This window comes from Physella acuta, unplaced genomic scaffold (assembly GCF_028476545.2).
Source record: "Physella acuta isolate Inbredline_101_S28 unplaced genomic scaffold, ASM2847654v3 ptg000328l, whole genome shotgun sequence".
Lineage (NCBI taxonomy): Eukaryota > Metazoa > Mollusca > Gastropoda > Physidae > Physella > Physella acuta.
Genome location: NW_026731847.1, coordinates 186,744 through 330,922, shown reverse-complemented (window position 1 = coordinate 330,922; position 144,179 = coordinate 186,744). Strand labels below are relative to the sequence as shown.

General features: G+C 37.9%; 4 protein-coding genes and 2 non-coding genes across 8 annotated transcripts in view; 4 read left to right on the top strand and 2 right to left on the bottom strand.

Moving 5' to 3' along the window:
* Positions 1-34,942, bottom strand: part of LOC131940732 (LIM/homeobox protein Lhx9) — a 78,237-nt gene extending 43,295 nt beyond the window's left edge. The window contains exons 1-3 of the mRNA XM_059299501.1: positions 34,769-34,942; positions 26,249-26,463; positions 13,657-14,016 (exon numbers count right to left, since the gene is read on the bottom strand). Of these exons, the coding sequence (XP_059155484.1) occupies positions 13,657-14,016; positions 26,249-26,463; positions 34,769-34,903 (710 nt within the window). The 5' untranslated portion in view covers positions 34,904-34,942. The remainder of the gene's footprint in view (positions 1-13,656; positions 14,017-26,248; positions 26,464-34,768) is intronic.
* A 44,180-nt stretch (positions 34,943-79,122) lies between these two features.
* On the top strand, positions 79,123-91,347 carry LOC131940738 (DNA-directed RNA polymerase II subunit RPB1-like). The gene is made up of 3 exons (XM_059299509.1): positions 79,123-79,178; positions 90,015-90,306; positions 90,469-91,347. The coding sequence occupies exons 1-3, from the start codon at positions 79,123-79,125 to the stop codon at positions 91,345-91,347; spliced, it is 1,227 nt and encodes a 408-aa protein (XP_059155492.1).
* A 4,097-nt stretch (positions 91,348-95,444) lies between these two features.
* On the top strand, positions 95,445-95,517 carry Trnaa-agc (transfer RNA alanine (anticodon AGC)). The gene has a single exon. It is a non-coding gene; the product is annotated as a tRNA-Ala (tRNA).
* Positions 95,518-99,378: 3,861 nt separating this feature from the next.
* Trnaa-agc (transfer RNA alanine (anticodon AGC)) lies at positions 99,379-99,451 on the top strand. The gene has a single exon. It is a non-coding gene; the product is annotated as a tRNA-Ala (tRNA).
* Positions 99,452-110,879: 11,428 nt separating this feature from the next.
* On the top strand, positions 110,880-118,839 carry LOC131940739 (cilia- and flagella-associated protein 77). 3 transcript variants are annotated; one of them, XM_059299512.1, is made up of 7 exons: positions 110,880-111,079; positions 112,924-113,023; positions 113,961-114,207; positions 115,175-115,277; positions 115,986-116,009; positions 117,684-117,794; positions 118,379-118,839. In XM_059299512.1, exons 1-7 carry the CDS (start codon positions 110,984-110,986, stop codon positions 118,505-118,507), a joined length of 810 nt encoding a protein of 269 aa, XP_059155495.1. In that variant the 5' UTR covers positions 110,880-110,983; the 3' UTR covers positions 118,508-118,839. The 3 variants fall into 3 exon arrangements, with proteins under 3 accessions (XP_059155495.1, XP_059155493.1, XP_059155494.1); XM_059299510.1 differs by having other exon boundaries at positions 113,919-114,207; XM_059299511.1 differs by lacking the exon at positions 115,986-116,009 and having other exon boundaries at positions 113,919-114,207.
* A 4,232-nt stretch (positions 118,840-123,071) lies between these two features.
* LOC131940734 (rhomboid-related protein 2) lies at positions 123,072-135,679 on the bottom strand. The gene is made up of 9 exons (XM_059299503.1): positions 135,638-135,679; positions 134,802-134,963; positions 132,503-132,703; positions 131,008-131,156; positions 130,515-130,627; positions 125,829-125,929; positions 124,798-124,891; positions 124,246-124,344; positions 123,072-123,473 (listed from the first exon to the last, which is right to left on the bottom strand). Exons 3-9 carry the CDS (start codon positions 132,575-132,577, stop codon positions 123,316-123,318), a joined length of 789 nt encoding a protein of 262 aa, XP_059155486.1. The 5' UTR covers positions 132,578-132,703; positions 134,802-134,963; positions 135,638-135,679; the 3' UTR covers positions 123,072-123,315.
* Positions 135,680-144,179: the final 8,500 nt, after the last annotated feature.

Here is a 144,179-nt window from a genome sequence, read left to right as displayed (position 1 = left end):
ACGGAAAGTTATTGCTATGCGTGAGATTATATTAACTAGCGTATGACCCCCCCCCCCTCCACAAACTCCTACAAACGACCTAGACCTTTAAAAAATGACCCCGGCCCAGCGTCACAAATGACCTGAAGCCGGTCACGATCTTAGCACCATCTCGCACATCAAAGCCGGACAAGCGGCTCTATTAGCCGGACCCGCCCATGCGTGAAGCCGTCATACGTCCTTCAAACCCCGTCGGCCACGTCTTGATCAGAGCGCGGTGCTCAGCTGGGGGTGCCTTGGCCACAGAGAACCTGCTCAAACAAATCGTGTCGTGCACAGGGCTCTCTACCCCACCAGCGTGAAACACTAGGGGCTCTTTATCATGAAAGACAACCCTGCATCGTTCTATGCCCTTTCACGCTTTACCTCCCTTGTTAGCTCAGTCTCGGTCTTTAGTCATGTTATTGTTCACCTTACGCCGACTGAACTTGTTGTTATTTGACTGATTCTTTTTCGGTATTTACCATTTTTGGGCCCCAGGCTAAAAATTTGTTTTCAGGAATTTCCCGTTATCTAAATATACTTTAGGAGGTGAAAACCGGGGTGGGTGACAGAAAAAAAAACAGCCGTATGAAAGATTAGCATCGCTTGTGGAGGATTGTGAAAAGATGAAAGAGAATCGCGGGGAGTTTTTCTTTGCGGGTGGCTCTAATCCTAACACGGTGGTAATATTTCTGTTCTACCTCGACAATAGCGGGTGGTTTTCTTGTTAAAATTTATCTAGCTAATTAAACCCACAGTTGGTCAGTGCTGGTCAGTAGCGGTCAGCGCCGTACAGTATCTGCTTCCGGTGTTTTGTGTTCCTGCTTAGGGCGGCTACGCCTATGGAGCCGGTAAAGGAGAACGGTTACACCTAATGGAGCCGGCAAAAGGCCGGCTATACATATGGAGCCGGCAAAGAAGGTCGGCTACACCTACGGAGTTTGTGAAAGAGAAAGCGGTACCACTAAGAACAAGACGCCATTGGGGTTAAAGAAACTTGTTAATTTTAAGCCGGATGCCGGCTAATTTTGTGATAACATCGTCGCGATGTTTTTCAGTACCTGCTGGTCGCTAGGTCACGTGGACAAGGTCGATGGGTCCAGTACACGGTCAATACAATTAGCTGAAAATATATAATATGTTTTTGCGGCGCTACTTGAAATATCTACGTTGAGTTTCGGTTGGTACGGTCTCGCATGATTCAAGATTTGAAACTCCTTTTTCTATGATTTATGTCAATCATGCGTTATAGAGTCTATCTGGTTGTGTATACAAACTAGTTGTGTTTAAGCTTATATGTGGTACTTCCTTGGTCAAATCAACGATATATATATGAGGTACTTCCTTGGTCAAATCAACGAAACATACATGAGGTACTTTCATGGTCAATCAACGATACATAAAGGAGGTACTTCCTTCGTCAAATCAACGATATTAAATTCATTAGCCCTTATAAACACTTTCTTACATGGTTTGTGTAAATTTGTATATGGTATCAACAATACTGTATCCATTAGCTCTTTTGAACATTTTTACACGATAACGCAGCTAACAAAGCCTACCTTAAACCCGAAACTAAGCCCTAACAACGATACCTTAACCTTAATTTTCAATTCGGCCTAAACCTAAATCTAACCCTAGTAAATTCGTTTTTTCTTTATATTTGTCAAAGCATTTCCTCGTGTGTGTTTATTTTTTTCCCTGTCAGATAAGAATTACTTTTTTAAAAAACAATTAAAAGATAATTAGGGCTCTATTTTCATTTTTCTAGTTGTTTTTTTTTTTACAATAACGAACACATTATGTTTGCATTATATGTATGTGTTTATGAGTTTAGCACAGATTTACTTTACCGCGAATGATTTTCGAATTAAAATTAAAAAAAAAAACAGACAAAGCATTAGCTGGGTTTTTTCGCTATTCTCACTCCTATTGTGTTATGTCTATTTTAACGGCACCTGCTAAACCAAACACTGGAAACCAAAGAGAAAAAAAATGGCACCCGTTCCGCTTCGGTGAAGCTTTTGTCTCCACAGCCAAGCTAAGCCTCGATTTAAACAGAATTAAGTCTTTGCCAGTTTGGACGTTTGAGATTTTTTTTTTAAATCGGCTTAAAAAAATAAGTGTATGTGAAATCTTCTTAGTTGGTTTTTAGTAAGAATAGGGGATTATACTTCTAGAGTGTGTGTGGAAGGGGGGGGGGGGAGTTTTGTATAAAAGGCTACATTCTTATTGTATGCTATTTAAATGTGTTTTTAATTGTTTTCGTTTTTAATTAGATAAATGCTTTGGGTATAGCTTAGAAAATGTGTTGTTAATTGGGTGTAAATAATATCAATCAATATATTGAAATTGAAAATTAAAAGGGGATTAAAAATAAGTTTTCATAAAATATTAGTTTTAGATATTGATTTGATATTTTAAAATGTTAATGACCTAATGATATAATGAGGACAGACCGACTACATGGTGATGACCTACTACTATATGGTCTTCAGAATGACCTAATGATATAATGATGACAGACATGGTAATGACCTAATCACATATGGTCTTCAGAATGACCTAATGATATAATGAGGACAGACTGACCACATGGTAATGACCAACTACCATATGGTCTTCAGAATGACCTAAGGACCACACTATCGTGTTTACAAACGAGGTCGCGCGCGGAGGAAAGTGTAAACAGCGCTCGCGTGCGACGCATGTGCAGAGGGTGAGCCGGACAATGGAGCGCGCGATACTCACCCGCGCTCAAATCGGCACGCGCACGCCCATTCAATCACGCATCGATCCCCGCTCAGCACACCTTCAGACGACCAGCTCACACCTGCGGCTTCACGTGCAAAAAAAAACTGCTCACCAGTAACGTGTTTAAACGAAACATGTGAGTTTTCAACAAATCCGCTCACACGAGAAGAGTGGTGATGGGGGGGGGGGGAGGAATAAGAGAGGGGAGAGACGGGGTGAGAGAGAGTAAAAGAGAGAGAGAAATAAAGAAACTGGGGGAGGGGAGAAAGATGGTATGAGATAGTGAAAGAGAAAGAAAGACATAAATAAAGAGAGGGGGTAGGAAAGAGAGGTGATCTGGGAAAGTAGAAGAAAGAGAGAGAAAGAAAGATAGTGTGGAGGAAGGGGATGAGAGAGGTGTGTTGAAGATAAAAAGAAAGAATGAATGAGAGGGAGTGGAAGATATAGCAGGTAAAAGAGATGTGGATACATACAAGAGATCAAGAGAGAATGAAAGAGAGGGGAGATCGGTGAGAGAGTGTGAAAGAGAAGGAAACAGAGATATAATGGGAGTGATTTAAAGCGGTAGGAAGAGAAAGACAGAGGATAAACAGAGGGACTCAGAAGTACCATAGTATGGTGTTACTTTAAAAATGCTAAACCCTATCCCAAACCTGAACCGTAACTGAAACCTAAACTAAAACAATCACACTATGTTATCGTGAAGATTGTTTATCGTTAAAACATGTTAAAAATAAAAGAACTATGATCTAAATTTAACCTAGACGTTGCTTCAGCGTAGCAACGTAACTTAACTTTTAATTTAAACATAACTAGAAAAAGTTGATGCAATAACTAGACCAACAATGAAATTTATAATTGAAAGCGGTTAAAACTCAAAAAGCTACAACTAAGTGTACAGTTATATTTTCTTAATCTTAAACCTAACTAGAAACAGTTGACGCAAAAACTAGACCAACAATAAAATTTGAATTTCAAAGTGTAAAATTTCCAAAAGCTATAACAATGCGCGCCATTCTATTTTCTTTCTCCATCGTTAAGCATGTTTATTTTTATTCTACTTGTTGTTGTCTTTAATTTATATATTGGCCCTATTTATAGACCTATACAAAATCTGGAGGGATATTGAAATTCTTGTTACCGTCTGCTAGTCAATAAATCTATTCCCGCGATTCGAGTTCTGACAACAATGGCCACTAAAGTGTTTCCGGTATTATCTTGAGGTAGAACGCTTTTGTACCTGATCGCTTTATGCTGAGACGAGTTATTTTTTTTTATTAATCTCTGAACTAATATTAGACTGGTAATCTGTTGAAAAGATCAGGATCGAATCCCGGTTGAAAAGATCAGTATCGATTCCCCGATGCTTAACGTTGAGTGCAAGTCGGTGTGTGCGTGGCATTAGCGCGTCATCATCGGTCCTTGGACAAACCACGGCGCTCACTTTAGGGCCAAAGGGAAACAAATTTAGCTGAAGAAATACCGTAATTAACTCACTTACGCTCTGCGGTGCACTGATTAGCGCGTCAGACCAACTCGAGGCAGAGTGGGTTAAAACCGCTGAGACGCCGCGTGTACTTAAATCACTTTGGTACACGGCCCGAGGTTTTATTTGTCTACGGTGTTTGGGTCTACTTCCGAGTTCAATGTCTGAGCGCAAGTGGGCGTGTTGCTTTGTTAAACATGCCAGAGCTGGATCACTTGTGTTCAGATTTCCGGGCGATCTTTAATAGTCTTGTTTAGGTGAGCATCTTTTTGTAGTCTCCCCTTGAAGAGCATCTATTTGTTAAGTCCCCTGTCCGCCCGCTTCTGTGCTTGTTCAGGGCTATTAACAACGTCGCGTGCCACATATTGAAAAAAAAAATCCGATGCCAGGAATAAATACCACTTTTCTCGCGCTTTTAAACACGTTTAGAAAAAACCCATTCGTCCGAGGAATTAATAATCTAATCCCGATAACTCTATTCATGTCAAAAGCGTAAAATAGAGTATCGTCCCCTTTTTGTTTAAAATCAAGGTGTTTATTTTTTTTATTCGAATTTTTTTTTTTTAATTCTCGTGACAGTTGAATGAGCGGAAATTGATTAAAATCGCGCCATCGCAAACAGCGCGAAAGTGAGGCTACACCTGAGACTAGGAATAAACTTTCGGTCGTTGCCAGATTTTTTTATCCGGACAATCCATTTTTTTTTACACGGATATATAGATGGCATTGTGGTAGAATCATTTAGAATGTAAACTCATTTCTGTTAAGGAAAACGCGACTGCAGCTGAACATCTATATATATAATTCTCTTCTTCGAGCCGTTAGAAAACAAGCTGCAAACGCTCTCCCTACCTCCCCACCCCTACATGGTTTTAGTGAGCTGTGTTCACTCTAAATGTTTACAAGCAGAGCCAACGATTTTAAACGTAGGGGGGGGGGGGAGGAGGGGGGAGGGAAGGAAGGGGGGGGGGTTATGGTTCTTAACGAGCTACTTATAGTGTTTTAAAGAAATATTTTCAGTGTCAGCGTTGGTACTGTCGAATTCACAAATTATGAATTATTGAAAATTAGAAACAACTAAATAGCGGCGTATGTTATGCCGCGGGCCGGCTCGTACTTTATACTTAGAATATACGTGCTTAAAACACTCAGTATTCCCAAGAAAACCGCAATAGCAACAATAAAAAAAAAAAACATCAGAGATGCCAAATTGGCAGATCAAATTGTAATCAAAATCTCAATCTTGCACCTGGCCGCAGTACGAAGACGCACAATTACAGCAGAATATACGCGCTTCTCTATTACTGTTCCTACACTTTGTTTCAAAATAACTTCTAAATACCTCAACAACAGATGGAAACTTTTCATCCTCTGAAAGATCAAGCGCGCACACACACACACACACACTCATATATATATATATATATATATATATATATATATATATATATATATATATATATATATATATATATATATATATATATATGTAGGGCCTATATGTACAATGGCTACTATATATGTAGTGTTCCTCTTTAGGGAATACTCAAAAAAAAAACAGACCATAGATTTCTTTTTTACCTCTCATTGTCTCCACTACAGTATCAACCTACCCCATTTCTACCCCCCCCCCCCCCCAACCCTCACAAGCCCCACCCCTGACCCCACCAATGTCAGGCCATGATCAGCGACAGGCGAGGTAACGAGGGAGCCATATCGATCACCGATACGTTTCTTACCCCCGCGATCAATGGACGCACCGTAATTAGAGACGTGGGTTGGAGATCTAGATGCTCGTGAAATAAAGTTATGAGAACTTATAAAACAAGCGAAAAATTTACTTTCGTTTCGAAACCACGTCTTCAGCAGCAAGTACCTACTCAAACGAATTTAACATTTACAATAAAAATCAACACGTTTCTAAAAAACTATTATTCTTCGTGTGTTTTTAATTCAATTTTACAATTACAGTATTTCTTAATTATATAAATATAATTCCTTAACTGGATCATTTCTGCTTTATATAATCAACTTTCTTAATGATTTAATCTCTTGTTTCGAGACTGCCTTCTAAAAACAGTCAGTACTGTTTTATATTTTAGTCAGTTTTTCAGTTTTTACTTTTTCACTTGTCTAATAATAGCACTCAGTATCGTTTGTCACGCCATACGATAATTGATGCTGTAGCCTCAAATCTCTACGATTAGAATACCAATATTCCACGTTTTTTAACAAAAAAATGGTATCGATACCGTCGTGTATCTTTACAGACCAAGTTACAGTCCCTTCATCAAATCACTCCCCAACCAACCCCTCCACCCCCACACCCCCACACCCCCACATCTCTCCACGCAGTCACACCGGCTATTGTCAACGTCTGGCCCAATTAGTGGCTCCCCGCGCCAACATAACGAGCCATTTTTACATGGTCTCCCTCCCCTCTCCCCCATACCCTCGTGTCCGTACCCCCCCCCCCCCTCCTTAAGGTGCCCGACCCCTTAAGCCAAGCTTGGCCCTGTACTGAACGCTCGTTAAAACTTCGCTTCATTATTGGTCCAAACCCATGCTTATTTTTTCTCTCTCTCTCTACCTCTTTCACTCTCCCTCTCTCTAACTCTCTTTCCCTCCCTCTTTTTATCACCATCATCACTCCTCTCTGCCTCTCTTTCACTCTCCTCCCCTTTCCCTCTCCTTCTCTCGTTTTCTCACTCTCCGCACTCTTTCTCATTGCCTCTCTCTTTCATCCCTCTCCCGTTCTCTCATTCTAAATCTCTCTCTTGGTCCCTTTTCTATGTCCCACACAGCCACTTTGTTTTCTAACGCTATCTCTCCCTCACTAATTCAATCTGCACTTCCTTTTACCACCATAAACTAACTAAAAGAATCTAATTTGTAAAACAAAATTACCCTAGGGCTGCTCTATTTAATCTCTTTTTAGTTTGAGCTATGGGGCTTTATAAAAATATTTTGTTTATTTACTCTTACAAAAAAAAAAAACGCGCGTCGTAAAATTGCTCGCAAAAAAGTGCGCAAGGCCATTTTTGTTTTCTTAAATCGAGCATTTATAGACATTAACATAGAATGACCACATGTACATTGTGGCAAAATGAAACATTCTTACATGAAATAAAACTTTAGTGTATTAGTATAATTCGTTTGTATTTACGCATTTTTCTATTTGCGCAATTTTCCGTTGCGCAGTTTTCCGTTTGCGCATTTTTCTTGGAACCGACGAAGACATACGCCCGAAACTTTTGACGTGTTTGTTTCATTCCAGTACCTCCGCATCTCTCAAATATTTTCTTTACCCCATCGCGGTGTCTTTAAAAATAACTAACAGAGACTTAAAAATAAACAAAAACTTTGAGACGTAAAACAACCCGAAACGAAAGAATAAAATAAAAAAAGTACAGAAAGTTCACTTCTTTAAAAAAAAAAAACGTCACTGTGTACTCTCACGGCACTGGGGGTTTTTCAAGAGAATATTCTAGATGTTTGCCGACCACCAGCCACTCGCGTTACATCAGAAAACAAACAACCCCCCCACCCCTACCACGCCGGAGACACGCGTTCAAGTCCCATACAAACAGCGACTAAAAAAACCCACGGCAAATACGACAAGAAACAAATGATCAAAAACCCCGGAAATTGATTTCCTTTCTTTAATCTTTGGGTTCGATTCCAGATCCGTGTTGTTCCACCATCTTGCGGTCGCTGAGATGTTTGGTTCCATTTTTGCGGAAACTTAAAGCGGCATGAATTTTTTATTGCGCGCCGAGATTGCGTCGTGACGAGGTTGCGCTGTGTCGACGATTGCGCCCGGGTGAGATTGCGCTATAAGCAGATCGCAATGCGACAAGATTACAGAATCATGTAAGCTGATCGGTGATAGAAATCTAAAACAAAAACAAACACGTTTTACAGTCCATATCATGTAATAATTAGTTAATCGCGTAATTATTTTTTATCTCTACGTGACCAGATGAAAATCTGTTTTTGAATCTAGATTCTACGCTTAATATTTATTTATGCAAAAACATGTCTAATTCCTGCGTAGTATTTAACCTCGCCATAATTATGCTATTTTGTTATGGAGCTATATTCAATGTTTAATATTGTGTTTAATATTTATTTGCATTAAAATCATTTTTATTTACTTCCTAACTGTAAAGAATTATTTTTTTTTAAATCGAAAATTTAATTAAATATAATTACCTCTAACTCAGGGGCGTTCTACAGACTAGATCAAGGGGGCGAACTCATGACGCTTGGGTTAGTTGTTGTTAGCTCTACCATTCGACCACGCCATTGGAACGGGCACTAGCACTTCATAACTCATGCACAAGGACATTAATTAAGCAGATCCCTGATACCTTTCTGATCTCGTATTCTTCTCATGTCTCCCCCTCCTTCACTCTCTATTTCACCATGATACGTATTCCCTCTAAGTTGCCCGGGGTTGCGACCGCACACTAGTTTTGAATCTGCCGCGTAGTCATTTCGTAAAATACGTAAATCCCTGTATAAGTCTGTTAGAACACAGCCCACAGAAAATACACTTTGCACACTAGCTTTTCCCCCTTAGAGAAAACGTTGCCTGTGGCCACAACCTATTATCCACACCTCAACAGCCACACCTATCCCTACGTCCCGTCACCACTAACTTAAACACCCTCTAACCCTATCACCACTAAGGCTAACTTCAACATATAACCCACACCTCAACAGATACACCTATCTCTGTGCCCTACCACAACTAACTCAACACCCCCTAAAACCTATCCGCAACACCTCAAAATTCGCCACACCCCCGCCTTACTCCCTGTTATCAATAACATCATCCCTCCTCATCTATCATCGATACATCAACAACCATCAGTTCGTCACATCTTTCATCCAATCACCTTCCATCCCATCCACCATGTAGCAACAATAGGGTGGCGTGGCCAGGGTTTGTGGCTGGTCATTGTGTATCATGTGACATGCATGTTTCATCAGGTCTGGGAGGGGGGGGGGAGGGATACAATAAAAACTCTCTCAACGCTCATTGTTAGTTTTAACCTCAACTCAAACAGCCCGTACACATCATTAAAGACAACCAGGTTTTTTGCTGTTGTTTTTTTCGCAATTTTCGAAGTGTAAGGCAGGTTTTAGTAGCATAAGGTTTGACAAATGTATATTTGAAACTGCCGCGCTGTCATTTTGTTAAATAATCAGTGACAAACAGCTAACAAGTAAACAAGACTTGGGTACGAGTTTGGAAGACGTCTCTGAGTCATCTCAGCGCTAATGGGTATTTAGCTCACATTAGGGAAAACAGGAAGTCTAAGCATTGTGCTATACCACACTGTCCCTTCATATTTGTAACTGTCTTTAACTTGTACAGGTAACTAACACTATCTGTTTTATTAATAACTTTATATGTCGAGATCATTGAAACAGATGCGCTCTACTTTATCTGCCCCATGTTTCTCTGGGCATTAACATAAAAGGTAATGATAACAAACACACACACACACTCATATATATATATATATATATATATATATATATATATATATATATATATATAGGCCCTATATGTATGTATGTATATATATATATATGTTATATGATATATGATATACGTTATATATATATATATATATATATATATATATATATATATATATATATATATATATATATATATAAAACGTATATCATATATCATATAACATATATATATATATACATACATACATATAGGGCCTATATATATATATATATATATATATATATATATATATATATATATATATATATATATACGAGAAAAATGGCCCGTTGAGGAAGGATACACCGGGCGCTAGGCTGATAGTGCTGTCTCTTTTCTCTAAACTAAAACCACCACCCCCACACACACCCCCACCCCCCCACACACACCACCCCCCACCCCCACACACACCACCCCCCACCCACCCACACACCACCCCCACCCCCCACCCCACCCCCTCCCCCCCCCCCTCCCCCCCACCACCCCCCCTAAAAAACATGTCTACCGTCCCATTCAACGAAATATAATTATATACTTTTTCCAGTGTCCGCCCCCTCCCCGAAAATTCTACCCCCGCCCCCGAAAATTTCAAGTACCCTCACCCCTCTCCGTGGAGGAAAAAGTCTGAAAGAAACACTGGTGTCGCGCATAGCCACTACGCGAAGAATTGCATTAAAGAAATTGCAAGAAAACCACTTTTTAGATTAGACACATTAATTAGGCGGTAATTTTATTATAGAGTATCGATGAGGAAATTTCTTTTGAGTTGGGGAGAGGGGGGGGGGGCTCAGACGTTCTTACGCGGGGGTGGGGCTTCGCCCCTACCCGAAGAATTGTATGAAAGAAACTCTTCACGCAAACCACTTAGATTAGACCAAATTGCCTTTGTATTGAATGTTTACTCGATAATCAATGACGTCATATCAATGTGTGCACTATCCGGCTTGAGATTATTTTCTACTCTGTGCGCTAAATGTGTCGACGTCATACTTCGTTTTTCGAATTACTATGCATGTTTTTATTTTCCTTGTGTTTTCTCTAGAGCGTTCTTGTCAGACAGATAGATAGATAGATAGATAGATAGATAGATAGATAGATAGACAGACAGCGAAACTATTAGTATTAATATATATATATATATATATATATATATATATATATATATATATATATATATATATATATATATATGATCCGAAGCTGTGACTTGATGCCTTTTAAATATGGTCAGCAATGTAAACAACCCAGACGGCCTCACCAGGGGTCCTTTCATCAGAGGCAGATGGTGAAAGGCTTGTCTATGGCGGCTCCAAGGGGAGAGCATCCCAAAGGGGAAGCAACTCCAACTGACACGACGCCCAGTACGAGTGCTCGCGCCTGCGTGATGTCAGCAGCGATGACCAACGGTCAGTGACGGTGTTTAATAAACAAAAGCAGGAATGTGCGTGCTAATCGCATTTAGAACTGAAGGGAAAAGTTGTAATAGTCTATAACTCCGCAGCTAGTATCAAATTTATGGTCAGAATACAGGATAAATAAATACAGCTATCATTTGTTATTCTAGATTGGACATTTTGGCGAAATGTTTGATAACTAGCAGGGCTTCTTTTAGGTATTTTGCTCTGGGAGGGGGGAGGGGGCTTTTACTTTTTTGGGGAGGGGGAACTTATAATCTGCAGGGTGGGGGGGGGGGGGGGTAAGACGACTTACGAAAAAATAAATAAATAAATATATAAATTAAAAATAAATAAATAAATATATACATATATATATATATATATATATATATATATATATATATATATATATATATATATATATATATATATATATATATATATATATATATATATATATATATATATATATATTAAATATATATATATATATATATATATATATAATGCCACATCTAATTTAGATTGAAGATTCAATTGTTCAAGAAAGACTGCAACCAAAGTCATTGCCTAATTACGTGTTTACATTTCTCTTGTTCCCATACCAAAGTGTCTGACAATAGATAAAAAAAATAATAAAAGAATTGTCTGAAAGGTTGGAAAGGAAGGTAAAACACAAAAAGAAAAGGAAGCGTTGGATGGAGGCGGAAGCTGTAGGTTCGCGATTAATGAGCTTGTCACACCCCCCCCCCCCCCCACATCAATCAAATTAATCATGGTTATTTTTACTTTTACCGGGAATTCCCGTTTTCTGAACAATGCTCATCTATTGTTAGTGTATGTATGCGGTTTCCTGTTAGCCTTTTAAAAAAAGGATAATCTAGTAATTTAATGAGAGGGGCTATTGTGTTTTTGAAACAGGTGTGAGTTTCTTATGATTTGTCCAGGTAAACTCACAATCACAACAAATTAGTGAGGGGAAATTATTTAAAAATAATACACATTTTCAAAATTTGAGACGTTAATCTGACACTGTTCTTTAAGTGCAGTGTTTTTTTAGACACCAATTATATCATTCGTATGCTTTGACTAAATCTCCGTGGATCTCTAATTGGTCATCGAAGAAATTTAAAAAAACTTTTGATTCCACAGACTAGACATTCATAAAAGATAAAATGGTTGACTGTTTTGAACGCGTGCTTTTTGATACGCCATACAGTTTTATAATTGCGTCTGGGGGTTATTGCAAAATATGAATCATATTCTCCATGATAAAAGAACCGAGACAAACCAATTATTTTTCGATGATTTTTTTTTAAACTTCGCTCAAAGATGAATAGTGAATATGCTAGTTTTTTATTATATAAACAACGCAACTCCATTAAAATTATTAACAATGCTAATGGTTATTCAAGACTGATTTTTGCGTCCTGTTTTTTAAAAAGTAATATATATCTGTAAACTGGAAATATAAATGATGAAGAAAACAGGTTCCATTACAGACAAGTTAGACGCAGATTAACTGCAAGCGTAAGTCTGTAAACAGAAAGCAATCTTCAGGCGGGGAGTTACTTAAGAAACCTGAAATCTCAGGTTTATGACTAGGGTAGGGAGCGGGGAAGGTGTATTGTATACTTGCGGCAGGGGTGGGAAAGGCATAGAGTAGAGTTGTTGTTTTTTAAATTTACCCAAGGGTCTAGGAATTGATGAGGCAAGTCGATTATCTCCCTTATAACAGACTGTGGAGTTGGGAAGTCAAGGGCCATAAGCGCTGATATCTGGCGAATAGATCTGTTATAAGCACCCGACACGGTTCGGTGACCGAGGAATCGAAGTCGATTTTTTTTTATATAAATAACGGCAAAAAGGTTGGAAGGTGGGGTGGGGTGGGGTGGTTGAATCGCTGACAGTTTTGGCATCGTTAGGTGGAGTGGATGGTAACGGTATTGTCGTAACGTTTCCATGAATTACTCCCTCCCCCACCCCTCGGGGCACGAGATGTTCATAAGGGGGAAAGGGAGAGGGGGGGGGGCGAAGAGAAGCAGAGAAAATTTGTTTGCCTTGCGGTGGTATTGATGAGTTGCATGTATTGTTTACAGAAGGTACACAAACGAAAAGATAAAAAATGTGTTTATATATATATTTATATATATATATATATATATATATATATATATATATATATATATATATATATATATATATATATATATATATATATATATATATATATATATATATATATATATATATATATATATATATATATATATATATATATATATATATATATATGTGTGTGTGTGTGTGTGTGTGTGTGTATGTGCGTATATGTATGTGTGTGTGTAGAGTATTGTAAGTTGAACAATGGAATAAAGTTCCGTGGTATGTTTTCTGTTGTTTTATTTATGAGTGGGGGCATTATTGTCTGCAGACCGAATGTAGAGGACTTACCCATTTGCGAACATCCGTCCCCATCCGACATCGGGCTTTTCCGTTTTCGAGGGCGCCCTTTCTGTACGGCGCCGACGCCGTTGTAAAAAGGAATCGGCGGCCCTCCCCCTGGGCTATGCGCCCCGTGGGGTCCCATCCCCGGGCTCATACTAGGGAGATTGAACTCGCCCTGGAACATGAGTTCGTAGTCCATGCGGCAGTAGATGAGATTATCCTTGAGCCCGTACTGCTCGCCAGATTTCAGGGTCCGGTTGCAGGCGGTGCAGGCGAAGCAGGTCAGATGAAAGACCTGGTCCTTGGCCCTCATGATGAGCTCGTTGGCCGAGATGGGCATCTGGCAGCGAGCGCAGTTCTTGACGGCGAACCTCCTGGGAATAAGGGAAATAGTCAGGTTAAGGTTATGTTAGGATTAGGGGGTTTGAGGGAAGAGTTTTTTTCCAGGCATCTCTTTATGGAGTCTTCTCCCCACCCACTACGAAAATCGCCTACCATTCCCCACCCCCACCTGTACAAAATGGTGAGGGTTAGATATTGTATTGGTGAAAGTAGAAGTGAGATTTATGGTTAAGGTTTGGTTTTTGATACATGAGATTAAGTTTCTTGGTTTTATTTTTGTTTTTTAATTATTTTTTTTTTAAATTTAATTTCAATTTCAATTTTTATTTTTATTTACTAGACCAGCTAGAATAGGCAAATTAGCGGTTTTTTTTTTTTTTTAGTTTGAGGGTTTTAGTAATTTTAGAGTGTTAGGTTTTAGGTTACTGTAAGGTCTCAGACTTGTAGGTTAGTCGTTTAAGTATAAGGATAAAATTAATTCCCCTTTAACGGAGTTGTCCAGCCGAGTAAAAACTCAGTTAAACGTACACAATGTGTCATACACACCGGAAGTGAAGATGAGTCGTCACACCCACGTGATCAAACACATTCTCCGCTACCCTCACTGGCAGGAAGATTCAAGACAAACTTCAATTGTTGAGTAAATGTTGGTTTAGTCAATCAATTCTGGATCCCACACCACCACACCCACACACCCACACACCCACACACCCGCACCCCGCTCTTATCTTTACCGATTTTTTTTGTTTTAATTTTTTTTTCAAGAGTTCTTTGTCTATCTTGCAACATCGAATTCCATCAAAATGGAAAAGTGTTGTGATTTACTTTACAATTCCAAACACTTTGGATCAGTAAGACCAAGTAAAAGAATGCATCAAATGAAAAAAAATATTGATAAAATGCGATGTCATTTTTATCCCGTCGTGTCGGGGTGGGACAGTGATCGTACGATTTTTTAATTATTAAAAAAAACAGGAGAGGTAAGTGTTAATTACAGACATCGCTGGGAGTAGTCTCCCTTATAACTATCGTCTGCAGGTCGAAATTTTAAAATCAATAACTTCTCACGGAAGTCGCTCTAGAGTAATCGATACGAACAGGTAAGTCTAATTTTTGTTCGTGTTTGTTTGATTTTTTTTTCTTATATTGAGTTATGTTGTGTGATCTCACATGATACGGGAATCTAGGGGAGGTAATTCTGTTGGTATTTCCAAAGGAGAGACAACCCAGCGATAGTTTTAAGACAAAATCTAAAAAAACATGCGATATCGAACTTAACAGCCTAGGGTTAAAACCAGCGAGTCACAGGACTCGACGACAGATGGATATAAGGGTTTACATAACTTCGTGGCTTGCGATAGTGGCCAAAAACCTAACAAGTTTTCCAACATTAAAACTCAAATGTTACTTCAAAATAACAAAAACATTGTTTTTATATATACATATATATATATATATATATATATATATATATATATATATATATATATATATATATATATATATATATATTCATATAAATTTCACAAGAAAAACTAAGTTCCCAAGGTATTTCCTCACTTGCTCCGCGAACCAAATCCGACGAGTTATGCTCCACTCCCACCCCCACCCCCCTCCCCGCCAGACGAGCTCCCCTCCGCACCCCCTGACGAGTTTGGCACCCCCACTTCCCAAGGCCCGGCGTTAATCCTCGCCTCCTTCCCAAAATACACAAACACGGAGGGTGTCCCACTGCTCTTTCGATCACCTCCGTCTTAGTTCCCCACGTGCTGTAACGTTAACACGCGCATGCTCAATCCAGATGTCTGCAGTTTTACGTTCCGTGCCCAGAGTACCTCCACTTCAGATCAGAAATTTTAGAAAAAAAAATGTTTACGCAAACTTAGTATCCGATCTGAATGTTATATTTTTTTATTTTATTTTATTTTTTATTTTTTATTTTTTTTTTATTTTTTTTGCGATTTAATTTTTAAAAGGAACAGTTCTTATATTTTATAATAATTAAGTAATTAAGGATAAAATAAGTGGAGAAAATTATTACAGCCGTACTAGTATCCCCTGTCCCGTTCATAGACGGGAAAATCTGCTAGTATTCATGTGTTTTGAAACTCGGCCTCCCCGGCTCGTCTATGGGTTTATAAGAGCTGCCGCGAAGTTGGTGGGACGGGGGAAAATCGTTTACGAATGCGTGTGCGAAATTCATTTTCAAATCAGTCACGGCTCATGAGCACGGATTTGAGAGGGATCTTCAAATGTTTTGCCTCGGTCTAGAGTGCGACGGCCGATACTGAAACGTCACTTGGCTGTGGGTTGTTTTTTTGTTATTGATTTTATTTTCTGCATTTTTATTCCGTCGATTTCACGGGGGAAAGCGCTAAGCGGGATTCGGTAACGCGCCTTATTTGTTAGAAAATATAAAAACACAAGATGCTGAAAGACTTCTAAAAGAGCTATTTTGTTTAACGTTCTTCTAATTTCTAGCGTATTCACACTAGAGAATAAACACTTGCTTTATTTAAGCTATTTCTGTTTGTCATTTTTCCTTAGTTTCTTTATAATCGAAATCTTCAAATACCTATCAGTCTACAATATATACAGCATTAGACTTGTTAACTTCACTTAAATTTATACGGAGTTGTATAGAGACTTCTACACACAAAATAAATAAAAATAAAGACGACTCTCTTAAGAATGAAATACATGATACAAAGTTTAAAAACAAGTGGTCGAGTCGGTAAAGCCCATGGTTGTTAAACCGAAAAGTCTCGAGTTCGAAACCTCGTACAGATAAGGCTCGTTAGCTTGAGACAGCAACTCTTCTAGGAAAGACAACTCCAAAATTAAACAACTGCTGCCGTGTAGTTTGTTCTTGGTTGGACAAAGGCTTTGGAAGCATATCCAAAAAGAAAAGCAGGCTGAATTCGGAAGCAATGGAATATGGCGCATAACAAAACGACACGTAATACTTAATTGTGTTAAATTAAGAACAAAGAGGAAAAGACACTGAACCAATTGCACGCGTGTAAATCCCTTCCTCAATGCATGCCTCATCCCACCACACACACACACCCCTTCTCTCTCTCTATCCCTCTCTCACACACATACATACATACATACACATACACCCCACCCTACACCAACCCCTCAGTCTCCGCTACGAATTCTATACAGGTCTACAAGAAAGTCCCCTGCCAAAAGTAAACATATTCCAGCATTTTTTAAAACTCTTAGGCAGTAAATATTCAGTCCGTGTTTTTATTCCGATCCAAAGGTTGGGAATAAAACACTTTCCTTTAAAAAAATCGAAATAAATCAAAAAAACCCAACCTCCATTCTTCTTTAAAAAAAAAAAATCTCGACAAATCGAAATAAAACAACAGCGATGTACTGTTGCTGTAGGGATGTGCTACAAGAACTATTTGACGGCTTTGGGGGGGGGGGGGAGGTTCCAGTTTTGTTTATTTCGTTCTTTTTTATTTCAAGATACTTGTCTGTTATTTGACTAGACTGGCTGGTTGTTGTGTTTCAAGATGGTGTGTTACTTTGATCTGGTTTGTGGGTCACTTGTAATTTGTACATTTTGTCAGTGGTACAGACAGATTGTTAGTGCTCTAGACAGAAAGTCAGTGATCTAGACAGAAAGAAAAGACATTTTTGTCTGTGTGTAAGTTAGGTGTGTGGGTGTGTTATGTTAATTGGTGTGCTTGTTTCACGTATTCGGTTCACATACGTGTATCTGTTTACGTGTGTGTTAAATACAAATACGTAACACATTAGACAAATGTTCACGTCAGAAGCTTATGCTCACGTACGTGACCGTGTCCACGTGTGCGTTCACGTTCCACGGACCGCCCAGCACCCCGGCATAACCCCCCCCCCCCCCTCCCGGCAGACGAAGAATGAAACGAAATAAAATGTATCACAACAGTCACCTGACATGACGTCACGACAGGCATCAGAATGCATGCGTCTGTTTTTTGTCTGTTGGGTGACGCTAGCGCGCGTACCTCCATGAAAACACGGGTGAGTTCCGGCTACCCATAATCCCCGCGTCGTCGGTGTGCCAGAGTTGATTAAGGTACAATCATGCAGACCCCCAGCCCCGCTTGTGGGAGGTTCGTTCGTGCACTTGGTGGCACTGAAAGTTGCATGGACAGGTGCACTGTTGGTCAAGTATATACATGGACGCTGTTGGTCTAAATAGACAAGTGCATTGTTGGTCAATATAGACAGGTGCACTGTTAATTAAAATACAAAGGTGCACTGTTGGTAAGAATAGATAGGTGCACTGTTGGTCAGTAAGACAGTGGCATTGCGTGTTAGTTATAGACACATGCACTGTTGATCCGAATAGATAAGTGCACTCTGTTTCAGAATAGACAGGTGCACTGTTGGTTACATTAATCTAATTACAATCACGACTGTAGATAGTATTAGAAAGACACTGTTTTATCAAAATAGCCGCGTTGTCAACTAGTATTTGTATTGGTTTTATGTAGCATTGGATGCGAAACTATGACAGGCTAGGTATTTAGCCATATGTTGGATGTGATACCATGACAGACTAGGTATGTAATTATATGTTGGATGTGTAAGTCGGAAGTGTAATCACTTCTTGTTAAAATGTTAAAAGCGTTACGAGGTAGACGCGTAATCATGACGTATTTGGTGTGTAGATTTGACGTATTAAATGAGCATCTTAAATCCCTCCGGTATCCTGACTAATCCGGAAGTTGCGAAAAAAAGTTGAGAACAAAAAAATTGTTACAACAAGTTGCTCTTACCACCACTACCCTCGTCTGCTCCACGCCCCCCACCCCCCTCCGACCCACCGCACCCCCTCCCCCGCAAAAAAAAAAAAAAAAAAAAAAATCCGTATTGTAAAAATGTTTTTAAAGTTGAAGTCGCGGGAAGGATTAAAACAATCAATTCCCGCGCTTTTTTGTGTTGACACTGTCCTGTTGGTCTGGCACCGCGAGGCCACTAACGACGGCAGCGTCCTCTAGAGGCGACGGGTCTCTGGTGGGATGGACGCCGTGTTTACCTGGGGAAGCGCGCGTGTTTAATCTCCGTGTTGACTCAAGGCTGCTCACTCTCTCACTTCTTTATCTGTCCACTGCTCACTCTCTCACTTCTTTAGCTGTCCACTGCTCACTCTCTCATTTCTTTATCTGTCCACTGCTCACTCTCTCACTTCTTTATCTGTCCACTGCTCACTCTCTCACTTCTTTATCTGTCCACTGCTCACTCTCTCACTTCTGTATCTGTCCACTGCTCACTCTCTCACTTCTTTATCTGTCCACTGCTCACTCTCTCACTTCTTTATCTGTCCACTGCTCACTCTCTCACTTCTTTATCTGTCCACTGCTCACTCTCTCACTTCTTTATCTGTCCACTACTCACTCTCTCACTTCTTTATCTGTCCACTGCTCACTCTCTCACTTCTTTATCTGTCCACTACTCACTCTCTCACTTCTTTATCTGTCCACTGCTCACTCTCTCACTTCTTTATCTGTCCACTGCTCACTCTCTCACTTCTTTATCTGTCCACTGCTCACTCTCTCACTTCTTTATCTGTCCACTGCTCACTTCTTTATCTGTCCACTGCTCACTTCTGTATCTGTCCACTGCTCACTCTCTCACTTCTTTATCTGTCCACTGCTCACTTCTTTATCTGTCCACTGCTCACTTCTGTATCTGTCCACTGCTCACTCTCTCACTTCTTTATCTGTCCACTGCTCACTTCTGTATCTGTCCACTGCTCACTCTCTCACTTCTTTATCTGTCCACTGCTCACTCTCTCACTTCTTTATCTGTCTCCAACACTGCTCACTCTCTCAATCCTTTACGTGTCCTCTACTGGACACTTCGTATATTTGTCCACACGACAACTGGACACTACGTATATTTACCCACACGACAACTGGACACTTCGTATATTTGTCCACACGACAACTGGACACTACGTATATTTGTCCACACGACAACTGGACACTACGTATATTTACCCACACGACAACTGGACACTTCGTATATTTGTCCACACGACAACTGGACACTACGTATATTTACCCACACGACAACTGGACACTACGTATATTTACCCACACGACAACTGGACACTTCGTATATTTGTCCACACGACAACTGGACACTACGTATATTTACCCACACGACAACTGGACACTACGTATATTTACCCACACGACAACTGGACACTTCGTATATTTACCCACACGACAACTGGACACTTCGTATATTTACCCACAATATTACTGGACACTACGTATATTTGTCCACACGACAACTGGACACTACGTATATTTGTCCACACGACAACTGGACACTACGTATATTTACCCACACGACAACTGGACACTACGTATATTTACCCACACGACAACTGGACACTTCGTATATTTACCCACACGACAACTGGACACTACGTATATTTACCCACACGACAACTGGACACTACGTATATTTACCCACACGACAACTGGACACTTCGTATATTTGTCCACACGACAACTGGACACTACGTATATTTACCCACACGACAACTGGACACTACGTATATTTACCCACACGACAACTGGACACTTCGTATATTTACCCACACGACAACTGGACACTACGTATATTTACCCACACGACAACTGGACACTACGTATATTTACCCACAATATTACTGGACACTACGTATATTTGTCCACAAAAAAATACTTACTCTCTCACTTTTTAATCAACTGGACATCTCATCCATCCGGTCAATATCCGTTCCCTAGACAGCACATTCCATCAACTCGTATAATTCTCCGATCTAGAAATCTTCTGGTTTTCGCAACTTTATTTCCACTCTGTCCTCATGTTTTTATTTATTTTTTTAAAAGCTAGTTTCTTACTACTGTATTTTACAGTTTATTTTGTAATTCCGTATTCTGTTACCAATGTATGATTTCAAAAATTGATTCTTTACTTAGCTAATTAACAGTCGAATAAACTTTTTTATCAATTTCTTGATATATTTTTTGTGTTAAGCATTTTGCTAAGTTTTCTTTGTTTTGGAATATTAAGTTATGCAGCGTTTAATGGCGATGTGGTACGGCGTGGTTGAGTGGTGGAAAGCTTCATTGCTGGCCCGAAGGTTCCGAGTTCGAATCTGAAAATGGGTGCTGTATAGCTAAGCTTCATCCGACCTTCACACGTAGACCCCCGACTAAAACCTCTCTACCGGCATAACGCGCTTATTCATTCTAATTGAAACATATTTATTCTGTTGTTTCTTGTTTTTTGTTTTGTTGTTTTTTTGTTTTTGTTTGGGGGTGGGGGGGGGGTTATGTTATTCACAGGGCACCGTGGGTAATTACTGGGCATCATAGGGGCAAAATGATGGTTAGTTGTATACAGACATAGACAGTATTTTTTTTAATGTGTTCTTCACTAACGTTCACTTTGATGAGTTTTAAGTAATTTGCTTTTGGGGTTAAAACACGCGCATATTACAGGTGATGTCCACTACGCTAGTAGTTAAAGGGTTAACTAAGTTGTGTAAAAACAGGCGGGTTAAGGGTTAATGCGATATTACTGAAAGTAAAGTTCCTTTTCAAACCTGACAGTCTACGGGGCAAGTGAAGTAGAATTCACTTGTTTCAGTGACCTGGGCATATGAAGAAACAGTGTGGTCAGCATTATGCCCAGCCGCCTTTACTTTCCCTAATGAGAGAAAGGTACCCCACAGAGTTGGGTGGACTCAGGGACTGTCTACTGACTTGAGCCCGTATTCGAACTCGAGACTTACGGGTTAACAGTCCAGCTCTCTACCGCTAGGTAATATTACAGACGTCAAAGGATCTTAAATGTGATTTGAAACTGACGCATCAATACTTAATCAATTGCGGTCTAACATGTGATTACATAATTGACTGCATTTTAGGCTGGTATATAATTGGTTAACACAGTTCTCTATAAGGGATTACAAGATGAATGACAATTACCGTTGGCTCGCTAAAATTAACGCGTTCCTCGATTTTATTGTGATTAGCATATAGAGGATTAATTTACTTATTTAGAAGACATTATAAAAATTAACTCACAGAGTTTTTGAGTTGATGTACAAAGGGTTAACGCAAAGCTTTATTTTAGCGTAATCAAATAGGCATACAAAGAGTTAATTTACTTGTTTAAAGTTTTTGGGTTGATGTACAAAGTGTAAACGCAAAGCTTTATTTTATCGTAACCAAATAGGCATATAAAGGGTTAACTCGGACATTTCCCGCAGTAGGTCTGGCACCATAAGAGTTAACGCACGGTTCCAGAGCGTGGCGCGCATAGGGTGAGCGCGTTCCTCTGCTTGATCGTGTCCCCGGGGAAATATTACAGCGGTCACGCTTGTGTGAGCAGGGACAGACCGTGACGGCCGCCCCGACCCACGGGGGTGAGCTGTGGGGGCATGTGGTCGTCTGATGTTGTTTTACCACGTGACCTAAGAAGGCGGGACTAAGAGATAAGACGACTGTTGCGGGTGCGGATACTGATGATGTTGGGGGGGGGGGGGGAGTGGGGGCATGATGATTCGTGAGGGTTGGGTCATAATTTCGGTTATAGTTTTGGGTTATAGTTTTGGGTCATAGTTTTGGGTTATAGTTTTGGGTTATAGTTTTGTGTTAGAGTTTTTGGTCATAGTTTTGGGTTAGAGTTTGGGTTATAATCTTGATTATAGTTTGGATTTTAGCTTTTAGTTTGGGTTATAGCTTAGTCAATAGTTTGGGTTTATAGCTTGGGTCATTACTTGGGTTATTTTATGTTGGGTTATAGCTTAAATTAGAGCTTGGGTTATCGCTTTTTGCTTCTGTAATAGCCAGGGTTATAACTCTTTGTTGAGTTATAGTTTGGATTTTAGCTTATAGCTTGGGTTATAGTTAGGCTTAGAGTTTAGGGTTTATAGCTTGGGTCATTACTTGGGTTATTTTATGTTGGGTTATAGCTTGAACTATTGCTTGGGTTATCGCTTTTCGAATATGTAATAGCCTGGGTAATAAATCTTAGTTGAGTTATAGTTTGGATTTTAGCTCTTAGCTTGGGTTATAGGTAGTGTTACAGTTTAGGGTATAGTTTGGGTTTTAGCTTGGAATATAGCTTGGATCATATTTTAGCTTGCGTTGTTCTTTAGATTATTGTTTGGACAATAGCTTAGGTAATAGTATGGATTAGGCGTTAAGCTAAAGCGTGTTATATTACTTACTTCAGAGACTGAGTTATAGTTGACAATACAGTCTAATTCAAAACGCACTTAATCAAACTTGAATTTACGAAGAGGAATAAGAAAAATATGCAACTATTCCGCAAACTTTATATTATTAACTTGTAGTAAAATTGAAGTTAAAGCCTTTACCAGCCTTCGACTTAACTCAGAGGCGTAGCGACCCTTCCCGGCGCCCGGGGACAAACTTTTCGATGTGCATCCCCCCCTCAAGATTTCGATTTGCACCCCCCTCAAACTTTCGATTTGCACACCCCCCCCCCCTCAAGATTTCGATTTGCACCCCACCCCCCTCAAACTTTCGATTTGCAACCCCCTCAACCTTTCAATTTATTTTTCCAACCCATTTTGGCGCCCCCTAAGGTCGGCGCCCGGGGTTAGGGCATATGTCCCCCCCCCCACCGCCCCACCCCCTCGCTACGCTACTGACTTAACTCATCGCCAGTTAAACTAAATAGTCGGTATCTGAACAGAAGATAATGTTAAGAATATACGCCGTTGTTGATTATATTTTCAGATTATATTTTTTATTTTTTGTAGATTATGTTGACATTTGTATAAAAAAAACATTGTTAAAATTTGCTACATTTTTTTCTCTATGGCTCTCTCGATTTTATATTAGCACAGCCTAATTTCTGTAACTTTCTTTGTATGATTCAACGTGTATGAAACAGTTGATTAATTAGAAGCGTAACATAATCCTTAAAACTTTATAAATACATTGTATACCCATTATTTGTGTGTGTGTGTGGGGGGGGGGGGTGTCGTATCGGCTATTTTGTAAACTCTAAAAGAAAAAAAAACAGCTCAATTGATGCTTCTTGGCGTCGTAAAAAAAAATCTATAATCATGGGGACAAAAGTAACTTTCACAACAGTTGTTTGCTAAGTAGCAGACGACACGCTCGATGAGCCCGGGGGCGAGGATTCACAGGTTTTAACACACACACACACACACACACACACACACACACACACACACACACACACACACACACACACACACAACACAGCCTTTTAAATAACTCGGCATCTATTATGTCGATCTTACAATTATTCCTTCCCCTTATTAAAAATGGGAGATAATCGCCGTGACTGTTTACATTTCTACTCGATTATTTTTTTTTTACGGCTACGTTCCGATATCAAACAATACTCCGTCACGCATGATTAATCTCCATAATTCCTGTGTGTATTTTATCGATCCTCGGTGTTGTTTTATTATTCCTGTTTTTTTTTTTGTTTTAGGTTCTAAACAAAATTTAATCTTTTTGTTAAATATTTGACCAAATGGGTTTCCCTACTTTATACACTTTTTTGTTGTTCATGTTTTTAAAGAAAGCTATTTTTAGTTTTATGATCTTTAATGATGAAAGCGCAGATTGTAATCTAATGACGTCCAGTATTCGATTTCCAAATTTTTGAAACCTGAGGAAGACGATGCATCGATTTCTTCTTGTATGGAGAAGAAGAAGAAAAAAATCGAGAAAAATTCGAACTCTTGTGAAAGAAAAACCAGAGTGAGTATAGGCTTAGTTCTCGCACGTGTAAGATTTCGTTTGATATTTCAGAGACGGGAGTGGTATATAAAGTGGGGGATGGGGGGGGGGGTTAATGATGGCATATGACAATGAGATATGACATTTGAGAGCTTTGGCGTGATGAACGAAATACGTGATGCTCGTGCGAGTTTTTGAAATACGAGATTTGTGATTTACGTGAATCGTGCCGTCGTGGTTTAAAAATGTCTATCGGGGTCGGGGGGAGGGAGTGGTGGGGGGGGGGGAATCGCTGGATGTGTGGGGTTTGATGTGAGGTTTTATTAGGTGTTATGGGCAGAGGCGTAGCGAGGGGGGGGGGCTGGGGTGCGGACCGCCATTTAGGGGGTGACACCAAGGCAAAAAATAGCAAAATATATAGAGAAAAGTGCAAATCGAAAGTTTGGGGGGGGGGTGCAAAACGAAAGTTTGAGGGTGGGGGTGCAAAACGAAAGTTTGGGGGGGGGGGGGGGGGGTGCAAATCGAAAATTTGAAAGTTTGTCCCTGGGAAGGGTCGGTACGCCTCTGGGGGTGACACCATTAAGTGCCGCGCCGGGTGACACCCGACCTCGCTACGCCACTGGTTATGGGATAATCTTGGAATTGGTACTTGCGGGGATTTGAGGTTCAGTTAAGTGTGTGTGTTGGGGGGAGGGGTGGGGGGAGCATTAGGTCTTAGAGGTTATCTTCAAATTTGTAAGTGTGGGGTTCAATTCGTTGAGGGGGTTGTTGATATATATTTTTCAACTTTTCAATATCCAAACATTATAATTAAAAATTTAACAGCGTCCTAAATACAATATACGATGGCGAGGTAATCGACGGTACATTTCCGGATTGACAAAAAATAGTATTAATACTGTTATTTTACTTGTTCCCTTACTCAACCCTAACCCTGGCCGTATTCTAACCTTAGTCTTAAACTTCAACCTATATCTGAAGCTAAACTTAATCCTCACATCAGCCTTAACCGTTACCTTCATCCTACAACTGATTCTTAACCTAATCCCAACATGTCGTAACGCTGTCTACACCTTAATCTAAACCCTTTTCTTAACCTTAAACCCAACAGTAGGTAGGCTAAATATTTAAATTGAAATTTATTTTCAGCTCTTGGGTCTACTATAAAGTATGTATATATTTAAAAAAAAGATATTGTAGTTATCGAACAGCGTTAAAACCTTATTCATAAAGCTCGCAATGTCAGAAAGAAAACATCAACCTCTAACCCTAACTTAAACCCAAGGCATAAACGTGACCCACCTAATCAATGTAAGGTATAGTTACAAACGTGGATAAAGCTAATCAATCGAATCATAAATTAATTACGAAACGCACACCAAGAATGAAACTTATACGTTTTCAAGACAAAACCGGAAATAACCGGATAGAGCCCAGCCGGAAGCCGGAAAAGGTCTCACCGGAAGCCGGAAAAGGTCTCACCGGAAGCCGAAAAAGGTCTCACCTGTAGTAATCTGTTTTACAGTAGATGTTCCCGTCCCGGGCGAAACAGGTCAGTTCCGTGTCCAACCGGAAGTGGCAGTCACTGCAGGTCAGGCAGTGCGTGTGCCACTGTTTCTCCACGGCGTGCAGGTAGTACCGGTCGAGTATCCTTCCGCCGCAGCCGGCACAGAAGCCGGGGATGTCCGGATCGGCCGACGCCAATGGGGGCATAGGCCGCTGTAGAGAGAGAGAGAGAGAAAAATAAAATTAGGGAAAATTTTAAAAGCTAGATTGGAGTAAGAATAGTTAGGTGCAGTTCTTTTTATTGCAGTCTTTTTCATTAAGGGTTGTGGAAGTTGTTCGAGAGGTTGCCAATTAGGGGTCGCTCAAACTTTACCACCTTCTTTAGACTACTAACCAGAGTTTTTGCAGGCATCTCTTCGGAGGGATGCACTCCCTGCCCCCTCACCGGGAGAAAAAGGTTTGGAAGAAATACTGCTACTAACATCAAATTTGTCGCAAAAATGGCGACAGAAAGCGACCCACCGTCTACTATTCCCACTCCACCCGTTCTTTAAACAAGTAATTAAAAAAAGTCTAGTGACAATTTTAGCGCAATTTCCTTGTGTTATCTAAAAATAGCTCTGTCGTAGAGTAAATCAAGAGCAGGGTTAGTAAAACCATTGGTTAGTTATTAAAACGTTTTTTATTAATTTTTTTTTTTCAGTATTTTACATGTTTTATTTACAATAGAGTTACATGACTAAAAACCATTGCGCGCCCAGCTACCGAACGTGACGTCGCAGCCATTGAACGTGATGGCGCAGCTATTGAACGTGATGACGCGTGTGGTGTGGTTGCATAAAATGCCTACTAATTCGGTCCAAATTTTAATTAATTCAAAAAAAATTTTGTGACCAAACGAAAGAATATTTTTGAAAACTTTCTTCGGCAATATTGTTCTAAATTATGGCAGGAATCGATTGGTACATGTTTCAAGTCGCTAAGTGGTCTGGTTGCCGAGATATGGGCCAAAAACTGAATTTTTTCGAGGTTTTTTGGCTTTTCCGGGAAATCCATGAAAGAAACCCGGAATTTTTATGGCCTATGTTCATCCTCGTAACTTGCTTAACATAATTGTTTTTGTAACTAGTCATCGATATTGCTTCGTTGAGGAGGAGATACGACTTAAAGCTGCAGACACACATCCATACATTCATCCATCCATCCATCCAGAAATGACGGGTTAATAAACGCAATTCTCCAGAATGGAAATTGCGCTAAAAAAATATAACAAACGAAAACAAATAGGGTTTTTTTTCACTCCCTAAGGTACAAAAAAAAAACTGCTAGGTCAAGTTTCTATAACATCTGTGATAAGCACCACAGAGAGTAGGCAACATCAGCACCAAGTTGCCCACCACCTCCTGCATCTAACTGTATGAAGTTATTTAGTATTACGGATCATAGCATAAGATATATATACTCATAAATACATATATATATATATATATATATATATATATATATATATATATATATATATATATATATATATATATATATATATATATATATATATATATATATATATATATATATATATATATATATATATATATATATATATATACATAAGAATGTTGAATGAAGTGTTAATTACCGCATCTAAGGTCAAATTGTGAATTTGTGTTTTCATGGCAAATGGTGAAGTATTGGTGAAATTAATAAATAGATCTTAAAACAATACACAAACACAGTTATGGATGCTTAAAATTGAGGTTAGCATCTGGATAAATTGTAAAACAACCAAAACAATGACCAATGCGGTGCAATGTTTTATTGTTCATATTATTCATGTACTAAATACAAGGCTAAACAGTATTGATGAATTATACCTTTTATGTTGTTGTTTTGTTGTTTTCTTTGGCTTTTTTTTTTAAATGTACCTATCTATAGTTTTAGTTTTGTAATATATGTGTGTAAAGCCTACAATGCCATCTTCGTAAAAAAATGTATGGTAATTTTTCCAGAAAAAAAATGTTCTTAGGAAAAAATCAAGTAGAAATAACCAAAATGATTTAATGATAGATGCCGATGACGTATATAAATAGTGTATTGATGTTAGCATTGTTATGTAACGAATAGAATAGTGAATTGTGTAGATAACTCATTTAAATATTTTAGATTTGGGTTATGAAATAGATTAATTAAGGCTCAAGAAGACAATAAGAAACGAAATGTAGGGAAGGATTATTTAAATGACATGAGAGAAAGGATGAGTTTTTGAAGAGTAGGGAGAAAGAGATGGGAGAGGAGATGAAAGGATGATTCGAGAAAATGAGTTTCAGGAAATGAAAAAGGAAGAGTTTCATGATGAGTAAGAGTAGGGATGAGTTTAAGGAAATGAGAAAGGATGAGTTTGAGAAAATGAGATAAGATGAGTTTGAGGAAATGAAAAAGGATGAGTTTCTTGAAATGGCAAATGATAAGTTTGAGAAAATTGGAGGAATGGATGAATTTCGATTCAATAACAGCCTTAAGAAGTACAATTCTCAGCGTATTTTATTTTTAACTTTTTTTGTCTTAACCCCTGACAAACGTGAGTTATCTTCCCGTCTGCCATTAGCCTGACCAGTGGTCAAGTACCGGGCACTGGGCGATGGCTAAGACAAGACACGGACACCAGTGGTCACGATTTTTGTGTTGATCTTAGCAGTATTAGCATTAGATTTTTATTAAGAACCCTACTTTGTGGTCATCTTAGATATCCTAGACCTAAGTATGCTGGGTATTCTTACGTAGTCCTCAGGTCGAAACGTCATGATTTATATTTAACCCGCCTGTCAGTGCACTGTGAGCGTGCTTTATAATTTCCCAACCTCACACCTCTGGAATTATCCCGCCCCCCTTTGTTAATCCTCTTTACTCCCTTGCTCTTACTGTCACCTTTCTCAATACTCATCCACATCTCTCTAACTTCTGACACCAGCCGCTGCTTGTGTATATATAAGGGTAGTGGGTTCAAAACCATGTGGGAACGACGGTTACAAATTTGGTTTGCATTTTGCTTTAAAATCTTATGTTATTGGCTTTGTGCCATCTTTTAATTAAAATAATAACTTCTCAAGTTTGACCAACATTTAAATGTGTAGCTAAATCCACACACATCACATACACATACACACACACATACATAAACATATAATGTGATTATATAATTATATCTGCTATATTATGTCTATATAATAATGTATATCTATAGTATTATTATTATTATAATATTGTAATTGTTTATATAATTATATGTGCTAAATATCATGACTATATAATTATTTATACTTATAATAATACTATTACAGATTTTGTAATCATTAATGCGTATTGTTGTTCGAGTATTCCTCCAACGCTAACGCCTACCCATTCCATTCTCTATCCTATTCTATACCTTATCCTATACTTTATCCTATCCCGACCTATCCCCTCTCCCATATTTTATCCCAATCCCCAAGATTTGAAGCCCCAACACCAAACACCATCTATGTAAACAAACCAAGGTACGTATATTCAGTTCGACCTCCTCCTCATCCTAAGCCAATCTGAGCTCTACTTAATCGCAGTGAGTAGTTAGAAACAGACCCCACAACAATCCTCATCCCCCCTACTCCGGATGAACCCACCAACTTGTCTCCCCTTCCTATTGTTTTCAGATAGCACCAGACTAAACTAAAACTCTTTGTAAACACAAGCTAAACTTTTGTGTTGCTGTTAGCTACATCTTTACCCCCCCCCCCCTCCCCCCCCCTCCCACTCCTACATTAGAAAATGCAATGTCTTCCATTTTCTTATTTAAATAATTAACACCCCCCAGCTATATATAAACTATATGTTTATATTAGATAAACCTCAGGCCTAAAACAGAGTAAGTATATGTTTTATATTGTTGGCATTTAACAATGAAAGATATTTATATAACGTAATAATTTATATGACCATACAATATAATTACGCAACTGTAATGATAATTACATACCTATGAAACATAATTACATAATTATGAAACATAATTACATAACTATGAAACATAATTACATAACTATGAAACATAATTACAAAACTATGAAGCATAATTACATAACAAAGAAACAATTACATAACTATGAAACATAATTACATAACTATGAAAAATAATTACAAAAAATATGAAACATAATTACAAAACTTTGAAGAATAATTACATAACTATCAAACATACTTATTTATCTATGAAACATAATTACAAAACTATGTAGCATGATTACATAACAAATAAACAAGTACTTAACTATGAAACATAATTACATAATAAAATATAAGTATGTAACAGTGAGGCGTAATCAAATAACAATAAACAATTACATAACAATTATACGTAATTAGCAAAAGGAGTACATTCATACAATAAAAAATCTCTAAAATAGTTTTTTGTTTGAAAGTTGAATCACATAACGTGTGATGTGTGAACTAATTATCAACTTCGGTCCGATACTTCATTCAGAGCTTACTCCGTATGGAGCTAGAGCTTAATTCTAGCTCACACACAATTACAAAAGCATTTACAACTAAATTTTAAACAATAAGCAGCTTAAAAATTATAAAATTATCTTTCCTTTGACCCAAAATCTTTATTTTAATTATATTTAATTAAGACAGCACAAATATGTAATAAAACAAATATTATTTAATGCAGTACTAAAACCTTAACCCATAACATAATATGCTCCCATAATCTCTACAAGAACAATCTATAACGGAAAGCCTAACCGTACAACGGAATACTAAATTATAAACTTAACTAATCCTAACGTTTTATAAGGCATAGATTAAAACCCAATATTTAAACTGAATTATTATCCCTAGGAAATGTAAACATTAATAAACAATAAAATAGCAACATCATAATGAAAACAACATTCATTAAATTACATTCCTTATATAGCTAACAACTGATTACGTAATTTCAGAAAGGTTCACCGTGGTATAAGTATTTCAGTTGAATACAGCACGTATGGTTTTTGCATTTCAATTGTTTAGTTATTATATATTATGACTTTTATTAAATGGGAGAATAACACATTATATGTAAATAGCTTTTTTCAAAGAGTTGTATTGAGCTATATGGTGATTTGGTGAGTCGATTTTAGTACTTCAGTGAGTGTGTTAGGCTCATTTGTTAAGCCGTAGTTGGCTGAGCTATTCAATGAGCCGTATGCTGCTGTTGGAACTGCGGGTTGTCCTTTTGTGGTTGACAGCAATTAGATCTAGTGGTTGTCTGGTGTTGTGGTGTTGTAGATAGTTTGGTGTTATAGTGTTTCAGATAATTGGGTGTTGTGGTGTTTCAGATAATCTGGTGTTGTGGTGTTTTAGACAGTTTGGTGTCATGGTGTTTCAGATAGTTTGGTGTGGTGGTTTAGACAGTTTGGTGTTGTGGTGTTTCAGATAGTGTTGTATTGGTAGAGAGAATAATTTGTATGTGTTTTGTTATGTAGCAACACTATTAGTTTTATAACTATTTGCTTAATCCTTACTGCAACTACCACATTTGTTAGCAATATCATTGTTGGTTAAGTTTGATTTGAATAATTTTCTTTTGCGTTTTGATATTTTCGGGTAAAACATGACTAATAAGGGTAGACACCAATATTTATATTTTAGAACTTTGTCGTAAGTAGCTATAGTCGCTTTTGTAAATTAATTAGACATCGGAAATTAATTAATTCATCCAAAAAAGAAACTTAAAAAAAAAAAAAAGGTTTCACACATCGAGGAAGAATTATTGAGGGAATGTATACCATTCAAGTGTTCATTTAACAATATTTTTAGTTTGTATTGTAAAGTAAAAAAAAAAAAATCAGTTCTATTAGGCGCCATGCTTAATTTGGGTAAAGTAAAAAAAATCTACATTTCTCAGATTAGTAAATTGTCAGACTATACTTAATCTACCCAGATAGCCAACAACTTTTTAGACATTTTATACTTCTTTTTTTCTTCTGCTATGAAAAAAATATGTAAAATCTACCACATGCCAAACACACGCTTAAATTGTAATCCATTTGTTGTAATTAATTATAGTACCTATTTTTTCAAATAAGTAATACATGTACCTTTTTCCTACAACCCCATATATATATATATATATATATATATATATATATATATATATATATATATATATATATATATATATATATATATATATATATATGTTACGGTCAAAGCCCGAAGTCGGCCAATGCTAGGATTGGCCGGCCAATCCGCGCATTGGCCAATATCGCCTCCCATAGGTCGGTCAAAATCCGAAACTTTGCTTGATTTCGGCCTTTGGCCGGCCAATCCGCAGACTGGCCATGGTGGACCGGCCAAAGTCTGAAATAGCTCTTGATTTCGGCCTTTGGCCGGCCGGACTGGCCATGGTGGACCGGCCAAAGTCTTAATTAGAAGATCATCTGGCTAGGGACGACCGGCCAAAGTTCGAATTAGAAGATCATGAGCACATTTTGTTTTTTTTTTATACCGTAAGGGTCATGAAATTAAGTCTTTATTGATTATTAATTAAAGTAAATGACAGAAACATTCTAATTTTTTATTGTACTATAGTCTCAATCTATCAATATCATCATTTGTTACAACAAGTTGAACTTTTATGGCATTTAGAATTACATAGCAGCTTGTTATTTTTACTCTTACAGCGATTTGTTGTGCACTTAGTTGTGCAATTGCAGCGAGTGTAGCCTTGGCCCCCAGTCAATGATTGTGAAAATGCGATGGTTCGTAGTGATTTTTCCTCAGTGCCAACTGACGACAATAAGAGCAGTTTTTCGTGAAGAATTGAAAACTCACTTTTAGCATACAGTTGTTTTAGAACACCATGTGCCGTTCCTAATTTGTAGAAACCGCCCTCGACGCTCATGACAACTGCAATCACGCTTCGGGGATCACCGTCAACATCTGGAAAACGGATGCGTACATTGTCACCCACTTCACCATCTTTAAATTTTGTATTTGATGTTTTAAGCATCTTAGCACCTTGAGTTTGCAAGCCAGTATGAGCTGCTGACCTGTGTTCCATGATGTCTTGTTTGTTGTGACACAATCTGCAGGTAATGTTCCCTCCGTACCCTTCGTCTGCTTCATTGGGTATTCCACAAATAGCATGGACATCGTTGCCACAGTATCCAAAAGAATGAGCTGCACTACAATGTTTTTCACAAACTATACAGAATCTGTTGGCCACATTATTGTCACGCAACTGGTCTGGACGTTCCGCCACGGCAGTAGATGTGTTAGCTGAGGATGTCGTTGCATTTATGGCAACCTCCATTTCTTGTTCAATGTTCTCAAGATCTTCCTCAGTAACTATTTTATCGAGAGCCCATATATGGAAACTAACATGGATTTACATTTTTTTCTTTTGACAGCCATCTGCTATGTCTGTCTCATGGTCTGACGGCCCTTTTGATCCATGTCGCCTTGCATATAGAATGCTATACAAACAAGAGCTAAACAATACGTTACTCTCAATGAAAACGCACCCAGAATAATGAAAATGCGATCACAACTTAGTCTAGATAGAACATTGGCCAGGACATACCGGCCAGTGCGCGCATTGGCCGGCCAATGTACAAAATACGCTGTCAAGTTTAAGCGCTTCGGACTTTGGCCAGTACGTCCCGGCCAGTGCGCGCATTGGCCGGCCAATGTACGAAATACGATCTTAGTGCTAAGTTCTTCGGGCTTTGGCCAAGAGAGCCGGCCAATGCGCGGATTGGCCGGCCAATCCTAGCATTGGCCGCACTTCGGGCTTTGACCGTAACATATATATATATATATATATATATATATATATATATATATATATATATGTATATATATATATATATATATATATATATATATATATTTGTGTGTGTGTTTGTGCGTGTGTGTGTGTGTGTGCGCGTGCGTGAGTGCGTGTGTGTGTATAAAGAGAGAGAGAGGGGGAGAGATCCAGATACCTGCCTCACGTTAGGGAAAGTAAAGGCAGTTGAGCCTCATAGTGCTGACCACACTATCCCTTCTTTTCCCGAGCTCACAGAAACAGGTGAACTCTACTTCACTTGCCCCATATCAGCTTCAAAAGGGAACTTTACAATATATATATATATATATATATATATATATATATATATATATATATATATATATATATATATATATTGTAATGACTATAACAAGAGTAAGTTTCCTTCCTTCAAAAGGGAACTTTACAATATATATATATATATATATATATATATATATATATATATATATATATATATATATATATATATATATATATATATATATATATATATATATATATATATATATATATATTGTAATGACTATAACAAGAGTAAGTTTCCTTCCTTCAAATCTGCAGCCACAAGAGCAACAGACTGTGTAGGTCGCGATAACATCAAAATTAGACTCATAAACTACTGCTTGTGCTGTAAGAATGTGAGAGAAATTGAGTACTCACCCGGTGATGGTCTATACAGTTCCGGTCCTGAATCAAACCAAATCCAGAAAAATGGTACTCGTCTTTGATGTCGTCTTCTGCTAACAGGTGGCCCGTGTGTCTCAGCTGGGCCCCCATCTTACCCATCGTGTTCATGTTGGCATCGGGGCCCCCGCATCCTAAGCGGTCGTCGTTTAAGGGCCCCTCGAAGTCTAGTCTCTCGTGATGCGCGAGCCGGTCTAGCGGGGAACCGGACACGCAGTCTATAAACCGGTCATGGGCTAGGTGGTGGAGGTGTCGGTGGTCGTTGTAGTCAAGCCTCTCGGGGCCCATCGGCTCCGAGGGCCCCCTGTCGGAGCCGTGAGGGCCGCAGTCGAACCGCTCGTGGCCCATGGTGGCTCCACAATCCATGTGCCGGCCCCTGGGGGACATCGGGACATCAGGCGAGAGCAGGGTAGCGTAGGCGGTGGGCCCCGGGCCAAGGGTTGGTCCAGGCCCCTGTGGACCGGGGGGCAGGGGGCTGATTGTGGGAATAATGGTGGGAGGGGGGCGCGACTAGATTCGCCGGTCAGGTGTTAGCGAGATAATCACAAGCCGACACGCTCGTCTGAACACGGTATAAATATTACAGCATCCTAGTCACGTGGTAATGAATCAACCAATCAAACATCAGTTCCTGTACTATTCACAGAATTTCCAAACACTTTTTAAAAAATCCCAAGCAGATTTTTTCCAGTAGAAAAAAAAAAGTTGTTTCCTGAATAAGAAAATATAAAAACAAACACCTTGGTTAAAATAAACAAACTCACGGGCAGGTGAACACAGCTCACAACAAAATGGCGGATTAGGCAAGGATAATATAATCAAACTGTACCTCCCGCGATATCAGTCCCCGTTAGAGATTTGTGTAGCTTCTAAAATGTGGGGCTAGGTGTAGCTTCTAATTTAGGGCTACGTGTAGCTTCTAGTTTAGGGCTACGTGCTACGTGTTTCTTCCAGGCTTTTTTCTCCGGGGGGGGGGGGCGCTTGAAATTTTCGGGGGGGGGGGGGGCGGTAGACTTTCTTCGGGGGGGCGGACACTGTTAAAAGTATATATTTTCTATATAAATTATATAAATTTCATTTCGTTCGGGGGAGGGGCGGTAAAAAATTTTCGGGGGGGGGGGGGGTTTCGCCCCCCGAAGAGATGCCTGGAAGAAACTCTGTACGTGCTACGTATAGCTTCTAGTTTAGGGCTAGGTGTAGCTTCTAATTTAGGGCTAGGTGTAGCTTCTAATTTAGGGCTAGGTGTAGCTTCTAAAATGTAGTGTTGCATGTAGCTTCTAAAATGTAGTGTTGCATGTAGCTTCTAAAATGTAGTGTTGCATGTAGCTTCTAAAATGTAGTGTTGCATGTAGCTTCTAAAATGTAGTGTTGCATGTAGCTTCTAAAATGTAGTGTTGCATGTAGCTTCTAAAATGTAGTGTTGCATGTAGCTTCTAAAATGTAGTGTTGCATGTAGCTTCTAAAATGTAGTGTTGCATGTAGCTTCTAAAATGTAGTGTTGCATGTAGCTTCTGAAATGTAGTGTTGCATGTAGCTACTGAAATGTAGTCTAAATTCTAAATATGTCGTGATTTGTATAATATAATCCATAAATGTCGGGCTATTTGTATATGTATATGCTAGTTTGTACCGTCTAAGAATTTAATCCTATTGATAATTTCCTGAAAAATTAGGGTATTAGTTTCCTACAAATATGTAGGTAGCATTAAATCAAATAAGAAACTACCGTATTTTTATCTACTCAGTGGCAAATGTAAGTTATAGGCCTACTTCTTTTTTTTTTTCTAATGTTAAACTCTTCTTAATTGTAAAATTAAAATTAATAATTATACAATCATCCCTTATAATATAGAAAAGGAACTATATCGGATTTTGAAATGTTGTATCCGTTACAAAATTAGAGTAAATATTGAGTTAAATTTTGGTTTACAGACTACTTATATATAATATAAAGAAAAAAAATTAAAGATTTTAGTTAGATCTTGTAAGTTCAAAAGTCAATCTCTATGCCACATGCCTACCAGAGGCGTAGCGACCCTTCCCGGCGCCCGGGGACATACTTTCAATTTGGCGCCCCCTTGGGAGCAAATTTTCGATTTGCACCCCCCCTCGAACTTTTCATTTGCACCCCCCCCCCTCAAACTTTCGATTTGCACCCCCCCCCCACCCGAACTTTTCATTTGCACCCCCCCCCCCTCAAACTTTCAATTTGGCGCCCCCCCCCCCCCCCCCTAAGGTCGGCGCCGGGGACATATGTCCCCCCCGCCCCCCCCCCTCGCTACGCTACTGATGCCTACTCTAATGATGTCATATTCATAATGTCATTTGATAGGAGACTGTGACACAGTGCAAAGTCCGATGGAGCTTATACTCTTGTTTTCTGGGCTAGTCTCCATGTTTGTCTAATTAGTTTTAGTAAAAGCCCATGTTGCATCTTATTACGAAAGTCTCGAGTTCGAATCCGGGTTCAGGATAGTTGAACGTCCCTGAGTCCACCTAGCTCTGATGGGAACCTAACCCTCGTTAGGGAAAGTTTAGGCGACTGGGCATCAGTGTTCCCTCTAAGCTGCGCGGCTGCGCGGCCGCGCAGTACTTTCAAAGCGCGGCCGCGCAGTACTTTCAAATGTGCCGCGCAGACATTTTCTGACCCCGCGCACAGATTACCAGAACGTCGGGCGAGCCTAATTCACAAGGAAAATTGTGGCCAGTGATTTGAATTAAGCGACATTTTTAGTTCATGTTTTGTTAAACGAACAGTCCTTTGTGTTTTGGGGTATAAACAGAAACTGCGGTTATCACTGACGGGGGGGGGGGGGGGGGGGGGGGGAAGGGGGGTGACCTCGGTTGTCATAGCACAGGTCTAGTTTATGACTTAACTCTCACCTGAGCGGGGCTGTGTGACACTCCCATTGCTTGATTTAATGGTTTACCCTGAAAACTGACCGGAGCTGACATCTAATACCTGCATTGTATTGTGAATTGAAGCTGACCCTGCACGTTTTTTTTAATCGTCGCTTGACCCCCGCCCCTCTCACTCCCCTCCACCTCATCTTGAAACTTTGACGATTAAGCCAAGTCAGATGCAAGTTTTACGTTACTTAAGGTGGATGTTTTTGCTCTGTTTGGTTTAAAGATTTATATATTATATATCCGATTCTTGGGATTATTACGTGCATGTGGATCGAAATGTTTTAGTATGCACACACTGCTTAGGTAAATCAGGAATAAATGTCCACTACTGTGTGCTATTTAAAAATGTTGAGGAAAAAGTGTGTGTAAAAAGCAGTACAACAACGTGGCACACAAAAAAGCGATAGATTCGTTTAAACTGGAATGGCTCAAAGTTAAAGTAACAACCGATACGCCAGATCAAAGAATGTTTCGGTTGAATTAGAAAGCACCTTAGAATACTCAGATGAGATTGGACAAGTGTAAGTTCTGTGCTGCTACTACTTGTAACAAAACCAACAAGAGCAACGAATTGGTCACAGGAAAGCTCTGGGAATCATGGGCGCTTGACTACTGAAAACGTCATTTATTGTCTCGTGTTTATGTAGGAAATGTTGCGATTTCGTACAACCGCTCAAATGGGACTGGTCTTAAACGTCTGCTGGTTGAAACTTACATTGAGCGAGGAAAACTAATTGAGCAAAACGAGCGCCAGCGGTCAAACGAGGATCAAGTTCGAATCCTAACGGATAATGTTCTTCTTACCATAAGGATGAACGCCTCGATGCTGTCGGTACAACTGATTCATAACCACATGGGGGAAGTATGTTTCTATACCAGACAGTTGGCGAAGTAAGAAGTACGCCTTTGAGTTTGTTCAAGTAATCAACGATGTTGTTGTAAAGAACATACTGACATAACTTCGAGCAGCATCATTCCACACGCTTATAGTAGATGGCATAACAGTACATAAAATGCTATCCTTTATTTTAAATTTCGTCCAGTCAATTCTGTATTCTACAAAACCGTTTTTAGTGGAATAACTCAGCCTGCTGTAAGTGATGCCTTAGCTCTGGAGTCAGCCGTAACACATCACTACACTGAACATTTAAAGCCAAGAAAAGTGTGAGTTAAACGAAAGAATCGACACAAGGCAAACCACACAGTACATACAATCAGTCTGCGACCATTTAAATGTTTGGTTTCCAGGAGATGAACTGCAGTTTTGGTCATCTTTTTTTATTCTACAGGTTTTAAAAAAATGTGCATTTGAGTTTGGGCGTCAAAGATATCAAAGAACTGTGCGTAAAGTACAAAGACGGGTTACGTACAACAAATGATCAGTTAATTACCATCCAATACAACGACTTCAAATTCCAATAAAGTGAAAAACTCAGATCTGTGTCTGTAAATTATATGTCTGAATATGCAAGATTTGTCAAAACAAAGAACAATTTAGCTCACTGGCAAAGTTAAGTGACATTATTGTACCTTCCAAGCATGCAGTGCTGATTACGAACAAGGTTTTAGCCTTATTAACATAATAAAAGTGCAAGCACGAAATATACTTGAAGCCACACATTTGGAGAATCTAAAGCAAATTAAATTATATCTAAATGCTGGAGAGGATGTGGATTTAAACAAAGCATATAAGGTGTGGAAGCAATGCAAGGTTAGACGCGAGAAATTGCAATAAAATGCCCCTGAAAGGTTAGCTAATATTTGTTTTTTAAGTCAGCTTTATTAAATGTTGCATATGTTAAACTATTGTGTTTGTATTACCGTTATAGTATTAGCATTATTACCATATGACTGTCTTACTTTAACATAGTAAGTCGACCATATAACTTGTTGTCTAAGTATAACTCTGAAAGTTTTTATAAGTTTTTTTTTTATTTTGATGGTATTCGTGTCTCCATTTAATTGCATACGTTTCATTAGTCACACACATTATACTATTAATTTATCAAAATGCATGCCTTCATTATTATGCTTAATTGCAAGACTAAAAATACGTATTATTTTGCTCAAGTCATTTTTAGCACCGCGCACACTACATATTTTTTGCACACACACTCTTGGTCCTTAGAGGGAACATTGCTGGGCATAGCGCTGACGTGGACCCGGATTCGAACTCGAGACTTACGGGTTAGCAGTCAAGCTCTCTGCCGCTAGGCCACCCCGTCCCATATTTTTTTGTTGTTGGTCAGTAATTAGTTAAAATTTGTAAAATATGTTCTGATATATGCAAACTTTTTAGGTAGTTTTAGCAATATGTTGCGTATGAGTTACATTTGTTCATATATATGTTTGTTGTTAAATAGTTATGTTTAAACATATGCGTTTACCTAGCCTATCTTCAATTCCTTAAGTTAATTTTATATGGTGTTTTACTAATGGGAATTAGCATAATAGCATACTTTCACGATAGAGGGCCCAACATGCAGAGAGGGGGGGGGTGGGGGCTTCTAGGAGGGGATGCAATTGACTGGGGCCCAGAGACCGTGCACGGTGATGACCACACTATCCCTTCAAATGCCGAGGTCACTGAAACAGGGGGAATTCTACTTCACCTGCGTATGGACAGGTTCGAAAGGGTAACTCAACTTACACCCGGACAGTAGTTAGTGTATTTCACATCTCTAGGCCCAGGTTGAAATCTAAAGTAGCAATTTATTGATTTAACATATCTCTCCCCCCCCCCCCCCCGAGCCGTAAAAAAATGGAATGACTAAATTTTGAGTTTGTTATTTAGGAAGAAATTGTGTAATATAGGTCTGCATACAATATAGTTATGTCGGTTATGTCCTTTTCTGATAATGCTTGAGTGAATTTGATACAAATCTAGTTGTTTTCGTAAGTTGTTTATGTAAAAGGTTGTTGATAGTTTTAATTAGTAACGGTTAGCAGCGTCACAATGCCGGGAGGGGAGTTGATGTCCGGACCCGGTGACACTATTTAGAGGGTGGCGGTGACACCAAATCGAAAAGCGTAAAATTTACTGTTAAAACAATGGTTTAAAGAATTAAGATAGTAGTGTAGGGGGTGACACCAAACCGAAACGGCTAAATTGTTAGAGGGGGTGGGCCGACGCCCTCCATTACATCACCTGGTGACACCCGACCTAGTGACGCCACTTGACGCCGTGAAGTGATGATTATGTTTTAGTGTAGACTGTCGATGTATTGTTTTAGTAAGGCGTACACAACTAAGCCCTAAGTCCTAAGTATGTAGGCATTGTTTTAATAAGGCTAATAAAACTAAGCCTTAAGTCTATAGGCATGGCTTTAATAAGGCTAACACAACTAAGCTCTAAGTCTGTAGGCATTGCTATAATAACGCTAGCTTAATAACGTCACAAGTTTAGAAGTATTGTTTTAGTAAGCCTAACTTCACAACGGCCTACGTCTAAGAAGCATTGCTTTAATACGACTAGCTTAATCACGCACTAAGTCTAGGGACATTGTTTTGGTAAGCCTAACTTAATTATATCCTATGTTTAAATGTATTGTTTTAATAAGATCAACTTAATTACGCACTAATCCGAGAAAGTCTAGCACAACTTTCAGTAAGGCTAACTACGTCTTACATTTAAAGGAAAATAAATTATGTTTGGTCTTATTATTTATTGCTAATTATAGCTCCGCCTCATCAAATCGCGTTGTGAGTTGTGACTAATTGAAACAAAGCTTGACTATTCCGTTATTACTAATTTAAATTAGTAGCCATCATATCTAAAAGATCAAATAAGCAAAAACTTAATTTATAAATGTTATTTTTCCTAATTAAATCCTCAACTATGTTTCTCGTATGTGTATAGGCCCTAGGCCTATAACAAATTAGTGAAAAAAGGAAAGTATGGATAAAGTTTAATAGCTAATTGTTAAATGTTAGCAATAATTATAAAGAAACATCTTACGCATAAAGTAATTGTAGATCTAAATCTAGATCTAGATCTACACAGTATTTTTCAAACGCAAAAAGTAGCGATTATTAATTATCGTTGCTAATCCAAATTGGACACCGATGATACTTGGTCAGTTGAACACAGTATAGTAGTAAACACAATATACTATATACACTTATACACTAAAGAGTATCCTTGAGAATTCCGATGTACACTCTATCCGTACACAGTATAACAGAATGGATATACACAGTTGTACGGCACAGCGATGTACCGGTACGGTTGTTGGTGTAGCGAGCGCGACGGAAACTTTGCCACCGTATTTGTTTTGGCTTGAGACGCTGTAACACACGGCGCGGTGAGCGATGTTTTCAAAAACGACTGCGCATGCCGGGTCGAGCTAGGCCCCCCCTTCTCCGCCTCAGACAACACACCGCGGCGCGGATTGGATCGAAATCACTGCCCTGCCAAAGTGTCAAAGCTAACGAGGGAGGAGGCGGGGCCTAGCGATGGGACGAGACAGATGCGCGCGTCAAAAATCGACCCGCCTCCCAAGGGAGGGAAGAGCCGCGCGTCGCCGGAAGTTTCAGCGAATCGGTGCGCAGGTCCGGATGCTTGCCGGTCGCTGTGATTGGTTTGCCAGATGCTGCCATGATTTTTTAAAAAGAAAAGGATGGGGGGGGGGGGGGGAGGGGTTGGATTGGAGAGGATTTTTTTATTTTATTTTGTTCATTTATTTGTATTCATTCCTCCAGTCGTATAAAGTCAATTTAAAAAGAAAACCTCTGGCATTATATTTCTTAAAGACACCGACTATGGTCAAGGAGAAGAAGAAAGATGGACCAGACACTGACTCAGAATACAGGGATGGGAGGAAGAATATAGATCTTAAATCAGATCTGTTTCACCTCCAGAATTTACTTTCAATAGACTGGGATAAATCTAAAGATGGCATGCTACTGTCTAGGGCGGCTAACAGATATCTACTTTCTCTTTAGTGTCAGAGGGAGAGTTTATGGTTTTCTTCTATAGGCCTAATGTTTCCTGTTTGTTGATTTATACATATACAGGTCCTATAGGCAGTACATTAGTATATATATATATATATATATATATATATATATATATATATATATATATATATATATATATATGGCCGTTTTAAGGTCTTTGTATGCCTTAGAGGCACTTTACTTTTTACGACTGTGATCCTTACACCAAATCATGTAATATTTATATGGCAATTTTAAGAAGAAAACTTGATTGTTTTTTGTTTTTATTACATTATTTTTCACTCATTCATTTTCTGACGTTCGTTGGCCCTACAAGTTTGTATGCCCGAACGACATCTAAAAAGGCCTTACAAGTGTGCAGGGGCTAGGCACAGTGTCTCCTGTGCCCAGAGTCCGCTCCCCCCCCCCCCCCCCCCCCCGGAGAAAAAAGTCTGGAAGAAACACTGCCTGTGCCTAATGGATAAGACGATGGGTGAAAATTGAACACAATAGTGCGATTGTAGTGCATTGTGCAAGTCAGGTTATTAAAAAGAAATTTTGATAAAAATCTTATATAGCAAGAAAACAAACTAGATTTAAATTATTGTTTTACTAGGAGGTGCCTGGGGGGAGAAGGGGGGGGGGTGTGAAATGACAGGGTGCGCAGTGCACGTCTTAGTGTAGGGTGTAACCTGACGTAGTTGTTCGTAAAACGAAACACAACAACACAGTAAGACCCACCCTCCAAGCAACTTAAAATCTTGCCATTTTTCTTCTTCATCATCATCTCCTTCGTCTTTTTATCAACTCGCAATGGAGCATAAAACATATACAAAATCCTTCCATGCTTTCTGTCCCAGAGGCTTCCAAACTTTTTCATTTAAGTTTTATTTTATTTCCGAACTCTATTTTCAAATATTTTGTGTTTCACTCTATTTCTTGATGCTTGTGGATTTCATGATGTGCCTTGTCTGGCTATACTAGATGCTGTTTTCTTCAACATTATGGTATAACCATCCACACCTTTTTCCCGAATATCTTGCTCCAGTGGGATTTTATCTGTCATTGCTTACACTGCGTGAGACGGGTGGCTCAGATAGTAGAGAATATGACTGGCAATGTTCCCTCTAAGCTGCGCGGTTGCGCGGCCGCGCAGCAGTTTTGAGCTGCCGCGCAGTGATTTTGTAAAATAAATATATCCTTGTATGAGACTTTTACAACACCGCGTAGAGAAAATACATTTTATACATTAGCTTTTCTTCCTTAGAGGTAACATTGATGATTGGTAACCCGAAAGTCTCGAATTCGAATCCCGGGTTCGTGTCAGTAGAACGTCACACCCAGTTCTGATGAGTTCCTGACTTACATTAGGAAAAGAAAAGGTGATCGGACATATTGCTAACCACACTATCCCTTCATATGCCGAGGTCAATAAAAAGGGGCGAACTCTACTTCACCTGCCTCATAGACCGTCAGGTTTGAAGGGGTACTTTCCTTTTACTTTTTCCCACACTGCCGGGTTAGGTAATATAATAATTTTTTTTTTTTTTTTTTTTTTTTTTTTTTTTGTTAAAGACTGAAGCCTGATTCAGTCCACTTATGTTAATCCCCAACATTCAAGCACATTTAATCAAAACATTTTCCATTCGAGTGGGGAAAAAAAAAGTGTATAACCAACTTGCTGGTTGTAATAATGTCTGTCGAATGGATGAAATATATGGTAAGATTTCGCGACATAGCGTAGTGGGGCATGACATCACCCACCCATGTGTGCGTGGTGGTGTGTGTGTGTGTGTGTGTGTGTGTGTGTGTGTGGAGGGGGGGGTCTGTATGTTAACCGGGGGGGGGGATTTGACAGAGAAATCCTCATTGAACCCACTCAACCCCAAACCCCTAACCGACCCCCCGCTATACCTAAAACCCTTATTTGATCCCCAAAAGGGGTATAAACTAAATTGTTGGAGGTTTTATTTTAAGCTTATATTTATGCTTAATTTAGTTTCACTACTAAAGAATTTTAACTGTAAGTGTAACATGAAAAAATGTTTGGACGATGCCTTGGTTATAGTTGGGTGTCACCCGGTGCTGTCCGCACCCCTTGCCCCGCCCTCGCTACGCCTCTGGTTATAGTCATATCTTGCAGAAAAAAAAAACACGCGAGATTAATTTTTAATATTTTTCAGGTTAATTTTTCTCACATTTTATTTTTATTTTTAAAAAATCTTTTTTTTTTCTGTTCAAATTCACAAACACCCTCGATCCTTACACTACATACAAAATCCACACGTACCTACACAACCTCCCACCCACCCACACACACAACTCCCCCACCCACACAACTCCCCCACACCCACCCACATCTACCCAAACAACCTCCCCCACCCCCAAACCCACCCACACAACTCTCTCCCCCCACACCCACCCACACCCCCACGCCTACCAAAAAAACCTCCCCCACACCGACCCCCACACCCACTCACACAACTCCCCCACCCTCCCACCCACACATCCTTATTTCTACTCACTCCAACCCTGTCCTTGCCTCACTCACCCCCCTCCCCCTCTTCTCGTCACCCTCTCGTCCAACCCTCGTCCTCCACTCCTCCTCTCTTCTCACTCGTCTGTCTTGACCCTCTTCTCTCCCACCTCCTCCTTACAACGGCAACTCCACTTCAACTTTCTCCTAACATCCTCTTCATACCCGGATCTCAAATCCTTTTTTTAGCACAATCCGCCATATTCTCCCGCCTTTTTCCCCCAACCTTTCATTTTTTCACTTTAAACTGAACATAAAATGAGCAGTTATATTTTTTTTATTTTACGAAATAAAAAAAAAAAAAAAAAAAAAAAAAAAAAGAATGAAGTAGGACAGGATTATCGGCCCTTGCTAGAGGTCTTAGAGGTTATTTTAAGCCTTGTGAGTTTCTTCCGCGATAGCCATGTGCGCATGCGCGCGCGTGAGAGTTATTTTAAAAGCGTCATTAATTACATCATTTGCTATTCATCGCTCATATCGAGCTGACACGGATTCGAACTCTGACCCTTGATCTGTAACCCCGGTGCGAGGCGTGCACTCGCTTGGCAATCCACCATACCCCCGGGCTAACCCCCCCCCCCCTCTCCTTACTCCTTTATTCACCCAATTCTTCAAAACTACAATGCGCCCTATCCGTCTTTCTACTACCTTGTAAGAGTCCATACCCATAGCCCCTTGACAAATCCACTTTTATTGATCTAATGTACATCCCCCCTTTCATCCCCCCCATGTACATGTTACCCCCCCCCCCCCCACCCCCAACCTTTCACTTTTTTTCCAACACTTTTAATATTGACCTTGGTTCACAATAATGTTCAGAACTGAACCCCGTCCCTAGTCTTTAAGTCACGTCAAATTCTACCACGTAATGCTTCAACTCTGACCCCCCCACCCCTCCCCCACCAACCCCTTTTTTGCCCCCAGGGGGGTCGGGCCAGAAAGGCACACAACTAATCCAAGACCAGGGTGACTAACTAGCGACTAACGACCGCCCGACGGTGTGGGTCAGGGTGGGTCAGGGTGGGGCACACATGTTCCCGCGTAAACCCCTGATGACCCAACGGAGAAAAGTAACCAGAGCGTCGTGTCCGGGGGACGGGCGGCGAGTACCCACAAGTCACGTATCCCATGATTCCACGGTACCCTTGTTCCCGCCCCCCACCGTACACGAACCGTCCTCTGAAGAGACCGAGAGCTTTGTGCTACCCACTAGCCAATACAGCTTTCACAGATTTTTTTTTTTTACAAACAAGAGATGAAAAGGTTGAAGATCTGTGACTTGGGTTGTCATGATGGGGGGGGGGGGGGGGGGGGGGGGGGGTGGGGGGGGGGGGGGGGGGGGGGTAGGGAGGAATTTACATCACCCTCTGACTTAGAAAAAAAATTTCAACATTTTTGTACATCGTTGAAAATACGTATCTGAGTTTCTTTCAGGCATTTCTTCAGCACAGCCCTGCCCCCCTTCCCCCTTCGAAGCAAGTCAATTTCCCCCCCCCCCCCCGCCACACACACACACCACCACCACCACCACAACCCGAACAAAAGATTTTACATACAAAAAAATGTATACTTTTTACCCCGCCCCTTGAAATTTAAGCCCACCCCCCCCCCCCCCCCCCCCCCCCCCTCAAAAACTTTAAGTGCCACCCTCCCCCGCCTGAAAAAAACGTCTGAAACACTGGTTTTGATAAATTTAAGGTAGCTTTATTTAATAGGTTTTGTCTTAAGCTATAGTTATGTTTTAAAGTTTCAATAAGTTTGAGTTTGATTTTGTGTTTAAGTTTGGCTATCATGTCATAGTTGTAGGTAAGGGCTAGCGTTAGTGTATGTTATGATATGATAAGAAATAAGGTTAGGGTATGGTTTGTTTCATCAGATGTTGTTTAAAATAAAATAGAAACGACTTTTGTTTATAATTTGTTCTCAGGTATTGTACTCCACTGTTCACGTTATTTCAACTTTGTGACGAGAGTTGACGAGATTTCGGCAATATTGCTACGAGATTTAACTTTCTGACAATATTATGTAAAGATTTGATTAGATTTCGATGAACATTTATCAATATTTGATGAGATTTATGGAAAATATTACTCAATATTTGTAAAGATTTTTAGACAATATTACTCAAGATTTGAAAAGATTTTGGCGAATAATACTCAAGATTCTTCTATGTTTTTTGGACAATATTACTGAGATTTGAAGAAATTTTAGACAAAATTACTCAAGATTTTACACGATTTTGGACGACAATACTCAAAAATTTAAAAAAACTTTTGGACAATATCAATAAAGATTTAAAAAGATTTAGGTGAAGATTTAACGAAACGGAATGTTTACGTCAATTTAGTCCACATTGCGCCAATAATTAACGTATCTTTGATTAACATTGCGTCTACATCTAACGATACTGCGCCATATTGTAACTGGAATCAAGGATAATTAGAGCAACATTACGCCGAGATTTAACGAGACTTGCGGCCAATATGGCAACGTGACTTAACAAGACTCGGGCAATATTGCCACGAGATTTAACGAGACTTTGATTAGTAGTTCACTTCATCAAACGGGGCAGCACTCGAGACTTTTTATTCCGGCAAACGCCGGTCGCCGGTTTTTTGTTTTCCATTTATTCTCAATTACGGTCTCACTGAAGCCGGTACCGGTCGCTAGTTTATAAAGAACGCCGGCTGTACAATGATGCTTTTTTTTAAATTTTTTTTTTCTAAATCTTAAACAGGCGTAACAAGAGTTCTCGTCTTGAAAGTCCCGCTAGCCGTGAAACCGGAAACCGGCTCTCTTGTACCTTTGCCGGTACACCCGCGCCGGCAAGTGAAGAAAGTTACCCCAGGTGCTTGATTGGAGTCACTGGGCATGCGCAGCGCACGGCACACTTCCGTCGCACGCGCGGACCGGGGTTTTTAAAGCACAGGAGAGCCATTGACGACTATCGAATGTTACTCACCGTATCCGTTGACAATCTTACCCCGTGCTTGACGTCTGGGGTTTTAACAATAGGGTATGTCCCCGCCGGCTCCTGTGAAATATACTTTATAAATAATTATTTTTCAATGCAGAAATTTGAGACACCCCCCCTTCCCTCACCCTCGCCCTACTCCAGCCTCGGGATGGATCAGGAGCGTTTATAATGGACAAAGGAAGGTACTCATAAGTTGACGTGGGGGTTGTTCACGAGGTCAAGTTTGAATCTAGTTTATGAAGTTAACATTTCAAATGTTGAAGTTGTCGTTAGTTTAAAACGTAGGGACGACGTGGCCTAAAGCAATAGAGTACTAGGCTGCTAACCAACATTCCCTCTAAGTGGAAAAGGCTAGTGCAGGGGTCGGCAACCTGCGGCTCGCGAGCCTCATGCGGCTCTTTTGATGTCAGGATGCGGCTCGCCAGTTCCATAATAATGATATTATTTTGTTTTTCTTAACTCATAAAGATATTATACTGGAAAACAACTTTAAACAAAATAAAAACACTAAAAATAGGTGGAGTAGAGCGTATACAAAAAGTTGACAGCTGCATGGACACAAGACCCAGCCCCACAACTGTGCTGTGGCCAGCCCCGTGGCAGTGGTTCCATGCTTTCAACTACCGAAGTGCCCCTTTTTTTCAAATATTTTCAATAGTAAAGTTTATTTTAATCAGAAGGCATTTTTGTATGTTTTAATTTTATGTTTATTAATTTGATTTGAGTGGCATATTCTTATAGTTATTAGCCTCTAAACTGGGTAGGGATAGTTTTATAAATGGTTTTTATTATCCTAAAAGAACTAGTTGAAATACTTTATTATGTTTTCTGCGAAACATGTGTATGTTTTTATATGAATACATATATTTTCATACTTAAACCCATAAACAAATAATTATTTTGCTAATTCTAATCAAATACCTTAATATGGAAGAAAAATTATTAATGGCTCTTTAAAAACTGGGAAATTTTGTAAATTGAAACTTTTGGCTCTTACACCTGAAAAGGTTGCCGACCCCTGGGCTAGTGTGCAAAGTGTATTTTGTGTGCGCGGTGTTCTAAAAGTCTTATACAAGGATGTTTGTATTTTACAAAATGACTGCGCGGTAGGTTCAAAACTACTGCTCGGCCGCGCAACCGCGAGAAGGAACACTGCTGCTAACCTGGAAGGCTATAATTCGAATCCGGGTCCAAGTCAGCAGAATGTCCCTGAGTCCACCTACCTCTGATGGGCCTCTAACTCAAGTTAAGGAAAGTAAAGGCGGCTGGACAAAGTGCTGACCACACCTTTCCTTCATAAGCCGAGGTCAAGAAACATTAAACTCTACTTCATCTGCCCAATGGATCGCTAGGTCTAAAGAGGATTCGTTACTCTTGAGTTAAAATTTAAAATGTTTCACTTGTCGTTGATTAGTGTTTTTAACTGGTCAGTTCTGTGCGACTTAATTAAACAGAAAATTAGAAGTTAATTACATTTGGTGGTAAAATAGTGTGGTAGTTATTTGATTGCTGACAGGTGTTTTCAGGGCCTGCGCTACCTATAAGGCGAACTAGGCCGTCGCCTAGGGCGCCATCCCTAGTGAAGGCGCAAAATGTTTAATTGTTATTATCAAAAAGTACCTAATAATTAGTAACTTTTATAAAGGAGTAGCGATCTATTTCGGCACCCAGGACTAACTATCAATTTTGCGCCCCCATCCTTAAATTATGACTATATAGGCCTATATGTATTCGCGTTGGTGAAAATGCAACCCCACCTCACTAATTTGGAAAGGTCGGGGCGCTTTTTACCAGTCACTGTGCCTTTTTAATTTGGTGTCACATAATTGATGTATAAACGATTAAATAAGTTCGTAATTTAAATTTTAAACATTTCAAACAGTTATCTAATTTTAATAGAGCTTGTAAGTCTCGTTTTCTCTGACTTTGAATTAGAAATCTGTCCTGGTGTACAGAGTTTTGTAATGACTGGGTGTTCATAGTATTGTACTTGTTTGGTAAGTTTTGATGAATCGTTTAGATTAAGGAGTAACGGCGGAAGGCTGTTGCTGATATATGGTTTCGTAGGTATAAAGTGTCGAAGTGGCATTCTTTTTATTCGGCTGTTTTGTAGTTGAAGGTCTAGTGGAATCTGATTGGTAACAGAGAAATAAGAATGTAGATGATGAAGTATCGTAGTTCTGGAGTTCGGGAGTATTGATTCTTGTGGTATTAAGGTAACGAATAGTAGTAGGGCCAGTGAAATCGTTGTTGATTGGGAGCAGAGGCGTAGCGAGGGGGGGGGGGGGGGCGGGGGGGGCGGACCGCACCGGGTGACATCATTTAGGGGGGTGACACAAAGGCAAAAAATAGCAAAATATACAGAAAAAAATGATAATTCCACTTAATTTAGTGATTAATTCGTGCGTTAAATAGTCTTTTAAGAGGTGCAAACTGAAAGTTTAAGGGGGGGGGGGGTGCAAATCGAAAGTTTGACAGGGGGGTGCAAATCGAAAATTGAAAGTTTGTCCCCGGGAAGGGTCGCTACGCCTCTGTGGGGTGTAACACCATTAAGTGGCACACCGGATGACACCCGACCTCGCTACGCCACTGGTTGGGAGTACCGCATGTAGAGCTTGGTGAAGTTAAACGAGTTGGTGTCGTAGTTTTGGAGCATCGAGTCTAGTTATGTTTAGGTATCAAAGTTTGATATGTATTGTGAATGTAGTAGAGTATATCGAGTAGTCGAGTTTATCGTAAGTTAGATGATTTCAATTCGGTACGGAACACACTACAAAGAAAGGTAGGCGTTCTCTAGTTAAAACATCTTTAGTTTATTAGGAATCTATATTTACACTCTTAGAGTATCAATATATATAATATTAAATAGGATGGAATTTATAACCAACCGTAAGCTTTTTTTTTTTTTAATTTTTTTTTTTTATATTTAATCAATAATTCTAGCAATGTCTAAAACAGTTACCGGTGTTTGATTATTTGAAAGACGTCCCTTTATTTAGGGGATCCAAAATTTTACATAATGAAATGTCTAGAGAACATAACGTAAGCGCATGTCATTAAATTTGTATAAAAGTATGTTATACTAAAGATACCACTTTTAGACTTTCAAATAAAACCTACAGTTAAGTATTCAATAGGTAAAGTAATTATTTTTACAGGTTAATTAGCTAGTATAAAAAATTTGTTATGATTGATATGAAAATTATAGCGTTTTATTGTGTTTTAAAACATGTCTTTGTTAAACTTGGTTAATTTAGCTATTTTTGTGAAAGTTATTTCCCTTGAATAAAATTTTGGTATTTGGCTTTTCAAATGGGAGATAATTCGGTGCTTAACTTTACATTCATTTCAAATTCCTGCACCTTCGGTTGACCACTTACATATAAATACAACTTTAAGTTATTATTTGCTGTTGTAAAAAAATTATATAGAGCAGAAATTCCAAACAAAATAGTTTGGTAGTTTTTTTTTTAGCATTATCAAGTTGAAAAACAAATATATCAGTAGCCGTTGTAGATTGCAATTCTTAATGTTAGTAGACATACAGTCTTAGTCGTAAATTAAACATCCAATTAATTATCTTTTCATATTTTTCACCCTCTCTTAAAGGATTCATATATAACAATTTAAGGCTGGAATGTATAACATTTATAACCTTTTATTTTTCAAAAAAATAAATAATAATAGTTAAATAGTCACACAATATAGACATTTTATAATTATAACTAAAAACAGTCGACCTTAATAAAACAGGTAAGTTCCGTTTTGGAATTCACCTTGGAAGGTCTGCAGAGAGCCAAAATCTACAAGAACTTTTTTTCAGTGTTTTTTTCCCCCATATTTCTTCTCCCTGGAGGGTGGGGAAGCACTGAAAATTTTCTAGGGGGGTGGGGGGGGGGGGGGGGTTGGGGGTGGGCTATGTCGTAAAGTCCAATGTACACTCGTGGACTTAGCAACAATTTCAATAAAATGTGATTACGCTTGCAAACGAAAGAGGCAAGATAAAATTTGATTTGATGTCTACTTATAACGTGTATGCAATTGATAATAAATTAATATGTCACTTTTAATTAATTGTTTTCTTATACATATATTTTAGTGATTAATGTGTGTGAAAGGGGGCGTTTTAAGAAGTTTTGCCTAGGGCGCTAAATAACCTGGCGCCGGCACTGGGTGGTTTCTACCAGTAGGAAATATGACAAGAATGACTACAGACAGTGGCGTAGCGAGGTCGGGTGTCATCCGGTGCGGTACTTAATGGTGTCACCCCCCCCCCAGAGGCGACCCTTCCCGGGGACAAACTTTCAAATTCGATTTGCACCCCCCCCCCCCTTCGAACTTTCGATTTGCACCACACCCTCGAACTTTCGATTTGCACCCTCCCCTCTCAAGTTTTTCTCTATATATTTTGCTATTTTTTGCCTTGGTGTCACCCCCCTAAATGGTGTCACCCGGTGCGGTCCGCACCCCTGCTTCCCCCCCCTCGCTACGCCTCTGACTATAAATATTAGTGGCAAATTCGGTCAATAAATATTGATTGCAAAATTTAACGAAAACAAAAACAGGTCACTAAAATTAACGACAAATAAAGGTGACAAAAATTAACGACAAATAAAGGTGACAAAAATTAACGACAAATAAAGGTGACAAAAACTAACGACAAATAAAGGTGACAAAAATTAACGACAAATAAAGGTGACAAAAATTAACGACAAATATCATCATGTTCTTCCCAAGACACATGTGGCAGATGAAGTAGAGCTGATCTGTTCAATGACCTCGGCATATGCTATGAAGGGATAATGTGATCGTCACTGTGCCCAGCCGACTTAGTTTCCAAACGTTAGTTAGGTACCCATCAGAGCTGGGTGAACTCAGGGACGGTCTACTGATTTGAGCCCGGGTTTGAACTCGAGACGTTTGGGTTAGCATTTTAACTCTTTACCGCAAGACCACGCGCCCCTAAGGACATATAAAGGTGACGAAAATTGATGAAAAATACAGGAGCCATTTTCTTTGACTCTAAAACCAGATCAAGTCGGAACTACTCTTTACAAAAATCAATAACGGAAGAAAGATATACGGAAAAAAATTCGGTGGTTGCCAGATGTACCGAAAATTAGTCTACGCCGGAAGATCATTGATAAAATGTAGTACCCATTTAATAGATAAACTAAAAATGTATCCTAATGATCTTAGGTAAAAAGTCAGAGGTTAATCATTAAGGTTAATTGCAGAGCCTTAGGTAAAAAAAGTGTATTACTGATTACAATAGAAGCTCTAGTTAAGACAATTTAATTGGAAGTTGTTTTTTTTTAATGAAGCAACGAATGAAACAACGAGATGGACTAATGATGATGGCGTTTTTATAGGAAGGGAATTAATTGCGAGTTTATAAAGGGGTACTTTCTGTAAAGGCCGACAGCAGTCAAACTTTGTTTCATGTTCATTTAGGTCTGTTGATTGTCTGTTGTCTGTCTATTGTCTGTCTGTTCTCTGTCATGCTGTCGGTCTGTTGTCTGTCTGTTGTCTGTTGTCTGTCTGTTCTCTGTCTGTTGTCTGTCTGTTGTTTGTCTGTTGTCTGTCTATTGTCTGTCTGTTGTCTGTCTGATTGACCGGTTCCTGCTATTCCCGTGGGTTTTCAGGCTATTGACGGTAATGGCTGCTGTTGTTTTTTTTTTTAAGTTTAATCATTTCTTAAGACATTCGTTGGAATTAGAATTGATTAGGTGCCGTAAGGAGGTTGGGGGTGGGGGATGGTGTATGGTTTGTGGACAGTTGTGGGAAATGTTGCCTCTAAGCGGCAGCGCAGGTAGTTATAAATCGGCCGCGCAGTCATTTTGTAAAATGCATAGATCGATCTCCTTGTATAAGACTTTTATAAGACCGTTTATACAAATTATAAGTTACGCATAAGTCATTTCAACTTAGAGTGAACAGTGGTGGGGGAGGGGGGGGGATGTTAGAGAGGAGAAAGGTGGTATTTTGTTGTTGAGTGTGAGCCAGTGAAAGGGTGGTAAATACGAGGAACAGTTCAAAACCTTGTAACGAAGTGAACATTCTCTATAGTAATCTATAGTAACCACAGTTTACCATGTGGCTGTACACTGATCATTGTTTACCATTTCTCAAGTTTTAATCCTCAAATATTTTTCTTCATTTTCGTTCTTAATTTAGAAGTTGGAAGGGATTCCCTCCTACCCATTTAAGTATTACGTGTCAAAGTGTTATTCGTCATGTAGGCCATTGACTCCGATTTCAGCCATCGTTTCTTCCATAGCCTTTGTCCATCCAAGAACTAACTACAAGGCAGCAGTTGTTTGATTTTGGAGTTGTCTCTCCTAGAAGAGATGCTGTCCCCAGCCATTGAGCCTTATCTGCCCTAGGGTTCGAACTCAGGACTTTTTCGTTTAGCATCAAAAAATATTTTAAAACTTTGAGCAGAAATCTTTTTTTTTTCAGCCCTAAACAATTTCCAGCATTATCAAGTCTCCAGGGCCAGTAGTTTGCGGGGAGGGAAGGGACACAATTTTTTTTTTGTCTGCTCTCCTGAGCCCTAACGACCAGTAACAAGTCAGCCATTATTATCCGCGGTCACGCGCGCGCTTAGGGGCACGTGACCAGGGCGCATGCGCAGGAGTGGACACCGCTGACAATGGCTGTGATGTATCTTTTTTTTTTTTTCATTCCTCCTTCATCCAAATCTCTCATTTACCCTTGACCAACCCCACCCTAAACTTCTCCATAAAAAAAATAAAACCACTGACCATCACTTACCCTCCCCCCCCCTCCCCCCCACTCACTAACCCACTCATCAAACGTTTCACTGTCCAGCAAACGCCACTCCGCGCGTGGAGGGGGACGAGCGACACTCGCGAGCCGAAAGCACTGTACTCACCGACGTATATCATTACCCGGACGGTTCGAACCCCGCACAAAGCCGACCCTTGTTGTATTGTATTACTGGGAGTAACGACTGTGGAAGGGAGGGGAGGGAAGGGGGGGGGGGGTTAAAAACCGCAGCCCCCCGGGGTTGTTGTCGAGGTAGGGGACGACATTATTTCAGCCCGGGGGTGGCCGGGTTTCAGGGAAATTGTAGGTTATGAGATTTATGTATAAAAAGGATGGCGGGTTTTAGACAGAAATGAGTTGAAATAACTAAGCTCGTTTTAGTGTTAGAGGATGGAGACAAAGGGGGATGACGATCATAGAGAGAAGGATAGAATGTTGTATATATGTATGCATATGTAAGTTTGAATAGTTGTGTAAATACAAGTATTAATGTATGCGTAAGCCTCATGTATCAGGTTATCTGTATCTGTCTATTTATCTTTATTTGAATCTATTTATATATATATATATATATATATATATATATATATATATATATATATATATATATATATATATATATATATATATATATATCAGGTATATTAATCTGTATCATTTTCAATTTATCTGTATCTATGTCGATTTATTTACGCCCCTGCCTCTATAGCCTAACACTTAACCCTGTCTAAGCCCCTGCCCACACCCCTACCACAATTTCACCCTGCCTTTATAACCTAGCACTTAAGACTACGCCCCTACCCACACCCTTACCAGTGTTTTTTCCAGACTTTTTTCTCCGAAGAGATGCCTAAAAGAAACTTTGACCCCTACCCCATGACAACTTGCCTCTAAAACCTAGCACTAAACCCTGTCTACGCCCCTGCCTCAATAACCAAACCCAAAACCCTAACTACGCCCCTGCCCGCAACCCTACCCCATACCAACCTGTCTCTATAAACCAACACTAAACCGTGTCTACGCCCCTGCCCCCGCACCTCTACCCATGCCACCAGATAAATATTTTCCCGTCTCGCCCCATTTGTTGATACCCCACGTGAGTAATTGGCCCGTAGCCTGGCCAACCCCCCCCCCCCCCCCAGCATCGTGTCGACAGCCCCTTCCTCCCCACGCGCAGATGGCGTGCAATTGTGGGTTCGAGACCAGGTGGCACCGCTTACTGACCAGTTGTTGCGGTACTAAACGGGTCAGGTCAGGACAACGGTGCCATGAAAATATCGTCCCATTTATTCCACCTACGCAAGATTTTATTTTATATTTACCCCCCCCCCCCTTTTTTCCGTTTTGTTTCTCATTATATTTACTGTTTACATATACAAATAAATTTCATCGTTTTATTTCATATCCGCTGTTTCACGTTTTGGTAAGTCTAATTCGTTGAGGTTTGGGGGGTTTCGTTTGGTGAAGTGTTTACACGCCTCTTCCTGGTGACGCAAGTTTTGCGCAACTTCCGGTTCCGCCCGGCCATCTTTGACCTATATTACCTCACAGCGCCGGCAGTGTGACTCGTGGAACAGGAAGAAAAATAAATTGTTTTTACTTTTAATAAACTGTTGCAGATTTTTAACGTTAAAAATATGAACATTTCGTAGAATGATATAACTCTTACCCCCCACGGAGAGAAGTTTTTTTTTCGCCCTATTGTGTACTTAAAGGATAAAAGTAGATTGGAAGATCTTTGTTCGTGGCAAATATAATAATTATGGGCCTTTACAATTGCATTCGTTTTTTTTATTGAAGGGAGGCAACAACTATTAATTACCAAAAAATTAATTTTTAACAGTTTTTTTTAAATATGAAAAAAAACTTGCTTAAGTAATGTTTATTTATTTAATAAAAAAATTATTATAAATTAGTTCTGACATTTTCTTTTAGTTCTGTCCATAAAATATTTTCTACCCTAAAATAATCAACTTAGTAGCCATTTATAGTACTACGTCTAGTAGCTCTACAAGTTACATAGACAGGCTTAACCGCTGTTACACTCTTGTTCCACGATCGGAAGATTCTTAATATATTTTAAAAAATCTATCGTTTTCATTTGCATTTATTTAAAAAAAAAAAAAAAAAAAAAAAAAAAAAAAAATCTATCGATCTAATGTATTACGAAAGTATTTACATTAACTACAATCTACTGAAAGAAAAAATTTTAAAAAAAGTCATAAGAACGATTATAAAATTAATTTTAAAAGTTCATCTAGAATCTAGTTCTACATTACGTTACCTATGTCTGACTTTGATGAAAGAAGTGGTTTAACCCGCTGCAACGATTGATGAAGTAACAATCGAGATCCACTCTGACACAGAGTTGAAATCAAAACAAATAGAATGCAAAACGAAAGTAAAACACATTCAAGTGAAGATAAATGGAACAATAATTCTGGAGGGAGATTTATATGAGGCTGTTCATGCTGATGATACAGCATGGACATTAGAGGCAGTGGCGTAGCGAGGTCGGGTGCACCCCCCTCCAGTTTTCGATTTGCACCCCCCCCCCTCCCGTTTTCGATTTGCACCCCTCCCAATCAAATTTTCGATTTGCACCACCCCTCACACTTTCGATTTACACCCCCCCCCCTCAAGTTTTTCTCTATATTTGTGGCTATTTTTTGCCTTGGTGTCATCCCCCCCCCCCTAAATGGTGTCACCCGGTGCGATTCGCACCCCCCGCCCCCCCCCCCCCCTCGCTACGCCTCTGATTAGAGAACAAGCGAATGATTAGAATCTGTCTCAATAAATCCCACAATACCGCAGCCCATTGCTGGCCATCATTGTTGGTTGGGAAGTATGCAGCAGATAACGTCTTATATGATGAAATGCAAAGAAAGTCTTTTGTTATGCTACTTTCTTTCACCTGAATGTTTTCTACTCACTTTCACTCTCCTGTTGTTTTTACTTTTTTTTTTCACACTTGAAATTTAAGCCAAAATTAAGAATAAAGCGGACGTGAGCATCCAACAATCCTCCACACACTGTCCCTCCCTACACTATATATATATATATATATATATATATATATATATATATATATATATTATATATATATATATATATATATATATATATTTATATTTATATTTTATTTATATTTATTATTTATATTTATTTATATTATATATATATATATATATATATATATATATATATATATATATATTATATATATATATATATATATATATATATATATTTATATTTATATTTATATTTATTTATATTTATATTTATTTATATTATTTATATATATATATATATATATATATATATATATATATATATATATATATATATATATATATATATATATTTATATTTATATTTATATTTATTTATATTTATATTTATTTATATTTATTTATATATATATATATATATATATATATATATATATATATATATATATATATATATATATATATATATATATATGTATATATATGAATATATCTATATATATATATGTATATAACACTATACCTACTCTTCCCCACATCAACCCCCTCCATCCCACACCACCACACCACTCGTATATATATCTCCAACAATATTTCTCACGTTTTCCTCCTACAGAACTCCTCCCCCAATCACTCCCTCCCTCTTGATACTCTTCTAATACAACCATTTCCCTTCCCCCCCCCCCCACCACGCATCGTAATTCTCTTCCCCCACAACTTCACACCTCTAACCTCCTCATCCACACATCCTCACCTGTCACCCTCACTTTCCCACATCTCCCCACACATACCCTCACCCTCCCCCACACACACATTTCCCACCCTCACCCTCCCACACACACATTTCCCATCCTCCCCCCTCCCCCCACACACACCCCTCCCCCCACACATTTCCCACCCTCACCCCTCACCCACACACACATTTCCCACCCTCCCCCCTCCCCCTCCCCCCACACACACCCCTCCCCCACACACATTCCCACCCTCACCCTCACCCACACACACATTTCCCATCCTCACCCTCCCCCCACACACATTTCCCACCCTCACCCTTCCCCCCACACACATTTCCCACCCTCACCCCACTCCCACGCACAACAAAGCAAACCTCAGCAGACAAACTTCAGCTTTCAACTCACACCTCAAAGACTCCCCTCAAAGCTCTGCACATCCGTTTATTTAAAGTTAACACCTGTGCCCTATTGTACCCTTCCTTCCTCCCCACAATAAATATGTAGATAACAATTACGCAAAGCCATTCAAGTCACGTGGTGTCGCATCCCCCCTCCCCCCAGTCACGTGTTACGTAACCGCAAGTTCTCGAGTTATTTGAAACGTTTCGTATCCTATTTACACAATAAAGATACGAGTCTCATGCGGCGTTGTTGTTTGTCTCAAACTTCAACCACATACACATACCAAACCCTGAAATCACCCACCACCCCATACATCACACATACCACAAACTCACCCCACAACCCCATCCTCACACGCCCCCCACACAACCTCCCACACATCATGTTACGTCCAGGTTAGTTTCAGATAAACATTAACGCTTCGCGACTACGTTCACTACTTTTATTCCGTCTCAAATATATACATTCTAGACTAGCCCTCGTCCTAATCGCTACCAACTAACCACTGACAACCATTTACTCCAACTTTTATACCGCATTCAACCTTGGCATAACAATACATAAACACACCGGGGTTAACAATACTCTAGGGTAAACTCAACTCACACACGCACTCTCCCCTAATTCTAGACTACTCTAACCTATTCAAATCTGACCTCACAATGACCGTAACACACCACTCTACCTCACATACACCACCTCACCCTACAAACCACCCCTTCCACCCCCCCACACACACACACACATCATACAAACGACACACGCCACCCCCAATACACCATCTGACCTCCCTTACCACCCTCGCCCTGCAACCCCATACCCATCACATCATACCACACACTCACACTAATCTACCCCCATAACCACCCCACCCCCAAATAACCCTACCAACTACCACCACCCCATACACATCATACAACTTACCCACACCACTCAATCCCACACATCACCCACACTCAACACGACTGCCATCAGTCCACACAGTACTGTAATCCACATAACCACACTATAAACCTTATTTTAACCTCTTCCCAATTACATTCTTAATCCTAGTCCTATTGTTATACAGATTACCTGGAGACTAACTCAGGTACTTCCTACTCTCTGACGCTAAACTGGGATTATCAATCGATCGACAAAATCTGCTATTGAGTCCTTATAAACAAGTTTTTTTTCCAAAAATACTAATTTTTTTTTATACTTATAATCATTTCATCTATAGGGACTTCAATAATACGGGGTTTCCTAGCATATCTGTGAAAGTTTTTAAAAAATCTGTATCTAACCCAGAAAAGAAAGTCGCATTTAGGCGTTTAAATTCTAAATGCTGTTGGTCAAGTATTAGAGTTAAAATATGATCACGTGATGATGGTCGTGGGAGTTCAGAGTTTGGTCCAGGCCCATACGAAGTCAGTGGTCCCAACTCAGCTTTAATTAGTACCTGGATTAAATTGGGTAAAATAAAGACCAGGTACATACGAAGGCAATGGTGCTAACTCAGCTTTAATTAATACCTGGATTAAATTGGGTAATATAGAGACCATATACATACTAAGGCAATGGTGCCAACTCAGCTTTAATTAGTACCTGGATTAAATTGGGTAAAATAAAGACCAGGTACATACGCAGGAAATAGTCCCAACTCAGTTTTAATGAGTACCTGGATTAAATTGGGTAAAGTAAAGCCTGGACATAGTGGGCGACAAGGTGAATACAGTGTTTAAAGAAACAGACTCGAACCCGTTACCTAGTAGCGGTACGTCTAACCAAACAACCCTAAAGATGTTCATAGTAGGCCATTGTTGTATATACACAAAGAAAATCTGCAGAATTATTTTCCTTTTGGACCTTTACAGAAATAGTAAAATGACGAAAACTAACAAGGTTCTAAAAACGTAAATAATGAAATGCTTCAATGCACACAGTTTACAGATAATTTTTTTTTTTTTTTTTTTTTTTTTTTTTGTCGATGAATACTTTCGGTCGAAACATAGCGTCGACCTAGCATAAAATAAGCCTTAAAAATCTGGACTGACTAGACATCGTTTCCTGGCCAGATTAATCTTTCATTTCTCACCCCAAAAAAAAAATCAAACCTGCCAAATTGGCCTTCACTCCCACCCCCATCATCCGGGCAGGAATTATTTATCGAAATCTGGCATAAAAAAGCATGTAAGCATGTTGCCAGGTAGATCAAAGCTGTGCTGGATGCGCTCTATTACCAGCTTCCGGTTCAGATCGGAAACGGAACCTTTGTTTCTTTAGGCTACACTGCCATCTTGGGTTTGTTTTTCCCTGAGCATCAAATGGCCAGGTTTTTTAAGCGTATAAAAATGTGTGATATTTTATCAGAAAATATGTGTTTTGTTGTTTGATGGAGAGAGTGGGGGGATTTGGTTTAGGTGTGATCTCGGAATTAGGTTTTGGTTAGGATTAGGGGAGAGAGCGAGAGATTTGTTTGGATTAGTGCGATCAAACGATATTTTTGCGGGGCGTGGTATGAGGTTATAGGTTGTCTTTTCATGCGAAGGCTGATTAAAGTAAAGCATCGTGTATTGGTTAGGGTTATTGGATTAACTTGGCCTGTTTGTTTATGGTTGAGTAATCGAGTTTGTCTTGAAATAAATTATCGATTATAGTTTTTGAATAAGTGTATCGAGTACGCCTCATTATGTGAGTACAGGTATCGTTAGTTTTTGTTTTTATTTGTGGATAAGGTATCTAGAGAGGGGCTAAAGTATCGTAGTTTATATTTTGTGTAATTAGTGTATCGAGTACGTATTTTAATATGAAAAATAAAGGTGTTGTTTGTGATTCTCTTGTTTGTATTTAAGGTATCGTTTTTGTCTTGTTTATGAGAAGTTAAAAGTATCGTCATGTTCTTATATTTATGGCTATGTCTTATCTTAACTTGGTAAAAAGATCGCCAACTATTGTTTGGTCGTATTTAGAGTGTCGTGTATTTACTTAGTGTGATTATTTTCTTGTAGTGATTGGGTATCGAATACCTATTCGTTTGTCTAGGATAACCTATGTCCGATTTCAAAACTACGATTGCAATCACTAGACCACATATAACCCACATCAACACATGCATACACCCCCATCCATAACACCCTTACCTCTCATTCTCTCTATACGCAGTGAAATAACTTTTGAAATATGCCCTTCAAATTTTTTTTTCGTTTCATTTATTTATATTTTTTTGTATTACTTCTAAGCCAAGAGGCAGAAAGTCATGTCAAGTTACGTAAGGCTAGGCTTAGGGTCAGGGTGATACCTAGAATAAATCTGGATTAAAGGATTAGTTGTTATGGTTGGAAAGAGGCTGGGGTACCGTAGTAGGCGACACCGCCGCAGAGAATAAAATCGTGTCATTTTACAGTTTTTGCTAAACAAAAACAAAACAAAAAAAAATTCCCCTTTTACCAGACAGCCCGCAACTATCAACAAAAATTATGAATATTTTCTTAAAAATACAAATAAAAATCCCCCCAAAAGGGTATCCGGTGCTCAGCGTGTATCCGGTGCGCACCGCGCGCATTTCGCGCAATGCGAATAAATTCTAGGTTGTATTTATTTATTTCTAACACCTCCCCGTGTCCCCCCCCCCCCCCCCTAGCCTGTCAAACTGAACACACAGAAAAAAATGGTGAGCAACGCGGGAAACGTGGTCCAGCTTACGAGATAATCTCCAAGGGGATTACAGGTGCCATGTCAGAGGGAGGAGTTAATCCCGCCAGTGGATTAGCCGCTCACCACTTCACTAGCCGGCTAGGATTTCACCTGCATTACGGGAGCCCCGGTTCGCTTCCTGCGTCAACTTGACGGCAGGAGTTACCGGGTATGTTTTCATTACGCGCTTGTCTTCCCCTTGCATGCCCGCCTGCGCTTCATCTGGACAAATACCTACAAATGCTCGGATCTTTAAATGTTTCTGTGTTTCTTCTCCCAGTTTTTTATTTTTTTTTTATTTTTGTTCAACCTGCCTAGTTAAATTGTGTTTGACTTCTCGAAAGTTGCGTCCAAAAATGTGTATAGTACACAACGTCAAAATGCCAGATCATGGAGTAAGACGTTTTAAAGGAGGGGCTACTTTGCTACAACTTATTCGCCGAGGCCGTTTAAATTTGAGATAGTTTTAATAATAATTAAAGGGTTTCGATGAAATATTCTTCTTTGCTCTTTTTCAAACACAATGTAGGATAGGCAATTAGGGACATTTTCCCAAGATTTTCTTTCCAACTCTTTCCAATAATTTTCATGTTTTTATTTTAAATTTTTCTACATTAGGTATCTTTGTGACACACTTTTATTCTTGGTGCTTGTGGATTCCACGATTGACCTTGTCTGGTGATTCTTGTAGTCGGCTGCCCGGGTACTTTGCCCCACTGGGATTTGTCCTCTACTTTCCCATACTGGTCTAAGTAAAATATGTTTCCTCTAATTCTTCTACCAATAGATCGCAAGGTCTAAAAAGTAACGGTAGTTCCCTTTTAGACTAACGATCCATTAAACAGATAAAGTAGAGTGAGTTCAAATGTTTCTTCATCTCGGCATATGAAGAGATAGTGTGGTCAGCACTAAATCCAAGCCACCTTTACTCTCCCCTACGTCAGTCAGGTACCCATCAGAGCTGGGTGGACTCAGGATGTTCCTACAGTCACACGTCCCAACCGAGATCCAAACTCGAGAACTCTGGGCTAGCAGCCGAACGCTCTACCATTCGAACATGTTAGGGACCTAAACCAATTTAAATTTCATACTCGCCGTAGGTGTGTGTGGGGGGGGGGGAGGTCCAATTCCACTTAGTGCTATCTATACTAAATTCGTAACCTGTTTACCCCCCTCCCTCCCTCGGAGTACTGTATCCTATAAACAAAAAGTCGCCAGTAAAGGATTGCAGTACGATCGAAGGTTTTAGAACTAACGGGTTTTCCCGAATTACTCTTTGCCTCTTTGCTAATTGAAATTCCCGAAAACAATGTGACGACGCACCGCTCAGTGTCAAGTATGGAGAAACTGCGGGGCTTTGTGTGTTGGGTCCCACAAGTTCATTATGGCAAATAGGGTGTGGTGCGGTGGTGGGGGATGTGGGGGGGGGGGGGCAACTAGCCAATACAACACTCTAAACTAATCCAGACTAACCTGATTAAATTATTTCAAGTTGTTATTTTAATCAGCTTGCGGTCTGTCGCCAGTGTTGTCACTAAGTCCTTCAGCTATCGCCACTGCATAACTGACATCCATTTCTTGACCAGAATGAACGCGGCTGAAATTCTGCAAGGTTTAAAAGTGTGCTGCTGTTGTCTCTGATAAACGTCTTCTGCGTTGACTTAAATACGACTGCAGAGTTTTAATTTTTGTAAAACACGGCTACCCTAACCTTTGCCTTTACTTAATTACTACCCTAATTCACAACTAACTTTGTCTAAAAATAAACCTTAACCCAGCCTTAACACTTGGCCTAAACCTTTGTACTATGGGTGGACTGGCTCACCGGTCTACAGAAAAAAAAAAACCAATGGGCCCCAGAGAAAAACTTCGCGTCCCCCCCCCCCCCCCTGGAACTTTGCTGAACTAGGCCTGTTAATGCTTTGATCTTTTTTCCCTTTAAATAGCAATCAACAGTTTTTGATGATAACGAATGCACAATGAAAATGTTAATCTGGGGGTTGGAGGCTCCTTTAAAACTTTTCCGGACCTCTTGGACATAGCCAGCTCCCCCCCCCCCCCCACCTTACACCATAGACCCAGACCAATAACGCTCAGCATCCATTGCATACTCCAAATGCTGTTATCGCATTAAACAGCGTCATAAACAAATTCGGAATTTCAGAAAAGATTGAGTGAAACACAGAATATTTGAGTCAATATTTTACATCCTCTATTCATTTTTCTTTAAAATTTACTTACACTGGATATAAAAAAAAAAAAAAAAAAAAAAAAACCCGTCTTGTTTCCAGCCATCATTCGTCATTTTTTTTATCATTCGACGTCACAAGACCCCTGGTGCGGTCTGCCCCCCCCCCCCCCCCCCCCCTCTCCCCCGAATTATTGAAAGCCCTGGTCTCCCATCTTGAGCCCCTGCTACAAGGGCGGACGAGTACAGCCGAGGGAAATCCCGATGACAAGGAAAGTGAGGGGTGCCACCGGAACAGCGCCACTCCACAACATGCGGCAATTCCCGATTGGTTCAAAATGGCCATATGAGTCCCGTTCTTGATGTGGGCCTAATGACAACTGAATGAATAACCCATGGGGAAGGAGAGGGGGGCCTTTCAATTAGCAGACGAGTCTTAAAGTGGGCTTTAATTGGCACGTTTAATTTAGATCTTTTTTTTTTTAATATTATTTTTTATTAAAAAGGACATTTTTTAAAATAATATTAGTTTTTATTGTTTGAATACAAAGCATTTTGTTATTAAATAAAGTTAAAAGATTGCATTTTAAACTCTTAATTTTGAAGTTAAGATAAAAAAAAACAACTTCTTTTATAAATAAAATAGTCATGTTCTAAATTTTGTGTTGAGATTTTATACTATACTAGGCATGCTGCCCAGCTTCACTTAGGCTTTCGAAAACATTGAGAATTTGAATGCTTAATTAATTCGCCCGAGGGTCGGTCTACGACCTCAGTGTTATGAAGAGGTTCCTACGTAGACATTTTTTTTCGATTTATAGCTCACATAAGGCGCCGGTCAGTCGAGGTCAGTTTTGACCCCCTCATCGTAGACTTTTCGGCCAACCGGCCCCCGTGTTCTGTCGTCCCAAGGCAAGATCCTTCCAAATTTGAAGCGCCTGCGGCGCCGGGAAGTGCCCTATCGGGCACCCGACAACTTTGCTTTATATATTGAGATTAGCAAATTGCATAGATAAACAAAGATTTCAATAAAGTAATTAAGGCCTGAAATACTTTAGTATAGAAATGTATTATTTGAATAGATTCTAGATCTAGGTAGGGTCTACATCTGTGTAAGTCTAGTTTTTCCGTAGAATCTCTAGATCTAGAATCCTAATAGAATTTTTTATTTAAGTTCAGCCCGAGCAAAATTGAATTGTATAAATTCTATAGCGTACGTAGATCTAAATCAAATTTGAATGAAATAGTTCATTTCTTTTTATTCTAAACACGGCAGATGACGTCATTAGTTAATTTATAAACATTAGTGACGTCACTGTTTTATTCATTCTTTTTCACAACTATAAACTCTTTTCCTGTTGCATAATTAAAACTGTTTATCTACATTCGAATACGCCTTTATTTTTTATTTTTCTTCTTTAAATAAAATTGTGGTTATATATTTAAAACATCTAACATATTATTTTCAACAAAAGTCCTTATAAAGGTATCCATATATCGCTGCCGATTCTGACGTGATATCCGTCGAAAATATTTTGCGGACAGAGAGAGAGAGAGAGAGAGAGAGAGAGAGAGAGAGAGAGAGAGAGAGAGAGAGAGAGAGAGAAGTGCGCACATGGGCTATTATATATTAGGATTCAAATATATCATTCATACTTTTAAATTTGTGTTGCTAAATTTTGCTTTTTTTCATTATACTATAAAAACCTTTCAAATTTAAAATATGTATTGTAATACAGTAGTATTACTTTATTGTGTCAAACTTCATTATACCCCGCGCCAATCCTAATAACAAACAGACAGTACTATAGTACCCACTCAGACATAGAAAACCGGTTCACATGCTAGTATCTTTACTCTGTTCAATTTGGTCACAAATTCGCTGTCCGAAATGGTTATGCAAACAGAACACGATAATAGGAAAATTTCAAATGTAAAATAAAATGTGTGAACTTTACCAACATTCACCCTAAGGAGCTAAGGCTTTAGTACGAGATCTATTTTGTGCGCGCGGTACTCTTAAATAGGTTTGTATTTCGCACGGACGCGCATGCGTACCACTTAGAAGTCCCAACCTTGAGACAGCATTTAACCTAACCTAACCTAACCTAACCTAACCTAACCTAACCTAACCTAACCTAACCTAACCTAACCTAACCTAACCTAACCTAACCTAACCTAACCTAACCTAACCTAACCTAACCTAACCTAACCTAACCTAACCTAACCTAACCTAACCTAACCTAACCTAGCCTAGCCTAACCTAACCTAACCTAACCTAACCTAGCCTAGCCTAGCCTAACCTAGCCTAGCCTAGCCTAGCCTAGCCTAGCCTAGCCTAGCCTAGCCTAGCCTAGCCTAGCCTAACCTAACCTAACCTAACCTAAACCAATACACCAAACGACCTTTTAACGTCCAGATAATGACGACATGAAAGACAACTCTTATGACCATTACAAATTTTAAACGTTTTCTCCAATCAATATATAATAGAGTTATCTTTCAAAAAAAACTATAAGAAATAGAATAACGCCAATTTTGATGTCTCCGTTTGGCAAGTCTTTAGCCCTAATGATTCTATTTTCTCCGTGTGAAGAGCGCTGATCGAAGCAGGCGTGAAATTATCGTCTGACAGCAGTTTCCCAACACAAACGATCAGACCCATCTTCTGCCATGTGAATCGAGACACGCAACGATTTTTAAAATTATTGTTTGATGTGTTCAGCGATGCGTAAAGGACCGGATGTGATTAGGTTCCATGATTACACCTGGTTTGTCGTCTTGGACAGGTATAGGCGGACAGAGAATGATTGGTGCTAATGTGCAATCGCAGATTTTAATTTTAGGTGTCTTTTTGTTTAGGCGTTTCATTAAACGACGTAGTGATGACGGGTTAAGTGAGAATCGATAAATAATAATAATCGATTGAGATACTTGTCATTTGTGTTGTTTTGTTTTCTAAAATAAAAATTGGTAATTTTTTTTTTTATTTCTATAAAACGCAGGTAGTACCATCCTGAATAGTATCGATTTCTTGAATTTTCATAAAACGCTGACAGTACCATACACATAGAATCGATTATCAATGTTGAAGTTAGGGTTAGACGGCCGAAGAGAGTGTTGACTAAACTATAAATTCGTGTGACGAGGTCATAGAAAATGCTAAACTCTACTTCACCTGGTAGTTGGATCGTCAGGGCTAAAACAAAAGATGTTATGATTAAAATTAGGGTTAAAATCTGAGCTAGGTTCACAATAGGTTGTGATTAGAGTAAAGGATAGAGCTAGGATTATAACCATCAGGGTAGAGTTTGGTAGCGTGTCCAGCAATATTCCCTCTAAACTGCGCGGTTGCGCGGCCGCGCAGTAGATTTGAACTGAACCTGCCGCGCAGTCAATTTTTAAGATACAAATATCCTTATATTAGAGGTTTAGAACACCGCGCATACAAAATACACGTTGCTCATTACCTTTTTCTTATTATAGAGAACGTTCGTAACCAACCATAAAGTAGAATCGAAAATGCCGTGTAGAAAATAAAGCAGTTTTGTCAAAGCGTTGAGTTGAGTTTATCCCGTGACAAAGCTTGAACTAGTGTAGGTGGTGTTGTGGGTTGATGGTGTCGGAGAGAGTTTATGCGACTGTGTGTATGAGTGTCTTTCTCTTTGTGTGTCTGTCTTTGTGTCTGTCTGTGTGTCCGAGTGTGTCTTATTGTGTCTCAGTGTGTTTTGTGTTCGTCTGTGTCTTAGTGTATCTATGAGTGTCTGTGTGTCTTTTTGTATGTCCGAGTTTGTCAGTATATGTCTCAATGTGTCTTCCTATATGTGTTCGCCTGTGTCTACATATGACTATGTGTTTCTTTATGTCTGTTTGTACGTCCGAATGTGTTTTAGTGTGTCTCAATGTGTCTCAATGTATCTTTGTATTTGTGTTTGCCTGTGTATACACGTGTCTTTATGTCTTTGTGTGTATCCGGGTGGGTCTTAGTGTGTCTTCGTGTTTGTCTCAGTCTGTGTCAGCGTCTTTGTTTCTCTCTTTCTGTCCGAGTGTGTCTTACTGTGTTTGTGTGTGTTCGTCTTTGTCTACTCGTGTCTATGTGTCTGTATGCATTTCCTAGTGTGTCCAAGTGTGTCTTATTGTGTCTTACTGTCTGTGTGTTCGTCTTTGTCTACACGTGTGTCTATGTGTCTGTATGAATTTCCTAGTGTGTCCAAGTGTGTCTTATTGTGTCTTACTGTGTCTTTGTGTGTTCGTCTTTGTCTACACGTGTGTCTATGTGTCTGTATGCATCTCGGAGTATGTCTAATGTGGCTCAGTCTTTCTTTGTATGTGTGTTTCTCTTTTTGTACGTATGTCTGTATTTAGACGACTGGGTCTCAGATGTGAAAGATTTATGTTTAACATTAGCGTCGTCTCCTTCAAATTATCCCCCCCCCACACACACAAAGAAGTGCAAATTTTCCCACACTGTTTAGGGTTAGGGTTAGAAGACCCGGGTTCAGTTATCCTATTAATAATCCCACCCTTATGCAAGATAACCTTCCCCCCCCCTAGGGCGGGACAACCCGTGTGTGTTTGGCACGTAATGTTGACTGGGCCCCGGGCCAATGTTTCTACTCACGGGGGCCCCCCAACATTGTGTAGACCACCGCCCCACCCTCATAGACCCCGGTCCTGAGGGGGTGGGGGGTGCGTTCGGACCGTGAAGCAAGAACCAGACGCACACCCCTGTCGCCATTGAAGACGTTCCGGTTTAATTGCGAGGATAGGGTTACCCTAGCCGGCTGGGTTCCGGTCTGACAATGCGCATGACCAGAGCGAGCGTCCACGGTGCACGGGGATGACAATAGCGCACAAGTGTGCGCAGAGGGGAGTCGGGTTTTACGCGCTGGGGGTCTTTGAGGCTCGGTGCGCATGACGGAACACGAGCCATAAACCGGAAGGAGTTGTCATTGTTGTTGTTGTCCTCCCCCCCCCCCCCCCCATTTCCCCTAGGTGGTTTAACAATACATGTATTTAGCTCGTAGAGAAGTTGCTGTCTATATTTAGATGTCCCTTTTTATTACGATTGATGAATATTTTTTTTTAGAAATAATAGAGTTATTATGTTTGATACGTAATAGCTACGTTTATTATAAAAATATTTTATAAAGAGAATTTATTTACTTTCGGCGTATATTAACTATTATTTACAAATACTCAAATTTATTTTCTTATAAAAATCGTTTGTAACCTAACAGAAAAAGATGCTAGTATTATTAATGTTATGTATCTATGGGAGAGGTGGGACTTGACCAACAAAGCATTCCCACGGTTTCAATATCAGCTTCTTACGAGCCAAGGTTAACCCCCTTTCAGTCTGCTCGGTTACGTCTTCAATCTATCTACAGTTGATTTTTAAACTACTTTCTAGTTTTGGTACATTTGATTCTTATTTAACTAAACTTAATCGATTATTAATAGTTTGTTAAATATAAGTTTACGGTGCCGTGAATTACTCTGGATTTTCAGTAAAACTCGCATATTTCTATAATACGACTCTCCCATTGACAGATACGATTTGCTGTACTCAGCCAAGAGAATCTTGTGCACTCAATACCAGTTTACAGAATTTTTTTTTTTTTTTTTTTTTTTTTTTTTTTATTTAAACAGTCATTTATTCAGTTAAATGAAACATTTAAAAGGAAAATAAGCAAAAATAAACAAACAATCACTTCAATATTATCTAATCGTACCTAATAAGAAAAATGTTTTCTGTATTATATTCATTTCTAGTTTGTGATGAATAAATCATTACAAGATGATGTATTGAGAGCTAAATAAATGTGAAAATTTTATAATTAATTCATCTCTGGAATTTGTGAGCATAAAATTCTCTCTTGTTTTGATAGTTTTAGTTCTTATAAAGTAATTGGAAAATATTTTTCTTTTTTATCAATGCTTTTTGTCAGTATATAAAACAGAAGAAAATAAATGATAATTGTGTTTATAATAATGTAGTCATCCATTCAACTTTGTTGATTTCACGCTGACAATAAAAAAAGTTCAAAAATATTTTGTACAGTCTATATTACATCATTTAATACCCAGTTTAGAGGTTTTTGTACTGTATAAAATCTTTTTCTAAAGAAATCATTATGGCTTGAGGTAAAAAAAAAAAAGGTTTTTTTTTACATTTTAACAGTTTCAAAGTGCAGTACTAAAAACTTAACATTTTTAAGGATCATTTTAAAGCAACCAAATTTTGTTTGAACATTAAATTCTGTGATTGATGAAGCATTTTATTTTAAATTTATTTGTTAAACATTTCTTTCATTTTTCAGAGACATCCTCCTCTTAGTGCAAGTACAAGATGTAAGACAGATCCTCCAGCCACTTTATAATCACTTGCTGTTTTTTCATCATTCATTTGTTTGCCACTGAAAATAAGTCGCTGCTGTTGAGGTGGAATGCCTTCCTTTTCTTCCAATCGTTCTTTGATTCTTTCAACCTTGTCTGTTGGTTCCATGTCAATTTCAATCTCTTTACCGGTCAAAGTTTTAACTTTGATAAGCATCTTTAAAAGTAGCACTCCAAAAAAACTTTAAAATGTAGACAAATAATATAAAACTGGAATTCTGACTTGGACACTCGGTTAGTATAGCGAAGTCACTACAAGAAAACACGGTAGCCTAACTCTAAAATACCAGTTTACAGAATAACTTGTTTTAGAACTCCAATGGAACGAGACCATCAAAAACTTTTAACTTAAATTTAATTTCTAAAAATAAAAAACTAACGCTGTTACGGCTTTTTCAAATACAATTTTAAAAGAAATTGTATTGATTTTATATTTCAACAAACATTTACTAACCAATACTAATAACTTTTATTTGAATATATTTTATAATATATTTGTTACATCTTAGTTGCTAATTTTAATATTTGTATTTTAAGAAAATAGTCTACCATTCAGACATTAGATTATCTAAACAGGTTATCTCCCTTTACCACTATCTTATTCTTAAGAGCAGTTATTCCCCTTTTGTGTAAAAGCAATTACGACGTATTAGTATTATTAACGTCAAAAATTGTCAACGACATCACGCAGTTATTTGAAAAAAACGGAAATCACCGTTGTTACGTCATGATCCATACTTGATGTGTCAGCCGCAGGAAAACTATTGTCTATTTTTAATATCAAATTTCCCGATTTACACTCAGCTATACGTCGTTGAAGAAAGGAAAACAGGGGTAGGGGGTGAGAAAGGGGGCATGGTTAGCAAATGAATCCGGAAACCGGCAGGGGGTTTAAAACCGGAGGTGACTTTTTGGCTCGGGAAAGCTACTCGCGTGTTTAACCCTCCGCAGGGTTCGGCCTAGGTGTTCTATTGTACGCGGGGAGAGTGGCGTCGTGTTTGCCCGGGGGTCGCCGTGTCTACCCCGAGTGTCAGGGCGAGCTTTTCACACCAGGGCGGTAGGGCCTGACATGGGATACGGCGAGGTGGACCCACGCGCGTGGGACAATCGTCCACCCCCCCCCCTCGTTCATCCTCGGGTTGTGAGGTGTGGAAGGGGTGAGGGGGGGGGGGGTAACGAACTGACCAGGACTGTCGTGGTCAGTGCTAGTTGTAACAGAACCGTCTTGTCTTACAGTGGCTGAATTCGTTAGCTGATTAATGAATTGGACATTCGTGGACACGGCGGGAGCTGACACGTAGACGGGGGTGTTGGAGGTGTATTGGGGTGGGGTGGGGTCTATAGTCATGTACCATGGGAGGGGGTACCGGAGACAGACACATGACATAAGAAAGGGAGTAGAAGGCCAATTAAACAGTATTGTTGATTTCATATTGTGTGGTACAGTTAGTATCGGTGACACTTAGGAAAAAAAAATCCAGGTGGTATCGGATTAAGAAACAGGTGTATGATTAAGATTAGGATTAAGGGTTGGGATATACCCGAGAAGCGCGTTTAGCAGACAGGTTAGGCTGACTTAAAGTTAAAGTTTCAAGTTAAAATTGGAATGTTGATTTGATTAGGGTTAATATTAGGTAGGGTTAGAGGTATTTTAAAAAAAAATTATAGTAAAGTTTAAACTTTATGCTCTATTAAAATAATAGGTTTAAAAATTAATTCGTTTTACTATTATTTGTAAAAAATAAGGTTAAATCTTGGGAAACGATTGATGTAGTTTTGCTGACGAGACTCATTCATTTCGGATTATAAAAAGCAAGTGTACTATATTATTATTCTAAAAAAAACACTTTAAAAACAGTTTCTTTCAGGCACCTTTATCCCCCCCCCCCCCACCCCCAAGAAAAAAATTGCATCGTTTGAAAGGGGAAAAAAGCAGACGGAATGGATGATAGTTCCAATTATTTATCAGTTTTACAGCAGCTTATGACGTCGCTTAGCGGGTATAAGTTAGCAGACCGTTCCTGAGTCCACCCAGCTCTGATGGGTGCCTAACTCACGCTAGGGAAAGCAAAGGCGGCTGGGCATAGTGCTGACCACACTATCCTTTCATATGCCGAGGTCACAGAAAACAATGAACTCTACTTCATCTGCCCTTTGTACTGTCAGGCTAAACAGGGGAACTTGACGCTAACTAAAAACGTTAAAATGTACGAAACAAAAAAAATGTAGAAATTTTTTAGTTTTAGAAGAAAAAAAAACTCATTTATTCTTCGCAAGGTAATATAAAACTGTTAAAATAATAAAAACTATTTATTCGTTTACATATTGATTATTCACGTATGGGTTTCTTTTCAGTATGTAAGCTGCATTGTGAGTCAATATGTAGAGTATGTTGTGGTGTGTAGGTTTAAGTAGGTCTATATATCATAGGCTAGCCAATACTGGCGTGCCGTACTAAAGAGCTTTGTGTCTCTATGGCACCAACACTGAGCACAATTCTAAATCTAACCCTGCTTTTATACATGGCAGCATTATCTATAAATATATTTTTTAAAGTTACGTCCCTTGTATAATATATATCTGAGTGATTTCCCTTGTGTTTACATTCAGTCAGTTACCGTGAGAGAGATCTGAAGACCGAGGTGTTAAGTGATGGATCTCTGATTTTCCTATTGGACAGAAAGGCCTTAATGACAGCTTTCTTGACTTGGGCTAGGATTAAAATTAGGGTTATGGATGATATATTAGGGCTCAGGTAAGGTTAACGTTAGAGATGAGACATCAGGAACAGTTTTTCTTTCAGGCATTTTTCTCCGGGGGAGGGAGGGGGGCAGACTAAATTTTCCGAGGGGGGGGGGGACACTAGTAAAGGTATATATGTTTTATACATTCTTTTTGTCCGGGAAAGGGGCGAGAACGGCGGTAAATGTGTTTCAAGAGGAGGGGGGGGGGGGCTGAAAGAAACACTGATCAGGAAAAAAAACGAATTGCATTACAACCTTGCTAGCGAACACATTGGTAACCTAATTAACTCTTTCCATTTCTTTTTAAGTTCATTTTTTTATTTTCAAACTGTTTCGACGTTTTCTTAGACTTGTTCGTCAAATATTTTGACAGAAAGTCCAGCTGTGGCAAGCTAGACCCCAAATTTTTTTTTCAACCTCTTTTAAAAAATATTTTCCTGGCCATGTCAACGGTCGGTTAATAAATTTTACCGAATGAAAACACTAAAACCAACCCACGTCGCCCAGTTTCGGCACGTGCTTGTCCTGAGCCCCCCTCCACTTCACTGTTTTCCCTGCCATGCGCACTGGCTTCTGCTAATAACTTCCGCACATGCGCAGTGCACGGAGCGGATAATAGGAAAATAACGAAGCTACTTAGCAATGGCCGTTCGGTATTCGTTCTGATTCGGTTCGCATTATTTTCTTATTTCTAGCTTTCTTATATTTTTTCTTGCGTATTTACTTGTTGTAGCTGGCAGATATTGGAATGATGTTGTATATCGAAATCACGTCTTTACAAAAGCGGCTGCACAATGTGAAGCTTGTTTGTGTAAGCATTCGGTGAATTCCTTCATGCCATATGCGGTGATTGTTCTAAGACCATTTTCGTCTTTACTTGAAAGAAGAAATATATTGCCCTGAAAGGTCATTATTTTATCTATGCATGGCGTAGCCTAAGCGGTAGGGCGCCATGCTGGTAACAAAAGTCTCGAGTTCGAATCCGGGGGTAATAGTCAGTAAAAAAAAAGGTGATTGACCACAGCTTCCCTTCATATGCCGAGGTCAAGAAACATATGAACTCTACTTCACCGTTAGGTCTAAAGAAGATTCTTTACTTACAATATTTATGAAAATATTGCTGGTGGTAGACTGTAGGTTAGGATTAAGGATAGTCGGTGCTAGGGTTCGAGTTAATCCAGTTATAATAAGTAACCTGCTGACCACATAACGGATTTATATGTCTATGTCACTGAGTTATGTGTCCGTCAGAGCTGGGTGTACTCAGAAGCTTTCTCCTCATTGGAATCTGGATTCGAACTCGAGACGTGAGTTTGCAGTCTAGCACTCTACTGTTAGGCCACGTTGAGGGAAAGTGAATGCGGCTTTATCTTTAGATGGATCCTGTGTTTTGTGGGTACTTCATCAATACCGTGTTGTTGGTTTTATCGTCTGTACCATCCATTAACCTCACCTCTACACACCGATACATACACACACAGACATACAGACACAGACACACACCATCCATCAACCTCACCTCTACACACAGACACAGACACACAGACAGACACACCCACTTCCACACACTCACAACAATCTAGTTTTAATCCAGATGCCAGTTCACATTGGAAAATACTTTTTTTTTGTATTGTGTAGTTTTAACTCCAGTGATAGTTCAAAATCAAGTCCTTTACCTGTATCAAAAGCAGAAAGTTGTTTAAAATTACTTGGTTTTTTTTAAAAATTTCTAGTGATATAAAGCGAGAGTGACCTCCCCTAAATTAGATTTTTTTTCCCTATATTTTTCGGAATCGCATTCCGTTAATAGCTCGTTTTAACATCATTATAAAGTTGGATAAACGTGTTTATATTACACTATAGATCAGACAACAGCAGGGGCAAATGGTTCTCACTCTATGCTACTAAAAGTCAAGTTCCGTTTTCGAGCTTGCCTTTCCATCGGGAAAGTGAAGTTGAGTTTACCTATGTATGTGACCTCGGCTTTTAAAGGGATAGTGTGGTCAGCATTATGCCCGGTCGCCTTTACTTTCCCTAACGTGAGTTAGGTACTATCAGAGCTGGGTGGACTCAGCGGCCTTCTTCTCACTTGAACCGAGATTTGAACTCGAGACTCTCGGTTTAGCAGCCTAGCGCTCTACCGCTAGGCCACGCCGTCCTATGATCCTATGATTCTGTACTCATACTTGGAGAAAATTAGCAAAAATCCTTACATTGTTTTCTTTTATAACAAAGCTATATTTCATCAAGTTTTGTTCGCAGATTTCCTTTCAGACATTTCGTGAAATAGAACAAATATAAAATTTTATATAAGATTATATACTTTAACCAGTGTCCCCCCCCCCCCCACCCCCCGCCCAGGAGAAAAATCACCGAAAAAAACACTTATTGTTGAACTTGTATAGATAGAGTTTTCAACCCAAATGTATCTCTTTCCTTCCGCCCTTCCCACCCCCACCCCCCCTCACTCTAACACCCAACCCTCTGTCCAAATATGGGCGTGGTGTTGACTGGACAACAAAATGGCGAAAGTGGACACTTTCCGCGCGCAATCAGCCGGAAGTAACATGTCTGCTCACGCATGAGCGACCACGGTGTTTCAGCCATTCAACTCAGGGGAAAGATAATTCAGTCCAGGGGAGATAATTCAGTCTAGGGGAGTGATTCTGTGACGACCTAATGCTACCGTGTCGGGCGAGCGTCCTGGTCGGTCATCTGTCCATCTCGACAGAGCTGAATAATAATGAGGCTGGGTAGAGAGAAAAAACGGCTATATGATTCAATACAGTTAATTGTTAATTTTAATTTAAAAATCTAATCACACCACAAAAAAATAGTTTGATTATGTTCTATATCAAAGTTTGAAAGTTATGATGTAATATTTAAACCAACACATGCTGTGTTCTAAATTTAACATTGGAATTTTGCAAAAAGTAGAAGTATCACAATGTTCCTTTGCTGTTGTTGGTAAGGATATTCCTAAGTAGTGCAATTTTGGGAACATTTTCTGCTTTGAAGGTTCCAGCACATTTTGTCTTCAATTGTACATCAGGCCTATGGAAAAGAGACTTTATAAAATACCAAGCTCTATTGCTTTTCTTTTGTGTGCATATATTTTTCTGCAGACTTTTTTAAAGAAAATACATGTTATATTATTTGAATAAAATGTTTATTACACATCAAAAAGAAAATACTCAATGAGCAACTCCCTAAAGAAAAATTTGACGTTTGATTATCAGCGTAATATTCTCTACCTTCTTACTATCTCAGAAAAAAAAAAACAACTTCTCAATTCATGCCAATTTCAAACATTCAACATTCGTTTTTCAACTTGATATTAACAATATGTCGTCAACCCGTACTGTCTTCCCCTCACCCCCCCCCCCCCCACCCCCAAGTCAGCAAAAATATTTAGTTTGGCAAAATAAATGCGAGGAATTAAAAAAAAAATAAAGCAAAAAAATGTTTATATTAAACTATGCAATGTAAGTTAGCAACTTATTTTGCCTGTATTCCTTTTTGGGGGTGTGCTATCTTGTCAACCCCTCCACCCCCTCACCCCCACCCCCAGTGTCCGACAGAATATCTCAGCCCTTGCTTGGAACGAGCCTAATGCTTGCCCAAGGCTCGACAACTGCCATATTTGCTCACCCTTTCCCACGCGCATTTGGAGCCTTAATTGAGAGCCGTGGCTTAATCATCCGCTTCCAATGGGTGCTTTGTGGGCGATAGACGCCCGGGTGTCGTGTGGGGGGCTCAGCGCCCCAAATGTGGGCGCTACGTGGGTCCCTACATGGGGGGGGGGGTGAGTGGGTCCTGGGCCCAGGGGCGGTAACTGTGGCGAGAGGCCGGGCGATGTTGACCCAATTTAAACAAATTATCCTGCTGTGGTTGGGGTTTAACGATTTCATTTCATTTGAGCACGAGCGAGACTTTGACGATTGATTGGTTTTAATTTGGTTGAATTGGGATTGGTTTTGGGAGGATGTGTCTGTTGTTTTAAAAACGATTTGCTTTATTATGAGAATTATTAAGGGCTTAACTAAACAAAACTATATAAGAAATTAAAATGTTCATATCCAGGTCTGCCTATGTCCACGTACACGTCCAACGTTTATGTTAACGCCTACGTCAAAGTCTACCTCTACGCTTACGCCTAAGCCCATGCCGATGCCCCTGCACATTCACATGTACATGCTCATGCAAATAGGCCTATACATTTACATGTTTACATTAAAGACATTATATTCTACTAAGAACGTTGCAGTTGATATCAAGACCTATACTAGAAACAAAAAAAGCAACACACATTCTTGGCCATCAATCTTCAGTTTGAACTTTCGCCCACATGCTTAATAGTAAAAATTAAATAAGATTGATTAATTAATTAGTACCGCAACACAATATAAGAACCACAGATGGGCATTTACACAAAATATAATAACCACTGATAGACATGTACACACAATATAAGAACCACTGATTGACATGTACACACAATATAAGAACCACTGATTGACATGTACACACAATATAAATATTACTTATAGACATGTACACAATATATGAACCACTGATAGACATGTACACGCAATATAAGAACCACTGATAGACATGTACACACAATATAAGAACCACTGATAGACATGTACACGCAATATAATAACCACTGATATACATGTACACAAAATATAATAACCACTGATATATATGTATGCACTAATATAATAACCACTGATATACATGTACACACAATATAATAACCACTGATAGACATGTACACAAAATATAATAACCACTGATATACATGTACACACAACACAATAACCACTGATATACATGTACACACAATATAATAACCACTGATAGACATTTATAAGCAATATAAGAACCGTTGATGACCATGTACACGCCATATAAGAACTACTGATGGACATGTACACATAATATAAAAAACCCTCTTGTACAGAAACCACTGAGCATGTACAAAGAATGTTTCAGAAGATCAAACGTTTTTAACGATGTCCAAAAATTTCAGGACACCGCGGTCAACTCACTCGGAGAAAAAAACAGAACAGTCAGACCATCTTTACAAAACCCGGACCGAAAAACCATTCGACCGTCTGTATTTCCGCGACTTTTCTAGACGGACCGTAATTTCAACCCCCTAACAGCCGGCGTAATAACAGCTTGTTTTGGTCATTGATGAATAGGAAGTGACGTCAAATTGGTCACTGCAGTCAGCCTGACCAGCTGAGCGTAAAAATCTGGGAGCCGGAGTCTGACAGGGAAAAGACGTAGCAAGGCGCACAAGGCTGACATTTCGAGCAGGCTGTCCAGATTTGGCGAGGCTGAAGCTCATGCCCAGTTGGTTTCGTTTAGTACATGTTCCTGTGTTGTGTTTTTTTTTCTCTTCCGTGAAGTCAGGTGATTCACGCAGATTGCTTTAAAATATTTCGTTTATTCGAATAAATATCTTAGTTTTTTTTGTTGTTGTTTTTTTTTTTTTTTTCATTTTAAATCTGTTTCAATGTTTAAAGAAAAAGCAACAAAAAAAAATTCGTATGATCGTATATGAATTTTTTTTTTCATTTTTAACTTTGTTTATAGGTAAAATTTCTATTTAAAATGTTAACTTTGTATTTTTTTTTATTAACACTGAAAAGTTAAAATTAAATATTCCTGAAGGCATAGCGTAAATTACTTCTTCCCGTCAACTCAAAATTTGACAGAAGGCAGAGAATTAGATCTTTTATTTACATGTGAAATTTCATTTATCTATCTGAAACAGTAGTCAAGTTATAGGCTTTTGAAAAATTGAAAGTAAAGTGCCACTTTCGGTTATCGGAGAACGCGGAAAAGTGATACAGAACTACAAATTTGATATAATACTTATATATGAAATTTCATCAACCTGGCTGTAACGGTACTCAAGTTATCGGGTTTAAAGACACACACACACACACACACACACACACACACATACACACACACATACGGACAAGATTGCAAAACCATGTTTTTCCGACTCACTCCCCCCCATCCCAAAACAACGCTTATATATATATATATATATATATATATATATATATATATATATATATATATATATATATATATATATGTGTGTGTGTGTGTGTGTGTGTGTGTGTGTGTGAGGGAGAGTGTGTCGGCCTAGATAAGCATATAATTTAAATACATACCACATGCTCTTACATGTATGTGTATAAGCTTTAATCGCTTCAGACTTAGTAGTAAGGATGTTTATCTAAAGTCTATAGTCTGCTTACGTCATGGTGTCACCCACCCCCTCCCACACCCCAATTTTTTTAGTAATAATACGCCTCTGGTTTTAATAACAAGCTTTTATGTAATTATGCACAAAAAAGTAGAAAATAAACGACGCACTTTATCACTGGGTCTCTTTCTAAATATTAGTAGAGGTATCCAATAGATATTAAAGTGATCCACGATTTTGTTTATAGCTATTTAAATTTAAATAGTGTATTTTCTACTTTTTAGTGCATTATTCATTATAACATAAAAGCTTGTTATTAAACCACTTTTTTCATGAACTTTTTATAGTTAAATTTTTAAAAATACTTTTATTTTCAAATAGAAATAATTACATCAGCATAATAATATACAAATGTGTGTGTGCGTTAGTCTTTAAGCTAGTTCAAACACAAAAATTATCATTACATGAATACAATAATGAACATTACTAAAAAATGATATGTCGATCAACAACTCAAATGAAGGTAATTAGAAATGGTATTTTTACCATGATAGTCATAAATGTTTTTACAGTTTTGTTGAGAATTTATTTTACAATATAAACAGCGTGGGAAATTAACAGGAAATATTAACAATTTGTAAGTAAATAGGTAGAAATAATAATTCGTTACGTTTCTTGATGTGACGGAATCTCCTATAATTCGATACATTTCTTGATCTCCTATAATTCGATACATTTCTTGATCTGACGGAATCTCCTGTAATTCGATACATTTCTTGATCTGACGGAATCTCCTATAATTCGATACATTTCTTGATCTGACGGAATCTCCTATAATTCGATACATTTCTTGATCTGACGGAATCTCCTATAATTCGATACATTTCTTGATCTGACGGAATCTCCTATAATTCGATACATTTCTTGATCTGACGGAATCTCCTGTAATTCGATACATTTCTTGATCTGACGGAATCTCCTATAATTCGATACATTTCTTGATCTCCTATAATTCGATACATTTCTTGATCTGACGGAATCTCCTATAATTCGATACATTTCTTGATCTGACGGAATCTCCTATAATTCGATACATTTCTTGATCTGACGGAATCTCCTGTAATTCGATACATTTCTTGATCTGACTGAATCTCCTATAATTCGATACATTTCTTGATCTGACGGAATTTTTATAATTTTTTTCCCCGCCTCAGACAAGTAATTTACAGCGTCAGTTTGCCTTGCATGTTCGCTTAAGTATTACAGTTTTTGTCATCGGCTTGTGATGATTGATACAGATTTACAATAGTAATATTTCTTTCTTACTTGTAGTCTACTTTCATTCATTTAAGATGGTTTACTTATACATAGTTCTAATACAAAACGTCTAAACATAAAAAAAATATTAAAAAATAATAAAATCAACCTGAAAATGGAAATGTGTAATTAATGATGATTCAAGGGATTTGTTTTCCATCGGTGTGGTGGGCTGAGGGTGGGGGGGGGGAGGGGGGGGAGAAGAATTTGGGTTTTTAAGTAGAGCTGAAATAAATTTGAGATTACAGAGAATTAAAATGATACAAATTGTAAGCAACATGATAAGTTATGTTATTACAATGAGACACATCAAAGCAAACATTCTTCCCGTTCCAACATCTATATCTATAGCAGTCCTAAAACATTTTTTAAATTTATTTTTTATTAATTCAATTGTTTTAACCATTTAAAATAGTAATAATAATTTTTGTTTTAATGGTTTAACACAGCATCAAGACATGAACATCAATTGCATACAGATCTATAATAGTAATTAAATTAAAATATTATTCACTTGTCATCAAAGTAGATTTGAGGAGAAACGATTTTACTTGGAATACTTGCAATCTCTTAAAATTAAATATTTCATAAAGGTAAAAGTTTTCAATTTAGACTAGAGTCAAATAATAAGTGTAAAATCTATGAAAAAGTAAATACAAAATAATTACAAAGCAGTATTAATACTCAGGTTCAATTAAATATCAAACAATGAATCTTTTTAAAAGAAATTTTATTGGAATTGAATTTTTCTCTATTATTAACGGTTTTAATGAACATTTTATTTATAGCCTCCCTTGTAATGAAGTTGTAAATGGTAATCGGGCGGAAAATATGGATATTTAATGATAATTAAAACCAATTGTTACTGTTGCAATACTTTGATTATATTCTTCATAATATTAGTAAAGGTATCCAACAAATACTTAAGTGACCCACGCTTTGCTATGTAGTTATTTAAATAGTTGTGTATAATATGCAGTGGCGGAACTAGAAAAAAAAGGCTCCCCCGCAAAAAAATTTTTTTTGGGCCCCCCCTATATGTATATATATATATATATATATATATATATATATATATATATATATATATATATATATATATATATATATATATATATATATATATATATATATATATATATATATATATATATATATATATATATATATATATATATATATATATATATATATATATATATATATATATATATATATATATATATATATATATATATATATATATATATATATATATATATATACATACATACATATATATATATACATACATACATACATACATACATACATACACATACATACAGATATATATTTAAGTAGCCCGCTTCTCTAAATTTTAAATAGTCTATTACCTGAGTATTTTAATCTATTTTATTGCAATGTATAACCACTCTGATATAACGAACCAGACAACAAAGTCACCAATAAGTCCGAACTCATTTCGGGCCCGCAATAATCGTGTTTTACAAACAGAAAAAAAAATTGTATTACGTCTTTATGTTTAACAAAAATTGCGACCAAATGCTGGCTGATCAAAATTATATAAACACGTAAGCTTGATTTCGCAATGGTTTCTCGCGTTATGTTTATTTTTATGATTTTTTGTATTTATATTATTAGTTTTGAATACATTCATTTTTATAGCTATAGGATTTTTTAGTATGCCTTATTTAAATAATAATCAAGAGAATAAATGGCTCTTTAATTTACATAATACAAAACTATTTAAATGAGCTTTATGGGCACCCGTGTTTTAATGAAGGGCAGTAAGTCATGGAAGTAGTGTGAACGTTTGCCTATCTTTCAAAGTAGAGCTCTTATAGATTTTATATTTTTCTACGCAACTGTGTGTGTTAGTTACTGTAGAACAATCACTGCTATAGTAGACCTGTTTGGTTTTTACAAAACCACTATCAAGGTGCACGAAAAACATTATTTATGAAAAGAAAATTCATTGTTTTTTTGATCGGAATTGGGCCCCTAAACGTCGTGGGCCCCCCCGCATTGCGGGGTCTGGCGGCACTGTAGTTCCGCCCCTGATAATATGTGTTCTACTTTTTAGTGCATTATTACATAAAAGCTTGTTATTAAAACCATTTTTTATGAATTAAAAAAAATGTTACTTATAATAATAAATTTCCTATTGGTCTGATTCGTACAAATAGCTTTATTTCTTGTTTTATGTTTTAAAGATTAAAAAATGTTGTATAAAGAGCTTTATTTTCTTTTTAACTGCGTTTCATATGATACTTTTTTTTACTTTCTCGTATATACGAAGTATATAGAAAATCTTGTAATCGTGCAAAAAAAAATCGACGTTCTACACCTCACAGATACGGAAAAACATAATTTTGCAATCTTGACCGTATGTGTGTGTGTGTGTCTGTCTGTCTGTGTATAAACACGATAACTTGAGTACCGTTATAGCTATGTTGATGAAATTTCATATATAAGTATTTTATCAAAATCGTAGATCCGTATCAACTTTTGAGCGATTTCCGATAACTGGAAATGGTACTTTTTCTACATTGAAATTTTCAAAAGCGTATAACTTGAGTAATATTTAAGATAGATTAATGAAATTTCACATGTAAGTAAAAGATCTATATCTCTACCTTCTGTCAAATTTTGATTAATTTCCGTTGACCGAAAGTATTAATTTACGCTATTTCCGATTTCTCAAAAAACGCATGTGAATTTATAAAGTACTAATAATATTCCGCACTATTATACACGGCGTTCGCTTGGTGCGCAATTCTTTTTTATGAGATTTTATTCTATTTTAAAAAGTTAAAGTATTTAAAATGGATTAAAAATCATGTCTATATCCCGAGTTACCATCCCCTGTTGTTTTATATAAGAATATTCGAGAAAGTTTAGGGGAGATCACTACCGGTTTATTTAAAGTTATAATTCGTATAAATCCCTTAAACTTCATTTTAACTTTCTGTTAAAGTTTAAAATAAAATATTTGATATATTATTTTATTTTACTTTAGTGATCCTCTAGTTCACCCCTTGCCCCACCCAGATGCAAGTATCCTCACCCCGCACCTTTATGGTCCCCCCCCCCCCCCCCCATCCATACAGGACACAGAGAGATACAGACTACAGAGAACCGCGGTGAAAATGTAGTACCTGACCCCCAACCTTGTCGACGTCCTACCTATAAACTTTCACTAGTTGATATACCCCGCCCCCCCCCCCCCCCACACACACACCATCCATCCCAAGAAACCCGTACCCCCACCCCCTGCCTCCCCCGCCCTAGTAGTCTAGTTCCTGACGTTTTAATGCCGAGCCTAACAAGGGCCAAGTTCCATCACTCTCGCTGGCCCGACAGGTGTGGATGTTTTATACGGCCGCGGTAATCTCCCCTTGCTGGAATACGAAACCGATTTCTTCGTAGCTTCATATCAACCGGCGTATTCGAACCCGCCCCTTGTCTGCCATGATGCTGGGTCAAACGTGGGACGATCCTTTTCATTGTATCGATACCGCGTATATCAATTGCACTGCATGCCAGCAGATACATATTATCAATACCAATCAATACTATGGATAAATGGCATCAAAGAGGCGTAGATAATTATTAAAATATCTACTCCAATTCGATTAATTAAGCCAAATAACGGCTTTTAGTAATCACAGGATCGATACCAAATGGACACTAGTAACAAGAATCGTCCTTTCCTTGTTGAATATCATTACCTATACCATCTTAACATGCAGCACCAAAAACAAGGCCCATCACTATCACAGTATCGATACCAAGTCGTTAAATTTTATCAAGTATCCTCATATCGATACTACCCTAAAGCAGGAAGAGAAAAAAACTTGTTAAATTAATTTGACTGCTGAAAACGAGGCGCCATCATTAGAGTGACAGTGGTGTATTGTGTGGTGTAACTCTAGATGGTCAGGCGTGACGATGGTCACTTGGTTTGTGGTAGTTGCGGTCAACAACGAGTTCATTTGTTTGTATTTTGCACGGGTTTGCGAGTTTTTTGGACAATCAAGAAATGGTCGAGTGGTATATTGATGATTCCGTCAGATCAAGAAATGTATCGTATGATGTTTGGGGCATTTAGTCAGATCAAGAAATGTATCTAATGATATATGGAAGATTCAAACAGATCAAGAAATGCATCCAATGATATATCGTACATTCCGTCAGATCAAGAATTGTATCTAATGATATATGGACGATTCCGTCGGATCAAGAAAAGTATCAAGAAATCTACAGGACATTACATAAAACAAGTTAATAAAAAGTTTAGTGACAATTTAAGCGCAATTTCCTTAATTAATTTTTTGTGACCGAACGAAAGGATATTTTTGAAAACTTTCTTCGGCAATATTGTTCTAAATTATGTCAGGAATCGATTGGTAAATGTTTCAAGTCGCTAAGTGTTCTGGTTGCCGAGATATGGGCCAAAAACTGCATTTTTTTCGAGGTTTTTTGGCGTTTCCGGGAAATCCATGAAGGAATTCCGGGAATTTTGTTTGGCCCACAATCATCCTCGGAACTTGCTTAACATATTTGCTTTGGAACTAGTCCTCGATATTGCTTCGTTGAGGAGGAGTTACGACTTAAAGCTGCGGACACACATCCATCCATCCATCCATCCATCCATCCATCCATCCATCCAGAAATAACGAATTAATAATCGCAACTGCCAGTATGGAAATTGCGCTAAAAAGTGTTAATGTGGTTCCATCTGTTTACCTAATACAACCTCCAAAAAATGTAAGGCTTATCATGGGATAGTGCGGTTAGCACTTTGCTCCCCAACAAAAGTCATGTACTTATCAAGGCAGGTTGGAGTAAGAGAATTGTATGGACTCGGGATTCGAAATCGAGACTTTCGGGTTAGCTATCGTGCACGCTGGGAACGGAGTGGTCTAGCGGTAGATAGCTGGACTGTCTCAAGTTCGAATCCAGGTTCAAGTCAGTAGACCGTCCCTGCGTCCACCCAACTCTGATGGGTACCTAACTCACTATCTCTTCATACGCTGAGGTCACAGAAACAAGTGAACTCTACTTCACTTGCCCTATTGACCGTTAGGATTGAAAAGGGAACTTTTTTTTTTACTTTTATCGTACACGCTATCGTCCGACCACCCCTTCCATGGCGTCATTGATAACTCTTTTGTTCCTGTTACTAAAACAGAACCCTATCGTTAACAATACTATAAGGCTGTCTGATAAAGATTTTATCTTAAACTGTCCTAAATCTTGAAGAATCACATATGTTATTGCATTCAGCCTCGTCAAAATTTAACACTAAACATAACCCTAACATGAAAACGAACTTTAACTTAAACCATCAACCTAACCCAAACATTGACTTCCGTTGTCTAATCCTACTGGGAAGATTCCAAATTTTCTACAAGACAACTTATGCTTTACTTACAGTAATGTGTACTCTACTATAGTTTTAAGTACTTTAGTACTTTGCTTTCAAGTACTGGGGTTCTACAGTACTATCATCATCATTTCCCGATCTTTCCGGAGACACATGAGACAGATGAAGTAGAGTTCATCTGTTTCAAAGACCTCGGCATATGAAAGTGTTGTGTTCTCAGCACTTTACCCAGCCGCCTTTGCTTTGCCTAACGCGAGTTAGGACGTGACCTGGAAGAAGACACCAAGAAGATTGGATACACCTGGGGACAGTAGGAGAGACTAGCCCAGGACAGAGACGCATGGAAAGCTCTTGTCAACGGTCTATGTCCCAGGAGGGACCACAGGCAAATTTAACTTAACCTAGTTAAGTTCCCATCAGAGCTGGGTGAACTCAGGAACTATTGTAACCTTTATTTTTTTAGTTCTTGGGTCTGTAAGTAATTTGGTCTTTAGTGATGTAGGGAAGGGCGGGGTTCATAGGTAGCGCGCACAAGTACCAACCTGAAATCTCGAGTTCGGATCCCGAGCTCCTCTCTGTTCAAAGTCTATGCGTCCATGCAGTCCTGACTTGGAAAAAGTAAAAGTGGTTGTTCATAGTTCTCAAAACACTATCACATCGTATGTCGAAGTCATTGAAACAGAGGAACTCTACTTCTTCTACCCCATGGATCTTCTTACTGTGGTCTCTGACACTCCGTTATAGTACTTAGTACTTCCGCACTTTGTGCTTTGCTCATTGCCCTTTTGTACATTAACCCTTTATTTGCTTGACAATAAGTCTCTATTGTTTTGGTCTAACTTACATTCTTCAGTAATTTGGTCTATTGCACTTTCAGAGTTTCTTCCAGGCATCTTTTCGAAATGAAATTTATGTAGAAAATATATACTTTTAATAGTGTCCGCAACCCCCCCCCCCCCCCAAATCCCCCCACCCCCCGGAGAAAAAAAAGTCTGAAAGAAACACTGGGTACTTTTCCCTCTTCTGTCTCAAGTACTTTGTCTTCAGTACAATCCAAAAATTTCTACAGTTCGTGTATCGATTTCCTCGTATTCTCTATCCCATAATTCGCCTCTGTAGCGGAATCGATTCCCCGGTATCAATAACTGCGCGATCCTTATCCCGATAAGCCCACGAACAGATTTGCTACAAGCTTAGGGCGGAGAGCGAGTCGGGGATGGCCAGATAAAACGTAACACGAATCGGCAGGGAGGTCAGATAAGACCTGTGTCAGATCTTCTCGCTGGCTCTCGGCTGGGCCCCGAGATCTCGTGTCGCAGAGACCGGATGTTTTACTGCGTCGTAAATTCTGCGCGCAGACGACGATAAAAAGAGAAAAGAGAAAAAAGCGCGGGAAGATAACGGAAGTGACGTCGGGTAGGCGGTAACAAGGATGGATTCGCGGAGGAAGTTTTCGCGGACGTGTTCTAAATATAGGTGACTAACAAGACGGATATATTATAGGGTACATTTTCATACAGTTTTGTTATCGCAGGGGGTAAGGGAAACTACTCTGATAGGAACAAGGGGAAAACACTGGATGTGCCTATTTTATGGAGTGAGTTTCTAGGCTTGGGGGTTGGGCAGTGGCGTTGGCAGGGGGGGGGGGGGGGGGGTTAGGGGTGGTACCACCCCCCCCATAGACCCCTCTCTCTATATATATATATATATATGAACCCCATTCCCTTGAGACGATCCTGGCTACGCCACTGAGGGTTGGGGTGGGGGGGGGGGGCTTCGATTAGTTGGGTAATACCATGAAGACCAAAATTTAAAAAAAAAATTGGATAGTGTTTATTACAGATGGAGTAGAGTTCACGTCATACGGTATAATAAATATTAGGTCGCCATGGAATTCAACTTCAAATCAATCTTATGACAAGAGTCGGGTACTCACTATAGCTGGGTATGCTCAGTGACATCTTACTGACCCGAAACCGGAGTTGCAATCGATCAGGTTCCGTATGATAAGCAATTAACAGTCTCCATAAAATATAGTGTGAGTTTTGTTTTATAAAAATACACACGTATATAAGTAATTCACCTTCGAAGGCAATGACATATTAAAAAAACACACACACTAATCTAAGTTTCTGCTTAAGATCTACATTGAAATACAAAAATAATAATTAAATTGTAGTAAGTTTTAATTGCACGCGATGTTCCTAGCATTTTTTTTCGTCCGTGTTAATTCCTATAAATTAAGTAAAATGGAAATATTTGTCGCCCAAAACGATGATATTAGACAACAGCTACATTCTGAATACAGAAAAATTCACTCACCGAGAAATACAATGTAAATTTATGCTTTTATCCAGGACATCACAAAGTCGGGGTTTTGTATATTGGCTATAAGTTTTAAAAGCATTATAAATTTAGAAATTAGGAAATGTAGCATTTTATGATGATTTACTTAGTCAACACGCATTAAAATAGAAATTAATTTATCGTTGTTTATAAGGGCAAAGCTTAATGTACAAACTTTGAGTGGGTAGTTTATTTATTTGGCTCACCATAATTTTGTGTGACATGCTTCCGATAAATATTTTGATTTGTTATTTTAATACACACTAAATTACACATGAAAAGTTCAATAGGGATAATGCGCGATGACCATTCATATCTTACTTTATGTTTACTTTTGTAAACTATACGGCGAAGACTTAAAAAATCAAATGGTTTTAGCTTTTGTTATTATTGCTTTGTTATTTAAATTAGTATACATTCAACGCGTAGAGAAAAAGACAAACATTCTGTTAGGATAATTTGACGGCAGTTTTCACACAGTAGTTTTCATACAACAATCCACACAAGAAGCAAACAAAACACCCAACAAAATATCCAAGAACATCTCTAAAAACTGTACAAGAATCCACACCATGCGCATATAGACTACAGACTAACTTGAAACAGACTTCTTGCCACAGACTAACTGCCACAGGCCTGTCACAGACCTTTTGTCCCAGGCTACCTTCTACAGGCTACAGGCCACCTACCGTAGGCTACCGGCCAAAAACCTCCCAAAGACCTTTTACCAAAAGCTTCCTGTCAAAGACCTACTATTGGGCTCCTGCCACAGGTTACCTGCCACAAGGTTCCTGCCACAGGCTACCTGCCACAGGCTACGTGCCACAGGCTACCTGCCACAGACTACCTGCCACAGGCTACCTGTCACAGGGCTCCTGCCACAGACTACCTGCCACAGGCTACCTGCCACAGGCTACCGGATAGAGATCTGCCACAGGCTACCTGCCACAGACCTCCTGCCACAGGCTACCTGACACAGGCTACCTGTCACAGGCTACCGGATAGAGATCTGCCACAGGCTACCTGACACAGGCTACCTATCACAGGCTACCTGACACAGGCTACCTGCCACAGACCTCCTGCCACAGACCTCCTGCCACAGACCTCCTGCCACAGGCTACCTGCCACAGATCTCCTGTCATAGGCTACCTGCCACAGACCTCCTGCCACAGACCTCCTGCCACAGGCTCCTGCCACTATCACCTGCCACAGAACTCCTGCCACAGATCTCCTGCCACAGACCTCCTGCCACAGACCTCCTGTCACAGACCTCCTGCCACAGACCTCCTGCCACAGGCTACCTGCCACAGATCTCCTGCCACAGACCTCCTGCCACAGACCTCCTGTCACAGACCTCCTGCCACAGACCTCCTGCCACAGGCTACCTGCCACAGATCTCCTGTCACAGGCTACCTGCCACTAACCTCCTGCCACAGGCTACCTGCCACAGATCTTCTGCCACAGGCTACGTGCCACAGGCTACCTGCCACATACCTCCTGGCACAGGCTACCTGCCACAGGCTACCTGCCACAGGCTACCTGCCACAGGCTACCTGCCACAGGCTACCTGCCACAGGCTACCTGCCACAGGCTACCTGCCACAGACCTCCTGCCACAGGCTACCTGTCACAGGCTACCTGCCACAGACTACCTGCCACAGGCTACCTGCCACAAACCTCCTGCCACAGGCTACCTGCCACAGACCTCCTGCCACAGGCTACCTGTCACAGGCTACCTGCCACAGGCTACCTGCCACAGGCTACCTGCCACAGGCTACCTGCCACATACCTCCTGCCACAGGCTACCTGCCACAGGCTACCTGCCACGGGCTACCTGCCACAGACCTCCTGCCACAGGCTACCTGCCACAGACCTCCTGCCACAGGCTCCTGCCACAGACCTCCTGCCACAGGCTACCTGTCAGTGGCAGCTTACAACAAACCATCTGCCATAAGCCAATATATTGTTGATGTATGGGGTGGGGGTGGTTTGTGTATTTGTTAGTAGCGAGATACGTGCGTGGCGGAGATAGGAGGGTGGCGAAAAGGTTATCTCCAGCAGGCGATTAGGGGCGACATGACCTGGTAGTGTACTCCCATGGTGGACAACATGGGGGTGGTGGGGTGGGGGCGGGGGGTTACATAGTGAAGATATGAAACTTGCATAGTAAGAAAAAATAATGTTGGATTTGTTGTATATGTGGGTGTGAATGTTGTTGTGGACAACATGGGGGGGGGGGGGGGGGTTCATATGTGGGTAGTGAAGGTATGAAACTTGTATAGTAAGAAAAAAATAATTTTGGATTTTGTTGTATATGTCGGTGGGAATGATGTGGTCGAGTGATAGAGTACATGAACACTAACCTTTAAGCTGGGCAACTGTAGGGCATTGCTTTAATGTCTAGAGACGTGAAAAGAGGAGAAAGATGGACAAAAAGGTGAACCACACAATTACAGGGTAAGCAGTTGCTACCGTAACTCTACTTCATTACATGACCGAGTATTTAAATAACATTACGGCCACCAACCTTCCCTCTATGGGGAAAAAGCTAATGTTCAACGTGTATTTTGTGTGTGTAGCGTTGTAAAATATGTATACAAGGAAATAATTATGTGTTTTTCAAAATGACTGCGCGGCATTTCATTACATCTGCGCAGTTCATATGGAAAATAGATGAAACTTTAACATCATCATCAATATCATCATCTTTTTACTTTTGTGCCCAAGACACACGGACTCGCCACAGAAACCCCTTTCCACTTTTGCCTGTCTTTGGCCCTTTGTTGTTTTGTTTTTACAAGCTTTTATTTAACTCACTTCCTCGTCAGTCTGTCTAGACGGAAACGCAGGAGTGAAAATTCGGACAGTTCTACTTGACCGATACGATTCACAGTTGGCACGTGGGTCAAGACATGAAGACAATGCAATCTGAAACTAAATTTGACTTAATTGGATGCCTAATTAATTTTTTATGAATTAATAAAAATTTGGACCGAATTAGTAGGCATGTCTAGCCAACCACACCACACGCGTCATCACCTTCAGTAGCTGCGCCATCACGACCACGTAATGGCTGCGTTCAAAAACCATTGCGCGCCTACTGAACGTGATGTTCAGTAGGCGCGCAATGGTTTTTAGTCATGTAACTCTATTGTAAATAAAACATGTAAAGTACTGAAAAAAAATTCATAAAAAACGTTTTAATAACAAGCTTTTATGTAATGATGCACTAAAAAGTAGAAAATAAATTATAGACTACTATTTAAATAACTATAAAGAAAAGCGTGGGTGTCTTCCTTAACATTAGTAAAGGTATCCAATAGATACTAAAGTGACCCACGCTTTTCTTTATAGTTATTTAAATAGTAGTCTATAATTTATTTTCTACTTTTTAGTGCATCATTACATAAAAGCTTGTTATTAAAACGTTTTTTATGAATTTTTTTTACAAGCTTTTATTTAACTCACTCCCTCGTCAGTCTGTCTAGACGGAAACGCAGGAGTGAAAATTCGGACAGTTCTACTTGACAGATACGATTCACAGTTGGCACGTGGGTCAAGACATGAAGACAATGCAATCTGAAACTAAATTTGACTTAATTGGATGCCTAATTAATTTTTTATGAATTAATAAAAATTTGGACCGAATTAGTAGGCATGTCTAGCCAACCACACCACACGCGTCATCACCTTCAATAGCTGCGCCATCACGTAATGGCTGCGTTCAAAAACCATTGCGCGCCTACTGAACGTGATGTTCAGTAGGCGCGCAATGGTTTTTAGTCATGTAACTCTATTGTAAATAAAACATGTAAAGTACTGAAAAAAAAATTCATAAAAAACGTTTTAATAACAAGCTTTTATGTAATGATGCACTAAAAAGTAGAAAATAAATTATAGACTACTATTTAAATAACTATAAAGAAAAGCGTGGGTGTCTTCCTTAACATTAGTAAAGGTATCCAATAGATACTAAAGTGACCCACGCTTTTCTTTGTAGTTATTTAAATAGTAGTCTATAATTTATTTTCTACTTTTTAGTGCATCATTACATAAAAGCTTGTTATTAAAACGTTTTTTATGAATTATTTTTTTTGACAATCTCCAAGATAGTCCGGCCTTTGTCAGTTGCGTTTCTGCTGTGTGCCTTCACTTCTCCCTTGGTTTTTCTCTTTTCTATACTAACATAATGATTAAATGACTTACTGACCAGATGACTTAGTGATTAAATGACTTACTGACCAGATGACTTAGTGATTAAATGACTTACTGACCAGATGACTTAGTGATTAAATGACTTACTGACCAGATGACTTAGTGATTAAATGACTTACTGACCAGACGACTTAGTGATTAGATGACTTAACGACCAGATGACCTTACAACTAACAGACTTAATGACCAAATGACCTACTGAATAAATGGTTTAATGACCAGATTACTTAATGATCAAATGACTTAGTGACCATACCACCTAATTATTATATAACTTAATGACCAGATGACCTAAAGATCAAATGACTAAATGAGCAGATGACCTAATGATTAAATGATAAAATGACCTTACGACCAGATGACCTAAAGATTAAATGACTAAATGAGCAGATGACCTATTCAATAAATAAGTTAATGACTTAATGTTCATATAATTATTATATGACTTAATGATCAGATAACTTCATCATTAATTGATGTAATGACAAAATGACCTAATGATTATATGATTTATGACCCGATATATAATGATAATTTGGCTTAATGGTAAGATTACCTCATGATTAAATGAACTAATGATTAAATAACCTAATGATTTAATGACCGTGATTTTAAAATACAAAACAGGGAGAAGGCCTTGAGACCGGAAAACCGGTTCGCCGTTGGTGCCGGATTCGATCCACCCGTAGATGACCGTGCCGGATCGCGCATGACAGAGGCGAGACTTCCTGCACCATAGGCCATCCGACACGAGCTTTCCCTGGGTGTTAGGTCCGACAGGGATAATACCCGGCGGGGGGGATGGGGTGGGGGGGGGGAGGAATGTCCGATTTATCGCGAAAAAATATTTTAAATTGTGATTATCGCGGAGATGGGGCCGTGGGGGGGGGGGGGGGGGGGGTAATTCTAGCATGAGGATCTACTCGGAATATTAAATGACATAGGGTAGATGAAGTAGAGTTTTTCTGTTTAGGATGGTTTTGTGTGGTTAGTACTATATCCAGTTGTCGCTCAAAACATAAATGGGGAGCGGAACGCGAGACTTTCTATAAATAGAGCTAGTAAGTAGGTCACCTACTTCTCGTGCTCGTACTTGCCAGCTAGTATATTTCAAACCAAATATCAATATAGTTTATTAAATTGGTTAAAAAAATATTAGAAAAGTTACTTCCGCTAACGTTAAGTTATTTTAATCGTAAACAATCGACTACAAGATGCAGGCTAGATTAAAGGAAAATATAGCTCAGATTTTAAGTTGTGATTTTTTTTTTAAATAAGCATAGTTTGTTACTATTTATTCGAATCTACAATAAGTTATCCTAAACGAAGTTACAGTGTTTCTTCCAGACTTTTTTCTCCGGGGGGGGGGGGGGCACTTGAAATTTTCGGGGAGAGCGGTAGACTTTCTTCGGGGGGGGGGGACACTGTTAAAAGCATATATTTTCTATATAAATTATATAAATTTCATTTCGTTCGGGGGGTGGGGCGGTAGAAGAAACTCTGCGTAGTTACAATATCAATATAATATTAATACCCAAGGGTTACCGGTACTTAATTTAATTCTATTATTAGTAAAAAAAAAATTATAACCGTTGTATTTTGAGAACTCCTGGTATTTTAAAATCTTGAAGCGAGAACTACAAACAAATATTCCCAATGTTGTTTGTTATCAATGGGAATCAACTTCAAATAATAAAATTAGTTCGAAAATGTATATCTCTCCCTGACTAACGAGATTTCGAATTATAAGCGACAGAGACCGAGACTTAAAAGCCATCACAGTACGTTGATGTTTATGTTGTGAATGTTATCAGAAAATAGGCAATCTTATCAGTAGGGGCTGTAGCTCAAGTGGTAGAGCGCTCGCTTAGCATGTGAGAGGTACGGGGATCGATACCCCGCTGCTCCAAGATATATTTTATTTTTTATTTTCCTGTTATTTATTTTAAATATAGATCGCTTAAAAAGATCTAAAGATAGCACAGGGCATTTATTTTTTCTAACGCCGTTTTAGTAAAATTCATGTTTTGACAGTTCAATTAATCTTTATCACAAACAAAGTTCAAATTCTAATGCGACAGTTAACTGTTCAATTATAAAATTTTCACGTCGCTCAAATTCCTCCTAAAGACCTACTTTTGGTTTAGCCATACAATCATGTAGGCAGCGGCGTCACCAGGTAGGGTGTTAACCGGTGCGGAGAATCTCGCCCCACTCCCTCCAACAATTTTGCATTTTTCGTTTGGTGTCACCTTTTCCCCTATTATTTTATTTTTTTTATTTGATAAAACATATTTTAAGAAATAATTTTACGTAACTTTACGATTTTTCTAAATGGTGTCACCCCCCTCCCACCAAGTGGTGTCACCCAATGCGGGCTCTATCCCCAGATCCTAACTGTAATAACGTCCCTTGAATCTGAGGGGAGTAAAAAGGTTGAGAATAGGGTGTGGGGGTGGGGAGTGGAGGGTTGGATTCGGACTTGTGTGTATGTTTGTGGTACTGGGTAGTGATAGGGTAGGGAAAAGATGTGGGTGGGGAAGGGGGGAGGGGTAAATTAAAAAATGTCTCGTAGCTAATAGTTTTAAATTGCTTTGAAAATATGTTTTATAGAGTATCTTAAATTATGCTTTTCTTTTTTGCCACAACTAGTCTATATAGGCCTGCTTAACTACACATTAAATAATTAAATAAAAAAATATGTGTGTTTTTGTTTTTCAACTGCTGGAGTTTAATTTCAATCAATGCAATCATTTCGCGCGCAGACCAGCAGACAGAGAGCCGCCTGTGTAGCCAAGTATCCCTAACAAACCCCCAGCTCAATCGAGTTCTCTGCCCTCCCGGAAGGAGTTTACTCGTCAGCCCGGGGTAGCGAAAAACATCCACGACGCATGCGCCGGAAGCGAGGCACGTGACCGAAACGTCCGCCACCTAGCGGCGAAGGCGGCGGACCAATGGCTAGCCGGCAATTACGGACAGATGAGCCGGGGCCATGGAGGAGTCGAGGTGGGGGGGGGGGGGGGTGACAGGAAAATTGGATGGTCGCCCCCTGAGAGCGAAGCGTGACTCTGTGACTCTGCGTCTTGTTAGCGGCGTCACGGCGTCACTGCTACCCGCCGGTTGTTTGAATTTAACCGGAGTTTGTCCGAAAGAACGCTTTTGTGAACGGGCGATTTCAGTCCATAATCATTTTGTGAAAATTATAATTATAATTTTTCGTTGTTGTTGATAGCCCCCCTTCTCCCGTGGTACCTGGGGGCTATTGTGGCCTTAATCTGTGGGCAAAGCGTATCATTGGCCAATTGATATGTGTCCACTTTGAAATAATTGAATTGATATCCTCGTTATAGTTCTACTCGTAGACTAGAATAAAAATGTTGTTTTTTTTAAACCATTAAACGTACGCGTATATTCGTATAGCATGAATAATTATAAATTCAGTAAACTTTTGAGTTAAGACTAAAGTTAGGCAAAGACAATTAATTTGCTTAATTAGGGTTAGAATTTCAGGGAAGAGAGGGCGCCCATGACAGACCTGGAGGTGGAGTCTTTTTGGAGAACTGACGACAGCTGTGATGTCTTAGGAGATGGTTTACTTATACATAGATCAAATACAAAACGTCAATTACTATTTTATTATAAAAAAAAAAAAAAAAAAAAACAGAAAATGTAAATTGTGAAATAAATGATGATTCAAGGGATTTTTTTTTCATCGGCGTGGTGGGCTGAGGGGGCATGCGGCTCTTTTGACGTCCAGATGCGGCTCTCCAGCTCCTTGCACAAATATTATATAATTTCATTTTTAGTGGACGGTGGCGTACGACTTTACCCTGCGTTCAGTGGGATGAAAGATAAGCCTGGTGAGAACCAAAGGACAGAAGCGAAAGATGCAAGTTATTCAAACCGATATCCAAGCCAGTTAGTCGGCATTTGCCGTATTGAGTCCTGACTGGCTAATGGGAGACACCTCCTAAGCCGGTAATATCCGTAAAGAAAAAAATAAAAGAAAAATTAACAGCTTCTAAAGTGGATTGAGATAGTCCTAAAATAATATTATTTGATTACTAATTTTACTCTTCTGGCGAAACATGTCTATGTTTTTATATGAATAAATATTATTTCATATTTAAAGCTGTTTATTTTAACTAACAAATCAACTTTATTTACCTAATCAAATACCGAATATTGAACTAAAAATGGTGTGGCTCTTTAAAAACTGGGAAAGTTTGTAAATTGTAACTTTTGGCTCTTGCATATCAAAAGGTTGCCGTCCCCTGTACTAGTGGGTGATATGGTGGTTCCATCCTTATTCTATTCAGATGTTTTAATTTGGAAGGTGTTTATTTTAGCTAGAATTTCATGTTTAAATTTTTTTTTCTACATTTTTTGTGTGCCTCAGACACGTAATTTATAGCCTCAGTTGTGTGTTCGCTTTAGAATTACAGTTTTCATCATCGGCTTGTGAGGACTGATACAGATTTACAATAGTAATATTTCTTTCTTACTTGTAGCCTACTTTCATTCATTTAAGATGGTTTACTTATACATAGATCTAATACAAAACGTCTAAATATAAAGAAAAATTAAAATTAAAATCCAACCTGAAACTGAAAATGCAAATGTGTATTTAAATGATGATTCATTAGATTTTTTTTTCTCGGCGTGATGGGCTTAGGCGACGAGGGCGGGGAGAGGGGGAATTTGTTTTTTTTTTGTTTTTTTTTTGAAAAGTTATGTTATTTTTTTTTTTTTTTTTTTCACTCTTTTTTTTTTTTTTTTGAAAAGTTATGTTATTACTTTTTTTTTTCTTTTTTTAAGTTATGTTATTACAATGAGACACAAAACAGAATCCAGAAGTCATTAATTAATAACAAAATATGAAATTCAATTTATCAGCTTTGTCATAAAACAAACCTAATGTTTTCTAATAAAGTATCAACAAAAGTGTAATTATTATTTTATAAAACTGCAAAAGTTGAAGCACGTTTGTTATAAAAGCATTATGTCAAAAATGTATTTTAACAAAAAAACAAAATGCACATATTTATCATTGCATTTTCCTTAAGTTTCCGACTTTTTAAATTAACTTTTTTTAATTTCCCTTAATTTGCATTCAAACAAAATGGGAGATAAACTTTGTCTTAAACTTGGTAAGGAATTAAAAATTTAGCTGTTTCTTCGCTAACGTCCTAGTAATGATCAATATCGAACTAAAATGTTACTAATTTAAACTCCTAATCACTAAAAGAAGAAAATAAAACAAATATTTTAAAAAATTTATAATGACAATCTTTTATAAATGCACAGCTAATTTACAACTAAAAAATGAATCAAGGGTCGCTTCCTAAATATTACTATTAGTAAAAGTATCCAATGGATAATAATTGTATAGTGACCCACGCTTTTCATTGTAGCTATATAAATAGTAGTGTGTTATTATATATTTTAAGAAATTTATTTATTTTCTACTTTTTAGTGCATTATTACATAAAAGCTTGTTATAAAAACGTTTGTTATGTTTTTTTTAAATATGAAGATAATAAAAAGTAGAATATAAAACGTCAAAAGTGCGTCACTTAAGAAATATCATCTTCCCGTTTTGCGAAAAAAAAAATATCATTGCTAGATAATTTATTGTAAAAAAAAAATTGAATACCCGTTCTTTTAAAACATGTACAATTGGCCATACCTGTTTTATTTAGACTGTTAGTTTTGACGTTATCTTAAAGTCTACATGATTAGTAACTAACATCAATCTAATTGGTCATCAGGGGCTGTAGCTCAAGTGGTAGAGCGCTCGCTTAGCATGTGAGAGGTACGGGGATCGATACCCCGCTGCTCCAAACGATTTTTTTTTCAACTACTACAATTTTTTTAATCTAAGGAGCAAGTAGATGTGTTTGAATCAGATTAGAGAAATTTTCTTCCCTAACCCATGTGCTAATTCAACAAATTAGTTAGTTTTGAAGCTTCGCTGTAAAACTAGTCTCGCGCTGGCCTTAATGTCGTAATATGAACTTAGTGACCCGTTCTGACCAGACGATAAGGGTGAAGTAGAGTTCATGTGGGCATGTTGGAATCGTTTCTTTGACCAGCTGCCTATAATATCCCTTCATGTGGACGTAGGGCGACCCAGATTCCGGGTACCGAACAGGAGAATTTCCGGACGGCAGTCGCTATTTTCGCTTACTATATTTTCTTACAAAGTCAGAGTGTTGTGTGTTTTTAACTATCAAATCTGGGGGGAGGAGGGGTGTCATACCAATGTCCGATGAATAATCTTTTAAAACGGGTGTCAGGTTACAAAAACAAAATACAAACAGAGGTTTAATGGTTTTTTCCTCTATATTCTAACTTGTAAAGTTGGACGGTATGTCCTTCAACACAAATATTACGTATCAACATGTTATACGCCATCTAGGTCGTTGACTCTGATTTCAACCTGCTTTTCTTCTTCTTAACCATGATCTTTACCTACCCGACCACACCGACCCCACGGACTAATGGTATTTCAATTTTAATGGAGAAAATTGCTTCGAGATACGAGCAATTTGACACTATAGCATTTTGAGATACGAACACTTTGATTTACGAACACTTTGATTTACGAACACTTTGATTTACGAACAATTTGATTTACGAACAATTTGACATACGAGTAAGGTGAATGAACCAGTAACATTCGTATCTCATTGTAAAACTGCACTATTACAACATGTAAATGTCAATGCTAACACTATCCGTGATAAAAATCCACAGTTCTTTAATGCCTGACCCCAAAACGAAACCACATATCACACTACTACTTACAAATTAAAACACTTATGTTCAGATGAGTCTACTATCGAAAGTGGGTTACAGCTAAACTCTGAAAACTTGCATTCAATGAAATGAGAGGTTTTCTTCATAGAAATAATAAACACATACGACCTACACTTTCTTCCCCCAACGTCTTCTCGAGGTCCGCGTTACCATGGCAACAATCATGATTGACCAGTCGAGGTATCCGGCCCGATCACGTGCCAGAAAAATAACCCCACGTGACGCGTGCGGACTTGTCAATTAAAAATACGGATCTCTTTTCCCGAGTACCACTTGGTCCGTCGTGTCGTCTTGGTTGTGGGGCGAGGGTGTGGGGGTGGGGGGAGGGGGGGTAAGGCGCAAAATTTAATGAGGTTCTCAATAGGAGATCGTCAGACGTGAACACGGGAGTCACGTGGTGGTTGGAATACATTTTTGTTAAAGTCTTGTCTTGTTGGTGAGGATTGGGATTGTAAAATGCTACAGTCTTGTTGGTGAGGATTGGGATTGTAAGATGCTACAGTTTTGTCATGTTGGTGAGAATTGGGATTGTAAGATGCTACAGTTTTGTCATGTTGGTGAGAATTGGGATTGTAAGATGCTACAGTTTTGTCATATTGGTGAGAATTGAGATTGTAAGATGCTACAGTCTTGTTGGAGAGATTGGGATTGTAAGATGCTACACTCTTGTCATGTTGGTGAGGATTGGGATTGTAAGACATGGAGTTTACTAAGAAATTATTTAAATTTATTTATTACTAACTAATCAGTATAACGTCCGTTTCAACATTTCTTTGATATTATCAAGAATTCTAACTTGATTATTATAATGATGTTTGAAAGGTCTAAAATTATGGCGTGGTCGAGTCGGTAAAGCCCATGGTTGCTAAACCGCAATGTCTCGAGTTCGAACCCACGGGCAGATGAGGCCGGGGACAGCTGGGGACAGCAACTCATCTAGGAGAGACAACTCCAAAATTAAACAACTGCTGCCTTGTAGTTTGTTCTTGATTGGACAAAGGCTGTGGAAGCAAATCCAAAAAGAAAAGCAGGTGTGAAATCGGAGTCAATGGCCTAAATGACGCATAACCAGTTGACACGTATACTTTATTGTATTGGAAGAGATCCCTTCCAACACTAAAATTAAGAACGAAGAAGAGGAAGTCAACCTCATTATCTTTGTTACATTAATAAGGTTTTTTAGATGTAACGTTCCATCTGCCTTTGTTACGATACTGTTTTAGTTCTGAAATACAGTCTATACATGTTTAGAGTTTAGTTGGTCAAGTCCCCCTTTCAGACTTAACGATGTAGTAGAGAGTATATGTTTCTTGATCTCAGGATGCGAACGGATGATAAGTGTTTCTTTCGGGCCTCTCATCGGTAATTAATTTTTACCCCCCCCCCCCCCCCATCGCTTGTCTGAAAGAAACACTGGGGATGGCGTGGTCAATGCCCAGCAGCCTTTCCTTCCCCTAACGAGAGGCAGGTACCCGTCAGAGCTAGTGGACACAGGGACGTTGGAGCCTATATCAAAGCTCGAGACTTTCGGGCTAGCAGTCGAGGGCTCTACCCACCCAACCACACCGTTTCCTAAGCATGTTGAAGATGTACACAGTACCCCCATCTAAAAACACCTGTTTATACCCCCCTTCCCGGCGTATAAACCATAAACTCATTTGTACTCCTAAAAGTTTCTCAACAACAAAAAGCACTTGGGTCGGGGGGGGGGGGGGTCAAATTATAAACAGTTATTTCACGAAACAAGACTTTCAATGTATATATATATATATATATATATATATATATATATATATATATATATATATATATATATATATATATATATATATATATATATATATATATATATATATATATATAATGGCGTTAGTAATTACAAAATGTGTCATGTGTCTATATGTTTTTACAAATACCATTTTAAGACTACGATGTCAAGTAGGTACAGGAAGTGCTGTCTTGCTGTATGTGTGGACATATTGTGAGAAGGGTCCGTTTAACAGCAAAAAAATAAATGTATGTATCCAATGTATGTAGGTACTCATTAAAGCTGGGTGAGCTCCATCATGCTTCAAGCAAAATTCCGTATGTAATATATACTAACATAATAAACACAGCTAGCAATATACACACATAAGAAATGTATAAACATAAATGTTTATTTAAAAATACATACTTTACATGGGTGTGTGTGTCCCCCCCCTTCCCCATCTGAAATTTCAAGTGCCTCCCTCCCCCCCCCCCCCTCCCCATCTGTTCAAGTGTCCCCCTCCTCGGGAAAAAATGTCTGAAGGAAACCCTCTAACAGACATGTAAAACTAAACCATACTTACAAACACCAATTCAACTGGAACTCACTCTTGGGAGTGTACAAACAACCTCCCCCCCCCACACACACACACCCACACCTTCTTCTGAAGGGAATGTACTTTTTGTTCCCACACATTTCAAACTGAACACTCTGAATTACCCAACTATTCCAGACATTCAAGCTACGGTGTAAGGGGAATAACCGAGTTATTAATAAAAATTTAAACTATTCTAACCCTTCTGCGTGAGAGCGGGTCAGTTTCGATTTCCCAAACACCGGCCCCGCCATAATTCATTTCACACCCACCGTCTGCTGGGTGGGGGTCAGTCGGCGTGGCTGGTAGCGTGTCTGACCTAAAAAAAAATGGTGTCCAGACGGAAATGACCGTTGACCCATGTTTGGCTATTTGCTCGTAAACTTGCCACAATCTGGCATGTAGCGGTATTTTCAAGTTTTTAGCGGTGGTCTCTCCGTCTTTCTGATAACGGTTGGGGAAGTCTGGGGTTGAGGGTTGTGGGGTGTATTTGGGGGGAGGGGGGTGAGGGTGTCGTGAGGGGAGGGAGAGAGTTGGACAGTTTATTTAATCTTGTCACGTGATTTTATTATTTTATTTTTTAATGCAAAATTTAATGGGCGGCAGTGAGTTTATTATAGCCAATTAGAGGCTCTTAATAAAATTATTTCTTTAAGAAAAAGTTGCTATGACTGGACATATGGGAGCAGACACCAGAAGGGGTGGGGGGGGGGTATTAAAACCTCTTCAATCGGCCCTCGAAACGTTGTTTCATTCATTGGTGTCGACGCACTAAGGATATATATATATTTAGCCGCCCATCCCTCACATGCAAAAAAAACAACCTGCTTACGACATTTCCTAGAACAAATATTAATTATCAGACAGACACAGATATTAAATAATTTATAGACTGAACAAAATATACCCAGACTAGAAATACAGTTAAGTAATGAACAAATTAACTTTGTAGGCCTATAAAATACGCATGGACAAAATTTTCACCAGAGAACATTTTCGGAACAGACTAAAATTCATTTTTCTGAGTCCAATCACAGCGTTCAAAGCACATTTTCAGCTATTTTTAGTATAGTTGCACCATCAAGCACCGCACATGAACGCCCCAACTGCGCGGCATTCTTGTACAGGAGGGAAGAGCTAAGCTAAACATTTTGAGATTTCGAGAAAAGCGGCGCTTCATATAAAGTAGCTTAGTGTGGGAACTTGAAGGTGAAATATTTCTTGAATCGTTTATTTTTTATTATAAGCTTGTATTTATTTTGTGTATATTTGTCTTTATATATGGATAAAAGGTTATACATTTCTACCATTTCCTTTCAAAGTTTCAAACTATGCATAGATCTAGATTCTAAATCTAGATCTAGATTAGATCTAGATTGCATGAAGTCAAATTTAGATCTAAGTCTAGAATCTAATTGGAGTCTAGATATGAATCTCTATATCAAGTAGACTTAATATATAAGGGTAATTATTATAATTATTGTCTAAACTACTGTAGTCTAGATATATTGTGTGTCTTTGAAGACAATACTTTCATTATGTTATGAATTCATCAAAAATGTTCAGGTTATAATAAAAAAATGCGATGTTTTTACTAACACACACCAGGCATCTCTGCATTACGGGGGGGGGGGGGGGGCGGGGGAAGAGAGAGAGAGGGGGGGGGTTAATGTCTCCAATGCACAATCAGCCCCAAACCTACCCACTACGAACTAGAAACATAAGTACATACTTTAGCCATTCTTATAGTTGCCTATTCTTCTTCCCCCCACACCAAAGTGCAAAATGTCTGAAAGAAACCCTAGGTCCCTACCACATCATGTGGGATGTAAGTATCGGCATCAAGTCATGAAACACTACTTATAAACCCGAATTTTCATGTTTACAATAAAGCAGACTGCGTGGTCGGTTGTTGGAGTGTACGATTGCTTACTCGATCTCTGGAACTCGCTTCCCAGGCTTTGGGTCAGTGGGACGACCCAGAATTTACACAGCTGAGAAGTGTAGTCGACTCACTTTAAGGAAAGTTATGGCGAGTGGGCATATAGTTCTTCCCACATTGTCTCTTATGAAACGGCGTGGTTGGGTGGTAGAGCGCACGACTGCTAACCCAGGCGGCTGGGCAAAATGCTGACCACACTATACTTTCATATACTGAAGTCACAGAAACAAGTAAACTCTAATTTAATCTGACCCATGAACCGTCAAGGTTAGAAGGAGTAACATTATCCCTTCGTATGCGTAGTTCACAAAATCAGACGACGGAGTGGTCTAGCGGTAGAGAGCTGGACTGCAAACCCGTAAGTCTCGAGTTCGACAGGTTCAAGTCAGTAGACCGTCCCTGAGTCCACCCAGCTCTGATGGGTACCTAAGGGAAAGTAAAGGCGGCTGGGCATAGTGCTGAACACACTATCTCTTCATATGCCGAGGTCACAGAAACAAGTGAACTCTACTTCACTTGCCCCATAGACCGTCAGGCTTGAAAAGGGAACTTTACTCTTTACTGCTTCATCTACCCTATTGACCAATACGGCCTTAAAAATTAACTTAACTTTTTAAACTTTTTTTTTATATTTTACCATCTATTCCCGCAGACAAAACCAGTCGACATTTACTACAACACCATCTCTTCTTCACCAACGCGTCATCTACACCATGTTGTACAACCTTACCGCCACCTGCCCACAGCGCGTTTAGTGAACACGCACCCATCAGTACTTTCCATCAAAGAAGAGTTCCTACTTCTCAAGACCTACCACGAAGGCAGCCATTTCGTTCGGAGTTAAACGATGGCTTCATTGATGGACATACCCACCGAAATTATCCTCGGGATTTTCGCTCTGTTTGGCCGACTTTTTGGCTTGATTATCATGGCCACAAAGGAGATCGCCATATTTCAGCTGGACATTATAAAAACCATGATCGACTTCTTCTTTGGCGTGTTCAGCTAATGAGGTGGGGTGTCTGGTGAAATTATTCAAATTACATGTTGCAGCTCCTTTTGAAAGACGGTGAAAGAGAGATTTACAATGCGATATTTTTGTGAAAAACAAATCGTCAACATTTTAGCCAATTGGTTTAATCTAAAATTGTAAAATACATTATTGTTGATAATGGATACACACATTATTATTTTTAGACGCTATTTTACTTATATATATAATAATACTCACAATCTTTGCTAAAATTCGAGAAATCTTTCAGTTTGTATGAAAAGAAAGGAAGATAAATCCGTAAGGACAATGTAGATTATCTTGTGTTACTCCCCATACAAGAAATGCTTTTTTTAAAAAATATTATTTATTTAAAACAAGTTTTTAATGAATCAACATAATACAAGATAGAAAGGATAGTGCCTTAAATGATTTTAAAATTCTTTGTCTCGAGAATTAATTCTGCACATACGCAGGTTTCGTTTAAATTTCGGCTATGAAGAGAAAAAAGTAATGTTAGATAATTTATGAAAGCCAGAAAAAAAAACATCGTATGTGGTTTAGAATTTACATTAAACATCAATGATATGTTGTAATCACTGTATAAAGATTTAACAGATAATAAAAACATAATGTACATCATTATTTTTTTTTCTTCTTTTTATATTCACCCAATTTAATTTGACGATAATCTTAAGGATCGTGCACATATTGTATAACATAACACGAAAGGCGGGCACCTTTTCCAACCCCATAGTACACCCTATTCATGTCCATGAAAACCGTCCACAATATTACATAATATTACATAATCTTTTAAACCCTTCCCATTCCAATTTGCAGAACTCTTGCAAAAAAAAAAAAAACAACAATAACATGCAGTGCACGATACTTCAGGTCTTGTTTTGAGTTTTATTAAGGTTTTATCATTATTATTATTATTATTGTTATTATTATTATTATTATTATTGTTATTATTTTTATTATTATGATTATTATTATCATTATTACAGGGGCGTAGCGAGGGGGGGGGGGGCGGGGGTGCGGACCCCACCGGGTGACACCATTTAGGTGGGGGGGGGGGTGCAAATCGAAAGTTTGACGGGGGTGCAAATCGAAAACTTGAAAGTTTGTCCCCGGGAAGGGTCTCTACGCCTCTGGGGGGTGACACCATTAAGTGCCGCACGGGGTGACACCCGACCTCGCTACGCCACTGCATTATTATTATTATTATAGTTATTACTAGAATACCCGTCATCCGTTGGATAACTGTGGGTTTCGGGGGTCATCCATCAAAAAACATCACGTCTGTCACTCAGAGGCATAGCGAGCCTTCCCGGCGCCTGGGGACAAACGTTTCGATTTTAACCCCCCCCCCCCCCAAGATTTCGATTTTCAACCCCCCCCCCCTCAAACTTTTGATGTGCACCCCCCCCCCACTCAAACTTTCGATTTGAACCCCCCTCAACCTTTCAATTTATTTTTCCAAACCATTTTGGCGCCCCAACATATGTCCCCCCGCCCCCCCCCTCCACCTCCCCCCGCCTCCCCTTCCCCCCCCCCCCCCCCCCCCGCCTCCCCTCCCGCCCCCCCCCCCCCCCCCCCCCCCTCCTCGCTACGCTACTGCAGTGTCACTTATCGTCACAAAAAACAGACCCCACATTCAAAAATATGTTTCTTATCTTTTAAAAACACCGAAAACACCGATTTCGGACTATCCCTTCATATACTGACGTCACATGTGACCTACTCAACTCTACTTCACCTGCCCAGTGTCCCGCCAAGTCTCAGACAACATGTTTCTATCGTTTAAAAAACGATTCCAGCCGAGCATGTCTCTGACCACACTATCCTTTCATATGCTTAGGACAAAGAAACAGATGAACTCTACTTCACCTGCCCTGTATCCTGGCAAGTTCAGATAGGCAACTTTATCATTCACATCTAAAAAAAAAAAATTGAAAAAAAAATATCATTGACATATTGGTCTAGAACCTGTGCCACCCACATGAGAGCGGGCTACGCTACCAACTTAGCTATTTACTCGTGACGTCACAAATGAATTTTTATACTATACTTTTGAGTCTCCGCGCATAGATCTAGATATTAGGCTAGTAGTAGTAACTTTCAAATTAAATTTAATCTTAAATTAGCCAAACAAAGATTTATATAAAATAAAGAAGTTCTGAAATTAGCTAGATCTAGATAATTATATCTAGATCTATATTCTACGACTCGCTTGCTTAGGTCTTAAGTTTAGTTTTTCTTGCTAGATCTAGAATCTAGATCTAATCATTAGCTACGCTGATAGGCCCGGAGCGAGCATTTCAAAATTACCATATTCCAAACAAAGATTTATATAAAATAATAAAGGTCTAAAATAGTTTAGTATATAGAAAATCACTATTATCTAAATCTAGATAGAATTATCTATATTTTAGATCTACGACTGAGCTATATTTAGAATTTACGTTTATAATTTAGCAAAATTCCGGTATAGAAGCAGCGTATGAATCTTAAGCTGCGCAAATACGCCCTGGAGCCAGCACTTCAAAATTTGCATAGTCGAAACAAAGATTTATACAAAATAATAAAGGTCTAAAATATTTTAGTATATAGAAACTCATTATTATCTAAATCTAGATAGAATTATCTATATTCTAGATCTACGACTGGTTTGCTTAAGTCTCGTTTCTTTTTTGGTTTGTATTAAGATCTATAACTAATAAATTTTTGATTTGACCTAGATTTAGATTCTAGATTCTAGATCTAGATCTATAAATAAATAACTTTCTTGGACAGATTGTAGATCTAGAGAAATTTATTGTAAAACTAAATGAAAAAAGACAGTTGAAAATTGATATAAGTGTTGGAACGTAATAAATACAGCAAACGGACGTATTGTTAAAGTTATGACCGACAGAAAATTAGATTTGATTTGACCTAGATTCTAGATCTAGATCTAGATCTATAAATAACTTTTCTTCGACAGCTGATCTTTAGATCTAGAGAAATTTATTGTAAAACTAAATGAAAAAAAGACAGTTTTAAAATTGATATAAGTGTTGGAACGTAATAAATACAGCAAACGGACGTATTGTTTAAGTTATAGCCGGCAGAAAATTAGCTTTGTAACGCGTGAAACTTTTGAATGGGCCACAAAGTCTATGATGGGGTCCGCCATTTTTATTGTACCAAAAATGTAAACACATCAAGGGACGTCACTATCCCCACAAAGTTTATTCAAAGTATTAACATTTTTTAAAAAATACGGTTAATTTAACTATGAATAAATCAATAAATTAATTAACGTCTTTAAATAAATGTGTGATTAACAGTCTGTCTGCATTAAACAATTATTCTCTACCTACATACTATTTTACAGCTCTCCAGATAGAGTCGAACATATCACAATAGTCGATCAGGCAAACAAATAAATATTCAAACATGTAAACAAAGTTGACTTTTAGTAGTATATAGATTTACAGCTCTCCAGATAGAGTCGAACATATCACAATAGTCGATCAGGCAAACAAATAAATATTCAAACATGTAAACAAAGTTGACTTTTAGTAGTATATAGATTATTATCATTATTTCATTTATTTTATTATTACTTTTATTATTACTTTTATGATTACTTTTATTATTACTTTTATTATTACTTTTATTACATTTATTGCCTTTATTAATTATTATTATTGTTGTTGTTATTATTATTGTTAATATTTCATAACTGTGAAATAAAATTAAGTTAAAACTGAACCTTCAGTAGAAAACGAAAGTAATCTATTGTCTGAAAAACATTTTTTTTTTTTACTGGGTCATTGAAGTTCGCTTATAGTTTCAGAGAAAACGCTTAAAATAGCACTCTACACTACAGGCTCTACTAGATTTATATTTGTGACCTCGCCCATCTCCACAGAAAGCCGACTCCTTTACACCAACACTAAAAAACAATGTTTCTTATTAGGTTGCTTCGTTTAAATTAGGAGGGGGGGGGGGGGGTCATTAAAATGAATATCTTGATTACGTAAATCAGCGGGAGTGGCTGGGTTTTCAGGCTGGGGTTGGGGGAGCGGTGAGTGTATAAAACAGCACCAACATTTCAGTGAACTAACAAAATATAGACCGATGTTTCAGGTTGAGTCGATTTACACCTTTGCTACCTTAACATGTTCTTAGAGGGGGGGGGGGGGGAGGGTGAAGAAGAGGGGGGTGCTGCTCCCCTTCTGCCTTATCATCTGACTTGAATACAGTGTTTCTTTCAGCAGTGGCGTAGCCAGGATCGTCTCAAGGGGGGGGGGGGGGTTCCAATTTTTACCCGGGGACAAACTTTCGATTTGCACCCCCCCCCCTCAAACTTTTGATTTGCACCCCCCTCAAACTTTCGATTTGCATGCCCCCCCCCCCCCCCCCCCTCAAACTTTCGATTTGCACCCCCCTCATACTTTTTATATATATACCGAGGGTCTATGGGGGGTTATGACCACCATAACCCCCCCCCCCCCCTGCCTACGGCACTGTCTTTCAGACATTTTTTTCAGGGGAGAGGAGGGGCTAGAAACTTTTGGGAAAGGGGCACTTAACATGGGGGGGGGGGTGAAGAAGAGGGGGGGGGGGGTGCTGCTCCCCTTCTGCCTTATCATCTGACTTGAATACAGTGTTTCTTTCAGACATTTTTTTCAGGGGGGAGGAGGGGCTTGAAACTTTTGGGAAAGGGGCACTTAACATGGGGGGGGGGGGCGGAGGGGGGAGGGATGTATATATTCTGTATTTAAATTTTATGATGTTTCGCCCTGGAGTGGCGGGGGGGGGGGGCGTGCTCCGCGATGCACTGCCTCCCCCCCCCCCCCCCCCCACCTGGATGCCTCTAAGAAATTTTGATTGAATAATATTAACAACGCCAATGTGCATATAGTTTAAGTAGAAGCATCTGTAGCAGGATGGAAAATTCGCTCCTTTGTTTTTCTTTATAAGATTAGATATTTTAGGAGCACACAGATGTACACGGGTTTTTTAATTAACTAGGGCCTAAATCTATATGACTTTTTATTTTTTGTATGGTTTGTAACGTTTAAGAAAGTAAACTCGGGCTGGTAAATTTAGGTAAATTTATCAAGAATAGCTTCCCCTGAAACCGGACAAATCTAATGCGCATGTTCAGCTAACGTAACTAAGGAAACCCGCGAAGAGTCCTGCTTTTATATGGTGTAGTTCACAATAGTAATCGCGTGTGGTTTATTAAATTTAACATTTTAAAAGTCTTTCTACAATGGCGGCACAAGTCGATAGCCCCTTTGCCTACACAGCCACTGGTCTACTCGGTGACCAAAGGCCTTCAATGCTTCAAAACGAACTTCATCTCAGGGTAGGTCCATTGACCACTCACAGTTCTCACACTCATCCATCACACTGCTCACTCACTCTCCTCTCAGTGAACCAGTCACTCAAACAATTTCAATCATTGAATCAACAAACATCATCGCCTCAGCTAACTCAAAATCAGATCAGAATAGCTTGTCTTTTAAGGATTTTACTAGAATCTATGTATCTAGATCTATCGTATTATTTATTTTTCTGTCTTACTGTATTTTAAATAAGACCTAATCTAGATCTAGGATCTAGTTCACCTCTAGACTCTAGTCTAGGTTCTGTCTGGATCTAATTAAAATTAGGCCAATGTTAGCGGGAAAAAGATACGCATGTGCAATGGAGAGAAACTACAACTTGCCATTGCGGCGATGTTTTCGATGGTACTGCGCATGCGTGTGTTTACAACCGCAGAACCCTAACACTGGCTAACACCAACCCTAATCCTATCCCTTATCCTATCCCTAACCCTAACACTAATTCTAACCCTAATCCTAACCCTAGCCCTAATCCTAACCCTAATTCTAGCCCTAACCCTAGCCATAGGTCACTGCGCATGTGCAGAGCTATCTTTTGCGGACTAAGTGGAGACGTTGGGGAGAAAAATCTTCCGAGTAGTCACTTCGTTAAAATTATTCTAATTCTAAATTAATCAAATCAATTCTTATAACTTAATTATTATAATTTATAACAGATCTAGATCTAGAATCTATTGCTGAATCAATTAACCTCTCTGGGGTCATCCATAAATGACATCATGCTTTTTTTGATGATTTTTACCTCCCCTCTGTCACACATCATCACAAAAAGCCAGACCCCCCCCCCCCCCCCCCCCACAAAATGATGTCATACCTCAGCCTACAACCCCCCTAAAAATTGCAGTTGAATTTTTTAAAAACATCGATATTTTTCTAAAATCTTGTCTGAACTCTGTCAAAATAGAGTATTTTAATAAATTCCTATCACAATTTATTAAAACAGTTTTATAAAACGCAAAATAATGGCTAAAATTTCGTTTTCTAACATTGCTTTTTTATAATGCAAAAGTGTGATGTCGCACCATCTGGACCCCCACCCCTCCCACACATCACACAGGGTCACAAAATTACGGACCTTCCCCCTATGAGTGTGATGTCATTTATGGACGACCCCTCTCCAAATCTAACAGTCTGACTAATGTTCACATCTTTTCTCTTTTGTCAAACTATTTCAGTATGTCGTGGTATTTTGGTGACTTACCATCACAGTTTTTCAGGCCAAGACTTACATTTGCCAACCATGTCCTTTTCACTTTTCATTGTATTTGCTGTGATTACCTGCATTGTAGTCTCTAAAATAAAATGCATGGGCCATCTTAAATTTGTTGTCATTTTGAGCTTTGGCCATAAAAGTTCTTGTAGGTCACACACATTTTAAAATAACTATGAATAACTACAGCTGCATATTTGAATGACAGCTTTATTCTAGGTAAGATGTTTCTGCATCCCATGCGCAGAACAATCTTGATGCCATGCGTATCTGCGTTTGTTTTGTATTACAGAGCACCTTTCACAAAGTCAGTTGTGATGCTACTTTTGTGAGCTAAGAAATATCCCCAAGTTCTATAATTTGACAAATTTATACTTGAATTTTCTTCTTGTTCTTACTTAATTCCCTCTCATTAAATCACAATTGTTTTTCATCCATAATTTACTTATAGACTTATATGGATAAAGATTTCTATTAGCAAATCTACCACATAACATTGACATCTAATACAAATGCATTTTTATGCCCGTTTAATATGCTTGTTTGAGAGGCTCATAAATAATGACTACTTATATAATTTTTAAAATACTTTAGAACAAAGTGGGTCAAGTGAAATCAAGAGGATACCACCTGCCCGTCAAAGGATTCACCTATGGGTTACCTAATGATAGAAGACAAAACACAGCAGCTGATGGTATGTAGGCTTGCATATGTTGTAGAATATTTAATTCTATCTTAAAGCTAAAATTCAAAACTATTTTTATATTTGGGAGAAATTTTTGGGCATGTTTTGTAAATAAGTAGGCATAATCCCCTAAGTTTAAAAATGACATGTTTGAGTTTATTTTTAAACTGTTAAATTCCTTCTGTTTTTCCTCTACTAAACTCTAATGGGAATGTAATCATGCTTCTATTTTTACAGTGAAGCCAATGTTTATGTTGCCATCTAAAGACAAATCCCAACTCATAATAGATAATTGTATGCTTTGAGTTTTGAGTTGTTCTGAATAGTAAAATCCTGTATTACCCTACATTACAGAATGACACAAAATTACTTAATAAAACATAACCAGAATTTACTTAGGCCTTTATTTTTATTTTTGGATCACTACCCAAACCTTGAAGGGACGGAGTGGTCTAGCGGTAGAGAGCTGGACTGCTAACCCGTGAGTCTCGAGTTCGAATCCGGGTTCAAGTCAGTAGAACGTCCCTGGGTTCACCCAACTATGATGGGTACCTAACTCACGTTAGGAAAAGTAAAGGCAGCTGGGCATAGTGCTGACCACACTATCTCTTCATATGCCGAGGTCACAGAAACAAGTGAACTCTACTTCACTTGCCCCATAGACCGTCAGGTTTGAAAGGGAAACTTTCCTTTTTTTTTACCCAAACCTTGGTCTAACTTAAGCTCTGACTATAACACTCATCCTGGCCCTAATAAAATTCCCAGCTGTGTATCTAAACTCACTTGGACAGTGTATTGTCCAGCCTAGATTTTTTAAACCACCCCAAACAGTTGATGTGGAGAGAGAGTTTGTAAAGCTGTTACCTGACACGTGTCATCTTCTATCCTTCCTGTGCTGACATAGCAACTTGGAACATCTCTGATAATAGTATGAATTCTGATGCAGCTCTTCGAGGATGGTCAGGTACATATTTGCCCAAAGGTGGCGCCACCAGAACAAAAGCAGCATCAGAGCGAGATTTCATGGGGCTGAACAGAGCCGCAGCATCAGACGGGCTGGTGAAAGCTGAGGAGTACGCAGACTACAGGGCCACACATGATATTCGGAGGTTACCTTTTGATAAAAAAGAGATGGCTGGTAAAATGAGAAGCCGGAGGCTTCCTCCCACGATGGTATTTGGCATTCAAAGTAGGCAAGTAAAGCAAGAATAGTGTGTATTAGCATAAGTTGTAAAGAGATGGCTGGTAAAATGAGAAGCTGGAGGCTTCCTCCCACGATGGTATTTGGCATTCAAAGTAGGCAAGTAAAGCAAGAATAGTGTGTATTAGCATAAGTTGTAAAGAGATGGCTGGTAAAATGAGAAGCCGGAGGCTTCCTCCCACGATGGTTTTCGGCATTCAAAGTAGGCAAGTAAAGCAAGAACAGTGTGTATTAGCATAAGTTGTAATGTAATATAATTTCTACAAACTTATTTAAAGTTTAACATTGTTTAGGCATATATTTTTAAATATGTTCTCAGTTCAAATGGTGAAAAGAATAGGTGGCCCTACACATAACTACTGATTCTGAAATATAAAACAAAAGAAGCGGAATATAAACTTTAAAGTTTATTCCATAGAAAAAAATTTAGGAATGACTGCATGCTAAAACAGATGGTTTAAATTAAACGAGCCGACCCGCTGCGTATCATACGCCGCTATTTAGTTGTTTTTTTTTCTACTTTTCAGTAATTTATAATTTGTGAATTCGACAGTACCAATGCTGCCATTGAAAATATTTGCTTAAAAACACTACCCCCCCCCACGTGAAAGCAGCCTCCTCTTAGTTACCTCCTCTAAGTTTAAAATCGTTTCAAACTAAATTATCTGCCCCTAATAGCCGTCACCAAACCCGTCTCTGTGATTGTAAAATGTAAACAGAGTGAACACAACTCACCAGACAATGTGGGGGCGGGGTTGGGGTGGTTGTGATATTGATATAGAGGAAGAGAGGGGACTGTAAGGCGAGGTTGCAGCTTGTTTTCTAACGGCTCGAAGAAGAGAATTATATATATAGATAACAAATTATTACTTACAAGTGCAAGAATGTGTTAGAACATGATATAATTTCAATGAGGTAAACACTTAAGTTTATTGATTTCAAAAAAATTTCATTTATAGACCATCCACGCCTATTTTTGACCTGATCGAACACAAATATCAAGACAGATGGCTTAAAGAGAGACACAGTCATCTTTCAGCCAACAGATCAGCAGAATCAAAGGTAATCATAGATATATATCATTTTTTTAATTAACAGCATGATAATTAGTTTCTGCTTTAATCAAATGTTCAGTGTTTTATGTAATTTAAAAATGCTGAGGTCTGTAAGTTACTAAAAGTATTTTTAAAATTCGTGGAGATTTAACTGAGGGGTTTGTGTAGTCCTTGTGTTTTAACAATACCATACAGGTGAAATATTAACTGAGATCAGCTAATTAAAAATAAATTTCAGTCAATGTTTAAGTGTTATAGGCCTATATGTATTTTCATCAGACTGCTTCTTTAATATTAAAGTGTATTTACAGTTTGTCTCAAAATGTAGTAACACTACAATAACAAAATAAAATTTGAATGTAATTTATTAGAAAAATCAGATTTTTTTTTTGCTGTTTAAATATACTTTAAATATTCAAACTCTTTTGTTCAATAATTTTGAGATAATAATCTTCAATTTTAAATATGTGTATTAGTATTTACACATTTTATTATGTTTGTCTTGATTTAATATTAAGACAAAAATATGAGCAAATAATCGTTTTGTGTTTATTACTAACATTATGTTTTACAATTGCTTTTCATCTACATCTATTTGCTTCATGGTTTATCTATGTAATTAATACTAATGTAGCATTTCAAGTAATTGTATTACAAATGAATGTTGTGTTTTAACCATTTTTGTTGGACACAAACACTTTTTACGCTTTCACAGAGAAGAGCAATGTCAGCTCCAGTAGTAAGTTGAAATTAGATTTTTAGCTATTTAGAAAACAATTTCTATTCTCTATTACCACAGCTTTATTTTTTCAGGGGTACTTTTAAATATTTGTTTATGCATTTAAACTTAAATAATACTATTTTGATATCAAATTAGTTTTAGATATTTTGATCTTGCTTATTTTCTGTAGTCTTTTACGTATACAAATTAATTAGGCCTTAATGGTATTAAAATTAATTAATTTGATATCTCCTTAGATATTTTTTTAAACTATATCATTTTGGCACATTCTATATTTTATAAATTAAAAACATTCCTACTGAAATTTTTCTATTTAGAAATCTAGTAGATCTATATTAGTTTTTTCTTTTCTTATTCAATAGAAACCTTCTACTATCTTAAGTTTGTTCAAACTTAATATTTTTAAACTAGAATTTAGGTTTAAATTTATTTATTACTTAATGATAATGTGTCTTGTATTACATGTACACATGTACTGAGTCATTTCAAACCAGAATTTTTAAAAGTACAGATTTATTTGGCTGTTTGATTTTAGTTAATTTAATAGTCTTCTCCAATTTATGTTTTTCCTGGGTTTATTCCACATCTTGCAAGGATGTAGCCTTCTACCCATTTTTATTTTACTTCTAAGCATAGTGCACAATTTACGAAAGCTAATTTATTTCTAATCACAATTAATTCAGTATTTTTTTATTGGCACATTTGCAGGCAAAAGCTGTTTTCATTTTTGCTCTGCAACTTCATTTGGGTATAACACAAAGTAATATACTTTTATACATTGTATTGTAAAAACGACATTAAAACATATTTCTATAGATACAGTGTTTACTTTCAACATAAAAATAGATATGAAATGGGGACACAATGCTGTTGTGTATTTATGATTACTGTTCAGTTCAAGCGTAGTTTTTTACAAATTGTCTTGTCATCCTACAATTCTTTCTAAATTTTGGTTTATATTTGCAGCCCTAACTTTAAGGTAGACAGTCTAAATTATTCAAGTTATTCCCATTTTTTGTATGCACATTTTTTTTCTGTAAAAGGACCAAGATGCTTCTAAGCATTGTTTTCGAAGTAGGTTTATATTATGGCTTTTTACTTTAGAAAAACAAAATTGGCATTTAATGCTCCATAGAAAATTAAATACCTTGAAATGTTTTATTTTTAAAACATGATTGTTAAAACATTTTTAAAGAAATTCTTATAAATATATATGATAAAAATGGTATGGAAATAAGATTTTAAACAGTAAATAATGTGTAATCTAAAGCACAAAATAATGAAAAGTAATACCCAAAAAAAAATTAAAATTTTTTTTTCTTAATTTTGGTGTTTATAAAATATAAATTTTTTTTTTTAAATTAATATTTTTTGCAACATCTGCTAGAAACAATTATTATATTACAAAGTTGGGATTTTTATTGGATTGTTTAAAAGTTTGATGTTATGTTTATCATTTTATCTCAGTATATTTTGGCAACTATAATTTTATTGTATTTGTAAATTATAAAAAAAAAAAATTCTCATTATTGGAAGTACTTGAATATAGTAGGCCTATACTAATTATAATTTCAAATTTAATGTTTAGTTAATTTCTTAGTTTGTGCCAAATAACATAAATATCTGTATCTAAATATATGTGTTTATATGTATTTTAATTGTGTAACTCAGGGACCTAGAAGTCATGGTATCGTGTATGAGACGAGGGCATCTCTGCTGAGACATTACCAGAACCCTGTGGATCCTCCCCCTTTATGGCAGCTACCAAGGTTTACTAAGTCAGTAAGTAAAACACAATTATATGACTTTATAAGCAAGGGAAACAACTGCTTCTATTGCTTTATAAGCAAGGGAAACTACTACGAATGAAGGTAGATGGTAAATTGAGAAAGGTTTTAAAAATATTTTAAGCTTGAAATTTTTTCAAGTAAAAATTACATTTAACCAGATTTACTAATCTATTTAATCAGTTAATTGCAGTAATGCAATTTACTCTAGAACATTTTTTAAGTACTTAATATTGCACTATTAATAAGGCTTAAGATTGTAAATGTCTACATTTGTCTATTAGCAATCTAAATGAAATATTAGCAATTTTTCTTAATGTGGCAAGGAATTTTGGTTTTCATTTGATATTTGAATTATGTAAAGAATTTAGTGTTGATGTACTTGTTTTAAATTGCAAATAAAAGTTTTATAAAAAAAAAGGGAGTTTGGGATCAGAGTGTTATTTAATATTTAACTGTCTTTAAAACAGAAATTGTGTGTTGCTTGGTATTTTTGAGACATGAGATTGAGAGCAAACCCATGCATAGAATTTGTGAGTGTCAATATTTGTCTTTTTTTTTTTTTTTTTTTTTTTTTAGGCAAAGCCAAAAATCGAATCATTTAGAACAGAAACACAAAAATCCTCAGCATTTCTGCACATGGAAACAGATAGAATAGCCAGGCAAGGGGATTTTGGAACTGGAGTTTATGAAATACCCAAAAATTGAATTTAAAAATATTCTAACAGCTCTTAAAGTCTGAAAACATTTGGAGAATTCTAAATTTTATGTTTTTATTGATTTTGTGCTTTTTGGTGTACTTGCTACTAGCGCAGTTTGAAATCAAATAATTGTCTTTTGAACTTTTGGTCAGCTTTCTTCTTTTTCAAAAGTGAACAATGTAATTTTCTTTTCAGTATTATGTTGTATTTTCCAGATAATTCTGACTTATGTAAGTTAAAAACTACAATAGGATCACATCAAACTATGTGTTTGTGTTTCTGTTAAACATTCATTTTTGTTACTTAGGTAATATTTAATTGTAAAATTTTTATCAGATCTAACTTTACTCACTAAACTCAATGATATTTTAATTTATGTGCTTAGAATTTACTTGTCTGATACGATTTCCCCTCAATGAAGTTTCTGTTTAATAATAAAATTCTTAAAATTAATGTAACTTATTGTAAATGTTTTAGTTTTTTTTCGGAGTGTATAGAATTATGAAAAAAATTATACAGGTAGTTAGTAATGTTTCCAACTTATGCTAATACTTGATAATTAGCAAATAAATATTTCTTTGTAAAACAGAAACATAACTAGACATTTTTTTATGTAGTAAATCCAAACCCTAACCCTTGTACAATTTGATTCCTACCCAATATTAAGCTACTGTGATATTAAAATAATCAGTGATAAATTGTAAACAAAAATACATCAGTTCCTTTTATATTGCAAGAAAATAATCAGTATTACTTATTGGTAAATATATAGAGAGCTTTGTTTACTCTATTTGCTAATTTTAATCTGCTGTTTCAATAAGAATGTATAATCTTAAGAATAGCCATTTCCCTTTATTTGATCAACCTAAGTTGTGAAATGCTGAAATTTCAAAATAGGCTTTGCTGTCAAATTAAAAAAATAAAAGAATATTTTGATAATGCAGGTTATTTTCAATTTACCTACTACAACAGAATTGTCTTTTTTTTCTCTTCTATAATTCTAGTCTAAATTTAGAACTATTTATAAAGCATAATTGTCAATAAATGTTTCTGATAATGTAATTGTTGCAAATTTTAGTATTTTTACAGATTCATTTTTAAAATGTGTTAGTGATCATTTGGTTTTCAATATGGTTGTGTAACTCCAACTATTAATGTATAACAAATTAATTGTATGAATGATATCCATTTGTTGAGACTAGGTTCTTTCATTTGTTATTGTAAACGTTTTTATTTTATTCTTCAAAAAAGCTGTGATACTATTTTTTCTATAAAATAATGTTTTTTTGTGCTGATTTGTGTTGTATTGCAGATTAACACCTGTTTAATGGTAGACCACTGCTATTGGTATAGAGTTTTTAAATATAGTATAACATTGCCCTTTTGGACTAATTTGTATCTTTAAAAAATCTACAGCCAATTTCTGTAAAAAGCTTGTCCGCATTATTTTAATTTTAACTGTGAATAATGCAATTTGTAAAAACCAATTGTTATAAATGGGGCAGTGTGGTCAAATGGGAAAAGGTCTCAAGTTCAGATCTTGGTCACTGTAGTTAACCCAGCTCTGATGTGTATCTAAAAGTAAAGGCGACTGGGTGTAGTGCTGACTACACCATCACTGAGCGTAGTGCTGACCACACCATCCCTTCCTATGACGAGGTCAAGAAACATGAACTCACCTTGTCTGCCCAACGTATCACTAGATCTAAAGAGGAACTTTACTTTTACTGATCATGTGATCAGCTAGCTACATACATATATGTGTTGATATTGTCAGCTGCAATGGATGTGCATATGGACTGGCCTAGAAATAGTTTAAAATGCTTCACTTGAAAGTGCCTAACATTCTGACCTGTTTTATCTTAGTAACTATTTATTTAGCATTTTAAATTTTTGTTACATTTTTTTGCCAAAATTAGTAGTATCGCCAATCTTTTAACTGTCTCTAATATTTTTAAAAATTTTAAGTTTTAATGGAAGATTTGAAAAATAAAAGGATTCTATTGTATTTAATTATTTAATTAATTAATTAATTAAGAGTTACCTTAATTCGCCCCCACTTGATGTGCTTTATAATTCTTAAAAATTTCTACTCAATGTAACATTTTTATATAATATTTTATAGTTGTGAAATTTTCATGCTTTAAGCACATCTTTTAGTCTAATCTTGGTTTTTAATTATCACTCCATATAACGAAACAAACATGTTTTGTTTGAAAATTTTTTAAAAAGTATTTCATAACAGCATTACCAACGTGAATCTCTATTTGTACACACATTTTTATCAGCATTAATTAACTAGAGCTTACAGTAGCAACACTAACTGTGTGGATTAATTTATAGTTATGTTGTCTGTGCCAAATCAGATTTTGTAATACTTGTCTTTATATTGATTTTAAAAACATAAGAACATTATTAGAATTAATTAAAAGTAATTAGTCTGATTTTTTATTAATTTGGAAACATAAAGTTAATTTAAATTTTCACCATATTTGTTTCCAAAATATTGTTAAAATATTCCCACTCACATATATCTATTCAAGTTGCATGTTTTTCAAGCACAATATGAATGCTGCACACATTTAAACCCCCATATATCTGGAATGTGAATTTTAAGATTTTGTTATACTTACCACTTAAATGAATAAAAAAAAAAATTTTAATTAAAATAGATGTTTATGTATCATCTTTTCTATGGTTGGTCATTGTGACAGTTTTCATCTTTTTAAATCACCTTTGTCATATGTGCTATAGATTTTGAGCAATTTTTCACTGTGTATAAAAATTTATTTTATTATGAAATTAAAAGAATGGAAAATTTGTTATGCTTCTTGTTGTTTTATGATAGAGTTCATTATAACATTGAACGTTTTAAGTTGTTGTTTTTTTCTGATGATTTTCTTAAACAAAATAAATTTTTATTTTTGTGGAAACTCAACAAATACCTCTAACGGTTACTGAACTTGGTTAAAGCTGAATCAAGCTTGATTCTATTTTTAAATAATGCAGTTAGATGTTTTTAAAAAACAAGCATAGACAAGACAATGTGATGTTTCCAGTAATAAAGTACTTAATTTTGTTAAAGTGATATGTGCCTGATGAGAAAGGATAAAACCTACCTCATAAATTGTGGGTTCGCAACCCATGTTGTCATTGTTAATGGGTTTTTTTTTATTTCCCCCCCCCCCCCCACTTACTGGGCCCCATATGGGAAATCTCACTGTATGTTACTACATTCATCCAATCTCATTACCCTAGTAACAGTCAAGTTACACACATAAATCAAAACATCTGTATAAATATCACCTATAATTTAATTTAACCCTGATAAACCAGCACTGCATGTATTAACAAATATTTACATTACAAAAAAATGTTTTAATTATATAACAAATGCATATAATATTACATTAACATAAAAATTAGATTTGGAAAAATGTAACAAGTTTTGGTTTTTGTTTTCTATTCTTAGAGACATCCTAAAGTAGTAGGCTTATATAATAAACAGTATTTTTTAAAGTCTTTCAAATGCTAACCTTTTTATTTTTTTCAAAATTTAATTTAAGGCTAGAAATTTACAAAATGCCAGGTAAAATTGATTAAAATATAAAGATTTTGTGATTAAAAAAATTAGCCATGAATTGTATTGATACTTTAAACTAAGTTAACATTATAAAATTAGTTGTAAAATCTCCATGACAATAGGAACTAATTTAATAATGTTTCACTGGTAATGTTTTAAAAAGCTGTTATCATAATCATAGAAATTACAAATGAAGATTTTTACAATAAAAATACCAATTTTAACATAGGAAATATATTGTTGAAAAGATTAAAATTACACTAAAGATAACACACTATTGTTCTTGTAATAACTGTCGATACCAATAATTTTCAACATTTAATTGTTCAAATTTTGTCTTTTATAAAGCTTAAGTCAAGAGGCTGTTGGTTTTTTTTTAATTTATATTTTCTTACAATCAAACTATACATCAAAATATTTGTAATGACAAATTTTTTCTGAAATTAATCAATAACTAAAGTTAATATAATTCGATTTAAATTTAATAAAAAGTAGAGTCAACAGCTATCAGTAAAAAAAAAAAAAATGGTAATTGTAAAAATAACAAAATCACAACCCATAGTCCCAAAAAGTGGGAATATCAAACATGTGGAAATTACTTTGTAAATGTGTTGAAATAACATTTCAGTTGGACAAAGACTTTCAAGAGTCGAATGTCAGTCAACACTCTCCTCATCATAGTTCATTAGTGCAGTAGATTTGATAATACTCAGATAATATTTTACTCTTATGTTTACTTACAAAAAATACCAAAATGTGTATGTGTTAAAATAACATTTCAGTTGAACAAATACTTTCAAGAGTCAACATTCTCGTCACTTTGGTTCATTTCTGTAGTGGATTTGATAATACTCAGATAATATTTTACTCTTATGTTTTTACTTACAAAAAAATACCAAAATGTGTATGTGTTGAAATAACATTTCAGTTGAACAAATACTTTCAAGAGTCAACATTCTCGTCACTTTGGTTCATTTCTGTAGTGGATTTGATAATACTCAGATAATATTTTACTCTTATGTTTTTACTTACAAAAAAATACCAAAATGTGTATGTGTTGAAATAACATTTCAGTTGAACAAATACTTTCAAGAGTCAACACTCTCGTCACTTTGGTTCATAACTGCAGTGGATTTGATAATACTCAGATAATATTTTACTCTTGTGTTCACTTACAAAAAATACCAAAATGTGTATGTGTTTAATGTAGCAAATTAACTGACCACAAGTGCTTAGTCATAGATCTCATCTGGGTAGCCCTTGTACAAGATGTTGAAGAGGACAGTTCCACCAATGAACATTAGGAATGTAAATAATGAAAAGAAGCCGACTCCATTTTGGAATGGGTAACGTTTGATGTCTTTTAAGAAAGGCTCCGACAAGGTGATTCCTGGTAAAATAAAATGTTATAAATATACATAAAAAGTACTTTTAACATTTTTAAACGCAGTAAATACAAGAATGTTATTGTATAATAATATAAAATATATAATCATTTAAAATATATAATAATAATAATTAAAAAAAAGGTTCACTTAAAGAAAACATTTGTTTTAAATGTTAATTTTATCACAATAAACATAGAAAACTAAAAAAATTTTTTTTTTAAGAATAAACACAAATTAAAAGAGTGAAAACTTGATCAAACTAAACAAAGCAACAACAAAAAATGTAATGAAAGTCAATATGTACAATATGTAAGCAGTGGTATATATGAAGATTTTTTAATACTTCACACAATATTATCAGGGGGGACAAATAAAAGATTCAACTAAAACAAGTTACTAAATTCTTATGCTATGGTCAATAAGATTGTCAGACTTTAGTCAGTAGTGTCAGTGTTTGGTCAGCATCGGGTGACACCATTTAGGGGGTGACACCTTAATGAAAATGATAAAATTTACTGTCAAAAGAATGTTTTATCCAGTTAAAGTGACAAAATTTTAGGGGGAGAGGGTTAGAGCACCAGGTTACACTAGACCCAGTGACACCACTGAGCATTCTGTAGCATATTGTAGTTAGTTAATTAATATTAATTGTATTAAATTTTTTTTGTAATTAATGGTTCAATTAAATGAAATTAATTATTTCCAAGTCGAATTCTGTCATTCCTATCAGTAGTTGCCTGTCTTTATTTTGAGAAGTAAAATATTGTTACTCACCAGCAAGCATGCCACTGATGTGAGCAGCGATGCCAATCTTTAAGTGTATGGGTTCCAGAAACCAGCGTCGGTAGACTGCTAGAGCTATTTGTGGGATCACTGAAAAATTGTTTACACAATTTTAGGAATAATTCAAATTAAAACATTTTTTAAATTGATTATAAAAGTAATGTAGAATAACGAGGTCATTTTTTTTTTTTTTTAATTATTAAATGAAGTAACTATGAATTACTGGCGGCTAGAGTAATAAAACAAAAAAATAAATGCTCTCAATGTTTTGGAACATTAGGTTTCAAAAGTTACTGTTTGTACTTCCAAAAAAAAAATGCATCTTAATAATATAGTTGTCTGATACAACATGGATCAGAGTTTCTTTCTGGCATCTCCCCGGGGGGAGAGCGGGAGGCACTGTATTTTTTCTTTTCCCCCCTCCCCCACCGCCCTTTGAATGTCCAGAATATAATTCTGTACATTCAACGGTGCTGTAAAGAGAGAGAGATTGTCTAGAGACCCAAATGTCAAACAATAATTTTGTTCACAATCTTTACTTACGTATCAACAACATAAAACAAACACGAAGAGGTAAGCTGCAGAGGATTCTTTTAGCTTTACTATCTGTTAAGTCAACATTCAGTCGAGACCTCTCCTGTAATTAAAACAAAAAATAATATTTCAAATTGTATACTAACTATGATGTAGTCATGGTTTATTTATAATATTTAAACTATTGACTAGTTCAAGAATCTCACAACAGTTCCAACAGGTAGTCTATAGGGCTGGTAAGTAGGTCACCAACCAGTACTATGGCTCATGCAGGTTTTAGCTGTAGAGCTGGTTGGTGACCTACTTACCAGCGTTATTATACTGTAGCTTACAAACAAATATGAATAAGGAAATGCATATTTAATGTTTTTATTTTGCCTGTATTAAAGCTTCTGATGCATTATATAGTTGCATGTCATAACCTAAAACAAAGTCTGCAAAAATAAATAGCATTACATGTTACCCTAGCCCTAAAAATCTGGCAACCTGTGTGGAGTAAAAATGTTTAAACCTCAGAAAATCTGAAGAAAAATGCCATATGGACTAGAGCAGGGGTCTCCAAACTACGGTCCAAGGAAAAATCGTTTGTCGGTGATTGCTGAGGAACTTTTCCCAGAAAAATGAAAGACATGCTTGCAAAAAAACTGGCCCCCGAACTGAAATTTCGTAGTTAATGCGGCCCTCGGACTGAAAAGTTTGGAGACCCCTGGACTAGAGTCTAGCATAAACCTTGACACACTTCGGATACCCGTCAGGTGAGGAGATAAAGATGTGACATCTTCTACCTAACTTGGTCGAACATCATTTCATGTCATGTGATCAATATTCAATATAGTAGATAAGGGAACGTCTGCACTTATTGGCAATTCCATGGCACAAGTAAATATTTATTATGACTGTTTTAGATCTAGAAGATTGTCAAAATTATTGGCTCAACTAATTCATCTAAAGTAGAATTTGAACGCAAGGCTTTCAAGTTAGCATCCAAGTGCTCTACAATCCAGTAAAATACAAAGGTATACTTATGAAAGTTTACTGACCTGAATAAGAACAAAACAGTGGGCGGCCATGATGGCATAAGCGCCACCTGCAGCCCCAGCTAAACCTTCGTAATGGTCAGTCAGTGAATGGCCCAGAGAACCTAGAATATAATAAGGGAACAGTTGGGTTAGACATACCACAACACAGAGTTCAGTGGCGTAGCCAGGATCGTCTTAAGGGGGGTTCCAATTTTTACCCGGGGACAAACTTTCGATTTGAACCCCCCCCCTCAAACTTTCGATTTGCACCCCCCCTCAAACTTTCGATTTTTTGCACCCCCCCCCCCTCAACCTTTTAATTTGCACCCCCCCCCCCCTCATACTTTATATATATATATACTGAGGGGTCTATGGGGGGGGGGGTTATGACCCCCCCCCCCTAACCCCCCCCCCCCCCCCGCTTACACCACTGACAGAGTTAGGTTTAGGATTAGAGCTAGGGTTAGCCTAATCAGAAATTGCAGTGCTATGGATGGGATTACAAATTGTACAGCAACCCTCTCAACAGTGTTTCTTCCACCCCCCCCCCCCCTTAAGAGATGCCTGGGAGAAACTCTGCCTCTCAACATTGAAACTAGAGGGATTTCCACTGCGCTCCTTTCTAGCTCCTTTCTAATGGCTAAACTTGGATTTAATAGTTCAGTTATCATCATCATCTTCCTTTCCCATTTTTGCCCAAGGCACATAGTGCAGATGAAGTAGAGTTCATAATTTTCAATAATCTCGACCTACAAGGGGATAATGTGGTTAGCACTATGCCTATCCGCCTTTGTTTCCCTAACATAAATTAGGTACCCATCAGAGCTGAGTTGACTCAGTGACGTTCTTGATATTGGATTCGAACACGAGACTTTCAGGTTAGCAATCTAGCTCTGTCATGTTTAGTTTTATTCACTCTTAAACCTTACTAGACAAAAACTGACATTTATTTAACAAACTATAATTACAATGTAGCCAACTCTACATATTGAGACCACCTTTAACCTGATACTTGACACAAAACTAGTACCCCAAGGATAGCAAACAAATGTGGACCCAACTCTACAAATTGAGACACATTTTGGGACCATATTCAACTTATTTAATTAACACACTTAGAGACCACATTTAACTATAACTTTAACACATTTAGGGACCATATTTAACTTTAATTTAATTAACCGCTCTCACACTAAACTAGTACCTGCAAGAACTTCAAATAAAAGAAAAGCCAACCCTACAATTTGAGACCACCCCTAACCTAACCCCCACAGAACTTGTACCTGCAATAACTACAATTTGAGACCACCTCTAACCTAACCTCCACAGAACTTGTACCTACAATAACTACAATTTGAGACCACCCCTAACCTAACCAGAACTTGTACCTGCAATGGCTACAATTTGAGACCACCCCTAACCTAGCTACTTTAGAACTTGTACCTGCAATGGCTACAATTTGAGACCACCCCTAACCTAACCAGAACTTGTACCTGCAATGACTACAATTTGAGACCACCCCTAACCTAACCCCCTCATACACAACTTGTACCTGCAATGGCTACAATTTGAGACCACCTCTAACCTAACCTCCACAGAACTTGTACCTGCAATGACTACAATTTGAGACCACCTCTAACCTAACCTCCACAGAACTTGTACCTACAATAACTACAATTTGAGACCACCCCTAACCTAACCAGAACTTGTACCTGCAATGGCTACAATTTGAGACCACCTCTAACCTAACCTCCACAGAACTTGTACCTACAATAACTACAATTTGAGACCACCCCTAACCTAACCAGAACTTGTACCTGCAATGGCTACAATTTGAGACCACCCCTAACCTAACCCCCTCATACACAACTTGTACCTGCAATGACTACAATTTGAGACCACCTCTAACCTAACCTCCACAGAACTTGTACCTACAATAACTACAATTTGAGACCACCCCTAACCTAACCAGAACTTGTACCTGCAATGGCTACAATTTGAGACCACCCCTAACCTAACCCCCCATACACAACTTGTACCTGCAATGGCTACAATTTGAGACCACCACTAACCTGACCCAATCAGAACTTGTACCTACAATGACAACAATTTGAGACCACCTCTAACCTAACCAGAACTTATACCAGCAATGACTACAATTTGAGACCACCCCTAACCTAACCCCCTCATACACAAACTGTACCTGCAATGATGACAATTTGAGACCACCTCTAACCTGACCCCCACAGAATTTGTACCTGCAATGGCTACAATTTGAGACCACCTCTAACCTGACCCCCACAGAATTTGTACCTACAATGACTACAATTTGAGACCACCTCTAACCTAACCAGAATTTGTACCTGCAATGACTACAATTTGAGACCACCTCTAACCTAACCCCCACAGAACTTGTACCAGCAATGACTACAATTTGAGACCACCTCTAACCTAACCCCTTCAGAACTTGTACCTGCAATGACTACAATTTGAGACCACCTCTAACCTAACCAGAACTTGTAATTGCAATGACTACAATTTGAGACCACCTCTAACCTAACCCCTTCAGAACTTGTACCTGCAATGACTACAATTTGAGACCACCTCTAACCTAACCAGAATTTGTACCTGCAATGACTACAATTTGAGACCACCTCTAACCTAACCCCCACAGAACTTGTACCAGCAATGACTACAATTTGAGACCACCTCTAACCAAACCCCTTCAGAACTTGTACCTGCAATGACTACAATTTGAGACCACCTCTAACCTAACCAGAATTTGTACCTGCAATGACTACAATTTGAGACCACCTCTAACCTAACCCCCACAGAACTTGTACCTGCAATGACTACAATTTGAGACCACCCCTAACCTAACCCCCACAGAACTTGTACTTGCAATGAATACAATTTGAGACCACCCCTAACCTAACCCCCACAGAACTTGTACTTGCAATGAATACAATTTGAGACCACCCCTAACCTAACCCCCACAGAACTTGTACTTGCAATGAATACAATTTGAGACCACCCCTAACCTAACCTCCACAGAACTTGTACCTGCAATGACTACAATTTGAGACCACCTCTAACCTAACCCCCTCAGAACTTGTACCTGCAATGACTACAATTTGAGACCACCTCTAACCTAACCCCCACAGAACTTGTACTTGCAATGAATACAATTTGAGACCACCCCTAACCTAACCCCCACAGAACTTGTACTTGCAATGAATACAATTTGAGACCACCCCTAACCTAACCCCCACAGAACTTGTACCTGCAATGACTACAATTTGAGACCACCCCTAACCTAACCAGAACTTGTACCTGCAATGACTACAATTTGAGACCACCCCTAACCTAACCAGAACTTGTACCTGCAATGACTACAATTTGAGACCACCTCTAACCTGACCCCCTCATACAGAACTTGTACCTACAATGACTACAATTTGAGACCACCCCTAACCTAACCCCCACAGAACTTGTACTTGCAATGAATACAATTTGAGACCACCCCTAACCTAACCAGAGCTTGTACCTGCAATGACTACAATTTGAGACCACCCCTAACCTAACCAGAGCTTGTACCTGCAATGACTACAATTTGAGGCCACCCCTAACCTAACCAGAGCTTGTACCTGCAATGACTACAATTTGAGACCACCCCTAACCTAACCAGAGCTTGTACCTGCAATGACTACAATTTGAGACCACCCCTAACCTAACCAGAGCTTGTACCTGCAATGACTACAATTTGAGACCACCCCTAACCTAACCAGAGCTTGTACCTGCAATGACTACAATTTGAGACCACCCCTAACCTAACCAGAGCTTGTACCTGCAATGACTACAATTTGAGACCACCCCTAACCTAACCAGAGCTTGTACCTGCAATGACTACAATTTGAGACCACCCCTAACCTAACCAGAGCTTGTACCTGCAATGACTACAATTTGAGACCACCCCTAACCTAACCAGAGCTTGTACCTGCAATGACTACAATTTGAGACCACCCCTAACCTAACCAGAGCTTGTACCTGCAATGACTACAATTTGAGACCACCCCTAACCTAACCAGAACTTGTACCTGCAATGACTACAATTTGAGACCACCCCTAACCTAACCAGAACTTGTACCTGCAATGACTACAATTTGAGACCACCCCTAACCTAACCAGAGCTTGTACCTGCAATGACTACAATTTGAGACCACCCCTAACCTAACCAGAGCTTGTACCTGCAATGACTACAATTTGAGACCACCCCTAACCTGACCCCCTCAGAACTTGTACCAGCAATGACTACAATTTGAGACCACCCCTAACCTAACCAGAGCTTGTACCTGCAATGACTACAATTTGAGACCACCCCTAACCTAACCAGAGCTTGTACCTGCAATGACTACAATTTGAGACCACCCCTAACCTAACCAGAGCTTGTACCTGCAATGACTACAATTTGAGACCACCCCTAACCTAACCAGAGCTTGTACCTGCAATGACTACAATTTGAGACCACCCCTAACCTAACCAGAGCTTGTACCTGCAATGACTACAATTTGAGACCACCCCTAACCTAACCAGAGCTTGTACCTGCAATGACTACAATTTGAGACCACCCCTAACCTAACCATAACTTGTACCTGCAATGGCTACAATTTGAGACCACCCCTAACCTGACCCCCTCAGAACTTGTACCTGCAATGACCCCAAGAATCCACAGAACTGCCATCCTCCACCAGGAGAACATGATCTCTAGAGGAACCCCCAGCACAATCTGTATCAGCACGTTGAAGATGAGGTCGATAAAACTAGCACAAAAAAAGACATGGATTAAAAGTTGTGGTAAGGGTTATCTAACTTTGTTGTTTGATTTGTGAAAACAATGCTAGTATTTTGTAAATCTATAGTTTTGTCAATAAAAAATACACAAGGGGAGAGTACTGAGATGTGTGAAATTTTTAACAAAAGAAATGGAAGGGTTGAAATATTTTTTTTTTTAAATTAGCAATTAGCCAATTTTTTTAATTAATTTTTTTTTTACTGATTTTGTTATTAAAAGTATTGAAAAGATAATTAAGTCCCCCGATGCGGCTCTTAATGGTGTCACCCCCCCCCCCTGAAGTACAGCTATTGGTGACAGCGCTTTCTGGTAACTTTACACTGGCCCAAAAATTGTGTAACTGCCTACCCCTGGTGTAGCAGCCAATAGGAAATAAACCTCCAGGCCTCGTGACGTCTGTCTGGGTAGTAGATGAGGGAGTTGGTGCTGCTGGAGATGCTGTCGAGGGCGTCTGTGTACCACCCCGTCTTGGTGGAGTAGATGATGTAGACCACAATCTGAAAGGTAGCATAGGCTGTCAGTTGTATCTGTAGTGGGTTAGTGACATGTTTGTAGAGGTTAGAGCAGGGGCATTAACTCTGGTCTACTATCTGAACTAAAAGGTAAGATAGCTACAAGCGCTAGGGAAGGTCACATATTTGAGTTAAGATTGCTTATACGACCTAAGATGACCTAAACTAAATTTACCTGATAGACCATATACCTGAGCTAAGATCACCCACCAGAGCTAAGATCACCTACTTTTGCTAAATTCTCTAGCCCGAGCTAAAATCATTTGCCTGAGCTATAATCGCATTCTTAAGCTAAGATCACCTATCAAAGCTAAGATCACCTACCTGAGCTAAGATCATCTACTTTCTAAGATTGCATACCTGTGCTAGCTATGTTCACCTGAGTTTAGATCACCTTCAAGAGCTTAGACTCCCTAGATCTACCAGAACTACGATCACCTTCTTGAGCTAATATCTACCAGAGCTTAAATCACATACCTGAGCTAGCTAAGTTCCAGGGGCGTAGCGAGGGGGGGGGGGCGGGGGGTGCGGATCGCACCGGATGACACCATTTAGGGGGGTGACACCAAGGCAAAAAATAGCAAAATATATTGAGAAAAACTTGAGGGGGGTTGCAAATCGAAAGTTTGAGGGGGGGGGGGGGGGGGGGTTGCAAATCGAAAACTTGAGGGGGGTGCAAATCGAAAACTTGAAAGTTTGTCCCCGGGAAGGGTCGCTACGCCTCTGGGGGGTGACACCATTAATTGCCGCACCGGGTGACACCCGACCTCGCTACGCCACTGCTATGTTCACCTACATGAGTTTACTTCAGATACATGAGCCTAGATCACCTACCCGAACTTAGATCTACCTGAACTAAAAATCACCTACCTGAGCTAAGATCTACCAGAGCTAAGATCACCTACCTGAGCTAAGATCTACCTGAGCTAAGATCACCTACCTGAGCTTAGATCTACCTGAGCAAAAAATCAACTACCTGAGCTAAGATCTAGCTGAGCTTAGATCACCTACCCGAGTTTAGATCTACCTGAGCTTAGATCACCTACCAGAGCTAAGATCTACCTGAGCTTAGATCATTTACCAGAGCTAAGACGACTTACCTGAGCTATGATAACATATTAGAGCTTAGATCTACCAGAGCTACGACCACCTACCTGAGCTGATCTAGCTAAGCTATGATCATCCAGAGCTAAGATCACCTACCTGAGGTAAGATCACTTACCTGAGCTTAGATCTACCTGAACTAAAAATTACCTACCTGAGCTAAGATCTACCAGAGCTAAGATCACCTACCTGAACTAAGATCACCTACCTGAGCTAAGATCACCTACCTGAGCAATGGTGACAGCGATCATAAAGAAGGGAGGGGGGAGACACTTGTACTTGGACAGATGCTCCTCCACCATCGTCTGCTGAGTGGTGTTGCGGCACACGACACTGAGGGCGGTGGCGGCCCGCCCCAGGACGGGGTTGTTCTCGTGGAGCTGGTTCTGGGAGCCAAAGCTGGTGGCGTCATCATTTTTTCCTAGAACCTGCAACAGCAACGTCAGATAAGTTAACATAAGTAGTAGAACCTACAACAGCAACGACACAAAAGTTAACATAAGTAGTAGAGCCTGCAACAGCAACGTCACAAGTTAACATAAGTAGTAGAGCCTGCAACAGCAACGACACAAAAGTTAACATAAGTAGTAGAGCCTGCAACAGCAACGTCACAAGTTAACATAAGTAGTAGAGCCTGCAACAGTAACGACACAAAAGTTAAAGTAAGTGGAACATAACAAATCAACGTCATAAAAGTTAACGAAAGCCTCGTGTTAAAATTTCATGTATTGCGAGTTCATAATTTTTCATAATTTTTTTTTTAAATCTTAGGTATCGAACACATAACACGTCAACAAAATATAACATTGTATTCCACGTTCATAGAATACCAACTATAATATTACATACATTATACGAGACTAGCTCTATTTGTTTCAATCAGAAAAAAAAGTATGAGTAGCTTAAAAACAAAACAATCCTTTTGATTTGATCGTGCAACATAATACAGAACAAAAAGTGACTTGTTTACCAACCTCGCTCAGGTGTAACAGTAGACTTAACTTTTCAGCCGTCTACTACAAAAACGGATTTGTTTTTAAATTTATAGTTTACTAAAGTAATTTTCATTTTTTAAAAAAATGCAAAGCGTTTAATTGTGTTAAAACGGTGTAAACCACTTGTATCCAATTGTTTTACAAGCTCCAATGTTTGCTACTTTAAGAAATGAAATTAAAAAAAAACAACAACCCAACAACATAGATCTATGCCAAATACATTACATTAAAACAATGATAGATCCAAGCCCCCTGGCCACCTTTGTGTTTTATAATCTCTTGATAATCCTTGGCAACTAATTTACAATACTAATTATTTGTCACTACAAAACCTTATACGACAAACTAACAATTAATGTATTTTAAGCATTAGATATTTTATATTTCACCAAAAGAAAAAAAAAATTTACCACGCGAATATAAGATCCATCCAACCCTCCTATAAAGACAGGTCTCGGATGGAGATGGCTGGGGTGAAAATAAAAAATGTCCCCATCTTTACGGGGACTTGGTTGCATTGTTTCAGCCCTGGGACCTTAACACAAATGACTTTTTGTTTGTTTGTTAGTTATGTAAAGCTGAGCCTCGCTCGCGGTTTAATTTTAGTTCTCGTTCATCTTGCTGGAGACAAGGGGAGGTAACAAAGCTAGAGACATGAGGGAACGTGACGTAGAACAACTCGCTGTCAGAGTTGCGGGGATTAGTTGATGGATTGGGTTAGAGCTAGTAAAATTAGGTCAGGTTATGTCATATCTACGGTTTCTTTCTAACATTTTCTTCATGGGAGGAGCACTTGAAACTTTCATATATTTTCTGTATATATATATATATATATATATATATATATATATATATATATATATATATATATATATATATATGTATATATATATATTTATATATATATATTTATATATATATATATATATATATATATATATATATATATATATATATATATATATATATATATATAAATATATATATATATATATATATTGTCGGGCTTGGTAGACCCTGGGTATGTTACGAGGGGGGGGGGGAGTGAACGTTAGTAAGCCCACAATAACTTCATCTGTCACCATTGTTGTTTGCGTGGCATATATTTGTTGGCTCCATTCTGGCAACCCCCCCCCCCCCCTCAGACACCTGTCTCTCCAAACTCATAAACGTTTTCCATTACACATTCCTTTGTTTACTTCCTTTTGCTAAAACTACTTCAGATTTTTTTTTATAAATCATGTTGTGTAAATTGCAGGAACAGCGACTCTACCCGACAGCCTATCAAACATCCAAACAATAACCAAATCTAGTGATCTCCCTTGAAAAAATCTAACTCTAGTTATCCCCTTGGGAAACCCAAACCTACTGATCTCCCTTGGGAATGGCTAATCTAGTGATCTCCCCTGGATAACCCAAATCTAGTGATCTGCCTTGGATAGACCAAATCTAGTGATCTCCCCTGGATAACCCAAACTAATGACCTCCCTTGAAGAACAAAAATGTAGTTATCTCCCTTTAAAAAACTTACAATATTGGCGAACTCCTCGTACTTGACAGCACGCCCGAGGTTGAAGTCTGCTAGGTCAGCCAGCTCGTGCACCTTCTCAATTGGCAGACGATCCCTGTACTCGGGGTCACGGAGGATCCTCTTCAGGTCATGACAGGCGATTTTCTCACCCCCGTACACAAACTGGGGGTAAAGGAATTCGGGTATATTTCGATTAGCCATACCCACGAAAGGATAATAAAACTAAGTAACATAAATAACGTCACACTTGGTTGACCATTTATAAAAATCATCCCAATCGTCACAAGAGGACGGCGTGGTCGAATCGAGTTCGAATCCGGGTTCAAGTCCCTGAGTCCACCCAGCTAATATGGGTACCTGACTGGCGTGGAAAGTAAAGGCTGGGCATCTTTCCATATGCAGATGTCACAGAAACAGGTGAACTCTACTGCACTTGTCACGTGGACCGTCAGATTCGAAAAGGAAAGAGGAAACTTTACTTTTTATTGTCACACTATTAAAATAGTTCCCCCATCCCACCCCCTCGTAAAATGACGTCACATATTTAACTCTAACCCTGACATCGAACTTTACTTAATTTTAATCCCATCTTCTCTTGGACGTATGTAATCTTTAACATGTACACCGACTTATTGGCTATTAACCTTGTACAAACTTCAGCAGATATTTTACACTAAAAAACCAACTACATACGTAATGAGATGTATCATAAAATTCTTTTTGATTTATCTTAGTCATACAAACTTGGTTTGGATCCAGATAGGTGGCCTTAAGAACTTATGTTTAACAATTTTTCTTGTCACTAAGTAATTTATGTGATAGGTCTAAGGACTTACCCTCTGAAACAATGGCCTAAAATGCTGAAAATCAAATAGAAAGAAAAAAATATAATATTGAACAAGGGAAGCAATTGGGTAAACAATAAACAAGGGAGACAATTATTTTAGTCAGGGGGATTAATAGGTAAGAATATAATAATATTGTTTAGTGTGTGTTAAGATGAAGACAGAGTTCTGAGAGTAGTAGGTATTTTAGCTTTTAACTTACTACACACCAGTGTCTCTGAGAATTACTGCCATGAAAAAAGTACCTTCTGATATGCAAAAGTGGGCTGCTTCAAAGGATTTCGTTACCAACTTAGGTGTATTTTGAGTGTGGGTAATCTATGTAATGCGCACGCGGGAATCAATCCCTAGTAAAAGTTTTGAAGTTTTAATTTAATGTAATTCTTTAAAAAAAAATTTGTTATTGAAAGAGAAAAAAAATTGAAATATTATTATCAAAGGCCTGGTCCAGCGGTAGTACAATAAGTACCAATTTTTTCTTAACTTTAACTTGAAGTTAAAGCTTCTTGGCCCATAGGCTATCAAAAGATAGCATCATTTCCAGATTTTTGCACTGATCTTGGCCATTTGGTTGGTCAGCCCCTTTTAGGACTGGCTGCCGGAATCGAGAGATGGTCAAACAAACTCAACTAATCAAGCCATCAATTGCAAATCTCGCCATCGATAGCTGTGGGGCTTGAGCCCTCGAGTTCAGTCCCCCAGAATCTGGATTGGGTGGCTTCCTAATGTACGAGTGGCTAATCTTTATTTTTCTATTATTTAGTTTGACGACACTCACCTAGGAGAAATCTGAGGCTTTGTCGCAATAATATCAAATCCATTCGACTACTCGACATCTCGCAAAACTCAACTACTCAAAACTTTTCTCGTCTACGCTACACAATCAACTCGATACCAACAACTTCACGGTTACTCAACTCTCCTAAAATAAACACTAATATTGAGCGTTCTTGTTCGCTATGCCCAGCAGACCATGAGTCATAGATCATCCCTGCCCTTCCACTTTTATGCCCCCCCCCCCCCCCTTGAGTCCCCCTCAACCCTGTCCGCAAATCCCATCCACCCCTCCATCTTAATACCCCTTAACCTAGCCTTGATGCAACTGACCATTTAGTGTCCACCATAATACCCCCTAACCTAGACTTGATGAAACTGACCACTTAGTGTCCACCTTAATACCCCTAACCTAGCCATGATACAACTGACCAGTGTCCACCATAATACCCCTAACCTAGCCTTGATGAAACTGACCACTTAGTGTCCAACTTAATACCCCCTAACCTACCCTTGATGAAACTGACCACTTAGTGTCATCCTTAATACCCCCTAACCTAGCCTTGATAAAACTGTGTCCACCATAATACCCCCTAACCTAGCCTTGATGCAACTGACCAGTGTCCACCTTAATACCCCCTAACCTAGCCTTGATGCAACTGACCACTTCCAGTGTCCTCCTCAGGACCAGGTCCTCGTTCCTCTTGTCCTTCAGATCGTCGTCCACCGAGAAGAAGGCGCTACTGGACTTGCTGGACTTGTCGCCCAGCACATGACCGTAGTCCATCAACATGTCCCGCCATCGTGAGCCCATCTCTGTCGATGGTCAAATGTACAATCAGAGCTTGACAAATACATGACAAAAATACATTAACACACGTAAAACAAAAGTATTCTCACATGACAAAAATACATTAACACACGTAAAACAAAAGTATTCTCACATGACAAAAATACATTAACACACTTAAAACAAAAATACATTAACACACTTAAAAAAATGTTTCAAGTCGCTAAGTGGTCTGGTTGCCGAGATATGGGCCAAAAACTGCATTTTTTCGGGTTTTTTTTTGGCTTTTCCGGGAAATCCAGGAAGGAATTCCGGGAATTTTTTTGGCCCACAATCATCCTCGGAACTTGCTTAACATAATTGCTTTGGAACTAGTCCTCGATATTGCTTCGTTGAGGAGGAGATACGACTTAAAGCTGCGGACACACATCGGACACACATCCATCCAGAACGAATTAATAATCGCAATTGTCAGTATGGAAATTGCGCAAACAAAAGTATTCTCACAAAACAAAAATACATTAACACACTTAAAACAAAAGTATTCTCACATGACAAAAATACATTAACACACGTAAAACACAAGTATTCTCACATGACAAAAATACATTAACACACGTAAAACACAAGTATTCTCACATGACAAAAATACATTAACACACGTAAAACAAAAGTATTCTCACGTGACAAAAATACATTAACACACGTAAAACACAAGTATTCTCAAATGACAAAAATACATTAACACTTAAAAAAAAGTATTCTCACATAACAAAAATACATTAACACACGTAAAACAAAAGTATTCTCACATAACAAAAATACATTAACACACGTAAAACAAAAGTATTCTCACATAACAAAAATACATTAACACACGTAAAACAAAAGTATTCTCACATAACAAAAATACATTAACACACGTAAAACAAAAGTATTCTCACATAACAAAAATACATTAACACACGTAAAACAAAAGTATTCTCACATAACAAAAATACATTAACACACGTAAAACAAAAGTATTCTCACATAACAAAAATACATTAACACACGTAAAACAAAAGTATTCTCACATGACAAAAATACATTAACACACGTAAAACAAAAGTATTCTCACATGACAAAAATACATTAATACACTTAAAACAAAAGTATTCTCACATAACAAAAATACATTAACACACGTAAAACAAAAGTATTCTTACATGACAAAAATACATTAACACACGTAAAACAAAAGTATTCACACATGACAAAAATACATTAACACACTTAAAACAAAAGTATTCTCACGTGACAAAAATACATTAACACACGTAAAACACAAGTATTCTCACATGACAAAAATACATTAACACACGTAAAACACAAGTATTCTCACATGACAAAAATACATTAACACACGTAAAACAAAAGTATTCTCATGTGACAAAAATACATTAACATACGTAAAACACAAGTATTCTCAAATGACAAAAATACATTAACACTTAAAAAAAAAGTATTCTCACATAACAAAAATACATTAACACACTTAAAACAAAAATAGATTAACACACGTAAAACAAAAGTATTCTTACATGACAAAAATACATTAACACACGTAAAACAAAAGTATTCTCACATAACAAAAATACATTAACACACGTAAAACAAAAGTATTCTCACATAACAAAAATACATTAACACACGTAAAACAAAAGTATTCTCACATAACAAAAATACATTAACACACGTAAAACAAAAGTATTCTCACATAACAAAAATACATTAACACACGTAAAACAAAAGTATTCTCACATAACAAAAATACATTAACACACGTAAAACAAAAGTATTCTCACATAACAAAAATACATTAACACACGTAAAACAAAAGTATTCTCACATAACAAAAATACATTAACACACGTAAAACAAAAGTATTCTCACATAACAAAAATACATTAACACACGTAAAACAAAAGTATTCTCACATAACAAAAATACATTAACACACGTAAAACAAAAGTATTCTCACATAACAAAAATACATTAACACACGTAAAACACAAGTATTCTCACATGACAAAAATACATTAACACACGTAAAACACAAGTATTCTCACATGACAAAAATACATTAACACACGTAAAACAAAAGTATTCTCACGTGACAAAAATACATTAACACACGTAAAACACAAGTATTCTCAAATGACAAAAATACATTAACACTTAAAAAAAAGTATTCTCACATAACAAAAATACATTAACACACGTAAAACAAAAGTATTCTCACATAACAAAAATACATTAACACACGTAAAACAAAAGTATTCTCACATAACAAAAATACATTAACACACGTAAAACAAAAGTATTCTCACATAACAAAAATACATTAACACACGTAAAACAAAAGTATTCTCACATAACAAAAATACATTAACACACGTAAAACAAAAGTATTCTCACATAACAAAAATACATTAACACACGTAAAACAAAAGTATTCTCACATAACAAAAATACATTAACACACGTAAAACAAAAGTATTCTCACATGACAAAAATACATTAACACACGTAAAACAAAAGTATTCTCACATGACAAAAATACATTAATACACTTAAAACAAAAGTATTCTCACATAACAAAAATACATTAACACACGTAAAACAAAAGTATTCTTACATGACAAAAATACATTAACACACGTAAAACAAAAGTATTCACACATGACAAAAATACATTAACACACTTAAAACAAAAGTATTCTCACGTGACAAAAATACATTAACACACGTAAAACACAAGTATTCTCACATGACAAAAATACATTAACACACGTAAAACACAAGTATTCTCACGTGACAAAAATACATTAACACACGTAAAACAAAAGTATTCTCATGTGACAAAAATACATTAACATACGTAAAACACAAGTATTCTCAAATGACAAAAATACATTAACACTTAAAAAAAAAGTATTCTCACATAACAAAAATACATTAACACACTTAAAACAAAAATAGATTAACACACGTAAAACAAAAGTATTCTCACATGACAAAAATACATTAACACACGTAAAACAAAAGTATTCTCACATAACAAAAATACATTAACACACGTAAAACAAAAGTATTCTCACATAACAAAAATACATTAACACACGTAAAACAAAAGTATTCTCACATAACAAAAATACATTAACACACGTAAAACAAAAGTATTCTCACATAACAAAAATACATTAACACACGTAAAACAAAAGTATTCTCACATAACAAAAATACATTAACACACGTAAAACAAAAGTATTCTCACATAACAAAAATACATTAACACACGTAAAACAAAAGTATTCTCACATAACAAAAATACATTAACACACGTAAAACAAAAGTATTCTCACATAACAAAAATACATTAACACACGTAAAACAAAAGTATTCTCACATAACAAAAATACATTAACACACGTAAAACAAAAGTATTCTCACATAACAAAAATACATTAACACACGTAAAACAAAAGTATTCTCACATAACAAAAATACATTAACACACGTAAAACAAAAGTATTCTCACATGACAAAAATACATTAACACACGTAAAACAAAAGTATTCTCACATGACAAAAATACCGTTGTTACAGACGTGACAAAAGAAAATATACTCGTATATGTCAATACAGCATTATCACACACGTCGAAAATACCATTCTCCCACTTGTCAATAAACCGGGAGTGATCTCCCCTAAACTTTCTCGAATATTCTTATATAAAATAACAGGGGATGGGAACTCGGGCTATAGACATGATTTTTAATCCATTTTAAATACTTAAAGTTTTAAAAATAGAATAAAATCTCGTAGACAAATTAATTGCACACCAAGTGAACGCGAAATAAAAAAGCGCATAATAGTGCGCAATATTATTATTACTTTTAAAATTTACATTAGTTTTTTGAGAAATCGGAAGTAGCGTAAAGTACTACTTCCAGTCAACGGAAATGACTCAAAATTTAATAGAAGGTAGAGAATTAGATCTTTTACTTACGTATGAAATTTCATTTATCTATCTGAAATAGTACTCAAGTTATAGGCTTTTGAAAAATTCAAAGTAGAAAAAGTACCACTTCCGGTTATCGGAAATCGCTCAAAAGTTGATACGGATCTACGATTTTGATTAAATACTTATATATGAAATTTCATCAACCTAGCTGTAACGGTACTCAAGTTATCGTGTTTACACACGGACACACACACACACACACACACACAGACACACAGACATACGGACAAGATTGCAAAATTATGTTTTTCCGTATCAGTGAGATGCAAAACGTCGAGATTTGCAAAAATCTCGATTTTTTTTTTTTGCACGATTACAAGACTTTCTCTATACTTCGTATATACGAGAAAGTAAAAATACCATTGTCACACATGTCAAATGTACACACACACACGCGCGCGTCAAATACACCATTCTTCCACACTTTAGGAAACCATTTTTTCGGACTTCAACAAAACCAATATCACACACTAAAATTCTCATTCTCACACACAACACAACACAACAGCAGTTCAGTTCGAATGACATTCTACTTCAAATCAATCATATCCGTATAAAGTAAAAACCATTTTCAACTTTAAAACCGTAAGCCAACATTAATTGTAATGTGTGTTGTGGTTGTTGTTGTAGTTGTTGTGGTTGATGTTGTGGTTGTTGTGGTGGTTGTTGTGGTTGTTGTTGTGGTTGTTGTTGTTGTGTTGTTATTTTTGTTATTGTTGCTGTTGTATGAAACCTAGAAAATTAAGTAGCTCACGGTAGATAAACGTATATATGGTACTGATGGTGTACCATAGAAAATTAAGTAGCTCACGGTAGATAAACGTATATATGGTACTGATGGTGTACCATATAATAATAGAACGTGCGCTTTCACAAATAGAATGAAACAAGAAATATAATATTCAATATTAGCTTTATAATGTTGTAAGGTACAATGGAGTTGTTGGGATAGTTTGAAAAATGTATATTTTAATAGGAACTTAACACAGTGCCTACAGAAATACTCTTTTCAAAAGTGAATATTGTCCGTGTTATTTTTTTTTTTTCTAAACTGATGTCTAACTGTTGTTAACTTAGACAAAGATATGTGTAAGCTAATAAGATTTTTAAAATCTGAATTATAGTTATTTAAAATTGAAGTCTCACTCATTTATTTTCAAACATACCTATAGGTCAACTGATTTTTTTAATATCCCTTGAAAAATACACAACAAATCTTCAATATAACAGTGATTTATAATATATATTTAAAACAAATCTTTTTTTTAAACCGTACACCTACTCCGTATATCACGTCAACTATGTGTAGGCAGATAAAAGTTATTTTTAAAATATCTTGGCTGTGTGTCTGAATGCACCAATAACCCTCTATGTTACACCCTTCATTCATTTGACTCTCTTTTAAATGAAAGCACAAAAATCACGTAAACACCACCCGTTTATCCGAACTGACTGAGGCTGCTATTCATATCTTCTATTTCTTTGGTTTCTCTTTCTGATGGCAAAGTTATGGCACTGTTACTGCAAGCCAATGTACTTTTTTGTACTGTTTATCTTTTAAAAGTAAAAAAAAAACGATTCAAAGACACGACCCAAGATATAATCAAAGACATAAACAAAGACATAACCTAAGAAGACATAACCGAAGACTGTATACAAATCATCTCGTTATAAATATAGCTAACTCGTTGATGGTCCTCAAAGGTCCAGTGCATTACTCTCAACCCCCAACCCCCCCCCCCCCCCAACCCATCAATTACCCCACAAACATCCCCGTACATTTCCACTTCGGGGCCATTCCCCCCTGCCCCCTGTCCATTGCCCACCCCGCGAGTATTTACAGCTCCCCCCCCCCCCCCCCCCCGAAAAAATTCTACCGTCCCCCCCTCCGAACGAAATTTATATAATTTATATAGAAAATATATACTTTTAACAGTGTCCGCCCCCCCCCCCCCCGAAGAAAGTCTACCGCCCCCCCCCCCTAGGCTTGAGGAGGGGGGGGGGGGGTTAATTGTTCTGGGAAGTAATGATGGGGGTTGTCAGGATGGGGTAGTGTCGTGCTCTCAGTGCCCATATTTGTGTAGTGAAGGGAATAGAGGAGTGTATATAATTTTGTTACCCTGTGCTGTGTGAAATAAGATGTGGCATATTACCATCATCAATCCTGTGGACCCCTTGTGGAGCATTGTGACACCTCTCCATCGTACTCGATACTGGGCGAATCCTCAAAATTGGGCCCAGTGATTCTGACTGCTTCTGCTTCACTGACAGCTGACCTTTTCCACGTTTGTTGCATATTACTGCTCTTGATTTTTTAATTATTTTATTTCATATTTACGAGAGAAAAATCTCTTCTTTGAAAATGTTGGAGTTTTAATATTGACCAAAAAAAAAGAGGTCTACATAATCTGTCATCAATTAATTTCTTTCTAATAAAAATATGACAAACGATTTTTATGTACAATAAAGATCGAACAAGTTTCTAGCAAATACAAGAAAGTAGCCATTATCAGAGTTGTGTATAGACAGTGTCAAGCCAGAATTCCTTTGACTCCCTGTCGGTATCGTCAGCCGTGTATTTTATTTACCCGTGTTATTTGAAGGGGGATAACTTCAATAAAGGGGCCTTAAAACATTCGTGTTTTACATTGACGCAGACAGGGTGGAGTGGGGTGGGAATATCACGCAAGGAACTTGAGCTGGGTGAGGCACTGTGTTAGATCTATTAGGTTAGAAAAGTTGGTGGGATAAATTCCCGGATATATATATATATATATATATATATATATATATATATACTAGGCATACTGCCTAGCTTCGCTTAGGTTTTTAAAAGGCATTTGAGAATTTGAATACTTTATTATTTAGCGATGGATTGGGTGTGGAGTGCTTTAATACGT

Excerpts from the sequence above, each read along its gene's own strand:
- LOC131940738 (XM_059299509.1), top strand. The coding sequence starts at position 79,123 with ATGTCCAAAAATTTCAGGACACCGCGGTCAACTCACTCGGAGAAAAAA. Across the intron at positions 79,179-90,014 it reads TCGGAGAAAAAAACAGAACA|ACTAACTGCCACAGGCCTGT; the intron begins GTCAGACCATCT and ends TTCTTGCCACAG. Across the intron at positions 90,307-90,468 it reads CCACAGGCTACCTGCCACAG|ACCTCCTGCCACAGACCTCC; the intron begins GCTACCGGATAG and ends TACCTGCCACAG.
- LOC131940739 (XM_059299510.1), top strand. The coding sequence starts at position 110,984 with ATGGCGGCACAAGTCGATAGCCCCTTTGCCTACACAGCCACTGGTCTA. Across the intron at positions 111,080-112,923 it reads AAAACGAACTTCATCTCAGG|AACAAAGTGGGTCAAGTGAA; the intron begins GTAGGTCCATTG and ends AAAATACTTTAG. Across the intron at positions 114,208-115,174 it reads GTATTTGGCATTCAAAGTAG|ACCATCCACGCCTATTTTTG; the intron begins GCAAGTAAAGCA and ends TTTCATTTATAG.
- LOC131940734 (XM_059299503.1), bottom strand. The coding sequence starts at position 132,577 with ATGGTGGAGGAGCATCTGTCCAAGTACAAGTGTCTCCCCCCTCCCTTC. Across the intron at positions 130,628-131,007 it reads TATTGGCTGCTACACCAGGG|TTTTATCGACCTCATCTTCA; the intron begins GTAGGCAGTTAC and ends TTTTTGTGCTAG. Across the intron at positions 123,474-124,245 it reads CATCAGTGGCATGCTTGCTG|GAATCACCTTGTCGGAGCCT; the intron begins GTGAGTAACAAT and ends TTATTTTACCAG.